Genomic DNA, 137,726 nt, shown 5'->3' with positions numbered 1-137,726 from the left:
CAACACAAGCATCGACCTGTCTGGAAAGTATACCTGCGTGGAAAACCATGACCGATAATTACGTGACACTCCTGACAAATGCAGGCACCATATATCTGTGTAATATATATATGGTGATCTATCCCTCCTCCCTCGGCAGAGGTAGAAAATGAACAGAAAACTAATAATAAATTTTTACGGTAAATGAAAGACCTATCGAAAAACTTTCCACTTAACGATACACCGGGTCTCGTCTTCCACATCTCGTCGCTTTCCTCGTGCGTAATGGTAAAGTTTCAACAAGGAACGAGGCTAAAATCACCCTTCGCCAAGTCTGTTCGTACTGCCAACAGCTGTACCTTGAATATAAGATAGTGTTAGCGAAGTGACGAGTCGTGGAATGCGAGACTGTGATTCACCATGCGCGAATAGCAAGCGACGTTTCTAACGCTTTTGTAAATAAATAAATAAATAAATAAATAAATAAATAAATAAATAAATAAGTAAATAAATCTTTAAAAATAAATAAATAAATAAATAAATAAATAAATAAATAAATAAATAAATAAATAAATAAATAAATAAATAAATAATTGAATAAACATAATATCACTCTGGGGCTGAGCCCATAAACTCGCACAGTTCACTGTTCGCAGTAGATTGATTTGGAGAAAGACACTTTTAAGATACTTCTCTTCTTCACAGGTGTTGATAGCCTCGTAACCAGCATGTGGCAAGCTCGCTGAGCTGACACCGACCCCCCGCACCGACCACTCAGCGCTGAAGCGCCGAGCGTACTTTGTGTCACGGCAGTGACGGGGCTGTGATCCTTGGCACAAGACGGCTGCATTGCGCGCACGGTTGATGCTCTCGAGCGGTGTGATATTTTTATCCAAAACAAATATATATATATATATATATATATATATATATATATGCTTTTTGATTCATATTCAAGTTAATAATGCCGTCAAGAATTTTCAGCTTATCGTACTGTACTGACGCATGTGTATCAGTGAGCCAATTGCGGACGCTGTCCGCTGTGTGAGCTGTTATTCAATTAGAGAAATAGTCCTTAATTTTCGATGAATTGCCTGTGGACATTTAATGGATTATCTTTTGATATTGCCTAGTTTGATATGATTCTACATTACATGACATGTTCAACGACTATCTCTTAAAATTTCAGAGCTGGAATACATCTATCGTAGAGTGTTCAGGCCAGGAAGAACAATGAAATTAGTTTTGAAATTGCGGCAAATACATACTGTTATTGTTTTGCTTTTAAATTATATTTGTTGTGCATATTCTTACAGGTGACGCGGAAGAGCGTATGGAAATACTTACTGAATGTTCAGCTGTCAACACTGCCTGTATATATAATGCCCCTATTATTGGAGAGTTTGTAAAATCTAGACTCATCAGTAGTGGGGAATTTTGCTGGTTTATAAACAAAAAAGATAATACAAATTTCGCTGGCCATATTTGTACCTTTGCCAAAAAACATTCGAGGAAGAATCATCACATCTTTTCTCTTGTGGCGTAAACAATGTCTTTTGACATTATTATGATTACTTACCAACTCCGGCTGTTTCGATACTCTCACCGGTACCACTAACGTGACAGAAGTGATAGGGGTACTGCTGAACCACACATTTCTTGCCAGCTTCCCGGCAGACTTTTAAAAACAGAAAAAAGAAGAAAAAATAAAACGTTTCGCTCGTTATGATAAACACAAAATATGTGTCGTCCCAAATATGTACGTATATTTTTCAAAATTATTTATATTGAGGACTACAATAAAGCTACTAACCTTCGTGCATGAGATCGACAAAGAAACCCTTGATTTTATGGTCATGTTCATCTCTAGTAATATAAACGAATAATCAAGTAAGTAATATAAAAACACGAACAAAAACGAAAATGATAGGTTAAATGTCATGCTAGGCACAGTGTACTAGTTTATTATTAGCGTTCGAATTTGTTTGTTGTATCCATGAAGATTGTTTACAATTCCTAGAACACGAAGTACAGAGCTATAGAGCTGCATCAGAGTCTGGCTCAGAGTTTGACTTGATCTGTCTTCAGATACGGTGAGTGGCAAAATGAAGATTTTCCGAGTCGGATGCAACGCCAGATAGCCTGTGTAAGGCCATCCAGGTGACCAAATCAACAGATATTAAGGGTCAGGTCGAATGACCGTCACCTTGTTCATCTGAACCCCTCAGTTCTATGCACAATGTGCAAAAGCTTTGACGAAAAGGATCACAAAAGTGTCTGAGGCAACATCTAACAAGAGAGACACAAAGCCAGGAAAAACGCTGCAGGCATTGACATCAGTGAGCATGCGCACAACCTCGAGCGATATTTTAAAGATCGCTTGATTGACCTATGTACTGAATATAGAGATATGTACATATAGACACATGGACATAGATGGAACTGTACATATGTACATACATGACTCGGTAAATGGCAGCTCTTTAAGTAAGGAACGCCACTACACTTACACATAGAATAAAGGACAGTTACAAAGGATTTCCGCTAAAAATTTGTAGGTCCTATCGTCCTCTTCTTCTTCAAGTCCTTTTAAGATTGTTTTCCCGACTGCATCTCTCATCTGTTGAAACGAGATCAGAGTACGCAGCACATCGTCTCGATAGCGTAAACCTCGGATAACTGGACTCAAGCCTGAGGAAGCATCGATGTCGTACGTCATCTGGAACAGAAAGAGAATAAACTCTTCACGTTTTGCGCCCCGTAGCGTTTAGTCAAATGCCAAATATGTGTCATGCTGCTTTGAACGTTACTGAGTAGATAAACGATGATAAATACCATTTCCATTTACTGCAAATTTACACGTACATTGATGTCCAAATACAATTTGATGCCGAAACAATTCAGATTTTCACAAATTCGTCTTGAATAATTACTGTATTAGCATTTGTGTTCCGGGTAACTTTTCATTTATTCCCAAACTTAAAGCTCCATTAGGCGTAACTTTGATATATTTCCATTTCTTGTTAAACCATGTTCTCATTCTTCTCGAAAGATCATGTCATCATGGCTGGTGTTCAGCTTGCTATCACAGCCTGTATGTGGCTATAGGACCCGACTTTCTCGTTGATAACTGAACTTTTGTCAAAAGAGGAATTTTTTTGATAACAAAACTGTTGCATTTTGCAAACAGCCCGTTGTGTTAGAAAGGATACAGTCTGCACGATAACCCGGCTTTTGAGGTGTGGCCGGTACCATTGATTTGATTGGGTATTGTAGGGTGATTGGCATGTGTGACATCATGTCAGAAACCATTTTCTTTCATGGGTGGGTTCAATCACTAAGGTATAAATAACAATTGATATTTGTTATCACATGAAGATATTTTACAATAATTTGATATTATTTGTAATTTATTTAATTAAAATAACTATTTTCTTGATGATTGAAGACGTTGAGAACCTCAGTATGCACGTGTTCTATGACAGTTAAATTTCCCACCCTGCGCATAAATGGTTGACACTTCGACGAGAGTTGACCGCTGTCGATGCTATAACATCAAAACATTAGAACAAGAAACTCACACGGTTCTTAAAGTTACGGATCAAATTTAAAGCTAATTATCTTTCTAGAGTAGAAATGAAGATAGGTACAAAATGGCTTTGCTGGAACGAAACTAGATTGAAAGGTCTAAATATAGCGATCACAAAACTTCCCGACCGGTCCAACTACCCGTCGACTGCATGCCGTATTGTCAAGATTCGATGTCTAAACACCAAAGAGCTGCTGTTTAGCCCCTGCTGATGTGTACCAGCCCCCAAAGAGTACTGCCACGTTTATAGAAAGCTACAAACTATATGCGTCTGTTTTTACTCACAATGACTGACTCCTGTCTCAAAGCTGTCATCAATATAATTTCCTGACGGGCAGTGTGTGGATACCGGATACGATCATCGTTGCATGGGCATACCACAGATGATCGTTGACACTCGCTGGAAAATCGGCCGCTAGGACTATTATTTTGTTTGGTTTTACAGAGAGTAATGGGCTGTGGTACAGAGATATCGACTTATTACACACATTGGAAGGTAAATTGCCTGTCGGGCAGTGACGGGCAGCAGTATGACCCTTTGATCGAACACTTGCAACACTGCCTGCGATCGCAGACGTAGACCAGTTGTGAGATCGACAGAAATTTTAGTTGTCAGGATTTTTTCAACAAATACGGGCTACCAAAAGTTTACCTCTGAATGCAGTTGTAATTAGCAACCTCTACTACAGAAAATGTACTCATACGCTGACGAGTTATTCCGTATTGTGCAAGTTTCAGAAGTTTCGTGTATTTCGAGTGGCTCGCCGGTGGAATGAGCATGCACAAGCGAGTAATACACGACAGCTCATTATGCATGACCTCATTATGTCTAGCCTCTCAACCAATAGGCGCAGCTTTGAGATGTCATGTGATACTATTCATGAGCATTTGTTTACAACATATGCGATTTTCCCGCCACGTCGTTAGCCTGGGTTTTCTTGATTATCTACGCCTATTTTACCTTATTAAGGCATAGCTGATGAGTCATACTTTGAGGGCAATAATAATCAGCTAAGCTGCATTCAAGAAAGTGGTAAGGTATTGGCTAGTACCGCGCTTCGCGCCCTTACAACTGGAATTTGGCATGTGTCAATCAATGGTTTTCACTGCAAGTTACTCGAAATCGTGTCAATCAGAGCAATTACCGACGAGGGGGCAAGCCCCCGATGAGTAATATGAAGCTGTATGTTGCCAGGAGTAAACCATTGCCGATTGGAGAGGTTTGCATTAGTCTGACGGTACTTAGATGGAACATAATCGGCTTGAAAATTTTAGGGTTTTTCAATGTTTCGCTAAAAAGTTAACAGTGCTGAGAACACATTTTAATGAACCACAGTAACGATTAATCATTTTTAAACAATTAGTAATACCTAAAGGCCTTATTTTTCATACTAGATTGTCTACATGATTTTAGACCAAAAATTACAAAGTTTCAAAGAGAGGTCCTGTCAACCCATAGAAAATGTACCCTCCATTTCTTCGTGCAGTGAGGTCACCAGCCGAGCGGGAGGGACTTTAGCACCCGTTTACTGTATTGTGGAAGCTATGCTAAAAGTGACACTTGTAGCCTTTTTCAAGCAGCGTCGTCCTCAACAGCAGGATTATGCCACAAAATTGACAAAATTTTCATATTTTGCCGTATATTCACACACGTGAATTCGCTCCATTTCTGCCGACGATCGCGTGCCTAGTGAACCAGATGACTTTATTTTACGTTTACATTGACAATGGGGTGCGTTTAATCGGCATAGTTTGGCGATTGTGTCTTTAGACCAAAAATTACAAATTTTGAAAGTTAAGTTCGTTCAAAATCAAGTCATTTTAGCTATCCGATTGAAAAGTGATGAAATTATATTTTAAAATATGTATATTGCCAAAATATTTGTCGACAATATTCTTCAGACCTATAGCCGACACTTACCATCTCAAAAACAGTGAAAATATATCTCAGTTTATGAGAAAACCACGTCTTTATTTTGGCGATATTGCTTGCTTTTGTTTACTTTCAATGACGCCACTGAAAGACGCCATTCTTGCCTAGATTACCCGTCATGCAATGGTACCGGAAAAGCCCGGTCATCGTGCAGACTGATAGGTCGTTGCATTTAGAATTCAGGGGAATTTAGGGGAAATAAAACCGTAAAACTTGTTTTACAAAAAATCAATACTGCCAAAGTTCACGACTGTCCATGCACAACGTAAAATAATACTTTACAGTTGCCAGTGTAACTGTTGAATCTTAAAAGCTACACCTTGTTTGCTCACGTGTGAACACGTGAGCATATGTCGCAGCGATGTCTGTCTGTCTGTGTGTCTGTCTGTCTGTCTGTTGGTCCATTTTCTCAAAAACGGCTGAACGTATTTCAGTCAAATTTGGTAGACATCTTCAGAATTCAAATGGCTAGAACTGAAAAGGTTTTGGTGGGCGTGGCTTGGATATTAATGAAGTTATGAAAGTTTTAATTTTTCTGTTACGCCGCGTATGACAAGTGAAAACAATCGACTGTTTGAGGGCGCTGTGAAATGTGCTTGTCCAGGTTGGCTACAGCTGGATAGCCCTGCGTACGATGCTGTGTGTTCCGCTACAGCTAATAGCCCGCTCACCACAGCCCTGCAAAGACCCGTACGTAGAGTTGGTGACTTCAAATCCATTTTTGGACTTGACGTAAAAAGCCAAATTACTGCCGAAATTCAGCGTTCTTGGGCCCAAGTCGTATCCCTGCCTACCTCAGCTACTCGATCGCTTCCAAAAATGCCAGTCTTTTATTCTTTTTTCGTAAATAACCGTCGATGTCGGCAACTCTCTCGCTAGCCCTGCGTACGTACGCACTGTACGCTGTGTGTTAGGAACGCACACAGGAAATGCACAGCGTACAGTGCGTACGTACGCAGGGCTAGCGAGAGAGTTGCCGACATCGACGGTTATTTACAAAAAAAGAATAAAAGACTGGCATTTTTGGAAGCGATCGAGTAGCTGAGGTAGGCAGGGATACGACTTGGGCCCAAGAACGCTGAATTTCGGCAGTAATTTGGCTTTTTACGTCAAGTCCAAAAATGGATTTGAAGTCACCAACTCTACGTACGGGTCTTTGCAGGGCTGTGGTGAGCGGGGCTATTAGCTGTAGCGGAAAACACAGCATCGTACGCAGGGCTAACAGCTGGATAGCTCTGGTTTCAACCACGGTCCCTCCGTGTTTCAACCTCGTATTGAACATTAAAAATATGATATTTTATTACTCATTCAACTCACTATTCAAGATAAAATATCGTTTGGCAAATTAGCTTTATCCTTGGTAATTGATTGTTTCCCTCGCTGCTCGATCGCCAGAAATGAATACATACGTTCTCTACCTTGCCTCATGGCATGGAAGTGCTGATGAATAATAACTTTGGGTCAAAGGTATTGAAGTGTCCAATCAGGTTCGTGCACAGAGTCCAAGGTCATGACCTACTTCATGTACTTCTGCACTGTTTTGATTTTGCTTCGCCAAGAAACGTGTTCGTCATTGTCCATAGAAGTATGTTTGCTCTCCTTTGAGGTTGTTTGTGAAACAAATTCCGGGATAGGCCTTGGAATGCATAGGATCGGCATCGCGGCAGTGCATGTAGCTAGCCCTACGAGTATGACGAGAGTGTCCGGCTTTGGCTACGCCGCCTCCCACCTCCGGTAGGCGGCGTAGCCAAAGCCGGACACTGTCGCCATACTCGTAGGGCTATGCATGTAGCGTACCATGCTTGTGTAACTGCCGAGCTCAACGTGCATTCACGGTTGATACTCGTGTACAATCATGATGTGTTCAATTCTGATGAAGATTCATAAGTCTTACTTTGGCAGTCTTTTTCCGTACGATAATCCCGACAATACGTGTTACTGTTAGACGAGGTGGCCATTTTATGATAAGTTTCAATACTGCACAGCTACATAGCGTCACTATCGTGTGATCGAGGTACAGCGTTGTTGAACGGGATACAGAAACTCTGCAGAGGGAGAAACGATCGTTGACATGAACAGTCAATGTACTTCAGCATGTAGTCCGCAGATAGCGGATCGAGAAAATAAACGTGTCCCAGTAAATAACGGAATATTTATGTACATTAACTCGATATTAATCAAATTTCCAGCTCATCGCAAAAAAAATGTATTGCAAAGATTAATTTGTCACTGACAAATACTGCACTGTATGGAAACAGTCTGTAGAATTGTTCAACTTCAAGTGGTATTACCCGAGACAAACACTTGTGTTGTCAATTTTGATTTCATTTCATAAACTTCATACTTCATCGAGTATCGTGTATTTCAGCCTTTGTGAAGCCATTTTATTGATATTTTCAATTTTTGTCTTGGCTTTGTTGTGGAACATGTTGAATCGTCTCCGTGGACATGTAGGCAAAAGTGTGACGGGGTCGAAGTGACTTGGGTACCTGGGGCCGACCAAAACCAGTGTGAATTACTGGGGTCAAAGCGGACAGCGGCCGGGATGACGTGTTCCCCAAGCGAGCTACCTTCAGAAGTCTGTTTCATCGCAAAAAACGTCAACTTTTAAAACCCGTCATTTATTACTGATGTTATTCTCAGCATCACAAACATATACGCCTCTGCTATGTATCACAGCAAATAGTTATATTTGAGCGCCCCGTAAATGGGATCCTCGTTTTTTTGCGAACCCGGAAGTGTGTCTTGCTCAATGCATTTCCTACCCATAGCGAGGGAAACTGCCCGCGTTCCCATGCTCCCATGCACCCTTTTCAATGCCAGTGCAACGCCATCTGTGCAAATTTGTGGTGGTATGCTCCCGTGTGATGGAAAACCTCTCTTATTCTAACAATGACGTAGTTGACTTTGGACTTCGATTTCGTAAATGTGATGTCCATGCAGTGAGTTTGGGTTGGCGCGCTTATAATGCAATCTTCGCCCGCCTGCGGTCCGATATCCCGCATTTATTAGCGATATTTATCTGTTTTGACTTGACCAAAGTTGGCAAAACTTGCTATGTACATTAAAGATACTATGATACAAGATTATTGAAAGTCATTTGACATTTTTTTCAGCCAATTCCCAATATGCATATTTAATGAACCTTCCAAATTAGGGATATATACTGGCATTTACTTGATAAAATTTGGCGAAACATGCTGTGTACATTGATCATTATACCAGGTTATAACAGTATTGAAAGTCATTTTGCATTTTCATGTCAGCTAATTCATAATTTGCATAAATAGCTAACAAGCTTTCACGGTTTGGCATATAGAGCTTGAAGGACTTGACCAAAGGTAATTACACATGCTATATTGTGATACAATGACAGTACTCAAAGAAATTAATTATTTTTATTTCAGCTAATTACATATTTGAATACTTAATGACCTTTAGAATTGATCTGTGGTGAAATTCATTGTGTTGATCATAACACTTTAAATGTAGCAAAGCATGTAGCAAAGGTTCAAACTTGCACATAAATGCAATATATAATGAAACACGTGAGCATTTTCAGTTCATATCTGGTTTTATCAATGTGATGCTTATCACGATTCAGAAACAATGGTGTTTGATTTAGGTCAGGTGGAAGATAAAAAGTTGTAAAATGGCACTTCGTGAGTTCAGTCTCTTTTTATTAGATAAAGGTCGATTGAGGACCACACACACACAGCCTGGGGACAACAAAACAGTCGTATAGTGAGAAAAAAAAAGTGATCTCACAGCGTTGACGTATCTACCTAGCATTGGGCCAACCATTGCAACCGGTAATCGTTCTGACAACAGGGCACGAAGAAAACGTCACTGTGACCCATGGGAACTTACTAAGGTCTCTACATTTTCATTGTCTTTGAAGCCAAATGTTGAGAGATATCCTTCGTACAGTTGTCGGAGGATGTAATCCGTACCTGTTGCAGGCACGAATCCTGTAAAGGAAGTAAAAAGTTGTACCAGAGTTACTACTGTGTTAGTCTAGAGGTATTACAGACAATATTTGAAATATCTGAATTCTCAGTCAATGTGAATGAAAATGCAATTGAAGTTGAAATAGGCCACGTGAGAAACTGTTCGTGATTACTACGTTATCGATGTTGATGTCAAAGATAAAGTTCGATTTCAAAGAGAACAGTATTGCCTTGCTTGATTTATGAATAGAAAAATTCATTCAATGATAATCAGAAATTCGTCTAACCAGTGTCCTGTTTTGATAATTACCAGTACGTTCAGTTTACTTATGGAGGAACAACGTTCTTTTGACTATTCATTGCGTAAACATGTCCTATATTATGACTATGATAAAAGCATTCAATAGTGCATATTCGATCAATGTGAAGTGCTATGGTAACCGCTATCAGCAGGAATAAATGTGATATCACAAGTCCGAATTCAAGATGTTTGCGAAAAGATGACGTTTTAAGCAAGATAAAGCTTTAACCGGATTCAGAAAACGCCTTTCGTTTCTTCCCTTGATCTCTACAAATATATTAATACAGTGCTTGCCAAGCACGATGAAAATTGCAGATTTTCACAAATTCACCAAATTCAGAAGATAAACGGAATGTTTTATCAGGTAGTCCAACCTTTGCACACCTGCCACTTCGATACCTTTTTTCTGAGAGTTTGGCTCTGCGAGTGAAGGAGACGCAGAGACATTAAACATACTACAGCAACTAGCTTGTATATTCGTGTGGACGTTGCTTGTTTGTGCAGCACTAGGAATAGGAATCAATCAAACAGGCAAAGCAATGACATCGTCCTTTGACGTACACTCATGAACTCTTTGATCTTGATTTTTGGAAAACTTCAAAATGACCTATTCAGGCTAATCAAATCGCACCTCTCTGACCTACCTTGAGTTAGTCGACAAAGGGAGAGGGTTACCAAAGCCAAAATCAGCTTCACCATCTTGTTGATCTGTTTGAACAAATTGGGGAGGGGGGGGGGGGGTTCAAAGGTTGTGATTTTATCAACCTAAGATTACCGATTGTAAGCAAACAGTAGCTATTCGAATCACTGCTTACGAAAATGTAGCCGAGCTGATGGTTTGCAACTTTATGAACACTCCATAACAAATGTTATTACGTGAAATTTAATTCTCATTATGTTTAACGGACTTTCTGAACGCATTTTACTAGTTTCTTTTGCAACAACATTTAGATTAAACATTGACTGATACAATGAAATGCACTATGGCTTTCCATGTTTTTCTATTAAAAAGTCAGTCACACAAAAGCGAATACAACTTTATTATTATTATTATTATTATTACTATACTGTGTCCTTCATCCACTTTATTACCAAGGGAAACGTCATAAAGATAGAATATTACTACAACATTGGATTAAGCGAAATTTCCGTTTATTAATGATTTACAATGCTCACTGTTTGTAAAATGGTTAAAAATAAATACATCTTTTGGGTAACGATTGCAAACATATCAGTAACACTGTGTGTCATTGGAGGTCACTGCATTAAAGGTATACTGTCACCTGTTCCAATTTTGTCACAGTTACCATGGAAGGAGGAAATCTAACCAATCACAGATTTAAAGCGGGTGGCCTCTTTTTAAAAACAGCGCCCTCACATTGGCATTTTGAATACCCAGGAACGCCCCTTTGACCATATATGGGCATATTTAGATTACAGGTGACTGTATACCTTTAAAGGTATACAGTCACCTGTTCCAATTTTGCCAGTTACCATGGAAAGAGAAAATCTAACCAATCACAGATTTTAGGCGGGTGGCCGCTTTTTGAAAACAGCGCGCTCACATGGGCATTTTGAATACCAAGGAATGTCCCTTTGACCATATATGGGCATGTTTAGATCACAGGTGACTGTATACCTTTAACGCAGACAATAATTGATATCATAAATTGCCGGACTTCTCAGATGCTATGAAACGTATCGTCCGAAATCCACTGATACCTGTGAAGCAGTAAATATGCTGATCATGTCTACGAAGAAATTATCGATTTGATGACGATATTTCAGGCAAATTTCCACAAACTTTTTCAGTTTCTCTGACAGTAAGCGGTATAACGTTGTCGAGCAAACATGATCAGCTGTGTCTATCGAATTAATCGCATGAACAAATACTTTTCAATTCAAGACATAATAATTTTTCTCATGATGTCTCCCAGTTCAAAGAATCTTCCAAGTACGGGAATATTTCAAATCAATCCCATCGACCTCTGAAAGATAGGGCATTAATTAATTGTTAACTTTAGAGTTAGACAAATGACTCGTGATAATAAATAGCACAAGGTAATAAACTACAGGTTATAAAACGCATTTGAAGTACTAAGTTCAAAGTATTTGGCCATGGCAGATATTTAAGCCCATGGATTGAACCCTCTCTTAACGTCCAAATTAGAGGACATAAATTATTAACATGAAAAAAAATGAATACCTGTATTTTGCAATTCGCTATTTGTATTGTTGAATCAAAATAGGATGAGGGAGTTTAAACATGCAGTAACGACTCTCTCTCTCTCTCTCTCTCTCTCTCTCTCTCTCTCTCTCTCTCTAACGACTCTCTCTCTCTCTCTCTCTCTCTCTCATACGGTGAACATATGCGAAAGAGATCTCCGCCTTTTCGAACCGATTTTGCGGTATTAGGACTTTTCTCCACCTCAAATATTGTCTTTGTAAGGTTGGTTTGTATTTACATTTCGTGCTTTCCTTTTTGGGGTCTTTTTGGTGCCTCGGTAAGTCGATTGTGGTCGATTTCTCTGGGTGGTGAATTGAGCTGCTGGGCCATACCAATATGGCTGCCGCCACGTCTGATTCGATGGACGATGACGATTTTGATCAGGTTTTTCAAAACTATCATTGAAACACAGCGTTAAATTCAATAGTGTAGAAGGGAAAACACTTGATGACTATGTTGAGCGTCTTGCCAATATCATCGATGCTCATGACATTCTAGCTTCCTCAAGGATGGACAAAGCTGTTGTTGTTTTTCTCAAAAAGACTCAACAGGTTACACAGGTTTGTACTGAAAGTGAGCATGTCGAAGAGATGTTTGTTTAACCATATCAAATGATTCAACTTACTGCGAAAGTAATGATTTCAAATTTCCCCCGTTCATTCATTGGCAGAGAATTAATGGATTACGGCCAAGTACTCGGCAATACTTTCCGTTTCATTTCATACTGTCGGCTGTCGTAGGCCAGATCTCAAATATGTTAAATCCTTTCGCAGACAGGTGTCCTGCGTATCACTATGAAGGGAAATACTATGCTGTTTATATGTCGACTGATGCCCTTAGATTCTTTCTTTGTAACGGTAAAGGGCACGTCCACAAGAATTGTCCTAAAAACCGTGCTTCTGAAAATTTGAAACGTCAGATAATGCTGAACAAGGTGATAGGCAGAGCGGACTTGAAAATGAAGGTTGCCTTCTCTAGTGCACCTGGCGTTCCAGATCAGGAGCATAAGTTAGAATGATACCAAACATAAGCTAGAAGGTAGAGAGTTGATAAGACATAATTGCCCGTAGAGGTATCAATGATGCAGCCATAGAACCGTTGGAAACGTGACGGAAACAACGGTTCTTCCTGTGTTCTAGCTAGGTTAGAATGATTTTAGTTTGGTTGCCAAGATGTCATCAACGAGAAAATCTCGTGTAACGGATGTTTAATCTAATTAACGACCAAGCTGCCATGTTTTGAGTATAGTGTTTTGAACCTCACATTATCACATATTTTTGGATGTCGTGCATGTTGGCAGCCAAAGCTCGAAAAATTAGAAAGAACTTTGAATTCCTGGAAAATGAGAAACTTAACTTCTCATGGTAAAGTTTTAATTACGAAGAGTCTTGGTTTATCTAATCTTTTATACTTAGCAGCAGTATTAGATGTTCCTCCAAAAGTTGTCAAAAAGGTTGACCAATTAGTTTTTGATTTCATCGATTGTTCCAAATATAAAATAAAAAGGGCGTTTTATTGTTACCTATAGAAAACGGAGGTTTAAATATTCCAAGCTTCTACGAGCTTACACTTGCTTTAAAATTTACGTGGTTTAGAAAATTTTTTGATGACAACAAAGCAGCATGGAAAATACTGTTTTCCTTCTTTTTACAACAAATTACAATGAGAGTACATTGAGATCATATATTGGTCCTAATAATTTGCCTCATGAGATCACTAACCTGTTGTCTGGGTTTTATACCGATTGTCTGAAAGTATGGTTTAACATGAGATCGAAATGCAAAAGAGATAACAAAAAGACATTGTTGTGGAATTCCTTATACAGACTTTTTGTACCAGTAGTAGACCACAGATTGCATACTTTTATTTTTAGTAAGGGAAGTGAAGAAATCGACATTCAAAACTTTCAACAAAAATTGTCTATAAATTGTTTTTAGAAGACTTCTTAACGAATACAAATGCAATTCAAATGTGGAACAGAGAGTGTAAATGTATATTCAATGAAAGAAATGTATGGCTATTAGCGAAAAAAGTCACACCAGAGACAAAGTTACATAGCTTTCACCGGAAGTTTACTATACGACGAGTACCAACAAATCTCAGATTATTTCAATGGAAAGAAATTGAAGCTCCACTGTGTACGCATTGTCGTGAAGTAGATACACTAAGACACAGATTTTGGGATTGTATTGTGGCCAGAAATATTTGGGAGATGACAGAAAATATAGTTAGTGATGTTGTAGAAAGTAGGGTTACTCTAAAGTTTGAAAACTGTTATAGGAGAATAACTTTGAAAACAAAGAAAATTGAAAAAATTGTAAATCTTATTATTTGGTTGCAAAATGGTCTATTTATAAGTATCATGTCAGTAATATTCACAGAACGTTTTCTTCCATAATGATGTTAAGAAATGAGCTGTATCTGAGAGCGCAAGCTCAAAAAATTGATATTCTACTTAGTATTTTTCAAAGAACGTAATTTTATCATTATGAAATGTCAAGACTTATGAAAGACGAAATAAATATACATTTAAATAAATAAAAAACAAATCAACGAGAAAATCTCGTGTAACGGATGTTTAATCTAATTAACGACCAAGCTGCCATGTTTTGAGTATGGTGTTTTGAACCTCACATTATCACATAATTTTGGATGTCGTGTATGTGTACCGTCTGCATTGATTATGTGGCCAGAGTCTCGAACATCCATGATACAAATAAAGATGAACAGAATGTTTATGTCTTTCTGATAAGTCCTAGTGACTGTTAAGATAGCGATGAAGAAATTATATTAGATAATGTCTATAGCTATTATTGCATGCTGTTTGAAGATTGCCAATTGTGTGAAAGGAAGTTGGTAAGAGTATGATATCGAAGCAAAGACCAATGTTCTTTTCTGTCCAGAATTCCAATCTTGCACAAAGATTCTCCAAGCCAAGATATAAAATCTGAGCTCTATGGTACATCTGTGGACATTTATCAATTGTGTCACATACATTTATTTTCGAAGCTGCTAACTCTTGATTTGAGAATACGCCTGCATTGTATACACAGAGACAGTTGCACAGTGCATCAACCATTGCTTGCTTTTGCATATAATTTACTGACTGTCTTTCCCAAAGATAGTATGCGCTTCGGAATTAAACTACTTAACATTTTCAGGAAAATTTTCAATAATTTTCTTAACAAAGTGAGAAACAAAACCAGAGTTCACTTGCAAATGTTTGTACTAGAGAAATAAATAACGTTAAATTCGAATGCCGCACTCCTGCGTTGAAAATGAACTTTTTGATGTTTACAAGCCTAAGGCGGAGAAACTTTGTTAAATCAAGAAGTTTCAAAATAAGTCGTCAAAACCAGTAGACTAGAAAACAATTGTGAAATAAAATTTGAAAATCAGAAAATCATTTCCGAGGCGCACTCTGTGTAGTGTTTTTTTCAAGGTACTTTTTATTCGATGTGACATAGATAAGTGAATCTTCCCGATGTCCTAAAATTCAAATTGTCTAAGTGTAGTGCCAAAACCTTAGGAATGCAGAAAATGCAGAACAATGCAACTTTCATAACGGATTGCAAAGACGTTTTTGGAAACCTTGTGTGTGAGTGGCAGCAATTAGTTGTAGTTTTACCTCTGTCCAGCTGGACATTTCATTTCATTGAATAACTAAAGTTTCCACCAGATTATTTTTGTGAAAATCGAAAATTACGTTTTTTTGAGAGAGTAACCGCAGGCATGACGGCCATTTTAAATGTCAAAGGCCGGCAAATATCGCCTTATTCTTGTGAGTCTTTCCAGGTGCGTATAACCTTATAAACTTATAAACTTGGCAAGGCCGAAAATAAAATACTACACTGTAGAGTACAGGATTTGAACGAGGAAGAACAAGCAACGACTTCCGGAAAAATGATGTTATTTACATATTGAAAGTAGCATTGTATCAGATACATTCGCGTTTTGAGATATATTTTCCTCCAATCAAAGAAGTCATTTAACATACTGGCTTGTTTGAATGTTTGTCGCATATCAAACATTCTCAATTTTTCTATTACTGGTTGACGTTATATGACTAATACATTTAGCTTATACCGTAGTCGACATAAAAATTTGAAGAATGGGACAATATTAGCGATGAATACATTCGCCACGTGGCAGTCGTGCTGTGCACATCGTCCTTCGTTTGCTCCGTCGTTGTTTCGTCATTTTCTGCTTTTGTTTCCGAGTTTGTTTGGATTTTCTCGTCTTCGCTGTAGTTTCCTGTTTGATGTCCTGTTGTTGTTGTCCTGGAGGAATCCGTGGTTGTTATTAGTGCAATTTTCAAGTCATTCGAAGAAAATAGAGACTATATTCAAGCCCTCAATGTTCACCGACCTCGTGGAGTCAACGCCGTCATGGTACAGTCCACATCAATAGCAAGCCCACAGCAGTGTATAGATGGTGAGAATCCATTAGCTGATGCGTTTCATTTACCTTATCATGCCAGAAGATAACATTTGCTGTGAGTCCAAAGACAATATCTATTGTGACTCTCGCCAACGAAACATTTTGTTTGACACAACAATTTTTCAGTGTACTGAATGTTTCGAGTTTTACCTGTGTGAAGCTTGCTTCTACCGGACCGATACTGTTCCCACAAACAGCGCTAGTTCTGAAGATATTGGTTTTGGAGGAAAGTTTACAACGACAACTAAAGACGGACACGTTGGTTAAGGTCTTAATTTAAAATTATTAGTGTGAAAATCTTTACACCGAACAGTGAATCTGGCAAGTGTCTCTCTCCGCTGTAGAGTTGTAGCAATATGGCGACTATTATTTATTCGTTACTTCGGACCTAATTGCCATTCTGTATTTGCACCGGCGAGTTGCTGTTTCCGCCCCGATTGAGAAAGGCATCTACTTTCCCTCAAATTTGGAAAATTTAAACTCAATCTATCTTCCATGGTCCTATCATTCAAATTTGAAGACACAATCGTGGCTTTCATCTCAAGACTACGTGCTACATGATAAACCAACTGTTTTGGTCTTTCATCGATCGCACATAACTGGTATTATATCAACGTTACTTTTTCTATCCAGCGACGTTCATCCTAATCCTGGTCCCTGCAAATATCCTTGTGGTGATTGTTACAAACCAGTTAAGGCCAATCAGCATGGTGTTCTATGTACAACATGTGAGAAATGGTATCACACTTCTTGTCAAGGTATTTCTTTGAATGAATATGAACGTCTATGGAACAACCCGAACGACCCATGGTTTTGCCTGCAATGTTCTCTGCCTTATTTTACCGACTCCTTCTTCAGCGAGACTGCTGGCTCTTATTCCAACACAGGAACTGACTCTGACATTAATGATTTTCAATTTCAAAGGGACCTTGTGTAAATGGTTTACGTCTTGCTCACATTAATGTTAATAGTCTGCTTGCCAAACTCGATCAATTGAAGGACTTCATTGTAAAGTGGAATTTCAAAATTTTGTGTGTCACTGAAACTCACCTCGATGACACAATTTCTAATAATGATTTATTGATCGACGATTTTATATTGTTTCGTAAGGACGGCAATCGTCATGGTGGAGATGTTGCTATTTATGTCCACAAATCTTTGTCAGCTCTTCCGAGACAGGACTTGGACGTATCTAATTTGGAATCACCTTGGATTGAAATTTCCCTGCCACATACTAAACCAATTATTGTTTCAGTAATTTATCGACCACCTAGTAGTGGCATTGAATTTTACCAGAACTTTGAAAAAGCAATGAGTATTGCAGTTCAAAACAATTGCGAAGTTCATTCTGGGTGATCCAAACGTAGATTTGTCCAGTTCCTCCTCAAATAAACAACGCAAGCTATCCGCCATCATGAAAACATACCAATTAACGCAAATTATTTCATCGGCCATGAGGTCAACGAACACATCGGCAACCTGCATTGACCATATCTATGTCTCCGACACTCACCGGATTGGTGAATCGGGCGTTATCACAGCTGGCTTTTCAGACCATGATGCTGTCTTCGTCACCAGAAAATGCAAATTACGAACAAGTGCACCAAAGTTCATAAAGCCTCGCAAATTTAAGAATTTCGACCCCCGTTCATTTTTGCGAGACTTACAAGGTGTACCATTGAATTTAGTTTGTAGTTCTGGTGAAAATGAACGCGCATGGGTTACTTTTAAACAGTTATTGATGAATGTCTGTAATAGACACGCACCGATAGTTAATCAACGTGTCAGGGGTTACAATGTTCCATGGATCAATGATGAAATTAGAGCAACAATGCTGGAGAGAGATCACCTGAAACAAAAGGCCAAACAAACAAATAACTCATGTACCTGGAACAATTATAAATGATTACGTAACAAGGTGACACTGTCAATTTCTCGGGCCAAGAGTGATTATTACAATGACTTGATTTCTGAGAATTCGAACAATCCATCAAAATTTTGGTTGATCATCGAAATGCTTACTAACAGTAACTTCTCGCCATCAATGAACATTTTAAAAGTCGATTCCACTACACTTGTAAAACCCATCGATATTGCAAATAGTCTAAATCGCTTCTTTACCTCCATTGGAAATTTACTTGCAAAGAAATTTAATGTTGCAGAAAAATCAAACATTCCCCACATGTCATGTTATGACAACATACAAACTAATTTCTCATTTACGAACATCTTTGTTGATTTTGTTCGAAATCAGTTATGTAACCTTCAAACAAACAAATCATCAGGATTGGATAACATTCATACTAAACTTTTCAAATTGGGTACCAGTGTGTTAGCTGAACCATTGGCTAAGTTGTTCAATTTATCTTTGTCAACAAATAGAATACCAGCTGATTGGAAAACTGCAAAAGTTACCCCGCTTTTCAAGTCTGGTGACAATACTGACCCCAACAATTATAGACCGATATCTGTGCTGTGATTGGTTTCAGAATTGGTTTCAGAATTATCTCTCAGACCGTTCTCAACAGGTCTTGCTAAATGGTCAGCTTTCTGACAAGAAATTTATCTCTTGTGGGGTACCCCAGGGCTCAATACTGGGTCCTTTGTCATTCATAATTTATATTAACGATCTGCCATCTACAATAACAAAAAGTAAAATTGCTTTGTATGCCGACGACACTGCCTGGCATTATAGCTTCTGGTCATTCAGTCAGTGAGATCAATAACATTCTCACTTTTGGATTAGGAAAAGTTGAAAAATGGCTAGATATGAATAAATTGACACTTAATGTTCAGAAAACACAATTGATGCTGTTTGGTTCACATCACAATATCAAAAAGCTGGTTCATCTATAATAACAATGTATAATCAGGTAATTGAAAGGGTGGAATGCTTTAAATATTTAGGGGTCTTTTTCGACGAATTTCTTAACTGGAACGTTCATTTGTCATTGTTGAACAAAAAGATTTCTGCACGTCTCGATGTGTTACGCCGTATCAGACCGAATGTCGATACTAAAACTTGCACTTTGATGTACAACACTTTAATTCAACCATTGTTTGATTACTGTGATATTATTTGGGACGGGGCAAACAAAACTGATATTGATAGGTTACAATCACTTCAGCATAGAGCAGCCCGTATTATTCTGAATGATTTTGCAAGAAACGGACATAATTTTGTTAAAGCTTGGCCACAGCTGCTGGCTACTTGGGGCTGGAATACCATTGAGTTGAGGCGTCGAGGCCATGTGTGTCACATGATGTTTAAATGTTTAAATTCTAATCAAGGGGACATTAGAAACCCTTTTCGATTGCTATAAATCAACACATCGTTATCAGACAAGAAATTCTCACAGATTTATTCTTCCCTCTTATAGAACAACTACAGCACGTAATTCCTTTATTTATCGTGCAATAAATTCTTTTAACAATTTACCTGCTGTTTTTCATCATATCACCTCTGTACGCCAAATTAAACAAATGCTTAGAAATATCCTCCAGTGTGGTTATGTGTAGGTTTTGCAGTATTGTATACATTTGGTATATGTTGTCTTTTTGTTGCCACGTGATTTTACTTTGTCTACCTTGTTATGTATATTGCTTTTTATTCCCTTTAGTGTTATTTAAGTTTTATTTATTTCAATGTTTTATTTTATTTTACACTGGTTCTCCCTGAAAATCAGTACATTTTTGACTGAGGGAGCTAACCAGTATAAAGATGAATAAAAAAAATGAATAAGCATTAATCTATTTTACCCATAAAAATACACATGGAACTCTATTTGGTATGCACATAATTTATCGTCAGCTTCATATGGCATCTTTTGACTTTGTAAGTTGTCGCTTATCTTGGCCAAGTTTAAACACGATAAATTAAAAACTGTGACACTGTGCAATACTTCATTGGTTCGACGATTTAATGGCATTCCACATTTCGTTTGACAGAAAAATGAAATTTTAAAGCGGCTCGACAGTTGAGCTATATAATTGTAACTCTTCATTTTTTAATACTGAATTCTCACCAAACGTTAAGCACAATTTAGTATTAATAATTTGTACAGGTAAGTCATGTTTCTTCAAAGAAGGCAATCTACGGTTCCCCACGCTCCTGAAGTTTTAAGATAAAAAATTACATGATTGTTTGATGAAAACTAGAAAAAGACTTAAAATTGTGATCAAAATGTAGAAGCAAAATAACTTGAGAGCGCTAAGCGATTACAGCGCATCATCATAAATATCAGCACTCTTAAATTTGAGAAATTACAATTTCGATCAACGTAGTACCTCAGCCACATAATCACAAATGTACCCTGAGTTCTACTGACACTTGAAGCTTGCCATAATACTACTGTAACATTTCATTTGGTATTTACTTGAATAAGAGTAAGAAATCTGCCGCTTCGCGGGTTACTCCTGGTCAAAAATTTATATTTCCTCGCCTTACTGAAGAACTACTTGCATCAGTAAAGCCCGGGATATCGCAACTCACCATGATCACGCTTTGCCTTCTCGCATACTTTGGCGTATTTACCACTTTTCTTCAGCTTCCTAAGGGCAGCATTGAACCATTCCATTACACGGCTGCCCTTATGCGTGCCCAGGTGCAACCCTTCGCTGCAATTGATCACCTCACCAATTGGCTCAAGTCCAGTTGGCGTGCCTCCGAGAATTCCTGCCTTTCTATAATCACCGTTTTCTCCAACCCATAACAGTCCAAATGCTGCATCTATCTATTTGTAATGAGAAATGTGAACTAAGTAATTTTTCATTTGCAAAGAGACACATTGTACGTGGTTGCATACACATATCCTGTCCTTACGATTCTGATAGTATTGTCGTTCAAACACTTATTCACCTCGGTAATGCTAACGTTAGAATGATGATATTATAAACACAAGAAGCGTTCCTTCGAAGTATTGAATTAACCCTTTCACAACGAATCAATTTTCGGTGAGTATGGATTGTGACCACTGACAGATTTGTATATTGTGTATGCCATATTTGGGGCAGGATCACCTCGTGAAACACCTGACATCCCTCCTTCGTTGTTAAATTGGAGGTTCACATATCTCTCTTTATTCATACGGCGCTGTGCTGACTTATTATGTACACTGTGTTGTGTTCGTCACATATAACAACTACGTAATGCGAATTTTGACCTATGATTTGTGCGTTACCGATGACATGATTGCTATTAATATACGGGGTACCTTTTTTGCTTCGAAACCCTCGAGAAATCCTGCAGGAAATTCAAAGTAGTGCGTTTGGTTCAACTTTAGTAATGCTAACGTTAGAATGATGATATTATAAACACAAGAAGCGTTCCTTCGAAGTATTGAATTAACCCTTTCACAACGAATCAATTTTCGGTGAGTATGGATTGTGACCACTGACAGATTTGTATATTGTGTATGCCATATTTGGGGCAGGATCACCTCGTGAAACACCTGACATCCCTCCTTCGTTGTTAAATTGGAGGTTCACATATCTCTCTTTATTCATACGGCGCTGTGCTGACTTATTATGTACACTGTGTTGTGTTCGTCACATATAACAACTACGTAATGCGAATTTTGACCTATGATTTGTGCGTTACCGATGGACATGATTGCTATTAATATACGGGGTACCTTTTTTGCTTCGAAACCCTCGAGAAATCCTGCAGGAAATTCAAAGTAGTGCGTTTGGTTCAACTTTAGTGATTCAGCTCCTTTAACCATATTCTGGATGAGACAACGGCCGTTGCTGTACCAACCATTGACGTAACCTATTTATGAGGTCAAATTTCAAACCATAGTCATAACAATGCAATAAATTCACCCTGTCCAGGAAACAGAACTTGTACCGCAACTGTCCAGTAATAGTGCAATACAGTAACCTGGATATTGTGTGCAAACGTTTGTGTCTATGAAAGAAGCGAAATAGAAAATGTGGTACACGATTGGAACTTATCTGGGAGAATTGAATCTCAGTATTTTTCAAATTTCTCAAAAGTATTGGGTGCCCTATTGCTGAATGTTGTAATATTACAAATTACTCATAAAAAACAAGTTAATTGTTTGAAGACAAAAGCAGATGAGCTTCTATTTGCAGATGAAACCGACATTAGTTCACTATCCAATATCCCAAATTAGTTCCAATCGTGTTATGGTGAAATTATTGATATATAAGGAAACTAATTGACTAACAGTCATTTCATTATTTATTTATTTATTTCTATATCCAACACAAGTATGATACAGTCTAAAACCTTATTCATCCGCAGTAACCGGAAGAATTTGGTAACAATAGATAAAATGTAGCAATACAGGACAAGAAAGACTGCTAAAACAACTGAGGACAAGAGATCAAGTCAAAACAAACGCTTAAAGGTTTCTCGTAAAGCTAGAGACATAAAACATTTAAAATTAGCAGACATTGATATAATGTATTATATTGCCTTGGAATGCTATTCAAAATTCAATAGCTAGTAATTTCAACTCAACCAACAGATTCATTAAATGTCATTCCTGCCTGGTTAATCGCTCTTGAATGTTAATTAAAACTCGGCTGCCAGTTAGGGTACCAAGACAAGAAATCAACCTCTTTAATCTAACAATTTTCTTTGTTTATGTGTGTATGTCTGTGTTTGTTTGTGTGTAAGTGTTTGTGTTTGTTTATTTGTTTTAATAAATAACAGCGAAAAGCTGTTTTGTTCATCAATAAAGAGCAGTTTATTTATTTATTTATTTATTTATTTGTTTGTTTGTTTATATGTATTTCCGATGGTTAGGGTTAGGGTTAGATTTCAGTAGGGGTTACGGTTAGGCTTAAGTTAGGGTCACGGTTAGTCACTCTCTCTTATTACCAGACAAGAGAAGCAACTGGGATTCAAACATCTGTATTTTCAAGTCAAGAAAAGCACACCAAATAAATGCTAGACAATTGAAATATTGGGTTTGTGGCGGCAACATGTTCTGTACTCACCACACCTATCCTGTAATTCGATGGAAAGGGCAAAAATCAGCGATATTTAGCATCTTTCTCCTTTGATTCGTACAGTTTGTACGGCAAAACTTATTTGTCACACTTTGGCGGGGGATATTCCATTTCAGTTCTGACGAAAGTTTTTTTTAAATGCTACAAGCAGTGTATCCAGCGACAACTTTTTCTCAAACCTTTTAAGCATGCCGAATAATCTTTGAGCATCAGTAACAATGGAAACAACATTGGTCGTTAAAGTGTTCTTGGTGACTAGTGTCACGGCTAGATCCCTGTAACTATAAACTGTCTCCAAATTGTGTGCACCACTAAAATACCCTTATTATTGGCAATTATTTAAAAAGAAAGACGAATTACTACACACTATAGGTATAATTACGGTGCATTTTCAACATCTCAGACCATTTCGACAAGTAGTTTATATCCTCTTGTAACATTGAACAGCAATCCACACTTCGCAATATTTTTAACAACATCAGATCATCTGCAAAGCCTAATGAGGCAAACTTAAAATTGCCCAAATTGCCGTTAAAATCAAGAATGAAACACAATAGTCCACGTTGTGACCCCCTTGGAAGCCCTAAATGAACAATGGTAAAATTCGCTGCGAAATAAAACGATTTTATTTAACTTTTACCTATATTCTTGCCACGCAGATCATTCGGATCAAAGTTTCCAGGGTTTCCAACTGGAACAAAAAATCTCGATTCTCCGCCGTACTTCATCCATGAATCCGATAATGCCATTGCCTGCACTATCCCACTCGTTTTTGTTACGATACACCCATCATACTGCCCCGATAGTATACCTAAGTAAAACAAGAACGTTCCTTAAAGGACCAGTAATGATAACGTATTTGATTTTTTTCACTTTTTAAATGTCAACCATTAAATCTTTTTCTACTCCGAAAAGAATGTTGATATACGAAGTATTAAACTTGTCAACTCAGCCTGTGCTTGTGTAAACTGCACTGTTACTGTTAATATGTGAATTCTGGTCCGGACTAAAATTCAAATCGAAGCAATAATATAGACCTATGTTGACAAGCTAAACAGTTGGTGTTTCAATGTTTTTTCGGGAGTAGAAGAAGAACTTACATTGACATAAAATAATAAAATAAAAATAGCGAAATATAACTATCAATAATAAGCATTACGGGCCATTTAATGAACACCAATATGATTTGTATATGTAAATCGCAGTCACTTGAAGTCTCATCGAGCCATCACATGATCAAGCTGATCTATCTTTCATTTGATTGCAAGATCACGAGATTGACACGTATTCACCTCCTTCCCCTGTGACCTACTTCGTAAGTTCATTGTAAGAATTCGGTGTGACAACATTAATTTCAGCTATTTCGTTTTGATATTTACCCTTTCCTGCGACTTCAAAATCAGTCCCAGGGACCGTTCCATGGCACCATCTATAGTCTCCAGGCTGCAGAATATATTTCTTTCCGGCCTCCTTGCAAACTTTTTTAAGAGGTAAAAATATAGAGACGAAGTAAATTGGTTAAATGCATTTCTTTACAAGATGTTGACAATTCGATGACTCCGAAAACTATTATTTTTTTTTTAATCTGAGGCAAAACTCTTAGTTCGAAGAATGCCAATCGAAAAAATAACATGACTGTATTGGATGGATATTACCAATGCACCAAATGGTACAAAATTATTTGTAACAGAACTCAGAATCAATGTCGAATACATAGATCGTTCGATTTGGTTGCTACAATTATCCTCGCGACTTCCGCACATGCATTACTCTAATTGGCGCACATATGATACAAACTCAAACTTTTACTTTTTCTAAGCAAAGTAAACTTTCATTATTTGGGTCAACAATGAAGAGGTTTACCCTGTTGGTGTACATGTACGTGTATTACCTGCATCGAGAAGATCAGGAAAGAAACCTTTAATCTCTTGCCCACTTCTGTTGAATGCAACATTTTGACAAAGTTAATTCCAACTGAATTGTGTTCCAAATAAAAGGCTACCCAACAATCTGTAAATCTTGTAGCATCATGTTTTGAAAAAGGCATTTTACACAGGACTCATTTCCTACTTACAAATGTTCCTATGGACGTTAAAACAACAAATATAGCAAACAATTTACACTCAAGCGTAGAACAGTCTCATACAAACGACTTTGTAACTTCCAAAGAGGAATACAATGTTGTAGAGCAATACACGTACGCATAGTGCAATGAGCAATTGCACACAGCGTCCACCAAAAAGATGTACGTCCTGTCATCTTTTTCTTTCGTCAGTCCATCCAGCAGAGTATTGTCTACCGCACTTCTCATTTGATGAAACATTATCAGAGTCAGTAACAAATCTTCTCGACTTTGTAAACCTCGGATTACTGGAATCATGTAACCACCATTGTCTAACTGCTGGATGGGGTGAGATAATATTTATTGAGAATGCGGTTAATATTTCATAAACTAATTTATATGGCACGCGGCACGCCATTATTCACGACTGGCATAAAAGAGTCGGCCCCTCCGTCTTTGAACATTAGACGTTTACAGTTATATTCCCATATCCCTCTAAAGTCGCACACGTTTGGATAGTAGCAATGACAGTACAAATACCCCTAGTGATTGACAGACACATTATCAATAGCAGATCGGAGGTGTAATTGTGGCAGCATTTAGATATTGTGTCCGTATGTAGCTCGATTTTTCTCGTGCTTTATCTAAATAGGAAAGCAGTTCCTAGTCACTCCGAGAACAAAACCTAAAGAGAAAACATAAACACGGATGATACCCATACTAGATGATAAATAGTAATAACAAATCGCGCCATTTACAGTGTGAAGCCTGATATTTGTCTTATTTTCCTTCTTTGAAGTTATGTTGAAAAGTGCAACATTCTTAGTCAGACTGTGTAATAGTTGGTTGGAAAAGCTATTTCAATATGAGGAATTCAATTCAATTTCGAATTAGACTTCAACAATAAGCACTACTGGTACGTTTTATACAGTAACCATTGGTTTTACAATAACATAGGTGAAAACCAGCTGTTTGCAGATGAATCTGAACCAACTGATGATCTCTTTCATATCCAAATTATACTGCCTGGAACGCCTTTAACCACATATGCTGCAGAAAACTCCATCGATCGCAGTTGTATAATCTTCAGGTTATGTATTTTGCTCCGATCTTTAATTGTCATTGTTTTTCTACAGTTTCCAAATCATTTAAAATCCTTTCGAGTTCATTGCTTCTCTTAACACTCCTGAGTAAACAACGTTACTTACTTGTTCCTTTTTACTCTCATCAAACATTGGTTGGCAAATCCAAAATAATCAATGAGTTCTGCCCTTAAAAATAGAAAGGGCTTAATTTCGATCAAACATCCCATGTTCACTAAAGTGGGTTGTCTAATACAAAACTGTTACGTGACTACTATAAAACCACATAAAAGTGACGAAGGACCTTGTACGGGCCATGCAAATGACAAATTAAATATGCCTAAATGGCCACCTCGGGGTAACCGGACGGAGGTGGGGGAGGACAAGGAGAACTGAAAGAGCTTTTCTCAAGCTCACAATATTGTTTATAAGGAGTCACCCTGGTTACTGAACTCTGATACCAAGTGACATATATTTTGCAATGTATTTGAGTACTTAACAATTATTCAAGAGAGTTACAATAAAAATATACAAATTTGTCAAGGCAAGACGTATTTAACACATGATGCAATTGTATAAAAACTGTTGTGTAGAAACAGAGAATCACTTATATTATCTAATAGAATGAAAACAATTCTTAACTGTATGTTAATTTATGAACATCGAATGATTCCCTCTGTGCTCTACGACAAAAATGATCTTTCCCCCGCTTTCTAATTGCAGATTGTCCCTAGATGATATCGCTAATAACAGATTAAACTCTCTGAATACTGATCAGTTAGTCCGAAACAATAGTAAAACAAGTAAATATTTCATGGGAACGTCAAGAGGTGACAGGCTACTTCGGCCTTTATCAGCTTACCCAGGCAATGAAATGTAATCACTTGACTTACATAACGGGACAGCATTACACGAGCCACGGGCACACTGACCCGACCAGACATCACAGCATGTAGAAAGGGAGGTGAGTCCGGAGATATTCCAATAAAGGTTTTCAGGTCATTTCGCAAGTCACGATATTTGGGTCGACTGTCAATACCAAAGTGAAAAAGGTCATCATGATGTCCTCCTTTGTTAAACAGAGATCCTGTCAAATATAGGTTCATGAGAGACGATAACACTTACGGACATTTCACAATATCAGGTAAACATACACGGGCCTTCTATGACATCGCTTACCTATCATAATGTATGGTGAATAGGTTTGTCTCAATCGAATCGGATCCATGCTAGATTTATCTGGTTATTAATTACTCGACTGTCCCACAACAATTCCAACTTGAACAACACTTTATAGAAATAGCAGTGCAAATGAAGTGATAATTAATCTAGTAGTTGAACATATTGGTTTACCATTCTCCAAGGCTTTCTCCATGTCTTGATGACATCACTCAACAGTGCGATATTACAAGGTTATTGCGAGTTAACATTTATGTCCGAGTCTACATTGTGCAGCAGAAGCATACTATGTAAGAGAACATCAATCCCAGTATTTTGTGAATAACATTGTTATTATTATATGTTGTACACCTTTATGTCCAATTTCAACAGCAAAAGTCTTAATTAAAGCTTGGGATTCCCTTCAAGCACTGCGTCATGCGATTGCGAGCAGAATGGGAAATCGTTCAGCGCGTCTGCTAAGCGCAGAGAACAAAATTTAAACCAACGCATCTCATTGACCGTTGTCAACATTATAGTTCAGCAGCACAATTTTACTCAAATTGACAGGTTTTGGACTGACCGTCATTCACTCCGTTAGATACTGAATGTTTAAATGTATATATTTTGTTAAAATGTTAAATCATCCCTTGTTTTTCCTGTGTTGACGTACAGGTATTGTGAGGTCAAAGGTCAACCATTGTCCGATAAAATCTAAAGTTATTGTACTCAGCGTCAAACTTATGGACTCCAGGTAATCTAATAGGGCAATTTACTGTACGATAAAACTCCATGCGTTACAGACGCAGGTATATAATAATTTTAATTTTATATTATGATATAATAACAATATACCACCTCAGCTATTAGTAAACCATTCGATTTCGACCAGTACACTCCAAATATGCACTGGCTATCGTTGATGCACATATGTCGTGAACTGGTCAATCTGGTGGTATACTGTTGCCGGGGTGAGGGGTGGGGGTGGTTTAATTCTTACCTCCACAAGTTAACAGGGGTTTACTATTATTGACTACAAAAATATGACATTCATGCTTGCAAAAAGGGAACAATATGGCTTTGTCGACGTACCTTTGGCTGACACACTAAATAAGAGAACAGAGATTGTGACACACCACTGCATATTGCATCTACAGTATTTAGACGAGAGACAAAGTGCTGACCTTCATAGTTTACAAACCATTGTATGCTAATATGTAAAAAACGCCGACCTCCAAATGATTGACAGGATCAAATAGATTAACATATGGACCAACGTAAAGTCGACGGACAATAGTTTATTCAATGTAATCTTTTAATCGATTTTCTTCAGTGCATATTTCACCTATTTAAATACACTCAAAGAGATTTCATTCAGCGCTTCAATTCAGTACACATCAAAGCAATGAATTTAGCGACAAATGTTCTTGGTTTTAGAAAGTTTGCATGGCAGAAGAGGGGAAAGAATTGAAACCTTGCTGAAGATAATCAACCTTTCGGTGAGATCACAGACAAATAGAAGGACAGACTAGCAACGGATATTGTTCAAGGTGTACAGCGCTTACGTTAGCCCTCCATGTTCGCCTTGCCAAAGATCGCTCTCGCCTATCTTTTCCGAAGAGTACCGACCATGCATCCTTCGGTAATTTCCGGATTTTCGCAAATTTTTAAGCGAAAGTATGTTCGGCAAAGTTTGTGTTGTTGTTGTCGTGTGGTACTGCGCGGAATTGGCGTGCTGGCGAAAACGAGAAAGTTGTGAGCTTCGGGAAAGTGAGTTTTACCATTTTAAAAACTCCTCTTATATATTTATGAATATATAATGATTGTGTTTGAACCAAATTTGAAAGTCTTTTATCGATACTGTCTGGTTTTACTCAATGGTTTACGGTCAGTCCGTCGTCCTTTAAAAGTTGGTCATGGAAGGACGTGGTTATGAAACTGCTGGCGTGTTATGTTTTGATTGGCGTGAAGCAGTGTTTCTGCCCCAAGAGCTCACAAAGTAAGTATGGTTGCTACGCGACTGGCAGCACGATGCCATCTCGTCGTACTTTTCGCATAATGACGTGCAATTGTCAACCGCGAACAAAGTCTCCAAAAAATGTAACACCTGTGAAGCTCATTTTAATATGAAAAGGCCACACTGTAAAAATAGCGGACGCTAGACGCGTCTTTACGCGTTCAAAATGTACATGTCGGTGTTCAAATTTGAACGGCTAGTGTTCATATTGTTAACACTAGTGTTCATAATATTAACAATGATGTTCTAAACCTGAACACTATGTGTTAACAACGATCTCCTTCAAGTGTTCAAAAACTCAGCATCACAGAAATTTTACAATACTGTGAAACAGTTAACAGTCTTTTGTGTTTTTTTCTTTACAATGGCTATATTAAATTTACTATTGCTTCACTGTCCGGCAAAAGTACACGGATTTTGGTGTAACGAATTTCACACTAAGTGAAAAATATTTACGGCCTATAATTGCTGAAAGCATGTTTTTTCTAAATAAGGAAGTATACAAAATAATTTTACACGTTTATTACGGGTTGAAAGTTTAAAAATTAGAAAAGAAAATCAGAAAACCACCATGAACGTTTTAATTTTAACATCGGCGTGCAAGAGGCGTTCTACTTGTTAACACATGGTGTTCAAGTTTGGTGTCTTTTCCTATCCCATGATGCATCAAAACGGAAGTTGCGATATTTTTCTTGTGAGCGCACCCTGAAGTCGTGATCGTGCGGAAGCAAGACCAGAAAGGGTAAGTTTCCTCTCCAATATAGTAAAAGGTATTAGATTTTTGAAGCATCTATATTATCGTCCTTTGAAATTAATTGTATTGTACCTTGAAATAGCTTAACTACGTGAAGAAACCTTTTTTCTTTCAGTGGCTGCTATACCAACAACTAGCTGTGACTACGCAGTGGTAATTTTAGCCATGGCCTATCGATCGATCTCACTCGGGTCGAGGGTCATCGCAACACAACTGAAGCGATAACCCTTGACCTGAGCGCGATCGATACGCCTTGCATAGTACCGCTGCGTAATCACAGCTAACACATGTCTTTTAGTAAACACAATCGCATGTAAAACATCAGTTAAACATCGTAGAGTATACAATGTATTGTTTCAGCATATGAGAGTTTGGCTTTTTAATTTTAATCAGTTCATGACAAGAAGCAGCAAATATTTTGTAACAGTATTGAAGAGAGGCACTGTATATGAAAGTCTCCCCTTTCTTTAACCTAATCAGCACCTTGTCTTTCATTTAGAGTTTCATCTCGCCATATTACCTATTGTTGCATTTTTTCAGGATGTAAAAAGTTGGATTTAACTGAAAATTGAAGAGTTGTTATAGAAGCTGGTGGTACAGATAACGAAGAAGTTGAGTGTACAGATAGCTGTCTGGAAACAAGCTTGAGAACCTCAGTTCATCTCTAATGTAGATTTAAACTTCCAAGGGTCAGTAACTGAATTTTGATAAATTTCTGTATTTTTGTTCTGAATTAATCTAAGCTTTGGTACCATGCTATGATCAACTAAATAATGCCGGAGAATAAGCTTTCACAGGCGTGTAGTCTTCCTTATTTAAATTAAAGCTGAAAGCGACAGACCATTCAGAGTAAAAATGTCCACTCGGAATTACTGATTTTTCTGAAATTTTCACTCTGAATTTTCTGTCACTTTCTGCTTCAATTTTTCATCCCCCTTGCATCTGATGAAGGAGACTTCACGTACTTTGAAAGCTTATGCCCTTGTAGCATTTAGTTGACCATAGCCTGCTACCAAACCGTAAATTATTTTGTATTGTAGCTCAACACGTCTCTTGTACTTAGCAACTGGTTTTTAGCTTTGCTGTCAGCTAAATAGGTGGATGTGTAGCATTGTCCTCAAATTTGTACATCCAAAGGTGTTTCTTCAAAACAGCCTGTACGAATCCTTTAATATTTGGATAACAGGTCCCAAGAGATTACCCTAATCAGATATGTTCAAATTATGATGAAATATGCAAATGTATATTTTTGAGGCTAATTTTGCTATTTTTTGGTAAAAATCTTCTTCTCTTTTACTGACGTCTTCAATATTTGGTAAACATGTCCCTAAAAATGACCTTCTTTAAATTTGTGCTAGTTGTGATGAAATATTCAATTTTTTATATTTCATGGCAATTTTTGTCATTGTTGGTCAAACAATCTTTAAAAAATCTTTTTTCAAAACTGCTATTCGAACAGCTTTGATATTTAGGACGTAGCTTTGATATTTAGGACGTAGACTGATAGTCTATTTCAGATTGTTCAAATTATGCAGAAATTTGCAACTTTGTATTTCTAGGACATTAAAGACATTTCAGACATTTTAAAGACATTAGGGATTACCAAAATGTGATATATTCAAGTTATGATGAAGTGTACATTGTTTTCATTTTAAGGGTGATTTTTACCATTTTTGGTAAAAAAAATGTATAAAAATTAATAGCAGGGTACACCAGAATTCGAAAGGTCTTTACGAATATGTTTTAAATTTCTGAGAAGTATATTTTTGAAATGTCACCCATTTATTTCAGGGTTTATTTAAATATATTACAAACAAACAAACCTTTTTGTTTATGAAGGACTTTGTTGGACAAGAAAATAGGTTTTACCTAGCCAAGGACCCACTTTCCCCACTTTCTGCATGTTGGCCTTACTGTGACACTTTGAAAACTTGACATGCTGTGTTTACTTTAGTGTGGACAACTATATACCATGTGCACCAGAGAAGCCTTGACTAACTTCTTTTTTCTTCAAAATTTACTATTGTCTATATAAGAGGAAATGTCTTTTAAGAAACCATCTTACAAAAATGGAGTATGCATTTCATACATATACGTCTTTTCAAGACAATAAATAAGCCAAATTTTGAGCTTTTTCAGATGATTTTTGTACGTTTTAAACAAGTATGAACATAAAACGTAATCCACAATATGGTGATTTTTATTGCTTATGTTTTTGATAGGAAGGTGTTAACACTGTTGGTTTTTTCGTCTGACAAACTTTACATACAAAGTTGCAATGTTAATTACCCATTTTACAGTAAATTATTATATTTTACTCTCGAAATGTTTTGTGTATTTTTAGAATAAAATAATTTTACTGAATATCAATGGTCTGTAATTTTATTTCAAGGCTTGAACATCCCGTGAACGCCCAAAATTAAAGGTGTTCAACAAGCGCGCATCATGTGTTCTAGCCTTTAACACACTTATCGTTGAACGGCGTCCATGCGTTCAAAAAGTGTTACAGCCCTTTGAACGCGTAAAAGCGTTCAATTTTTTGAACGCATTTCCTGTGCAACGTGTGTTCAGATATGGAACACCATGGTGTTCAATATAATGTCTGATGAACACGTAGCGTTCAAAATCTGCACACGTGTGTTCAAAAATTGAACGTTGGTTGAACACGTAGTGTTAAATTTCTGAACGTCTGGAGGCGTTCAAAAAGTGTTACAAAAAGGCGTTTAATTGGTGTTCTATCCTTGAACACTTAACTTTACAGTGCATAGTCTACCGAGACGACAATGGCACAAAGGCATGCCGCGTTGCTAGTCTGTCTCTCTCTATGCCTATGATGTGATTAGTAATATCCTTAAATTTTAAGGAGTCTTGGAATACAATTATAAAATTACAAAAAACAATGTCCGTGAGACATTTATAGTTTACAACAACGTTTTCCTATCTGGCAAATTAAGCATAAGTCTTTTGAATTTTTACTATCCACGTTTGGTTCAACCAACCAGTTACATAAACTATTTCACAATTTATGTAAATACCACTTTGGAATATGATAAAACGAAAGTCAACAATTGTGACAAATGTTCAATTGTGCATTTGTTGGATCGTGCTTTAAAATATGCAGTTTAGGTATCGAATCGAATCCAACATAAGCAATTCTTTGTCATTCATTCATTCAGTACAGTTGAATGGTCAGAAAAAGTTCTTAATCTGACAGGGTAGGCAAAGATATTGTTACATTACTCTACTCTGAATGAAGTTTAAATTCATCTGCTAAATACTGAATATAATAATTCTCGCAGAAAAATCATGTTTCAGGATCCCTTTTCTGCAGGCACTATTCCATATTGATTGTGTAAAGCATTGAGGTACTCGTTTCCACGAGGGTTGTCAACAACTGAGGAAGGAACTTTTTGCTACTATTGTCCTAATATCTTTGTTGAGTCTCAGTCTGATCCGGGGTCGTGCACCTTCCAAAGAAGCTCGGGGGTCAGCCTCGAGATGATATCAGCTCCGCAGGTAGGTCTCAATGGTGTTATGTGTGCACACTAAGGTGAGATCATCCCAGTTAATATTATTTTCATTCACGAGAGGTCTCTGAGGCACGGGCTCTGGGAGGGGCATCTTGAAAAATGGGTAACCTTGTTTCTGCTACTCTCTAAATGTTTGTTGAATACCTGTTTGGTGGTTCCGCTAAGTAATGAGTGGATACCCCCTTTGCTGCTACTCTCTAAATGTTCATGTTCAATTCATGTTCAATTCCTGCTGGGTGGTTCTCTCTAAGATCCTAACCGAGCTTGATGGCATAAAATATATAAGCATGGGACACCCTCTGAAGATGCAGAGAGACTTTGTCTTGCCATACAAGCATGCTGGGCAGTCACTTATCCTTACCCCAGCTGCTCTCCAGCAGCATAGCCATCAGACTTCTTTGACGGACTTGTCCAATGTCGCTGACTCAGTTGGAAGAAGGCAGACTGCTGGAGACTCAACCCTTTCACGTTCAGCTTCAGTAGCACAGAACAAACGTTTGTGCCGTACGATATCGCCCACACTCTTGTGGACCTTCTGGCTACCCTGGTAGAGGATTTGCAACCAGAATTCCGAACAAATGTGCCTCATATCTTGATACATGACAACATAGAGAAGTTGTTTAAGTTGCAGGATCTTCGAACCAAGGCTAAGATCTAGCCAAGTTGTTCGCCGCCTTCTCACCCAAATACCTCTACAGCTGAAACTTGCTCCAGACAAAACAATGATAAAGTCGAACCATGAGACGAGGTGCATTATCAACAGCGGGGACTTGTATCGTAGTAACAGCACTAGTGGCATGGCCAATCTGTTGTATGATGCAGTGGGGATCTGTGTTTGGGTTGAAATCAGCAGGTTAAACAACCCTACACCAGCAGACAGCTATGCAAGAAATGACTGACAAATTGTTGTTCATCACTGGCGGGACACTTCTTATCGATTGCATCAAGTTGAGAACAGAAAACGAGTTTGATCAGTTACTGGCAGATGTTTTGCTCAAAGCAACAAATAAACACCGGGTTAGTGTTGCCATCAGATTTGTTGGTACTGCTTTTCATGTTGACTTATTTGGTAATAAGACTGGGCACATTCAGTTTAAAGACCGCAAAAGGAGCATAAAAAGAAGAAAAGAAGAAAATTATCCTACTGGACGTCAAATACTTCCCACAACTTCTAAAGGACGAAGAAATAAAAGATGTTCTTGTCTCCATATAAATAGGCGCCAGCATGGAGATACCGTCTGTGGATTCACAGAATTTCGCCCCTTAGACATCAAAGATGTCAAGGGTGTGGAGAGAGCGAAGAGAAAAAAGAACCTTGGAAAGGCCTTCATCCTTGTTTATCAAGACGATATTGTGGTATGGCCTTGAGGCCGGTACAGCCTAACAAGCTTGTCTCAGGTATAACTTACCTTGGTATTGTTGTCCCTAAAGGCACAACAATAGAAGCCAGTAAGTCATTCATTGCCTTAAGGGGTCACACCATGAGCAAGAGCATTTGGCGTCTATTTAGTTGCCTATTAATTTCTTGCTACCCTCCAAATGATTATAACCATTCGCAGTATTCATGTAGATGCATTTAGTCTTCCAACATCGGTGAGTGCCTATAGATCCATTTTAGAGCTCCTTCAGCACTCCATCATACTATTTTACCTCTACATTACTTTATACCTGATAAATGTATTTGAAAATGACAGCGATTCCCGACTGGACCTACTGGCCATTTTGTTAAGAGTTCATTTCATACAAAATGTACAAAACTTACACGAGTCATTGCCTTCCTCTGGTGCAACAGTTACAGTGACCTTTGGTTGACATTTAATTTTCAGAGCTCTTTCAATACCCCCTCTGGCTTTTGGATGATGAAATCATTTTCCTGCAGATAGAAAATAAAATAAAGCACTTCCGAACTAGTCCTGCCGGCCATCTGTCTGCATCACTTTTTAGAGTTAGGCAACAGTGTTCATGTCTGCATTACTTCACAGGGTAGGCAACAGTGTTCATATCTGCATTCAGTTCTCAAAGTTAGGCAACAGTGTTCATGTAGGTTGAGCAATGACTGCAGCTGCCCATCCTAAACAAGTCTGTTAAGTTTGTTCGCAGCTCAGAAATTCTGTCAGCAGGCTGCTTGTCAGTTCGTCACGTTGTTGGTCAGGGCAAAACATACTGACAGATGTGAAATGTAATTGAAATGTAAATGAAAAGGCTTGGCATATCCACAAGTTGAATTTTTTGCCCAGAAAATATTAGCAGTACATCCTTGTCTTGAACCTGAGATCTCTTTATGAGTCTAACACTCTACAGTTGAGCTAATCTGTGGCTTTTGTCATAGTTGGAGTTTCACTGCTTACATAAACGCTGACCTAATTTTTTACTGTAAGGTGAGAAGGTAAGGTGAGTCATTGATGCTGGTCATGAGCATAGGGTGACCGCCAAACCATTGAAACAAAAACATGCTTTTCTAGCTGGAGATAATAGCCTTCAGGATGTTTTCATTTCACACCATTAACTTAAACATGGAAGGGTTTACAGTCTGCTGTAAGAGCAGTGCATACCATAGCATACTGAATAATTGTCGTTATGACAGTGCATTATTTATAACACCCATTCGCCATTGTGTTCAATGTCATATCCCCGATGATAAGCACTATGGTTGTCACAGATGATTGCAAAGATACTGTTTTTCATCGCTAAATGCTACTCGCAAACTTATTGTTGTACTTCAATCATCGATTCAGTTGTGCGGGCATTGTTGCAATGTCACTGTTTTGGGCTAGTTGCATACTAATTCTTTGAATCTTTTACTAGGCGCTTTCTTTGACGAGCTAAATGGCAGAGGTAAATTTTAAAAACTCACTCGCCAATGTTCAGTTGCGCATGGGCCTTCCCTTGGGCACTCCTTATGCGTATGGGGGCAATTTCCCTGGGCTGGGGCCTTAAAACCACGGAAACAAAGCACTAATCCCCTAAAGTTGTACGGAACCGGGGGTTGTTTTTAATATGGTTTGATCTTCCATTTACCGATTTAAGGATCCTTTTTTAAAAAAAAGAGCCAATAGTTTATAAAATTGGTAAATGAAGGCCCATAGACCCTTCTCAAGTGACCATTTATTTTAGGCGTTTAGGGTGTGGGAACCTCTATTTGTTGATTTAAGAGTCCCAACCAGGGGTGGTGGTCCAGAACCCGTATTCTGCATACTACCCCTAATGATGTGCTAGACTTTGATTCATCGTTCCTAATTCAAGTATTCTAACAGTTCACCTCTTCAAGAGAAACAGCCAATGTCGCTTCAGTATCCAATAAAAGATTTCAGAGGTTTCTTTATATTTAAGACAATAAAACTACAAAATGTCTGTAATACTTTTTATTACTCAAACTCTACATAGGTATTTGAAAGGCGTCTCTGTGAATTTGTCCGTCGATATATTCGTTGCATTAATCCTATATACAATTTCGTTTTCTATCCTTCCTCAACAATATTTAACACTACATATTTTGTTTGTCCAGCTGAAAATATCTCTCAATAACTTGTACCTTTGCATACATAAGATTTACAAATTTTAGGAAATGTCTTCATGTATTTTTCATCTGAAGATACAGCTTGAGTTATTCCATCAAAATATTTGCGAGGCTATTTCCAAATTTGCATTTTATACTTTCAAATACGTTTTCCAGCAAAATCATGAAGATTGACACCAACGCTGGGGTTTAGATACGGAACAAGAAGGTTACAAATATAATAGGCTAACGAATTTGACCTATTTGCCGATCACAAATGAGTAAAAAGTAGTCTATCGGTATGTACCCATCCTTGAAAGATAGTTGTTTCTTATTTGAATAATATGGACAAGTTCTGTGTGTTATATCTTCTTATGAAACATAGTATTCAAAGTTTTACCACCAAAATAGCAATGATCGCCATCTAAGTTTTGTTGCTAAATATAGATGCACGCGGAGTACATCGAACACTGCCTGAAATTCGGACAAATTTGTTATAACACACCTCATCCGCAGTCTGTGTTCTGATTTGTCAAGTGATAGTCACGTGAGATGCGTTCTCTTTGTGCTGATCCACGTAAACGATGTTATCAGGCATCAGTTGTCGGAACTGTTGCCTGCCAGGCATCAGTCCACACAGCTGATGCCTGCCAACTCCAAAAAACGAAATTTGCGCACGCGCAAACGGAAATCTGAACAAAGATGTCATCTCCGGCCAAGCAAAACGATAGTCGAGAAATTTCTCTGTCTATCCTACTTTACTAAAGAAGAACTGAATACTGGTTTCCAACAAGAGCTCGAAAGGGCGACAACGATAATCAAAGGTGCATTGAACGTTTTGCAGAAGTATTGCAACACAGCTGAGTCAGGAAAAACTTAGTTCTTGCCTAACCACTCCAACCGCAGTTCTGTCCATGGTACCATCTTATGCATAGATATGAATGAGGTGTGTTTTAAAACAGATTTACTGACAATGAGGGTAACGGCATTTCTGTAACCCCTTGGGCCTGTGAGTCACCCAAAAAAAGTGTTCCCCTCTGCCTTCGGCCTCGAGAAACAGTCTGCTTTTGGGGGTGACTCACAGTCTCTCGGGGTACGACGTATGCAGTTTTCCTCATGGCTAGTCAGTATGTGTAAACCATTGCATGCGCGACTGTTATTACAGTGTGTAGTCTGAGCCTTAAATTCATATTCTAGCAGAAAATGCGTACATTTATTTTTGCACATTAACAAGAAAAAATAACGTCATTGCGATCAGCCCTATTTGGGTGGCATATTGTATCAACTTTCACCAGTACATCAAAACGAATTCTCAAGCATGATGAAACCATACTAGTTAAGTGCAAGAATCTCTAGAAATGCGTTCCCTAGCAACTACGTCGTACGGAATACATCTGGTGACAAGGCTTTGGAAAGTTGGTTCCAAGCTTGGTTTCTCCTTTCCTGGTGCCGGTAAGAAAGTAAACTGCTGAAATAAGCAGGTGAATATCAGTAGCATTTCATTCTTTGCCAACACTTCTCCGACGCATACACGTCGTCCGGCAGAGAATGGAAGGAAACTGTCTTGTTTTGGCAAAGCCTGGCCATCCTCGTCTAAGAATCGTTCTACAAGCAGAAAAGAAAATTAATGAAATGAAAGCTGTTTTCGATGTAAGCCATTTTTTCATGTAACACTAAACATTTAACACGCAGTTATATGCAATAGTGTATTCGATTCGTAATGCATTCCTATTGAATGTTTTCTCTACGTTCAGCAGATTACTGGTATAAGTCAATAGTCAAACCAGACTGAGTTTTTCCAAAGGTTAAGCGGGGTTTCTAGTGTGTTTATAGTTCAAATCTGATTGAGAAAAACATTTTGCGGCAACAGTAAAAATACAGCCACAGTAGCAAACGTAGCATACCAAAATACTTTCTTCTTCAACTATCATATACTTTTGTATCAGTTAGTCGTTTCCAAAATAGTGCAGCATTTGGAGGCTAAACAACCACCAACCAGCCATCACAAGTGAAAATAAATCTCAAGATTTCGAACAGTTCACGAAATATGTCGTGAATTGAAGTGACCCGACCATCACCAACTTGAGCAGTTTGATGTCGATTTGTTGCAGTTCTAGCGCCCCCCTCCCCCACTCCCCTTGACTTCCCTCTATTCTCGCCGCAAAAACATATGGGTTTTTGCGTCGAGATTGAAGAGTAAACATTCATCTACATCGAAACGCAATATATTACAGTATAGCAGTCGAAAAATCAGAACTTCCCTCATATGTTTTCAACGTGATGTCGTTCAAAAATGTTCACTGCTACTATATGTCATACAATTTCTGTATGTTCGCTGTCTTGTAGCATCTGATCTAAATCAACCCCTAGGTGAGAACCCGCTGAGAAGGTACTTGCCCTGGCGTCTCCAACGAAATTTTATAGTAGTGTAACAGCTTATTGAAGTTCACAACTACTATAGAGAACAGGATGCCTGTCATTCACACCAGATCAGTACACTGGCCTAGGGGCAATTACAAATGCTCAGAACAGACATTTTATTCAATCACATACGCACTTCATGAAAGGTGTCAAAATTGGGCTGATGTAACACATTTGTATAAACATCGAGAACAGGAGTATTAGTGGATGTGTTATAATCCCAAATAGGCCAGTTTCTGTGTGTGGGATAAGTTGCAATGGCCCCTCCCCTATAAAAAATACCGCCACTGATACGGTGTTGCTCACATTTGATCAGAATTGATACATACTAGTATTGGTACCAAAGGTCAACGATGAATGTTTTTTCTATCTCTTCAGTGCAGCAAGATTCTATGTTGATGTTATGATAATGATTTCTACACAGTACAACCAGAAAAAACAAGAATGACAAAATCAAATTAAGGTCTGCAACTAAGGTACCGGACGCAAACTTTAGAAATATTCATATCAACTTCTGTAGCAATGGGGCAAGCAGATCCTACATACAGTAGCAAATGTCCATAAAAATCAGCCAGAGAAGGCTTGACAAGAAGTAAAGGTTGGAGACTGGGGAAAAATAATGTGCAAAGGATCAGGTAAAAAAATTAATGCTAGCTCATCAATCTTCTACACCCTAACCCCCACCCCCTTGGATATCATATTTTTCACCTTTTGGCATTGACCGTGTTTACATAAAGAGCTACAATGGCCGGATGGCAGGAAATGTAAAGTAGGGGAGCTATTAACAAACTTGGCGATATTTAAATGCTATCAGTACTGTCATTCAAATCTTAAGTTAGTTACAGATAGTGAAAGCCGTCCACAGGGGTGGGGGGGGGATTATGACATCGGGAATTATCCTTGATCCAAATTTCTTGTACGTTCTTGTGTGTCTTACATGGAAAGGTTGCAAAAATTGGTCCGCAATGAAAACATTAACGTCAGTTTTGTTTTCTGGATCACATTTTACTCCAAATTTATACCAAATATGACAAAATTATGTTCACAGCCTTAACAATTGTCTCACAACATAACCTGGGCTGGTATAGGTCATTTAAGGTCACAGACTGAGAAAATTTCCTATATTATACGAATTTAGGGGTTTCCCAACGCTTTGAGCAGAATATTTATCTAGTAACTAATGACATCCTTCGGGACTTTAATACCAAATTTAAAAAGCCATCAGACAAGTGGTTTTTGAGAACAAATTTTCTTGACCAAAAACGACAAAATTGTCTTACAAATACAAATCTGCATATTTCAGGATAATGTATACATATCCTACAATTGTCATCCCTGGGCATCTGTACACCAAATATAAAAGCTGTCTGTCCAGCAGTTTTAAAGAAAACAGATGTTGACCAAAATGACAAAAATGTAGAAAACTGTAATTTTGCCAATTTTGTCGTAATTTCAATAAATTAGAAGGGTAACACCCTTGCAAATATCAAACCCAACTTTGAGAGCAATTGGGCCGGCAGTTTCCCAGAAGAAGAAATTTTACTTAAAATGAAAAAAATTACCAAAACAATTCAGCAAAAATACAAAATTAAAGATATCTTCACGATTTACATAACACTGTATAGGCTCCATCTAAGGTACTTAAACACTAATTTTAGCTCATTTGCATAATTTGGGCAATGCTAACGTCATTTGAACAAAATCCCACCAATAGCACAGGATGCATCCACACCAAATACCGAGCTAAAAAGTGCAGTGGTTTGCGAGTTTTTCATGTTTACGGACATACTAAACATACAGAGATACTATAGATACTATAGATACTATAGATACTATAGATACAAACATACAGACAGACATACATACATACATACATACATACAACATACATACATACATACATACATACATACATACATACATACATACATACATACATACATACATACGTACGCCATCGATAAATTCACATGAATGAGTTGCCTGTATTATAGTATAATACACGTGAATTCACATGAATCCACATGAATACAGGCTTGCCTAATACAAAAAATGGATTCTTGACTATTCATCTGTATATACACTCTTCCGCTAAAATACAGGCAATAATCAATGTTAATACAGTAAGTATTATAGGGTTTTTATGCAGTGATCATTATTTAAATATATCACATTTGGGCATCCCTATGAACCTGTATGCCAAATATCAAAGCTATAAGCGTTTTGCTGAAATAAATTTTTGACCAAAAATGACAAAAATTGCGTTAAAATACAGGGATCTATATCCAAAATATCAAAGCTGTGTGACCTGCAGTTTGAAGTAGAAGATTTAAAGACGAAGATTTCTTAATATTTTTTGACCAAAAATAAGAAAAACTGCCTTAAAATACAAATTTACATATTTCATCACAATTTTAACATATCTAAGTAAGATCATCCCTAGGGATCTGTATACCAAATACTAAAGTTGTCGGATCAGCAGTTTCAGAGAAAAAGATTGTTTTTGACGGCTAACAGAAAAAATGCCCCTAAATACAAATATGCAAATTTTACCATTGTGACAATTTTTATAACTAATGTCACCCCAAGAGAACTGCATATCTAATTTCAAATCAATCGGACAAGCGATTTCAGCGAAGAAGATTTTGATGAACTATTTCTTGACATATCAGCCTTGTTACAAAAATTCATTAAATATGCGAATCTGCAGTTAATTTACATCATGCCTCTGAATGCTTTAAAAATACTGTGATATCAAGATCGGTACCATGTTTCATCTTATTTGCTGCAGCATTTTCAGACATCACGCACTTAGTGCGAAAGTTCATCAAATATGCAAATTAGCAATGAATTGTTATGATCCTCCTTAATGTCTTCACACAGTATTACAACACTATGAGATCAACATCTGTACGATAATCAAAGGTACATTGAACGTTTTTCAGAAGTATCCCGACGCTGTTGGATAAACTTCGTTCTTACCACACCACTCCAACTCCATTTTCGTGTGTTCTACGTTCTTAAATGCATGAATGTGAATGAGGTGTATTATTAAACACCTATTGCCTGGTCATGAGGGCTATAGCGCCCGTCTATTACCCCGAGAGGCCGTGTGTTACCAGAAACACATCGCTATTCCCCGAGGCCGTAGGCCGAGGGGTATAGCGATGTGTTTCTGGTAACACACGGCCACGAGGGGTAACAGATGAGTTGTATAGCCCGAATAAAGACCAGGCTATAGGTGTTTTATAACCACCACATGCTCATGTTGTATTGTTGTATAGTTTTAATGTGTTTTGATATTTTGCACCACAACAATCCACTGTGACAAGTTCACTGGGCGATGTTTCTACAGCGGTTTCAGTTGTACGTGGTACTACTTTCTTTCAAAAAAAATATTCTAAACATACCAAGCGACATCCTTAGTTGCACTTTAATATTTTCCGTCGATGAGCTGTTCAAGTTCCTACGCTGTTGGAATGTTGGAAAATGTTGGAAAATCTGTTTTAGAGAATGGGTCGTCACGTCACGTCACGTTCTAGTCACCCGCCATTGCTACAAAGCTGCAGATGACACTACGGTCACGTGACCGGGCACTTTTCCAAATTTGGTCAGAACTATTTCTCTAGGGAAATAGCTTTTCAAAAAATGCCCTCTGACGTCATTTTTGTCGGTCTGATGGGGACTAGACGTATCTATTTTCACGTCACGTGACGTATTCTGGCGAATCGCGACAAGGAATGAGCATGTGGCGTGTTATAAAAACACACATTGACTGGCCACGAGGGTAACAGCACGTTTGTAACCCCTCGGGCCTGTAATGAGCCCTAAGACAGACAGTTTCCCGAGGCCGAAGGCAGAGGGAAACTTTCTGTTTTTGGTGCTGGCTCATAGCCTATCGGAGTACATACGTAAACTGTGACCTTCATGACCTGTCAGTATGTGTATTCTTGTGACAGCTTACCGTGAAACGTTCCTATCAGGTTAGTAAGTCCAATCGTTGAGGTAATTTCAGCACATCCAGGATGCACTAACAACATACTTTAAGCACATCCAGGATGCACTAACTACATACGTTTAGCACATCCAGGGTGCACTAACAACATACTTTTTCATTGAGGTTTATTGGGAACTATATGAACAAGAAGAAAATGCGTGTGCTGGGATTAAAGGAGCTATCATCTCAACCTCCCTTTTAGCTACACAGTAACTTAATTTCAGAAATTGCGTTATTTTGAACTCAACCTACCCGGACGGAATTGCTCAGGCTCCGTCCAGTATTTCTCATCCATGTGCAGCTTCCAGAGGTTCGTCCATATTTGGGTTCCTTTGGGAATGTTATAGCCACCTAAGTAAGAAGGAATATTGAATATTAACAAATGTAAAATTGTCGAGATATACCATCATGACTTCAACTGTAAATCACTCTCGTGGCATATCATTTCCATAAACAATCATTATTTATGTAAGACTCGACGTTTTTACAAGTATTGTAGCAGTTCGGATAATCAAGCAAACGCATTTGAAAGAAAGTGTTTCATCGCAAACCGTTATTCATAGTTGATTGGTAATGACTACTATAGTAATAAGATGCGTTCTTCTATTGATAGAATATTTTTTAAAAACTCTGATGGAAATACTATTTTTCATTAAACAGGACACATCGCTCAAATGTGAATATTGTCAATAGTTATTCCTGCTCACGTACCATCGTATCATTTGATTATCGGGATTGGCTTAGGCTTAGTCACGTGGTTAATAACAAAAAGTGACAAAACATGGTTGAGGGACTGGACAGTTTCTTCGGCTTGGGGGAAGGCGGTGAATTTATGGGGGGGATTCATCCTGTTTTTGACTTTGGTGAGGGATGATCACCATATTTTTGAAATGACCAATCGGGGGGGGGGGGGGGTTAGTGTGTTTTTGAATTTTGACACGGGCTCATACTTGCTTAAAATGCATCGTGTCAGCCACAAATTTCATCATTCAGTTGCGCTTCCTTCGGGCACGTAACTTTAATAATAAGACATATTTTAAGCACGCCTGACTGTAATATATGAGACACATATGTCAGAGATATCTGTATGTTTAATATTTTTCAGCAAGCTCTTCGAGCGCATTACTTTAACATATCAGACATTTTTCAGCACGTCCTTTCGGTTCATGACTTTTATATATCAGACATATATATCATACAGATATCAAGATGTTTCATATTTTTCGGCGCGCCCTTCGGGATTGATGTTTGCTAAGTAAAAGTGTACCATTATGAAATGTGCAATTCATAAAAAAGCATGACAAATTCCTGATACTTTTCTTCTTTTTTTCTTGGAGAATTCAGTATGAAAAAGCAACATGCACAAATATTTTACAATATATATACATTTGATACAATGACATATTTTAGAAATAGAGAAATGACAGGATATTTTTCGTTCTCATTGAGGCAACTATTTTCCTTTGTCACAGGTATTCTGTAAAAAGATGCTTGTTATGACTAAAATAAAAGTTAACAAAAGACAGTTTTCGTGATTATTAGCTGTGCGTTTATGGTTTTTAAGGTCATCTCAGACATTGCACACATCAAATTTGGCTAAAATAGCTCCCAATTGCTTCTCAGGCGATTTAATTTGGTGGTTTGCAAGACTTAACATCCATCAAATTTTTTGATGTACTGCTTTTTCCTCTTTGATATTAATGATTGACATCCATTTCTGTACAACAGTTCAGGAAATGTGAAATACATTCATAGCTAATTCTAAATACTGTATTCAAACTATAAAATTGACACTTTAAAATTCCTATCCTACAACTGACATGTCAACAATTTCATTAAAATACAGAATGAGTTTGATATATATATATATATATATATATATATATATATATATATATATATATATATATATATATATATATATATATTGTATTATATTATATGATATGATATTATATTCCACTTTTTGTTTTACCGTTGTCGCTTTGTGGGGTGGGGATCACCCTTTTTTCAAAATTTAGAATAGGGGGTAAGCCACTTTTTGACGTCGGCAAAAAACAATCAACCCCCGTTACCCCCAGGCCGATGAAACTGACCAGTCCCTTAGGAGACATTTGCCTGCTCAGTGACCCGATTTTTGCTGCTGTGGAAAGTATATCGGCGAATAACCTGCTTTGTTGTGCACTGATCTTCATATAACTCCCCCCTCACACAAATAGAAGATGTTAATTGCAATTAATGTGGCAGACTATTATCAGACTGAAAGATTCGGTCGTGCAGTGATCTCTGCTAACTCCATTACTTACGGCGACTATAGACGCATTGTTCACTACCCTTCCTCCAATAAAATCATATGTTTTCGGTTACATTTCATTTCTTTTGAGTTCACCGATGTACATGAATTCTACACTGCGCCTTCTGTCGTTGTTAGCGATAGAGTTGGCGGAGACCGATACACGACTCAAACTTTCAATCTACCCTTTAAAGCAATAGTAATAAGAACATGGAATTGTATTATGGAAAACCCAAATCCCTCCTTTTTCTGGTAAAAATTGATTTCCCTTACACAAGGAATCTACACAAACGTAAGTAGAGCACTTAAACGCATTTATCCTGTTCGGAGAGCCTTGATAAGAATTACCTACCAACAGAAGTATCCTCGGTAGTTTCATGGGGGACGCTTACAGGTGCGACTGTTCTTATTCTCATGACTTCGTGAATAACTGCTTCACAGTACGGTAATTTAGTCTTGTCGGTTAATAACGGCAGTCTTTGTCCGATGACGTCATCTATTTCCTCTTGTACCTTTGTCTGCACATCCGGGTAGTTTACCATATAGGCTATGCACCAATTCATGGTATTAATGGTAGTGTCAATCCCGGCTGTGTGAAGAGAACCAACATGGATATAATAGTTATGTGCTTCATGAGTCATAGAAACCAAATGCTATCCCGCACCCATGGCCATTCGGGCCAGTGAAACTAATAGCTCAAATCCATGGACAATACTGTTTAGGAAATGTGATGGTGGAACATTCAGTGTTTTTCTTTTTAATTTATGGTACGTACGTACACCACCGTACATCAAGCTCAGTAGATTCTGCAATAGCTATTTTCAAGGAGAGGCGGTGTTATCTTTGTTGACTTTGAGGATATAGCTTGTGTCTGTAAAATGTGACCTTATCGCGCTAAGGGAAGAAATTGCGAGACTGAAGACTGACAAGAAAGTGACGCTTTCTCGCAATTGGCGAAAATCTCTTGTCATTCTCACTGCTATCAGTGAGAATTTTTGAATTCTCACTTGGTGAGCATTGGGAAATGCACTCCTTGGTGAGATAACAGATTATGTGAGATTGGTAATTTTCCTGGTGAGAATGTATTATACTCATCATTCACTGGTGATAATCTACCGGACTCGTTGTTCTTTGATGAGAATTAACCAGACTGATTCACATCAGTGAATAACAAGTCCGACTGATTCTCACCAATGAATGGTGAGTCCTGTTGATTTTCACCAGTGTATAATGAGTATGATACATTCTAACCGTGAAAATTACCATTCTCACTGTACCGGGAGAGAATTTCAATTCTCACCGGTGATAGTCTGTTTTCTCACAAGGAGTGCATTTCTCACTGCTCACATTTGAAAATTGTTTAATTCTCACCTGTGAGAGATGAGAATAACAAGAGATTCTCACCAATTGCGAGAAAGTATCGCTTTCTCTCTCCAGTCTTGCAATTTTTTGCCAAAGTGTCCGTTGAAAAAGGAATTTTAGTGACGAAGTAGAAAGCTCATCAGAGCTCACATGTACGTGTGTATGTATGTATAAATGTATGTATTTATGTATGTATGTATGTAGGTGTGTGTGTGTGTGTGTGTGTTTGTGTGGATGTGTGTGTATGTATGTATGAAATAAGTTATATCCAGTGGACTGCCTATTGATTTTATTCCAGGACTGTCATGTCATCAATCGAAAAATGCATTAAAATATATCTGCATGCGGCTGCACTTTAGAGCAGTTTCCTTGATAAATCAAGAAGTACCAGATACATGACAATAAATCGTCATTTGTAGCATCTTTGACCGGCAGAAAAATGGCGATAAAAGTCTAGAAGCGAAGACTTTTCGTACAAAATGTACTTGTTAATACTGAAGTTTCGAGAAGAAAAAGTGCATGCAGAATGTTTTTATTTTCCGAAAATCAGAAGATGATAAACCTTTTGTTTCCCCAGTATTAATGGTAAAAGAAAATTACCTCCAAATATATCTGCAACTACTTGTCGTACATTAACATCAGTCAACAAGTCAGCTTGGTCTTCACCTGCAGCCTTAGCTTCAGCTTGGATCTTCAGAACGTCATCGACAAGGTCAGAGACGTTTCCTGAAAAGAAAACAGTGAAAATGACCCTCAAACGTTGATGATAAAAGCAGCAATAAACAAGGTTTACCAGGTACTTGACCTAACAGAATAATAATGGTCATGCGTAACCTTTAAAATCTAATAATCTCCATAAATGTAATACAAGGCTCATTATTGTATTAAAATGCATCCACAAAAAGTACTATCGTCCATAAATATGAAGAAATCAACCATGTTGCATATAAAAACATCAACCATAATTGTTGAAAATAATAAATATTAGTGTAATAATAAGAAAGAAAAACAACAATAAATGTTATACTGATAAACTACAATTTCAATATAGCTATAACGATATGTCATTGATGATTTGCCACCAATAATGTATTTAAAAGTATAATTGTGTTTGTAGTTTCTGTTTTTGTCAGTTGATCAGTATTACACCAACATTATATGCATAACTGTACCAATGTAAAGCTTGTCAGTTCCTTATGACATCGATTAGCAAAAAACGTAAGTTTGCACCAGAGATATACATTTCTCACCCTCATAGCTTCCTTCTATTTTTCAATACAGAAAAGTTTTGGCATTGAAAGCTGTTTTAGTGAACAGCACGAGGAAAATAAGATTAGTTTTGTTCCCATTATGGTGATCTATAACAAAATGAAGGCAGATTGACGGATAGGTCTATTTTGTTCATCTTTCGGTATAATGGATCCCATAGCAGGCCATATAGAGATACGCACATTATGTATTTTCCTTGGCATATGACTATAGTCACTTGTAATTTTGAGGGGATTCGCTTCTACGTGCTTTCAAGAGCCTAGGGTAAAATTTTCATTAACCACTCGATCTGTCTTGTATGCCGTGTTTCATATTTTCGGGTTTTTTGTTTGCCATTGCCGGGAGGGGACAGAATCGCTATATTGAAGTACTTAGTAATATTATTAAAATCTATGTTACCAAAATTAACCCATCTTTTACAAAATCTCTTGCTCTTTGATTTTTTCAAACTAACTTTACATTATGGAAGTGTTAACTAGCAAAACTGTCACAGGCTAAAACAAACCCTTTTATTGAATAATGAATGAAAACGACGCAGAGGATAAATATACATCTCCTATGACATATGTTTGTCAATCAGGGTCTCAAAGAATTGGAAAGCCTTATATTATCAAAGTATAGGCAGTGGGTTCCTTTGTCTATGGTTGAAATAATGTAAAGCGATAAATTTGTGTACAACAAATCAACTGGCGAAAACAGAAAATATTTACATTATTACAGATTTAATAGACTTTAAACTTTAGCGTTAATGATATATATTCATTTCAATTATGGTTGCTCATTATTACACCTATGGTTGTTATTATTTTATTTATGGGTGATATGTTATTGCATTAAAGTTTAGTGTTTTTATTGAATTTACGGGTATGGACGATTTTACTTTTATATGGACGCATCTTACTACACACATGGTTGTTAAATTTATGAAGATTATTATGTTCACGGAGGTTTCAGTGGTGGTGACGGTGCTGGTTGGATGATGATGATGGTAATGATGATAATTATGATGTTTAAAAATCTCAGTGATCTAACTTTCTTGTAATACATGTCAGAGATGGAATAAGTGTTAATCAAACTGCCGTTTTATGAAAAAACTTTGAACACAATACATTTTACAAACGTCAGACAGTTATAGAGAGTCATAACCGCATACCTTCTTGCGTTTTTATCTTATGGCCATCGATTTTGGACTGGATAAGAGAAAACCACTTATTTAAGTTTTTCTTGAATGCACGAAGACCATTGGTTGGTATGTACTTGAATATTGGCACAACGTCAGCCAGTAAACCGTTTCCAAAGCTTTCGTTGAAATTTTGGATGAACTTCAAGATATCCTTGAACTCCGTGTCATCAAGTTCATAGCTGAAAGACAAGTTTTTTCCTTACGATTTTACCGAGAAGACGATATAATGCTTGTCGTTCAACTATTTCAAAACTGTTAAACGATTTCAAGAATTTCAAGAGTGTGGTCGTATTTCCCTAAAACGAAGTGGCCACGACACTAGAGTACCCTGTAGACATGGTATAACAATGTCAGTGGATGTCATAACATTGTTACCATTTGAATGATATATAGCTTTAAAATAAAAGTAATACGATATCCCACTTTGCTAGTGTGATGATAATTTCATATTAAGAAGACAGATCTTTAGAGGTAAGAAAAACGGCTGTTGCATGCAGTAATCTTTAAAGGGCAAAAAGTACAAGCAGTTTGTTTCTTTTTACGATGTTTGGCTAGAATTTCTTTCACAATATATTACAATGTTACTCTGTGATGTTGTCTATTTCGAACGACTAACTTTGGCCATCTTTGTGAAGTAGTATTTATTCGTCTCAATGCATAGTTCATGCATCATAGGTGCGCATATTCGCTCAACTATTATCTATTCAACTTCATCATTTAAATAAATCTAAGCAGGAAAGTGAAAAACACAATGTTGAAATCGAAGGCCTATTTGCAACTGTCACTGGACTTACAATGTGTTGTTTCTGATATAAGGAGAAGAATGCTCGTGGCAGTTAATATGTGATTACAATAGAGGCATTTCCGTGAATATAAAATGAAGTGGAATGCAAAAGTATCTCAAACAGCGTTTTTTAATTCGGGCGAGACTATATTATTTTAGTTTCATGAGCGAAATTTTCTGCCATAGCCAGCAATACAATATAGGCTGCGCAGCTGGCTGAACGCATCGCGGGTGCCTTTTAGCTCACATTTTCACACAAGTGGGCTAATGTCGCAGCGATGTCTGTGTTGTGTGTGTGTGTGTGTGTGTGTGTGTCTGTCTTTCTGTCTGTCTGTTGGCTCGATATCTCACAAAAACGGCTCATCTGATCAGAATCAAATGTATTACATAGATTCAGTTTACAAGTGGCAAGAACTAATTAGCTGTTGGTGGGTGTGGCTTGCTTACTTTTTGCTCATTTCCGTAATTAATAATTTAAAAAAAAGAACGAATATAGCTTGAGAACGACTGCACACAATTTGATAAGATTTGCTTCAAATGTTGATCACACCAAGATATATCATCCGTGAAAGGTATTAAGGGGTGACATGAAAGATAACAGCTAATTTATACGTTGATCATACTATGATACAACACTATTGAACGTCATCAAGCATTTTTACTTCAGCCAATGCCTAATTTCCATATTAAATGAACATTTCTTACGGGATCTATACCAATATTTGATCAAAGTTGGCGAAATATGCTGTGTAAATTGAAGATATTAGGTTAAAATGATATTGAAGGTCATTTAGCAGTTTACTTCAGCTGATCACAAATTTGCATATTTAATGAACTTTCCTAATTAGGGTTATATATCTTGATTGACTTGACCAAAGTTGACGAAACTTGCTATGTTGACGGGGACTACTAAGATACAGCATTCTTGAAACTTATTAAGCATTTTTACTTAAGCCAATTCCAAATTTGCATATTTTATGAACTTTTCTTATTAGGGATATACACCTGGATTAACTTGATCAAAATTGGAGAAACATTCTATGTACATTGATGATACTAGCTTAAAACAATATTGAAAGTCATTTAGCATTTTCACTTCAACTGATCACTAATTCGTATATTGAACGAACTTTTTTATAAGGAATGTATATTTGAGATACACTGATATAAGGATCAAGAAAGTTGTTTTTAAATTAGCAGTTTTAGATTAACTTTTGCCTATTTATGAACTTCCTTACAAGTGGTAAATCTGGAATGACATAACCAAAGTTGACAAAACTTGCAATTGCAAGTTTGCATATGTAACTAACTTTTCCAATTAGAGATATAAGACTAAAAGGACTAAAAGGTTAATGAAACTTGCCATGTATATTGATGAGACAATTATGTTGTATAAGTGAAAGATGTTTTGCATTTTCATGTCATCTAATTCATAATTTATATATCTAGTGACCTTTCACAGTTTGGCATTTATAGCTTGAAGAACTTGACCAAAAGCAATTACACTTGCATATAAAGTGGAAATACAATGACAGCAGTCAAAGAAATTTAGCATTTTTATTTCGGCTAATTACACATTTATAAACTTAATGACCTTGCTTTTAACCTTTGGTGAATATTGTTCATGATGTCGATCATAACACTTTCAATGAAGTTGCAAACATGTAACAAACACTGAAACGCGTTAGCATTTTCAGTTGATATTTAGTTATCATAAGTTGCAAAAGGCAACAATATAATGTTTTGAACTACTGGTAACTTATAAATTTCATAATGCCCTAACAGGTATTGAAAAACATTCAGAGTACTCACTTTTGACCGAAACACATAGTCGCCATCACATTGCAGACCAACAACATCAGTAAGGGTTGTGGATCAAAAGGCTCTCCATTTTTATCATCAATAACTTTCTTAACACGCGGAAATGCATCTTTCGTCACTAAATTTTCCAATTTGTGTCCACTGGCATAATTCCTACAAGACAGGAAAAACTTTTGTAAACTGAAATTGCCACCGTTTCAACACTACTGTATTGTTTGAACATTTTACTCCTAAAGATGGACGAATAACCTTAAGTTTATGAAGATCAAACTGTGTGTCATAGTATGATAGTAGTTATGCTTCTTCCTTATAAAGTGATACACGTAAATAAAGGTTTAGTACAACCTCATCTATGATAGGGGAGCCATCTGATTATATACAAATGATATGGTTAAGAACTTTAACCCAGCCTGCCGTCTTGTGTGTTGTAGGTGAGTGGTTTCTGCCTTTTGAAATCTACAGTACAAGTTATTAATGATGTGAACTAAGCATATTACTTTCTGTAAAAGTTCATTTTGGAGGATGATGACCAGTGAGTGAATGTATTTTAATACACTTGAGAATGTTGCTCTTGCCAATTTAGTCATGCATGTTAGCTCTCTAGACTATGAATTAAAGTATGACGCCAAACGTTTGTTCATTTCATTACTCAGCCCACCATATTGTGTTTTGTAGGATTACTATCCAGTTTAACGATGTGATTGAAGTACCAAAGCTGACATTTCCACAATTTTTGGACTGTGGTGTGTTCGTTGTACGCATGCATGGCACCTACCCACACATACTTCGTCAATAATCACCAAACGTTCCTAAATCATATACTATTTGCCAATCAGCTTGTTGAGACTAAGATGAGAATTTGCGCGTCTATTACAGCTGATGTTAACCAGGTAGACTCCTGCTATTTGAAAAAGTCAATATTAAAACACTTTGTTAATGTCAAATTTAATACCACCGAGTCGTCGCAACATACCCGTCATTGACTTTGTCAATCGCCAACAACGCTGGGATAATGCAAAGAACACAAACTGTAGCAGAAGCAGTTGTCTACGTAGAGACCGTATCTCTGTAGCTTATGTATATATATATATATATATATATATATATATATATATATATATATATATATATATATATATATATAATATGTATCTGCGTGTATGTTTTGGTGTTTGTGTGTGTGTGAGAGAGAGAGAGAGAGAGAGAGAGAGAGAGAGAGAGAGAGAGAGAGAGAGAGAGAAATACCTTTTTCCATTACCTAATCGCTTGATGAGCAATTTTACGCAAAGTCTTCCATTTCTGAGTGAAGTTACCGGCGGCAATATCTTCTCCTCCCTCACTAAACAAGTCAACTGAAAAAGGTAAAATCATGCAACCTTGGGAAAATTACGTAACAATTTGATAATCACTAATTAATGTTATCGGGTGATCTGAGACATTTCATAGTTGCATATATTGTGCCCGCTCAATGACTGTAGTTGGAACATCGACAGACAGATATGCGCAACGTTGATGCGCTTAGAGTATGGAGGCTACTACGTTTCTGCAGGTCCACTTGAACGTCCTTTACATCTTACAATCCACGATCTAATGTGGGCCGATTACGCGAAGCAGAAACATCAAGTAGGCACATTGCGATGCTGACACACATCAGCATGACTTTCGCAAATGCAATGCTCCGATGAATTTGATGTATGCGCTCGACCAATTATGGAATTGTGTATCATTAGATCAGAAAATACCGTAAGGTTGCACCCACAAACACCTCTGGAGGGGGTAAGAATTGACTGGGGACTTTAAAAAAATCAAGGGCATGTTGGGGGACCTGAAAGGATTTCAGGACTTAAAGGGGGACTTGAAACAAAACTCTCTCTGATTAATATGAAATATGTGTTTGGATTCCAATTTAGTCTTTAACGTTTCAAAATTGGCTAATTTTTAGGTGGTTTTGTTTTGTGCATCGACTGCAGTTTCTTGTTCTACTCCCTGAAGCATGATGAAAATTCCAGCAAGCCAACAAATTCTTGAAAACAACCCTAGGCATAAACTCAGTATTTGGCACGGTTTACTGGTGCGCCCAACTGTGGCAATGTGAATTTGTTCAAATGAACATGTTAACATCAACAATATACAAATCAAGTAAAAAGACCTGACATATATTTGAATTTTAACCATAACCAGGACATGAGGGAAAATGCCAAGAGGGTTTGACCGGTTAAGAAGGGCTTGACTACGCAGTTTCTGCGTAGTGAAGCGTCATTTCGTATTCATGGTGACCCCTGGCCAGCTGTCAATATCTTTGGGGGCTTTTGTCTTTGGCCTGCTTTGCATATGCGTCGTTAGACACGACCTGCCAATCACCCAGGTAGTCATTAAACTATTAATTGACTGTTTACCGACCCAATTAACACTATCCAGCATTATCAGTGATATTTAATCGCGTGGCCCCGGGTGGGCACAACGTAGGAACGCGTGTATTTCTATGTGTACGTTTCACTTGTGGTGTTGTTTGTACCATCGTGCGTTTGAAGTCCTTGTTTCACCTACAATATTACCTTCAAGGTGACAGGCTTACTATTAATGTTCAGTATCATTGCACCGAGTTCTGCCCACGGTGAAAACCACCTGTTTTGCCTACTAATTACTGCCCGTCCTGAATGTAGCCTATCATAGCTACAGTAATCAGTCAATATATAATACCCCGCGCCTTATACTTTTTATTGAAACTTGTAAAATCATAGTCCGAGCCGAAAATTTTGTGAACCCATGTGAAAACATAAATCATTTATCAGTTTTGAAATATACTCTTAAATTGTAAGTTTGATTGTAAAATCGAGACCACATTCAAGGGCTATGCAGACCGTCCATGTACGCACACACAGTGACAAGAAGGCGGCAAACACCTACTCACCAAGCACATCGAATCGGCGAAAAGAAGCATAAAAAAGCTAGGCTTATCGCCAAAACAAACGCGCCAAGCGCTAACAAAAACCCATACCAAGCGGCCTTTTCAGGGCCACCAAATACTCCAAAAAGAGAACTACCAAAAAAACCCATAAAATTACATAGAACACACAACAAAAATCGTACACATAACAAACAACTGTAACACAACATTAAATACAAAATAAACAATCACCGTAACGTAACAGAAAAAATGGCAGTGGAAATAAATCAGCTATTTCCAAAGAAAAGCCGACAGCAACATGAAATTCAACAACAACCTATCATCGCTCAAACTATGAAACTCCGTAAAATAGTACTAGGCAAAAGCCTTAAAATTAATTCGGACACCAACAAAACCAAACAGAATAAAACCACCTCAGGATTTCAACAAATAAAGTCGTAAAATATGACTACGCTACGTCGTGAGACACAAACAATCGCAACAACACCAAAAGTCAAATTGGGCTCCACGAACAACAAATTACAAAACCTTGAAAGCTATCTGAAGCTGCTAAACTCGCACTTCTAGAGATACCCTTTCAAACAAGGAAACAAAACATGTCGCGCGCTAAAAGAATCGCGATAAACCAGCTTGCAAACAATAGACAAATTTCGGAAAAAAACCCTTCGGCAAGGGTCGGGTTTTCGTCATTGTCAACACAAACGATTACGTACTCGAATGCGAAAGGCAATTACGCAACATTCAGTATTATACACAACAAGCCAGAACAAACAGTAAACAAAGTAAACGAACTATTAATCAAAATGTACGAGAACAAGCACATCAACCAGGATACTTGTAAATATCTTGATCCAATAAACATAAAATCCGTACCCCGCAGTGGTACTTATTGCCTAAAAATTCACAAACCTCCGCAAAAATCTAAAAGACACACCAGTCAAAACAAAATTTACCGAAGTAAAGAAACATAGAACAAACAAACCGAACCACCAAACGGACTCACAACGTGACCAAAAATTAATATACTTGCCTCGCTTATCGAAAACCAAGACCACTAAAATGCATTAAAATAAATTTTCACATACACAAACTAAGGAATGAATCAACACTGCGACTGATGAGAAACCACACTCGGGTTTCGAAACGCGAGCGTCAAAGGGCGACTTTATCAACTTTTGTAACAACATAGGTCCGGCTGCGTCTCGCCATAAGCCTTCCCCTCGCAAACAAAACATTACCGTACACACTAATCCAAACTTCTCTACAAATATCCAAAGCGAAACAAACATTTTTATTAACACACACAATCGGATAAGAATGTAGGAAGACATTTTCGAAACGAATCAAACACAAACTCGACACAAAAACATTTAGGATAGTTACGTGGAGAGCCTCTTTCACATTTTTACATCTCGCTATATTGTCTATGATTCTAAAAATAAAGTCATCTGCCACTTTTTCTGTATACGCGGTTTGGCAAAACTCATCTCTTCGATCGAAAGTTGGGTGATTCCATGGTTCTTTGGGCACTTAAGTGTACGTCAAGCTTAGGGAATGTGGTTACATTCGCGATGTTTTATTCGAAATTATATATTTCTTCTATGGCAAATGCACGTAATTCATGCTGTTGGAAATACTGGCCGCTCATAAACAAGACAATAAACTCAATATCTGTGCATCTTTACTTTTATTGTCAAAGTACCACCGACACCCACAAAAAACCAAATGGTTCAGTCCAGGTATTTGCAACTCTGCCATCCTTCTGGTCAACAGGAAATCAACCATAGGTGTCTTTTGGCATGCGTATACGCCAGTCACCTAGGCGACGGTAATCTGCACCACTTATCACCATCGGGAAGGTACTCCTCCCCCTATACGACTTGCGATCCCACCCTCAAGGCACTGCGTCATTCGACCAAGCATTGTTATTGTAATTTCCTGCATAAAATTAACAGCGAGGTCAACCGGTCAAACTCTCTTGGGATTTCCTGGCATGGATGCTTTGGAATTTTGTATAACTGTGCAAATGGGAGACTTCAGTCAGGTTTCCTCAAATTTAGGTGAAATTTGTATGTTTGTATTTTCCAAGTTTTCGTCAGAAGATCTTATTCTCCGAAACCCCTCCTTTTTATGGGGAAATGTTAAAAGCTTGCTCAATAGACTCCCACGCATTATTACTTGATATATTTTGACGAAGCACTAAATCAGCCACGTTTGCCTTCCTTTGAGGGGGACTTCAAAAGTCATACCAGATTATAAGGGGGAGACTTGGATGAATTGTGAGTTTGTTAGGGACATTTGGAAAAATCTGAGAACTTTTTTTGAGTCCCCCATCTGAGGTGTTTGTGAATGCAGCCTAACTGTTTTATCACTTTCGCACGAGGTAGGTATAGTGAATTTCAAAATAGCTTGGAATTACAACGTGCGTGGGTGATAAGACAAACGTTTCTAGCGTTAGAAAATGACGCCACCAGCATTAATTGCAAACGTTCTCCTTCCGTCGATTTAAATTTTGCAACAATTTAACCCAATATGACGTTCACTGTGCCACAGTCAACACGATCAGTGTTGTCGCGCTCCCGTTGAAAAACTAACCCGTTCACTGACTGATTTAACATTCTTATGTTGCCTTTATTACTTTTCTCGTCTATGAAACTGCACAAAAAATGCACACGATAGGGTTTTTCTCTGCACAGTTTGTACAGGTCGGTACAACGATTGGCATTTCCTACACTGAACGTGTCCTGTAAGTGAGAACAGTGGACGTCGTATTGGGTTCAATTGTTAAAAAGTTTACCGAAGGAGAACGTTTCAAATGGATGCATTTGGCGTTATTTTCTATCGCAAGAACATTTGTCTAATTACAAAAGCACATTGTAATTCCAAGCTATTATGAAATTCACTGTAATTGAAATTGTTTAGTATAACCATAGGTAATAACATGCCTGTCTTCGGTTGTATAAAATTGATTGAAAATTCTTTGTAAAGATAATACGAAGTATGTTATTGATCGAGTTAAGGTATTGAACAATATCTGTACCGTAGAAAATTCAAAGCGTATGATTGGTTGTGTGAAATTAATTTAGCAATATTTGTCGAGATAATACGAAGTACTTTTCTTGTATTTGAGAGCAGCTGTTTCTATTTTCTGACTTACGGCTATGAACCATGGGTCTTCCGGCAAATGCATTCTGTTTCTTTACCAATGCTTCTCTAACAAGCTCAATGTTGCTGAGTACAACAATTCTCTGCATTCCGAGTTTAAGGGAAAAGATATCGCCATATTTCTTGGCAAGGTCTGTTAAGGTATACATAGGATCCGTAGCGAAAGCTGAAACGAGATGGATGATTAAGCATTTCACTCGAAATTATTTCTCGCTGACACAAGAGAATTCCAGTAACGGATGTGTCTATTACAGTGAAGCTGCTTCCAGCATCACGCTATTTCCACATTATCCTGAAAGTGAGATAAGTGAATTGGAACCATTCAGTATTCACTGGAAGCTTCAAAGACGATAAATTAGATTATGATTTCAAAATTTTTATTCAAAAAGAAGTGCATGTTTTATTTGTTCCCCGAAGTATGTTGAAACACCAACTGAAGCATTGAAAACAACATGCGTTGCGTACTTAATTGTTTAATATATGAGTTCGATCCGGACTAACATTCGCTTTTGAGACATCAGATTTGGCATCAGCCACATGCATACTGTATTGGTGCGTTGATAAGTATTCATTTTGATACGATTTCGGAGTAGAATAAGACATATGCATTTCACAAACAAACCTAATATTAATGGGAAATACTTCACGCATTTTGATAAACGGAATTTACACAAAGATGTTATCGGCACAGAGTAATGTCAGGCTCCTTTTTAATGGTAAGACTGATTAAAAGGTGACAGAACGATAGTTTCGTGTGTTATCTTTTACTTACACGTATTTCAAAATAGGCTTTTTTATCACCTCATGTAACATTAGTTGAAAAGAATACCGTCGAAAATTTTAGGAAGTTAGATAATTAGGAAATTTAGAATGCACGCATGAGAACACTTATGGTACAATACTGGTGGAATTTGTACAAAAGTACTGTTGAAACGAGTATCTATTTATCACACAATGATCATCAAAACCGTCTTTCTTTTTGTCATAAAAAGTGAACGACTTGTTTACCTTCCTAGGTGTAACAACCAAATCATTGACATCAATTGCGTTCTCCTTTTTAATTTGCTTTGGCATTAAGACGACTTCATGGTCAATGTGACAATTTATAAAATGTGACAATTATAAAATGTGAGAATTATAAAATGTGACAATTTATAAAATGTGACAAGTTATAAAATGTGACAAGTTATAAAATGTGGTTTGGTGACATCGGGCTTTAGAATTAACGACCAACTCACCTACTAAGCTTCCAATGAGCGGTAACCCTCTCGGTCCTTGAGGAAAACCGGCAGGTATGTGCATGCTCCATAGTGCAGCTATAACTAACACCAGTAATAGCATCAACAACACATTGGTTGGACTGCTGAGGAAGCTGTGAACCACTCCAAATGTTAAAGAAACCATTCTAACAGATGACCCCCTTCTCTGTAAACAATAATGTGACAGCTGTATTACAAAGTATTAATTTTAAAGGACAAGCCAGAGAAATTCACAGGGATGAGGTTATGTGCATTAGATGTGGTTCAGTCTATTTGATTGGGAAAATAGGAGTGCATTGTGTTGAACGCTTATTTGCCTGGGTCAGCTGCGCTGGTTTTCACTTCAGCGGTCAATTCTATTTTTCATCACACAATGGTGAAGTCAGAGCGCAAGTCACGTTTAGATGATGCTTCCATTTACGAGAAAACAAATTTAATAAATAATTAATGATTAATAATTTAGCAACCGAGATGTTTATTGTTGATAATTTTGCAATTATGAACCACATCGAGGTTTTTGGTGTTTAACACTTTACCTGAAATTTGTTTGATGAAGAGAACATGCTTATCCTCATCTCATACCCGACGACCTACATTCCCATTGATTGTGATATAAGCTCTATGGATATGGTGATTGGCACAAAAACATTCCAAATTCTCGGCACTTTAAATACGATTTTGCCACCTAGGTTAGTCATAGAAGTTTAAGGCTGTCAACCATGTTTTCGGTATGACGGATTTTTATTGGTAAAACATCTAAAACTACAGAAGCAAAAGTAAAAATTTAGGTTATACAGGAATTTCCTGCCAGAAATGCTCATAAACGTGAAGAGATGCGTAAGTTTTAATGTTATCATATAGGGCTCAGTCCTTGGTGTCGCACCAGAGGTTACGATAAGAACTTTATTTACTTCCGTCTGAAGATACACAGTCGACGCTTACATGGTCAAGAATGGTATTTTCTCATGATAAGAAACAAGAAATGAAATAAAATTAATTGTTACTGGCTGTATACTGAGACCCCTACGCATTGCGTAAACAATAAATTCGATCACCCTGTTCCCCCAATGAAAACAGTTCACATACGCTTTGTTAGACCCGAGCATGCATCGATTTTGTTTAATCAGTAAAAAAGTTGGCGAAGAGTGCGGATTCTCACCGATAATAGAGGAATTTATCATGATCCGCCAGTGAATTTCGTGATTCTCACCGCTCATCCAGAGACTTTAGATTCTTACCACTCCATGGCTTGACTCTTTAAAACCTCATCAGTCCTCGTTGAGACTGCAAATTCTTATTATCCACTAAGAAGATACGAAATTCTACCAGCCGTATGGTCAGACTATAGTAGAAACCCGACACTTTAAAACCACATTGACTCACAATAGCTGGACTACTAGCCTATGATGCTACTCCAAAATCAAACAAACTATATTAGGGACTGGTCAATTCCCACGGCCCGGGGGACTAGTGGATTCATCGAGGGCCACCCTGCTTTTGACTTTGATGATTGGGGGGGGGGGGGGTAGTACGTTTTTGAAATACTCAATGGGGGTGTCAGTGTAATTTTGAATGTGAATATGGGCTCATACGCGCCTAAAATACATCATACCAGCCACGAATTTCATCATTTCACAAATTTCAAACTCGTAGGTATATAATGATTCCATCCAAATGCATGTACATATGCTTGCTTTGTGATTTTGAATTACAAGACGGGCTAATACGTGCCTAAAATACATCATACCAACCAAGAATTTCATCATTCAGTTGGCGCGTAACTTGATACTAGTGGTTGCATAGGCGACTGACTTAAGAGCGAGAAACGGTTAGGTACGAAGTACGGTATGGTTCATTCATTATAGTAACATTTGCACTTACAGAGATAGAAAGCAAAGATTGACCTTCTGTGCATGACACCAAAAGAACTGTCGTGCAACCAGCCCTCTTGGGCTTACAATCTAACATAAAGCTGGTCCAATAATCATTTTCATTCAATGTAATACATTACCAGGTCAACGGGACGTTTGTAGTTTATAAAGTTAAGAAGAACCATCCTGAACGACTAATAGTAAGTGGTGGTACCAAGTCACTTTAAAACTCAATGCACAGAATGTATTAACATTGGTGATAAGAAATGGGTGTCGGTACATCTTTAGCCGTTTCAATAAAACGAGCTAATTGTCTGCAGCAGTTTTAAAATAAGAATGTCAGTTTTTCCGATTCTGTCAAACTACCAAATACTACCAATTTCTCGGTAGCTCCATCAAATTGCCTAGGTTCCTTTGGTGAACATAAGCTCTACAATAGAACAGAAAGTGGGTTTCAGTTTCTGGTAAACACCAATCACATAATTCACAAATTCGGTCTTCAATGTCAAGTCCTTGGAAACGGCCTGTTTCAATACGACGCGAGAGTGTCTGACCTGACTTGAGCAAGAACAGATCGCTGAACTTTCAAATACTGTTCAGGGCCCATAACTCAGCTTGAATGTGCAAGTAAAATCTGTTTTCATGTCGGCACTTTGAGACCAACTCGGACTGCTTGTTTAAGATGTTGGACTTATCTGCAATGATTATGAATAGCTTCTCTGTAAGACAAAGGTTGCATTTCTTTCACTTGACAATTTGAGTAACTACTTGCTTTCGATAGTATTGACCATGATATGTTAAATGGTTTGTCCTTAGATTTCAAGTGACAGACATACTTTGATAATTCTGTGCTCTTGGCGTATGCCTTGCTTCGGAAAGATTGGACATGTTTTGTATAGCGTGTCTGAAGACCTTGTTTTTTTCTGTTTCGAAGAATAGATAATAATGTGAATATATGGTCTTGAAAACTTCTACTTTTCCGGAAGCCTTTTGTTACAATTTATTATCATGTTACAATTTATTATCATGATCTAAATATTTCATAACCCTATTGTTCAAAACACCACTATATTACTTGTAAACCGTCTAAACTAAGCTTATTCCTAAGTAATTCAGTGAAACTCTAAGATTGTTGAGGAAATTGTTACGGAATAGGTAATATAATAGCCTTACATCTGATAAATGGCATGAACCCACTATCAAAACAGAGCTGAAATGATGTACGAAAAAATATGAAAGTGACACGATTCTTAAGAACATTGTATGGAATTCTGTCAGTTTAGATTGGTTTCAAATTGCCAACTTGTAAACTGGATTTGACAATTTCAACCTTCTCTAATGTGATTTTATTATTTAGATTATTACTTCCATCTCACTAAATATTATGAACATTCGTATCTGCATCAAAGCCCTATACAGTCTCTTAAATCATCTTTCCACTATTCAAGACCCCGTGATCTCCTCAGAAATAACATTGCCGTTGTTGCTAATAATCTCAATGGTAATTACTTTACGATCACGGGGGCCCAAATTTATTTAACTAACTCCAGAAACTATGGGTCATTCGAAATATTAGCCTCCAACTGATTTTGCAACTGTTTCTCGTGTGCACACTTAGTTGACGTTCTTAGAGTTTTGTCAAACAGATGCCTGGCATTAAGAAAATCTGTTCTGAGACGCTTCTTACTTGACCTATTCCCTGTAGTTTTAAGATACATTTTTACTTCTTCCATCATCCGTCTCCGCAATCTTTCTAATTCAATATTCCAAAATTTAGCCCTGTTTCCTATAACACAAGTTGTTTTGACAGCAGAGTTATATATAACTAATTTTGTCATCCATCTCTGTAAATAGAGTTTGACAAAACTTATCATAAATGTGACCTATAAACTATTGTGACTGTTGTCGTTGTTGTATAACGTCAAAGTAATATTATAAGTATAAATTACGAACTAATACTATCAGCCTTCACAGCCGGTGATTCAGTGTTATGTTACTACTCCAGCCCCTCGACCACTGTTGATTTGCACACGATGAAAACTTCTGTTGATTTAGTCATATACCCTAGATTAGAAAAGAGGGACTGGCAACTGCAATCATCTTTTCATATCAAGGGGGTTGTGTGCATCCGAAAAAGGAATAATACCTTGGTCAGTTTGGACGGGACGGCCGTGTTGCATTCTGCGCATGCGTGTGGCAGACAAGGACTACGAATCAATATGCACGCTCAAATCCCGTGAAGTTTTCTCCAATTTCGAAGATAATTCTGAAGATGATTGGACCAATCCGAAAATTTTCAGCAAGTATAAGAAATTGATGTCGGACTGAGCCAGATCTGTAAGGTGGTGAAATCTCCGACAAGTGTGGTAACGTCTAGTATCAATATTAGGGTCTGATATTAGGGTCTTATTAGATTCTGCGATTTCACAGACCCGGCACGCCTAGGTACAAGATACATAATTGTCGTAAATTTCTCGTATCGATATTAGAGTCTCTCAATCGCCGGTATTTATCAGGTAAATATCGGCGATTTTTCAGACCGGACGTGTTAAGATAGAAGGCAAGCCATTTCTGTACTCTATAATATGCATGGCAGAGATATGCCGGACGTCAAACTTCGATACTTGACAGTAAATATCCGATGTTTAAAAACTGTGCAAAGCTTCATTGTGTGACCGTGAACGTATTGCAAAAAACTTGTTTGGTTTTCATTAAAGTTATCACTATCTCATAAATGTAACGAGTGCCCATACGTCCCAAGGCCAGTGACGAAATGCGCAGCGTGTTAGACTCTATAAAGGCTCAAGTTCGCTACTCATTGGCCCGCAGGGCAGCTTCGTCTTATTATTATTATTATTATTAGACTTTATTTAAACTCGATAAACTGTTGAGCCTGAGGCTCTTCTCACACAGAGTCGAGTAAAACAACATTTACAATATTTACATCTTCTTCGGTTAGCCTAAAATGCTCGCCTTCAAGACCTGTTTTTTCTCATTCTCTATTAGAATCCCAACAGCTTTCTACAGAGTAGTGCAGTGGCTGTTTTTCATGCAGCCACAAAAATGATCTCTGAACATCCAATAAAAACAAACTGATATAAAAATACTCGAGAGTCGAAGTTGAAAAAAAGACGAACAAAACAAGGTTGTGCAAAAACTCATGGCGCACCGTCGCATGATTGAGTTTTGAAAGCTATTTTGATTGCTTTGTGATAATTATCCTTGGTGTGATCGATGAACATTGAGAATATCCAGTCTCGCCGCGCCATGATGAGCATTTTTAGTCTAACATGTAACTGATAAGAATGACAGCTGGGTAGTATTTTCAAGAGTTTCGCCACGGAGTGGAGATACCCTTGAAACTTTAGAGACTATCAGGTGAGAAATAATAGTACTCACTTACATATGATGAGAACTGTATGTTCTCGCTGGTAAACAAGGTCTTTCGGTAAGAGGTAATGAAATTCACAAATTTCGCCAGTGGACGATGGGATTTCCAGCTATCATTGGTGAGAATCCGGCTGCCACACAATTCTCAGCATTTATTGGTGAGTACTAGTGTTTCTCACCTGGTAGCGGTGGTAATAACAGGAGTCGCGCCATAAGTGACAAAGTGGCACTTTCTGATCTCAGTCACACATTTTTAGATCTGTTCAATAGGAATTATCGACAGCGAAATTACTCCGTCGTGACGATGCGGTATGAAACATGGCGGCCGAGGATGAAAAGACAATTTTAACAAACAGTGCCCCGTATTGTTTAAAATTCTCATGTACAGGCATTATGCGCACCGTAACTTTGACAAAGTTAAATGGTTTGTCTCTCTACCTCTAGAACCTGTCACGTGCCAGGGAGTGGCTCTATTCAAAGAATAGTAGCGAAAGGGCTAAAATTTACAGTATTACAAACATCAAAGTGATGGTGAGGGTATTGTTGCCAGGTTTGCCGTACAACGCACCCACCCACCTGGCCTGGCGTCTGATGAAGGACACGCTGAACCACAGGCGACCCAAGTATTACTGAGTTTTTCACACTGTTTTCTCTATCATTTTCTCTTCTTTCTTCATGCTCTGAATGATCGAAATAAATAAAATAAATGGTTTATATAACCTAACCTAACCTAACCTGTGACTCTTTATTTATTTTACACTCCATTACAAGGACGTATATCTCTCATACACACATGCTGTAATTAATTAGTCAACACAACTAATTATGGTAATCCGTGGACTTATCAGAGGTTGGTCAACATCGGAAAGATAGTGATGTTAATGAAAAAGGAGTTTTAGTAACCATTCCTATCTTTCGCGATGTTGACCAACCCGTAAAATCCCTGATAAGTCCACGGATTAGCATAATTAGTTGTGTTGACTAATTAATTACAGCATGTGTGTATAAGAGATATACGTCCTTGTAATGGAGTGTAAAATAAATAAAGAGTCACAGGTTAGGTTAGGTTACGTTATATAAACCATTTATTTTATTTATTGCGATCATTCAGAGCATGAAGAAAGAAGAGAAAATGATAGAGAAAACAGTGTGAAAAACTCAGTAATACTTGGGTCGCCTGTGGCTGAACACAGCGTTGGCATACTTTGTACAATAACCTAGATAATGACGTAAAACGTGTTTAAAAAGTAGGCCGCCGTCTGCAATTGTGCATTGACGTCACCTCCGTACTTTATGTAGTGCAAGGGACACGCATGGCTGTGAGAAAAGAGAAATGTACCGTGACGCTGCCATGTCTATTTTAAGACTTTCCTTCTACGCAAGGGCTCCCACGACAGACAATGAAGCGTAACATCGGTAAGATTATGATCTGTAAAGATTTAAGTATAAGCTAATTTGACAGTGGTGGGTGTATTGCACCGCTTGTGAAGTGACCGTGGTAGAGCCAATGACCTCGGTTAAATGTGCATATCCTATTTACATATTAAATGCTGATGGACTGTTCACAGCGTAGACGTAGGAGGTGAAATATTCACAATAACTACACTCGCTTTTTTCACATTTCACGACAGAAATGCCCGACATTAGTCGGACGACAACATTAACGAGATGTAGTGAGCAATCCAACAGTCAAAAATGCATACTTACGTTCTACTTGCCGCCTTCTCTCCTTGTAGGGATTTCAACTTTGTGCGATGTCGAAATAAACTAGATCAGACTGACCTTTGGCACGTAGATCGATGGCCGTTTGTTAGGGTCGTGTTTAGAATGCTGGTACTACTGATCACATGTCAGGTGAATGTAAACAGCGACATGTTTATCCGCATATATTACTTGCTCGGTCCATAAATGACAGGGCCGTGACGTAGCAGTATACCAGGAAGGGGTAAGCCATCGTTGACGAATGCTGAATAGTAAAGCTAGAGAATAATAATGTTTCGTCCCTTCATTGGAACAGAGATTTCTTTAACCCGTTATTGTATAGTGTAGAACTACCTCAAATAAAACAACTACAGCATATAATGTGATTAGAACTGATTTTTATCCAAATAATTTTGGCGAATTTCTTTATGAAAACAGTTTTGCAGTAACATATAACACATATCATGGTCATGGAACTTCAAACTGAATGTTTTGATCGTTTTACAGAAAACCAAAACAATTGGTAGATTAATTCAAAAGTGTCGCCTGCCGTCGAAGAAGTGGGCTGAGGAGTGTTTCCCGTAGTGTATCCATCGGAGACTTAAAGGACAAAGTCGGCCATTTTTCATGAATTTGTTTGATACGAGGTACTACTTATATTGTTTGACATGCTTAAAGATACTGAATGAATGGATGACCATGCATATATTCGCCCATTAATTCATTTTCGCGATGGTTTCATTTGTCTAAAACCGGGGTCGGATATATGCGTGATTACCCATTCATTCAGTAGCTTTCAACATGTCAAACAATATAAATAGTATCTTGCATCAAACAAAATTCATGAAAAGTGGCCGATTTTGTCCCTTTTACCTAGAATCCCTAGAATCATATCACGTACACGTACAGGTGTATTGTCCTTATGACAACGGAACGAGCATAATTAATGGAAGGTGGAAGAGAATTTGTTCGCAAATTATTTTTCGCAGCCTCCCAAATGTTAGTTTAACCCTTTCACCACCATGGTTTGTCCCAAATCCATTGTTTTCCATGGTAAAGTTGGAGCTGTATACAGGGAACTGTGGGTGAAAGGGTTATAGTGGCGTGGCATAAGCAAAATTTTCATAACAATTGTGCATTTTATGATAAAAGCATGAAATTTGGTATGAATGTAGATTATCATAATATAAATCAATTTGGATACCGAGCCACCACAGATTAAGCCTCGTTCTGGTGTGGCGGCCATTTTTAAATATGGCGACCATCAGTCACTATAAAATCCCCTACTTGCTGCTCTACGGATGATTCTGTGGGGAATAGTGGATGTATTTCCATCATAAATGCCCATTAAGATTACTATTTGCATATTTTTATAAGCATAGAGCCTCGTTCTGGTGTGGCGGCCATTTTGAAACATAGCAATCTTCAATTACTGTAAAATCCCATAGGTGCTGTTCTACGGATGATTCTGTGGTGAATAGTGGACGTATTGTCGTAATAAATGCATCTTAATATTACTATTTGCATTGTTTAATGTTTGATTATTTCATTTTCTATGAAAAGCGAGTTCTCTTAATAAAATTATTGACAATATGGCTGCCACAAGGCCAAAGTGGAAGATTAAAAATTGCCAAATTTAATGTTTTTTACGATGAGCAGCTGTTAGCTGTCCTGTGTAAGTAGACTATCAGAAGGTACCGTTTGGAGTTTCTTATTTTATTTCTATTTGTAATCGTTGATGCACATGTTTCAACCATTTTTAGGGTTGTAGCTGGTATGTGTGCATCACACGTACGGCACACTCACCAGATTTTGCAAACTATTGGCCTAGATCGGCCCACGGGTATGAAGAGTTTGAGTGTAAGAACAGCGTGTCCCATGTTCTGCCAATGGATGGGGGTTCTTGAGTAGAAACGTTGAATATGAGCAATATTTTGACATTCTAATTAGGCCAAAGTAATTAAATTCTTTGCTTTGGGTCCCCACCCGCTTAGGGTTTTTAAGGTTTTCACGAAAAACACACACAGTGTATTTGAATAGGAAATTTTTGGGCATGACCGCTTAGCTTTTCTGAACTAAAATTTTGTTACAATTTGTTACTTGCTGCAATCAAATTACACTGTGTTAATTTTCTTGTGTGTGTTTTTCAGCTGCTTAGACGCGTACCTTTTCCCATTTAGAGTGGACGCAAAACAAAGAATTTGATTACTTTGGCCTTATCGTTTCTAAACTTCATAATTAGCCATTGACGAGTTTTGCAGGGCGTTCTTGCCCAAAAGGCCTAACATGGAAAATTGTGCGGGGAATTTAACCCAATCCTTCACTCTTGTTCATCTACATTCAAACCTAGGTCTACATACAAAAAACATAATAATATTTACTGTATAACAATTTTTAAAGTTTGAATGCTGAAAGCAGTAATATTTTAGGGGAAATTCTTATCCGATTTTTTGTGTTAATAAAATTCTTCTTTCGCTTCGGATATATGTAGGGAAGTTTGGATTAGTGTGTAGGGTAATGTTTTGTTTGTGTACGGAAAGATTATGGCGAGCCGCAGCCGGACCTATGGTGTTTCAAAGTTGATTGAGTGGCCCTTTGATGCTTGCGTTTCGAAACCCGTGTGGTTTCTCAACAGTCGCAGTGTAGATTCTTTTCTTAGTTTGCTATTTGTTCTGTGTCGTCACTGTCTACATAGTTGTGTATAAAACTGAGTGTTGCGTAATTGCCTTTCGCATTCGCGTACGTAATCTTTTGTGTCGACAATGACGATGCCCCGTCCCTTGTCTGGGTTTTATGGTAATGTGTCTATTGCTTGCAAGCTTGTTTATCGCGACGCGACATGTTTTGTTTCCTTGTTTGAAAGGATATCTCTAGAATTGCAAGTTAATTAGCTTCCAGTTAACCTTCAAGTTTTGTGTTCTCTGTTGTTCAGGGAGTCTAGTTTGATTTTTCTTTGAATGGGTGTTGTTGCGATTGTTTGTGTCTCATGATGTAGCGTAGTCTCATTTTACGACTATATTTGCTGAAATCCTGAAGTATTATTATTATCTTTGGTTTTGTTGGTGTCGGAATGAATTTTAGGCCTTTGCCTACTGCTATTATTTCGATGTTTGTTAGTTTGAGCGATGATAGGTTCTTGATGAATTTCATGTTGTTTGTAGCTGAGACTTTGTTACTGGCAAAAGGAAGTTTAACACCTCACAAGTACAAGGGCCATACAAAATTATTGGAAGAGCCATGTAGACCAACCGGGTACAAGTTTCCCGAAAAGTGCCAAGTACATCGGACTAACCCAATATTTGAGGAAAAACATTGGGAAAAATAAAACTAATCCATGGGCCATAATCCCAAACTGGTCAATTTTTGTGTGGGCGCGGGGCTGGAATGATCATATTTCGAACATGTATTCTGGTCCTAATCTTGATAGTTCACAATTTTTTATTCAAATGCAAAAACATGGTACCATAGTCATAAATTGCATTACTCAATTTTCTTTCATTTTAACAAACATGAAAGATAGGGAAAGCAAAGCTGAAACACAATCCTGCACTTTTGTCAGTGATGTCCGTGCTTGGCACTCCCCGGACCTGTGCTTGCTTTTGCATGGCTAGTCAACCGGCGAATATTTTATTCCTTTCCATGGTGTTTACAAAGGCTGAGACAACAAGTTTAAACGACAATCCTAGACAATTGCCAATCATATTTTGGTTATCCACTTGACACGTACACCCAAGAACTAAGGAAGGTAGTGTTGGGTGGCCAATTATCTGATCAAATTTGATGTATTCCTTATTATACAAATAGTGACACTCTAGTCAAGATTGAAACATAAACCTCAGAGATTTGGCTCAGCTGAAGACCGGTTTAACAAGAGTCTCAAAATCATGATTTTACAATACCCTTCAAAACATGAATGTAACAGCTATTGCATTCCAATATGTTTTCTGTTAAAAGTCTATTTCATATTTATGACATGTCCCGGCAGTAAATAAAATATATTTCATACAAGGCAGTGCCTATTATTATATGTCTAGGTAAAAGGGTTGTATAATTTGAGATAAGCAGTGACATTAATTTTAAATAAAGTTTGGAGTATGGCTAAGTTTTGGTCATATTTTATTAAAACAGTGGGAGATATTGCAGATTACAGTTTGTCATCTGACGAAGAATAAATTACTTTCCAATGTTACCCCATAAACCATGTTATGTTAAAATATAAGCTAAGCAGATGACTTACAAGGAGACACGCTTAACAAATATTCGCGATACTTTGACTTTAAGGTACCCTTTAAACATGACTGTAACAGCCATTGCATCCCAATAGTATTGCTGTTAAAAGTCTATTTCATATGTTGACGTATTCCTGTAGCAAATAAAACATATTTCATGCAAAGCATTGCCCTTTGTAATATGTCTAGGTACAAATTGGTAGAATTTGAGATAAGCAGTGCCGGTAATTTGCAATGTAAAGTTTGGGTATGGGGTAAGTTTTGGACATATTTTATAAAAACTGTGGAAGATATTGCAAATTACAATATGTCATCTGAAAGAAGAATACAATTACTTTCAAATGTTACCCTATAATCCATGTTATGTTAAACATTGAGCTCAGCAGATGACCTACAAGAAGACAGGTTTAACGAAAACGCATTAGAGTTTGCAATACTATGATTTTGCGGTACTCTTCAAAATATGACTGGTAGAGCTATAACATCCTAATCTTTTTTTCTGTCAAAAGTCTATTTCACATGATAAACATGTCCCTGTAGCAAATAAAACAGATATCATACAAAGCATTGCCTTTTTGTATTATGCCAAGGTAAAACATTGGTATAATTTGACATTAGCTATAATTTGCATGGCAAACTTCGGGGTATCGGGTAAGTGTGGTTCTATTTCATAAGAGAAATCTATGGAACATATTGCATATTACATATGTCATTTTAAAGACGAATAAATTTCCATTCTAATGATACCCAAAAAGTCAGGTTATGTTAAAAAAGCTTAGCAGATGACTGACATGTAGTAGTACAACAAGACATTTGTCTTTGCGCAAAATAGTGATTTAGCGGTACTCTTCAAAACACAACCATAACAGTTATTGCATCCCTTTTTTCTGTAAAAATTTTATTTCGTATTCTACAGATTCCAAGGCTTCTATAAATACCGTTTGATATCCTAGAGGTGCATGTACACCTCTTGCCCATGGCCTAATATTTCTTGACTGCTGACATAGTGTCGTCCTTTGATAGGATCTAATACCGTGCATTTTATGCATAAGAATTGTGTTTTTGTCTGTATTTACCCGTTTAACAAGTTAGACGATTAAGAAAAATGGAAAAAAAAATTGTAAATTACTCTTCCCATATTTTCTTATTGAAAATATTCAACTCAAAATTACTCAATGCGTTGTGCAGTTGACATTTACTAGGTGAGAAATACCTTGTCTGGCGGCCATTTTGAAAAATGGCTGCCATGGCAACGCTTCAACAGATTTTCAGTGGCTCGGTATCTGATTTTTTTTTTATTGTTCAACACATAATAAGACACATCTGAGCCAAATTTGGTGCTTTTATCAAAAAATGCACAATGGATTTGCCATGCCGCACCACTATTAAGAGCCCCCATTGGAAAGAAAATGTTTTGAGGCCACCATCCAAATCCCGCCGCAAATATGACAATGTAGAGCTGACCGGAGCCAGCTCATGACACAGACACTCACAGATACACACAGACACACGCATACATACATACGTACATTACGTACATGCATACATACATGCATGACGTATGTACATACATACATACATACATACATACATACATACATACATACATACATACATACATACATACATACATACATACATATCAGCCAAAATAAAGCATTAAACCAATGATTTTCAGCAAAGTTATCCAATTTATACTTTAAGTATGAAACCTCAATTATCGACATTTCAATGCAAATCAAACTGAAGTCTAACATAGGCTTATTAACGTTCAAAAGAACTCAGAAATTCACATGATGTAAAATAAAAGTACAATCGATTTGAAATTTCAGAATTAACTTTGAAACATTTGATGTTCGATAAGCTTTATATGGAAAAGCACTCCACAATGTCATCTAAGGTTCTTGTATTTCTTTATATCCATGCGATGTTGATCAAAGGACGCAATCGATATGTCCTTTCGCACCTGAAATGTTAAAATATACAAAACGAAATAAGTGACACGACGCTTTAAGATCTATCGAAGTTGAACACTCGATACAATATTTGAAAACATAGTGAAGCGTTTTTCATAAACCTTTTGTTCACGCTTGATTATTGCAAGATCATGTTTAAGTGTCATGAGAGAATGGCATAAGCACATTGACACCGTATGTTATCGCAAGTTTAAATTTCTGTCAAGTTGGCAAAGGAACTGTTACAGTTGCCTCAGGTGAAAAACTATGAGAATAAATTTGTGGAATCATGGTGAATAAGCCTTATTACTTTGTTCACATGCATATACTCCATACACGCGAAATTGGTTCTCCGAAAAGTGTCTTGAGTAAATACAGTCGGAAGTTCAATACATAATATTAAATACTGTGTTCTATACGTGACTTCCTGCACACTTCAGCGTATTTGCCACTTTCTTTCATTCTTCTCAGAGGAGCATTGAACCAATTCAACACATGGCTATTCTTGCGCACCGCCAATTGTACACCATCAGAACAACGGATGACATCCCCGATTGGTTCGACTCCAGGTGGTGTACCGCCATACATGCTGGCATTTTATAAATCAGCCCCTTCTGTACCTAGTTCAAACTGCATAAATACTGCATCAAACTGATAGTCAATGAAAAAATTTAATCGGAGATATGTATTTGCATTTTTGTCGTTTAGGTGACACTGGTTGAATTTTCAATCTTTTTTCAAAGACATTGTGCTGATGTTGAATGTCCTTTTGTTTTGCGGCCAAAATATTAATAGAGAAACGCAGCTGAATTCAATGATATAATTTGGTAAGTCATGTCATAATCTTTGTGTGTTATCATTTGAAAACACTTTCTTGCATTTAGGTAATCCGAGGTGTTCATCATTACTGATACGCTGAATACAAATATTTTCAATGTATGACATGGATGGCAAGATTCAGGTAACGTCGCCAACGATTAAGACGCATTAACGGAAATAGTAAAGATATGTACTACCGTTACACAGCAACTCGAGTAACATTCATCATTGTAATGTGATGAAATGTTGTCAGGTTGAAAACGAATAGTCAAACAGCAGCTATTTTCGTCCCTTTTGTAGCAAGTATGTGAGATTTCAGTAACTTTTGATGTTCGAATACATGGGCGTACGGAAAGCGACGAAGAGTATGAGCAAAATTCGGTATCCAGTTACCACAAACCAGTCGCCAACGAAGATCAACAACGACAAATGAGTAATATTGAGTGTGGTTGATGACAAATTCAACCCGTGACCACGTCCGTGATAGAGGGACCGTGTTGTGACCGAGCACAACCCATGTCGGCCATGGCAAAGACAAATGTGATAGATCGGCTCCTCCGACAACGCGGCGATCAGGACTTCGCAATCCTTGCAATGGTGTAGCCAGCAAGTTCAAAATCAGTTACCCGGGCTATTCTCCAATACTCAAATCACCGGAGGAGTCTTCAACTTCACATTCAACATCACGGCCTCAGGAAAGCGTCTTTTTTCGCCAGATGTCCGTGCACCACCGTGTTTCATACATGAAACAGGAAAGCAATCAAATGTTACAGGCATTGACACCTTTAATCTTTTTGAACTGTAATCAGGAATTTATAACAGTACATTATTTAAGCAATGCAAATGAGATAATGCACCACATCCATTCGCATCGAAACGAGCGAAAAAAGTTAAATCTGTTACCGCAAAAATACTATTTTATTATTTCTTAATTAACCATACTATATATTATTCGAATTTTAAGAGCGAAAAATTATCAGGCAAGCAGCAAAAAATGAAATATATTGCCTAAACAATACAGTCTTGCTAATGTTACCACAAATTTGACAATTTAAACTTAGGCATCCTTAAATAAATATATATAAAAAGTTGAAAACATATCGGACAAGCGGCTTCTGAAAATATTTATATCTAAAAATGGTACGAACCCATCGGATGTGTTATAATTGAGAAGATCGACAAAAACTGACAATAGATGCCACAAAGTTGGAATAGAGGCAAATCACCATAAATTTAAACAAATCTGACTCACATATCCCTGTGCACGTGGTCTTAAGCACAAAATATCAAAACTATCTGTCGAGCAGGTTTGGACAACAAGATTTTTCCATTTTCTTTTGTTTATGCTACTTTGCTTTTTATACTTACACAAACATAAAAGTACGTCCGTCCCTAATCTTCTGATACACTTTCATAAAAAACTAAAGAAGTAGGTTGAGTGGTTTTTGAGTAACCTCAGAGAACGACAGTTGGACGGACAGACGGACAAACAGACAGACGTACCATATAAACAAAAAAACAAACACACCTACACAAACACACACATGTGGGCGCGCGACGGACACCGCGTGATCCCCTTATATTCACGTGAAAAATGGCAGCTAAAAATAAGTCCGTCCATCAATCTCAAATGTCATGCTGCTTTCATTAGATTGCTAAGGTCAAACTTCGCAAAAGCCATTAATAGTAAACAAATTTAGTTTGCTTTCAAAACTTTTATCGATTTGATTACATGCATATTTACAAAGTATCTTTTAATCTCTTGAAACTCAATACAATTGATAATTAGACGTTCTTCCAGTATCTGTAACTCTTACGCCTATGGCAAAAACCGAAGACTGATGTGCACAAGACCTCAAAATTTACAATACTCCAAATCTAAACAATTTTCCAAAGCAAGGAAAATTCACCTTTATAGTTTGATGGTGTGATCGAGTGACCGTAGGCAAAAATAGAGATCTCAATCGATAAAAACGGATCATCCAGAAAAAAATTAGCATTTTAGGATGACTAAAACTTGGTGTTCGTGTGTATGTGTAAGGATAGTTAGATTATTTTCCATTTTTATCAACAACAATTGATCGTGTCAGTTTCAAAATTTTGCAACGGAGCACACCAGAAAGCAATGTGATAAACAATACATTAAAGGACGTATCTTCGATTGCCTGACAGGCAAAGAAGATTGCACAGGCGACACACAGATTCATGTCCCTCAAAATAAGAGACACCACAGCAAAGGCTACGATTGTATGCCGAGAACGGGTGATCAATTGTATGTAAATTTACATGTCTGACCTCTGCCAGAGATGATACTTCACAAATTCGCTGTCACAATATAGTCTGGTCCGATGCCCCATTTCTACCGCAGGCTGCGTTGCTCAGGAAAACAGGGCCCCTGTTTTCATGAGCAGCGCAGCCAAGGGTAGCAATGGGGCAGGGGACCACGCCAGTCAAAGTATGGACGATACATGCATACGGATTAAAAATTCAAGTTGCACTTTCTGTAAATTTCGATGTACTTTTCAGTATTCAGGGTCATTTTTCAAAACACGTGTATACTTTCTTCTTGCTTTACTTCAAAAACTATGAAGACATGCAGAGTGTTCAACACAGTCATTTTGTTTGAATCGTTTGAAGTTATTAGTGACAGTTGACTCTTAATCCGGACAAGTACAATATTTTAAACAATAATATTGAGTAATGTACGATATGTGTTGTGTTTACAAAAAATTATGCCTAAGTTATACCACTCTCCGCCTCGTGCCCATTGTTCTAACCATGCTTTCTAATTTCCATAACCGAATATTTTATAATTACCACCTGGCTTTCTTTTGTTTAAAAAGTGTCCGATTTACAAGTTCTTTTGTTTAAAAGTGTCCGATTTACTAGTAAATCGGACAGTTCTTTTGTTAAAAACTGTCCGATTTACTAGTAAATCGGACACTTTTAAACAAAAGAACTTGTAAAATGGACACTTTTTAAACAAAAGAAAATCACGTGGCGACGAGTAAAAAAAACAAATGCGAGACATTAACTAGAAGGAATTTATTTCACCATCAAGTACAGAGTAAAGACACTTTAAAAGAATCACCGGACTGAATTAATTTTGCGTGACTGTACCGGTACATCTCAAAATCAATTACAGGTCACCGTGAAATAACGGTATTGATTGCAAATATCACTTCTGTGTTAGGGTTATTGTTATCATGATCATTCGAAGCTGAAATTTAAGACTTCAAAGTCAGTTGTCAAACACTGAATGTGGAGATTTCAGTCGCCTTTGGTAAAGTTAAATCTAGCTATAGGAAACACACACGCAGTACCACAGTCATTGTGGATCTAGGCATATTGTTTTTTTGTACTTGCAGTTTCTGTTGCGCCTTTCTCTGACGTGGCTGTGTAGCTTGGTCTTCCGATTGTGGCCGTTAGCATTGGCGTGACAGGGAACTTTTCTTTTCCATCTTTGGCTTTGGTAGTTGAAGTGCACCGGATACAGCTTTCATTTGTACTTTACTTCATCCGCCATATCGAACTACGTAGAGCGACTCGGCAATTGCATGTATGCTTCTCAAAGTTTTCGACCCAAATGAGCAAAGCGTGACTCTAACGTCGATCTGCAAACACCTTTTCACTTCATTCAACCAACCAATCAAGCAAATTCATACAATTCAAATAAAACCAGGTGCTCAACCACGTCATCGCACTACAATAGCAACACATGTCAACTTTGTTTTATCCAATCATGGGGTTTTTTATACCTTCGTTCAACAAGGTATCAAAACGCGTCAATGTTTTCCTGCCAAAGTTTCAACGTGCGCTGCACTAAAATTACAAATAAAAACTTTCGGCGTGCAAACAAGGCTCTGAAACTCGGCAAATTCGTGGTATAACACGGTAAGCGAACTCGTAGTCGGCGGTTTACGGAATTTAACGGTACAGATCGCCATAAAACTCCTCGGCCCTGCGGGCCTCGGAGTTTTACTGGCAAACTGTACCGTTAAATTCCGTAAACCGCCTCCTACTCGTCCGCTTACCTATAGGTAATAAGAAGGAAATGTCATTGGTTGTTTTGTAGAACACAAATAATGTAACTGCAATCGAATGTGAAAAATGATGTCAAATATTTGATTAAATGGATTTCAAATACATATAGCTTGCTTTGCATTCTGCTTCTTTGAATTGTAAATATTTGTATGCAAAGATGTATAATATGGCAACGTATCGCTCATTACAATTTGCCGTTCAAATGTGGACAGCGGGAAAAGCAGGGAAGCATCGGACGATGCTGGATCGTAGCTGATGTCACCCACGATGTTCGCCTGTTCTATGGTTACAGTGAAACGTTGAAGAGTAACATTCTTCGAAGAGTAACATGCGCCATTAATTTTACCTCTTGGGTCATTTAATTTATTTCTAGCTCTAACTTGAACGATTCGCTATTGATATCGCTATATCGCGTCATACTGTTATCAATCCTCAAATTCCCGATCTTTAAGGGACAAGAAGGTGTAGCGCTTGTCGAGACATTTCATTATTTGGGGTTTAAGGTCTAACTCTGAAAGCACATTGATGTACACAGTTACTTAGGCTTGTCAACTCAAAATGTACATGTGTAGAATGCAAGTGATTCTGAAATTTCAAACAGCGTTCCAGGCACTGAGAATGTAATATGCAAACACATGATCTTCATACGGTATCGTATTCCTCCAGTCCTCGCCAAATTCGAGCAATTTGATTTTCCTAGGCGCAGTGTGGTTGCATAAATGACCAACAAGAACGATGTGATACAGTTCAGTGGTGGTTTTATCCATATATTGTAACGGAAGTCAAGATTTGAAATGATTTTTAGAAATTGAGAGGAAAAGTATAATCCTTCGCCAAAATTATGAATGAACAAAACCATAAAAAATTACAGTAAACAAAGCGAAACAAGAAAATTTCAACATTAATTTTATCATTTAACGTTCACTCGATCTGGCTTTTTCTTGTGTCATACATGTGTGTGAAAACACATCATTGTGGCCGCGGCTCCAATCGAGCCGTCGACGAAGTGGCACCAGCTATAGGAAACTGCGTTACTGTACATACGTAGCGCCAGTGAACATTCTCGCGTTAGTACGGCCTACCGCAGAAGTTCAACAGGAATACATTACTATTCCAATGCTAGTAATTTAATCAGGCACCTGGCAGTATGATTCGTCGATTTACTGTTGAAACAGTATATTCTTAACATGTACGGCATTCTTGTTCGGTAAGATTTTGACAGATGACTGAGCTGTTTACGGCTCGGGACGAGCTGGCACAATGGTAGTAGCAAACACCAGGAACAGACGACAGTAATCACTCTCGTTCTTCCCAGTTAAAAATACAGACAAACTGACACAATCATAAATATCAATATCTTTGACATTTTCATTATATATTACCTTTACCTCATTTTCTGTAAATTCCTCAATACCCAGTCAAGTTTCATCTGCGCGAGAATGCTAACAAACAGCTTCCGTAGAAAAAAGTGCCGACCATGCACACTCCCAGAAGCAGGGATATACGAAAATCCCGTAAACGTATAACTAATTTGTGTAAAAAGTAAAAATATCTGTTACTCAATATCTGTTTCATATGAAAGCCCGTAAGGGACATGTTTGAAAGCAAAAAATAAAAAAATATCTTGTGCTCACGAGATCTTTTCTTGTGATCACAAGATCTTTTCTTGTGCTCACGAGATCTTTTCTTGTGCGCACAAGATCTTTTCTTGTGATCACAAGATCTTTTCTTGTGCGCACGAGATCTTTTCTTGTGATCACAAGATCTTTTCTTGTGCGCACAAGATCTTTTCTTGTAATCACAAGATCTTTTCTTGTGATCACGAGATAGTTTCTCGTGATCACAAGATCTTTTCTTGTGCGCACGAGATCTTTCTCGTGAGCACGAGAAACTATCTCGTGAGCACAAGAAAATATCTTGTGATCACGAGATAGTTTCTCGTGAGCACAAGATAATATCTCGTGATCACGAGAAACTTATCTCGTGAGCACAAGATAGTTTCTTGTGAGCACAAGATAATTTATCGTGCTTTTTTGGTTGGCCTAGGGAGTAAAATTCCCGGCCTTGCATTTTTCGGCCATACAGTTTAAAATTTACGTATCTAAGGCTCAGAGGCAATATATGACACTATAATTTTAATTCTCGTGCCAATTATATAATAAACGGAATCAGCGATGTTTTAGTGATCTGATTTATACTTCCACTTGTCAAAAATTAGGTTTGAATGGCTTTTAAACTCGACTGCCGAGATCAACAATAATGGTTTATCAATCAAACAGTCACGTACAATTACTCTATCAGTAATATAATGTGCTACCAGTCTTTGTATATTATTCCTCTTACTTTGATCAATGTCAATTTTAAATTGTATACAATCATTTTTACACGTTAACTGATCTTATCATATAGTTAACATTGAAAGTGTGATCAAATTTATTGGCAATGTATAACTTTCAGCAAATTAATTATTCAATATTCAGTATATCTTACAGTGAAAATACAATTGTAAGAATGGTTAATGATGTACTGTATTAACAGTTGTGACTTGCGTAACCTGTGGAGAAAGTCGATCTTTCATGGTTAGTGAATGAATTTATCTATGGATAGTATATGCAACACCATTTTTTTGTATCACAGTATCTGTATTTCCTTTGTGTAATTTATATGGACGAATGCTGTCCGAAATAAACAAATAATAAATTATAATAAATAAAGGTCAAAATTTTCGTAGCCTAAGTTTTACTTCATCACTAATCCATCAACTTGATGATTAGCTTATTGTATGTAAAATCAAACTTTCAAATTTCAGTAAAATATTAGAATAGGTTGATACTGCTGTGAGAAGGATACATTTTGGTAAAAATTGTCTCTCAAACAAATTTAATCTCCATTATGGTTATTTGTCGATTTTCAATTTACATGAAGAAAAGATCAAATTATCTCGTGAGCACAAGATCTTTTCTTGTGCTCTCAAGATCTTTTCTTGCCCTCTCGAGAAACTATCTCGTGAGCACAAGATCTTTTCTTGTGCTCTCAAGATCTTTTCTTGTGCTCACGAGAAACTATCTCGTGCGCACAAGATCTTTTCTTGTGCTCTCAAGATCTTTTCTTGTGTTCACGAGAAACTATCTCGTGAGCACAAGATCTTTTCTTGTGCTCTCAAGATCTTTTCTTGTGCTCACGAGAAACTATCTCGTGAGCACGAGATCTTTTCTTGTGCTCTCAAGATCTTTCTTGTGCTCTCGAGAAACTATCTTGAGAGCACAAGATCTTTTCTTGTGCTCACGAGAAACTATCTTGTGCTCTCAAGATCTTTTCTTGTGCTCACGAGAAACTATCTCGTGAGCACAAGATCTTTTCTTGTGCTCTCAAGATCTTTTCTTGTGCTCTCGAGAAACTATCTTGAGAGCACAAGATCTTTTCTTGTGCTCTCAAGATCTTTTCTTGTGCTCACGAGAAACTATCTCGTGCGCACAAGATCTTTTCTTGTGCTCTCAAGATCTTTTCTTGTGCTCACGAGAAACTATCTCGTGAGCACAAGATCTTTTCTTGTGCTCTCAAGATCTTTTCTTGTGCTCACGAGAAACTATCTTGAGAGCACAAGATCTTTTCTTGTGCTCTCAAGATCTTTTCTTGTGCTCACGAGAAACTATCTCGTGAGCACAAGATCTTTTCTTGTGCTCTCAAGATCTTTCTTGTGCTCTCGAGAAACTATCTTGAGAGCACAAGATCTTTTCTTGTGCTCACGAGAAACTATCTTGTGCTCTCAAGATCTTTTCTTGTGCTCTCGAGAAACTATCTTGAGAGCACAAGATCTTTTCTTGTGCTCTCAAGATCTTTTCTTGTGCTAACGAGAAACTATCTCGTGCGCACAAGATCTTTTCTTGTGCTCTCAAGATCTTTTCTTGTGCTCACGAGAAACTATCTCGTGCGCACAAGATCTTTTCTTGTGCTCTCAAGATCTTTTCTTGTGCTCACGAGAAACTATCTCGTGAGCACAAGATCTTTTCTTGTGCTCTCAAGATCTTTTCTTGTGCTCACGAGAAACTATCTCGTGAGCACAAGATCTTTTCTTGTGCTCTCAAGATCTTTTCTTGTGCTCTCAAGATCTTTTCTTGTGCTCACAAGATCTATCTCGTGAGCACAAGAAACTTTCTTGTGCTCTCAAGATCTTTTCTTGTGCTCACGAGAAACTATCTTGAGAGCACAAGATCTTTTCTTGTGCTCTCAAGATCTTTTCTTGTGCTCACGAGAAACTATCTCGTGAGCACAAGATCTTTTCTTGTGCTCTCAAGATCTTTTCTTGTGCTCAGAGAAACTATCTCGTGAGCACAAGATCTTTTCTTGTGCTCTCAAGATCTTTTCTTGTGCTCACGAGAAACTATCTCGTGAGCACAAGATCTTTTCTTGTGCTCTCAAGATCTTTCTTGTGCTCACGAGAAACTATCTCGTGCGCACAAGATCTTTTCTTGTGCTCACGAGAAACTATCTTGAGAGCACAAGATCTTTTCTTGTGCTCACGAGAAACTATCTCGTGAGCACAAGATCTTTTCTTGTGCTCTCAAGATCTTTTCTTGTGCTCACAAGATCTTTTCTTGTGCTCACGAGAAACTATCTCGTGAGCACAAGATCTTTTCTTGTGCTCTCAAGATCTTTTCTTGTGCTCACGAGAAACTATCTTGTGCTCTCGAGAAACTATCTTGAGAGCACAAGATCTTTTCTTGTGCTCACGAGAAACTATCTTGTGCTCTCAAGATCTTTTCTTGTGCTCTCGAGAAACTATCTTGAGAGCACAAGATCTTTTCTTGTGCTCTCAAGATCTTTTCTTGTGCTAACGAGAAACTATCTCGTGCGCACAAGATCTTTTCTTGTGCTCTCAAGATCTTTTCTTGTGCTCACGAGAAACTATCTCGTGAGCACAAGATCTTTTCTTGTGCTCTCAAGATCTTTTCTTGTGCTCACGAGAAACTATCTTGAGAGCACAAGATCTTTTCTTGTGCTCACGAGAAACTATCTCGTGAGCACAAGATCTTTTCTTGTGCTCTCAAGATCTTTTCTTGTGCTCACGAGAAACTATCTCGTGAGCACAAGATCTTTTCTTGTGCTCTCAAGCAAGATCTTTTCTTGTGCTCTCAATATCTTTCCTTTTCCTCACAAGATATCGTCAAGTTACTTTCTTCTTTGTCAACCAGCTTTTAAATTTCTGTAAGTATGAGTTTTAGTTTCTGTTTACGTGTATATGACTGGTACAGTATCGATTTTGGAGTTTTGGGCGTTCAATGAAGGAGTACGTGACGAGCAGGCCTTGATATACAAGGCTGAATGCACTGTCTGTGAATTTAGTGACCTTTTGACTTCAAATTTGAAGATAACAGACATGACGTTTAGTTCCTGAGACCTTCAAATTTCTTTAAGTTCGTATTCTAGTTTAGGTGACAGTCTGTTGTGTATTTGAGTGGTCGATGAGCGTTGATGTCTATGTTAACCGCATGGTATTTCATAGCGGAATGCACTTGCTGTGAATTAAGGAACCTTTTGAGGTCAAATTGATGTGAACGAGGGACTTGCCGTTTATGTGAGCCAGCTCTTTCTATTTTTGTAAGTATAATAGTTTATGTGAAGTTGCCTGTTTAAGTGAATTGAAGGGTAGAATCGAGAGGTTAGACAAGTATTATGTTTATCAATGAAATATATGAGGCCAGCTTTAGAATTTCGAAACGGAAGTTGTTGTTTTTGGAAGATTGGTTTTATGTTGTGACACGAAATGTGATAATTGATCATCTAAACTCGGTATCAGTTTGTAGGTTTAAGATATCCATGATGTCAGTCACTTCTGAAAATATTACTATTCTTTGCGTTGAAGTACAACAGTTGTAGAAACGCAACAAAATATAGCAATACGGGGAAATGTTATATAGAACATTGAGTTTTCAGTGTACCATGAACTTGTTACATTGGCGTTTCAGAATGCTTCCGCTGCTATTATTACGTCCGGCATTTTCCGAATGTAAACATTCTTCTCGCTGCAATGTACCGCGGAGTACAATTAACCGTACATACCGAGTCCCAACAATGATACATGTGCATTCATATAGTCGTTCAAAGGCGGCTATATTGTTATCGGATGCGCTATTGTGCGGGTTGCGGGCATTTCCCATCCAACATTCGTCGTTGATTGCATGCCGATCGAGTGGTAAACACGGCTATATCCTCGGAAACTTTTCATCGTCACGCTGGATCAAATGCATGGAGTGGCTATCATACAGCAGGTGCAAGTGATAAAAAGAATTAGTTCATGATATGGTATTAGGAGATGCTAGGGATAGAGAAAATAGCCAGCAGCCGGCAAAAACAACCGGCTGTCAGCTAAAATTTGCCGACTGTGAAAATTTGGTGTCAGTAAAAATCAGGACATTTTGCACAAAGTTTGCGTGCAGATGTATCACTTGTAACCGCCTGTACTTTAATTTTTGCCACCTGTAACGAACATTTTCTACATCCCTGGATACACAACTATCAAGAACTGCAGAACACAAATTCATAATATTCCTATTAGATCGATTCCTAAAAATAATCTGAATCTAAGTAGCAACGCACCGGCGTGTTTTTCTCGCGGAATAATCGTGTACAATGTTAGCGGGATGTCGCTCTCTGCGGTTGTGACCTTGGGTGAACCGAAAGAGCAAAGTGAACTAAGTCCTTTGTTGTAAGTCTTTCGCACGTAGAGTTTTTTTATATTTTCATGAAAAATACACGGCATTTTAATATGATATCACTTCAACGCTTTTAATATCGAAATTTTTCTTACACATTGTATTTTTCTATAAAATAGACATTATTGAATTTTCTTGATGTGTTGCCCTAGAACCGATTGTGGATGGATGCATTACAAAGAATTTACTTCTTTTGGCCTGATACTAGATATGTCAGAATTTTCATTCCGCGATATCTGGCGACATTTCAAAGAGTGTTTCCGAGGCGCAAATCGTTTTGTCGATCCGGTATTATTGCCCACTCATATCCATGGCAAGAAAAAAGAAAAGTGACTTCAGATTCCCCAATTAGTTGTAATACTGAATAAGGCCAGGGAGGTCGAAAAAAAAATCGGTCTTCGGAATCGCCGCTACTAGTCTAGCCGATTTTTATTTTTTCGGCAATGCGGCAAGAACTACTCCCGCATTGCATTTTTTGTGATGGCGCTAAAAAGTTTCTCATGCTTTCACGCCTGCGGGACTTTGAATGACAATTTTTTTACCGCTGGTTGGCTCTGACGACTACCACTACCGATAGTATTGACACGTTTACAACGTCCGTCGACTTTTCAGCATTTAATACATGTACCCCAGTTTTACTGGATTGTGAAATAATAATAATAATAATAATAATAATAATAATAATAATAAATTCGCTTCTATATTAAACATCTGGCCATATTTCTGAAACTCGCAGCCCGTACATTAGCAGATTTCAATTATTGTCAACGACATTGATGCGAGTGGAAATATGAAGACACTCACATTTAGCGATCGAGTGACCTTGATTCCTTCATTTGCATTTAGCGAATGAACAATCTGATTTAAATCAGATGTAGAGTAAGGCGACGTCTGTACTTAGGCCTTATTCTGATGCCGTCACCTGAGCAGCAGAATACCGCCTACCGCCTAAGTAAAGACGTCGCCGTTCTCTACATCTGATTTTAATGCAGATTGGGGAATGAATTGCCGAGAAGTAGGCGCAATATATCTAGAAGATTGTATTGGCTGTCACGAGTACTGGTAAACTGATCCCCAAAAACTGCAACTTTCAGGACGGTTCACAAACTGCTACTTTGCGTTGCTTTAATTTTTGTTCGGGAACGTCATTGTTGCTTTACAATTTTTTGCTCAGTATTTACTTTCATTATCAACACCTAAATCATCATATTGAAATGCATAGTAATCACTTCATGAATTCAGAGTGTATGTGGGTAAAGCGTACTGTTACTGTTTACATTTGAATTTTAGTCCGGGCTAAAATTTATTTGTCAAACATTATACTGTTCATTATGCATATGCAAATCGTCGATAAGCTGAATGCTCGACATTTCAATGTGTTTTAGAGAGTTGAACAAGAATCTGAAGTAAACATAACATATTAGTCAGTGTACAGATAAGAAACTGTGCCTGTGTCATTCACTATCATTCACTATTATCGTTCTTCTGTATTTCAGACACGAATGCAACATTTACGTCGATATGGCTGAACAGTTATATGACTTTCTTGAGCGCAGACGGGTACCATCACATGTCATTGACACGTTAGAAAAAGAAAAGGTAGTTCCTAAACCTTTTAATATACTAAAAGCAAAACAAAGTAGCTGTGTGTAAGGCCAAAGCAAAAAATCTTGGCCTTAATTTTGTGTGTGTGTGAAACAGTGCAAGGGGCATGCTCAGTATTTTTATTTATTAAATTGGTTTATTAATTTATTCGTCTATTTTTGTCAACTGCAGTGAAAATCAAGTTGCAATGCTATTTATGATGTCTGGTTATTATTATTGTGGTTACAAAGCGATGATATCGGAACCATACTTCTTATAATTCTTCAGTGACCTTTCAGTCCGAGAAATTTTCGTTTTTTGTAACGCATTGCCCTCATTATTTTGATACATATCAGCACAGACAGACGTAATAATTACTTTCTGCACACTTTTAAACGTATTTACTTAATTACTTTTGGAAAAAATGTATGTGAGCAATACGTGTAGTGTAAGTAAAAGAATACGGCAAGATTTTTATTCATTTTTCTTGTATTTGCAAGCTTAAGACTACTCAAAACATGGTGATAGCACTCAAGAAGGAATATGTGAAAGAATGGGGCAGTGCACCTTTATTATTATTTTTGCTGTCCTCACATTTCCCACTGCCTCCAGTCAGGTAAACATCAATAAACACAACAACACTGTAAATATCTAAAACGGTTTATAGGTATGTTCGTACGTACGTATGTATACGTCCGTCCGTCAGTCCGTCCACTGCAAAACTTGAAAACCGCTGCATATTTCAGCTTGGCATTTGGTGTGTAGGTGCATCCTGGGATTTAGTTCAAATGAAGATGACCTCGCCCAAATTATGCAAATGAGGTTAAAATAAGAAAATGGTAAAAAATCATAATAACTCAAGAACCGCAGTTCGGATTGCCTTGAATTATAGCATGCAAGTACCTTAGATAGACCTCATACAGTTGTCTGCACATCTTGAAGATATCTTGAATTTTCTATTTTTACTGAATTTTTTGGTGATTTCTTCATTTTTGGTCAAAAGTGTTCTTCTCTGAAACCGCTCGCCCAGTTGCTTTCAGATTTGGGTTGTATGTTTGCAAAAGGTGTTATCTTTCTAATTTGTTTAAATTATGACAAAATTAGTAATTACATTTTGGAGGTAATTTTTGGTCAAAAATTTATTTTTCTACTGTCGCTAGTCAAAATGCTTTGAAATTTGATTTTTGGGATCTTATAGATATTGCCATTGTATCATACTAATATTATGTTGAAAATACTAATAATGTATTTTAGGGGCCATTTTCGTCATTCTTTGTCCAAAATTTTGTTTTACAACATATACTGATCTGATTACTTTTGAAAACATCAAAAATGTATTTATGGGATGAACTTACATAATTTTGGTAATGTTAATGCAGTTAAAAATAGTTACTATTTATCCGGGTGGCCAGCTGTGAACTTTGTTTACACAAAATTCCTCCATAGTGGCCTTGGAGAAAATGCAAACATAGATTAAAGATTTATTTTCGCTGAAGAAAATCTTGCAAGATTTTGTGATTTCTTTACTTGAAAAGTACACGGAGTTTATGTAAGTTTGGTGCAATATGCAGTCATTAGCTGACACAGGTCAGTTGACACCAAGCAAAATTGACTGCAACTTAGGAATATTGTATGTGTACATCTTTTAAAGTAGTGATCAAATTTGTCATTTAGAAATATCTGGATTTTGTGTCTCCAAGAAGTTTCAAAGTTACAGATATTGTATTCAAACCCTTGGATAAATGTGAGCTGACACCTTGTCATTGACGGTCTTTTTCTTAATTTGTTTTACAATGCAAATCTCAGACTAGCAGACAGACTAGCCACTCACAAATGGATTACAACGAACTTTATTTTTACTGAAGGCTCAGATAAAGTAAAGTGTGTGTGTGTGTGTGTTGTGTGTGTGTGTGTGTGTGTGTGTGTTATTTCATTACGGTTAGTATTAAAAAACGCTGTGACTTTAAGTTATCCTTACATTTCAGATCGACGCATCAGTTATTGTAGTGATGGACGATGAGATGTTGGCCAAGTACCTTCCATTATATGGTGATCGTCTCGCAACAGTTGATTTTTGCCGAAGATTTTTGCAAGGTGCTCCACGAAACGAAAAAAAAAATCAGCACTCTTGAATAAGATTCGGAAAAAATTTGGTCTCCGAAATCGTAACAAGGCAGACTCAGAGTCATCTGACGATGAAACTAAATCAGATGAATCAGGCAGTCAAGGCCGACGTTGCCGCCCAAGGCCATTTGGAAATAAATACGCGGCTAAAGTGGAGAGAAAAGTTGAAATCGGATGGCTGGACTATGACTTCGCACTTAAGTCTTTCAAGCAAGTCCGCAGTAGAAAGGGTGGCGGAACAAGAAGCATAACTGTGAAAAAGACAAGTCGAAAGAGCGACCTAATAGAGTTTGGAAAACGATATTTTTTCCCTAATGGTATTTCTCCCAAAGGAAAGGTCGAAGATTTCGTCTTTGATATCAAAGATATTTCAGAAAACTCACTCGATGATGAGAGCACAGTGGGCCAAATATATGACAGAACTGGGTTTCGAATTTTAAGATTTTACATGGCAACTACCAGACGACATGTTCTTGGCGATGCAGATGTGGCAGACATCGCTGATCCAGGAGCTTCCACAAATGACAATAATGGTTCTTCACAGCAGCCCCTTAATGAATCTCCTGCAACAGCGACAGTAACCTTAGATGACACACACATTGTCGCGGAAGTCCCATTATTGACGGATGAGCAAGTAACCATTGATGCTCCAGCGGAGACAGATGATGTTGAAGATTTGACCAGAGATTCAGATTCAGATGATGTAACAATGTTAACCGCAAATACCCAGGAACATGATAGTGGTTCTGGTATTGTCGAGTTGGGTAGCATTGGAAATAGTTTCGAAGATTTAGATGACACTTTATCGCTACCTGTCGACTTGTACTCACCGATGGAATTTCCTGATATTAGCCTACAACGCGACACTCGGGTGCTAGTGATACACCGATCCAAAATGCTGGAGGACATGCTGAATGCATTCTCCGATCCAGGTGTGCTGAATGATTACATTGAGGTCAAGTTAGTGTTGCCAAACGGAGACGCGGAAGCAGCAAGCGGTACTGGTGTGTTTCGAGATTGTTTTACAGGGTTTTGGGCAGATTTCTACGAAAGGTGCACGATCGGAAATACTTACCGGGTACCGTATTTACGACACGACTTCACACGAGCTAAATGGGAGGCTGTAGGAAGAATCATCTCCAAAGGCTGGGAGCAGGGCAATTACCTTCCTATTGGATTAGCTCCGCCCTTTATGCAGGAGGTATTGTTTGGAATGCAAGACAACTTACTGGAGTCCTATCTTTTATTCGTGTCTGAAACCGAAGGGGACTTGTTTCGCGAAGCTTTGCGAGATTTCCAGTCTGTTGACAAGGAAGAACTGTTAGAAGTTCTCGATGGTCATCAGTGCAAGAAAGATCCGAGCACCGCTAACATTCGTGACATCGTCATTGAAATTGCCCATAAAGAATTAATTCAAGAGCCGATGTTCGTGATCGAGTCGTGGAGGGCCATACTTCGATCTGTTGCAAATACCATTGGCAACATGAGTTTACTAGACCTGTACGAGGAGAAGAAACCAACGACAAGAAAAGTTGTCAAGATGTTGAGTTTTCCTGATCCTATTAGTGTGGAGGCCACTACCATGGCCAACCATCTTCGCAGATACATTCGAGAAGTTGATGGTCCGACCTTGAAACGCTTCCTACGATTTTGTACTGGGTCTGACATCATGCCTGATGATCCTATTAAGATTTTATTTGTAAATCTTGAAGGCATTCAGCGTCGACCAGTTGCACACACTTGTTCAAACTTACTGGAATTACCATTACACTACGAAAGCTATCCTGACTTTCGCGCCGACTTTAATGCTGTATTGAACAGTGGTGTATGGCTGATGGACATAGTTTAGAGCGATTTCATAAGAGCTCTGAACAAACGTTACAAAATTTTATAGATGGACTATCCATTTTATACTGTTGAGACATTGTCATTGATGTTTGGCATATGCTATAACTGCAATCAAAACTCCAAGCTTCGTTCTTTGTTGTCCTTTTACTTTACTAGATTTACACCATTTGATGACGATTTCTAGTTGTTACTGATGTTAGATTTTCAGCTTAGTTATTTTGTTAATGTTTAATATTGAAGTATGTTTGAATTTTAAAAATCAGTCATAACAAATTAATCTGAGCATTTTCTAAAATTTGTCATTTTACACACAAAAGATTTACTAGTGATAGTGTTTGCTAGTCTTGTTTGCTTATTTGTTATGCTATCCAAAGAAGTTTGTTTTTGATCACAGTTACCTTCCACAGGTTAGTATTTAAAAACGATGACATATGTTCAGCACATTAGCTTTTTCTAAGTCGATAACTCCAACAATGAAGCCAATAATTTCTCTTTGTTTAACCAGCTTTACAGTATTCAGTGACAATGTTCTGGTCGTTGGACTTTGCGATATGATGTTATTTTCCTCAGTATAACATTTGAGTTTGTTGTTGCATTTTCCCAAAACAAGAAATTAACGCATTTGCTAGAGTGAACGTTTTTACTCTTTCGTATCTTACCATGGTGAACAATGTTTAGTGGTTCCCACGTGAAAGGTTCCATCTTTGATGATGTAATCTTACGTTTAACATAATTGTGTTTGCTTTAAAATAGAGAACGAGTTTTTTATTTACGTAGTGGCTCAGAACTAATTCATTTGCAATAATTATTGAGAGGATACAGTTTATCAACTGATCGGGAAGAAACCCGTGCATTTATTTTTGGCTTGCTATAATTTGAGCCGACCATAGTAGAAACCTTTGTACTGAATTTATTATCATAGTCACGGTATGCTGTAGATTAAAATGGCGGAAGGCTTGAACTATAAATCTTGGAAAGTTTGGCGATTACTGTTAATGCGCGCGAAAACGAAAATTGAAGAAACGGGTGTCTAAGTGGTAAGATCTTACGAGAAAACAGTCGACATAGCAGACAGTCGCAACGAAATTGCAACAATTGCAAACAGCATAAATAATACTTACTTTCGAAGTTAATGAAAATTATTGTTAGGTCAACTTATATCATATAATGATGCCTATCACAAGTGTGATACTGTCTGTACTCAGTTGTTAAATTGATAAGGCCAAAGTTTTGGAATTCTGTGTTTTGTGTCCATTCAATATTCTAAAGAGTGTGCGGGTAAGTAATTGTAAAACACAGAAAATTTAACACACAATAAAAAACTCAGTAAACGTATGCAGAGTGTGCCATATTACATCAGCACATGGTTCAAATTGGTTGTAATATGACGTCATATTACTTGCCGCAATTTAAAGTCATGGCTTGGTTTTGCGACAGTATGGTGTCAATGATGGAAATCCCTCCAGGGTAGTTTGTTTGTTTTCCTTAAGGTAGCTTTATATGTTCGCGATGACCTATTTTTAGACGCGAATTTGAGCACTTAAACAGACCGTTGTACCCATGTATTATATATCACCTAAAAGGTATTTTTATGAAGTTTACGGCTATTGCAATCAAAAGTGTGGTCGATGAATAGTATTCACGCTTTACGTCAAAATGTGTGACTTTAAAAAAGTATAATTCAAGCCAGACTTGGGCAAACGTCAAAATATTGACGGCAAATTACACCTCACTATGCCGTCTACAAAACGTATCTCAGATTTTTTTTAAATGTCTTCGTTTTCACACAATCATTCATCAAAGTTTGGCACCCCATTATTCTTACAACTTCGTCAATTTAATTGGCGATAACTTGTGCGTGAAAAAAGTTATGAAAAAATAAGATAAAGTTTTATAGACCACATGTTTGACGAGCATATGTGAAAATTTGATGGAAAAATGCCTAGGCGAGAAAAACGCTTTTTTTTGTAAATCGACCATTCTTTTTCATTCTGAACGGCTATAAACGATATAATCAGTCAATGAATCACCAAGATAAGATAGAGCAAGCAATGATTCTAACCATCCTACCTTCCTTCATACATACATATTGCCTAGCGCCCTTACATACATACATACATACATACATACATACATACATACATACATACATACATACATACATACATACATAACATACATACATACATACATACATACATACATACATACATACATACATACATACATATACATATACATGTCCAACTGTACTTTCTGTCTCGATAATATGAGACAAAATACACAAGTGAGACATCTGCTGCACTGTTAAATTGTTTAAAAAATCGTGAATGGATGAATCAAACTGATACCTTTTTTGATACAGTACTGCTATACAAAGCTCTGTAAATCATAACAACGACAATCTGAATGTATCGGTACCAATTGCGATAGACAGAAATCATCTGATATTAAAAGCTCAATATAATGCATGGAGAGTTCCTGTAAAAATATGAACTGTTACTTTTCACTGCATTGTGAAATGCCTCGTAAAATATGCTTTGACATATAAAATGCATGAACGTGTTACACGTCACCCCCCTGCAAATCATGTGTGATTGAGGGATGTTCATTGTTAAAAAACAAACTGTTTCTCTAAGAGAAGATTATATGTTAAAACATAACATAGCTATATTTGTCTTTCCAAAATTGGACAGGCGGGAAAATAGTGTTTATTCGCGGAGTCTACATATTTAGTGCAATATTGGATTTGATGGTATGGTCAAATACGAGACTATGAATTTACCCAATCGAGCTGCTTTCTATGTGTTGTTTTTGTAAGTTAGCCTCTATATACCTTCCAACATGAAACAATGATTCGTTGATTTAAAAAAATACTGTAGCGACGTTGTACCTTTCAGTTCATAGATTTGTTTTCATTGTTCACTATCGCTATCGGACGAGGGTGGTGCATTCCGGATAGTATTTCTTAACAAGACATACAAGTCAGCTGCTGCATAAGGTTCTGTTGGTACACGTATGTTATTATCTTGAATAAGCATGCAGCAAAAATCAAAGACTTCCCTATCACATGGATATTGACCTTTCTTAACGCATTCTTCTTTGCAAACATCAATTTCCTCTTGAGTGACAATTACGGAGCAACTGCCGTATATCTGTGGTACTGTGAACATTACATGGGGTCTGCCGATTGGCGAAACAGCATTAGGTGACCTGCTGATTCTGTGACAATTCCACTCAATCACGGCATCGTCAAGTTCTTCCTGAAAAAAATTGAAGTGGCACTCTTATTTCTTTGTCTATTTTGTTATCACAGCAGTTTTTTTGTTGTGTCCGCATATTTTCTATTTGGCACATGGACAAATATTTTGTCTGTCAGGTTTTTCTTTTACAAATTTTCATTTCAAGAAATAAAAGATTGATAGATTTATTATGTTTTGATAAGGTTTACAAACGTATAACCGAATTTAAAAGAAAACGTAATGATAAGGTTTCTTCACACAGTTTGTGCGAAATATTAAAACACAGAAAAGTATTACCTATTGCCATGATATTTAGGGACAAATCCTCCTAAAATAGGAAGATAAACGCAAAAAGAAAAAATGCAATTGTTGCACAATTAATAGAAATGTTGAAATTGTCGGGAAAATCATACTTTTCATTTCATTACATTCCAGCTTCTAAAGCTATCAGCAATAGACCACACATCGTACTACCCGAGCGTCCAATGAACTTAAGAAAAACAGTTAATGCTCTCAAAAATATTTTTCTTTCAGCAAACACCGTCTACCATTCTATATAGACTGCTATTTCCATATTAATTATTTTACAATTTAATGGTTACAATATTTTAACGTCTTCTATGGGGAAGATTGATATGACTTTTTTTTCTAATTATCAGCGAAAACAAATTGCTAACGCTTGCTATGATCATTAAAATGCACTTACTCAAACTCATTTTGTCAGTTGCCTTTTCTTCAGTGGAACACGTGTAATGTCAAGATATTGATTGATACATCGAGTGGTTGGTTGGTTGGTTGATTGATTGATTGATTGATTGATTGATTTATAGGCATTGTTGTCTCCACACTTGCATCGTTTTTTATACTCTACAAAATCGCAACTGTCATGAAATACAATTAAGCGAGAGTTAAGAGAGAGTTTGCCACTGTTTTGCCTAATTAATTCGCGTTTGTGATTTCATTGTCCAGGAATCCATCAATCTCCAAATGTACAGAGAAGAGAAAAAGGAATTGTTAAAACTTTGTAATTTCATGACAGCATGACTGCCATAACAATTGGCGACATGCAAAGTGTGCTCTCTAACCGAAATAGCATTGTAATGTTATTGTCGTGAGTAATCTGAGCACAGTGCATGTATTTACATATCAATCTACTGGGGTAATGTAATTATATTTATTTGGTTCGAAGAAAATTTACGAGGACATTACCTGAATTGTTTTCATGAAGCAGAAACGAACTAAATTTTTATCCAGTGCATCACCACTAAAATGGCCATCACGTTTGAGACCTTCGAAAATGTCAAGCCAATACTGACCACAGTGAGAGCGAAAAATGCCCCACCATCTTTCGATGCGTTGGTTCAATTGGCTTGTTCCATAATAGAAACAATTTTCATCGTTTCTCATAAATCGCTGCATCTGTTCAACATGTCCATTTTCAGTACCAAAGTCGGCGCGAACTTTACTAGGACAACGGCCTAAGTTTTGCACAGCATCCATGAAATATCCAGCAATAATTCTCGGATCACTATTACTGTGATAAGCTTCTGCCCACAAAACATTTCGCGAGTAACCATCAATGCAGCCATTTATTGCTATTCCATAAGGAGTAAGTTTGTCGTACGAATCTAGGTGCCACATAAAATTTGGACCTGGCGACGAATACTTCCGACGTCGAAGACGGCCTCGTGTTCTCGATTCCAAACCTTGAGGGTCAATAACATGTAAAAGCAGTCGAACGGTCTCTCTGTCTATGTTTAGGCCATGTTGCAGGCACTTCAAATGCATCCATCTATATCCGTGAAGCCTACCTGACCTGTCGATTTGATCAGTCAAGAACAAGATGATATCTCCAATGTTGGAGTAGTGTTTACGCCTGAACAAATGGTTCTCCTTCAGTATTCGCTTCAAATGACGACTGCTTATGACGATACCATGGTTGGAAGACAATAAAGCTAAGATTTCAATGTAGTTTAGCCCCATGTAAAAGTACAAACGAATAGCGTCAAGTCGATCCATTGTAGCAAAGCTTTCAAGGTTGTGAACTATCTTGTCCTCACGAGATATTATCTTGTGCTCACAAGAAAAGATCTTGTGCTCACGAGATAGTTTCTTGAGAGCACAAGAAAAGATCTTGAGAGCACAAGAAAAGATCTTGTGCTCACGAGATAGTTTCTTGAGAGCACAAGAAAAGATCTTGAGATCACGAGAAAAGATCTTGTGCTCACGAGATAGTTTCTTGAGAGCACAAGAAAAGATCTTGAGAGCACAAGAAAAGATCTTGTGATCAGAGGAAAAGATCTTGAGAGCTCAAGAAAAGATCTTGTGATCACAAGAAAAGATCTCGTGCGCACAAGAAAAGATCTTGTGATCACATGAAAAGATCTCGTGATCACAAGAAAAGATCTCGTGCGCACAAGAGAAGATCTTGAGAGCACAAGAAAAGATCTTGAGAGCACAAGAAAAGATCTTGTGATCACAAAAAAGATCTCGTAAGCACAAGAAACTATCTTATGATCACAAGATCTTTTCTTGTGTGCACGAGATCTTGTCATGTGTGCTGGAGACTTTTTTGTGTGCTCTCAAGATAGTGTCTCGTTAGCTTATTAACTTTGCCAACACAAGTGTAAAATCTTGTGGATGAGCCCAGCCTTAATTTCTATACTAAGTTGATTATGTCATTGAGAGAAGCAAGAGGGACGGAGCACTGCGGAAAACTCTAAAAGAAGTGACAGCTTCCAATGTGCGATGTCTGTTGGGATTTCGGTCAATAATTGCTTTTGTTTCACACCTTGCGTTACACTGTACTGGCAAAAGTGTACAAATTTAGAGTTTCGATTTTGTTGCAGATGTCAGTTTAATTTTTGATTTCGTGCATTAATAGTAATGGCCAAATTTTCCAAGATTTTTCGTTTAAATGTTCCGCCATTTTAATCTACAGCAATCCGTGGCCATGATAATAAATTCAGTAGTAAGGTTTCTACTATGGTCGCCTCAATTTAGAGCAAACCAAAAATAAATGCATGGGTTTCTTTACAGTTGATAGACTGTATCCTCTCAATAATTATTGTAAATGAATTAGTTCTGAGCCACTACGTAAACACATAAAACTCGTTCTTTATTTTATGGAAAACACATGTTAAACGTAAGATTACATCATCAAAGATGGAACCTTTCACATTGGGAACCACTAGACATTGTTCACCATGGTAAGATACGAAAGAGTAAAAACGTTCACTCTAGCAAATGCGTTAATTTCTTGTTTTGGGAAAATGCCACACATACTTAAATGTTATACTAAGGACAATAACATCATATCGCAAAGTCCAACAACCAGAACATTGTCACTGAATACTGTAAATCTGGTAAAATCGAAGGTAAACAAAGAGAAATTATTGGCTTCATTGTTGGAGTTATCTACTTAGTTAAGCTAATGTGCTGTAACAAATGTCATCGTTTTTTAAATACTGACCTTTGAAAGGTAACTGTGATCAAAAACAAACTTCTTTGGATAGCATAACAAATAAGCAAACAAGACTAGCAAACGCTATCACTAGTAGATCTTTTGTGTGTACGATGACAAATTTTAGAAAATGCTCAGATTAATTTGTTATGCCTGATTTTTCAAATTCAAACATACTTCAATATTAAACATTAACAAAATAACTAAGCTGAAAATCTAACATTAGTAACAACTAGAAATCGTCATCAAATGGTGTAAATCTAGTAAAGTAGAAGGACAACAAAGAACGAAGCTTGGAGTTTTGATTGCAGTTATAGCATATGCCAAACATCCATGACAATGTCTCAACAGAATAAAATGGATAATCCATCTATAAAATTTTGTAACGTTTGTTCAGAGCACTTATGAAATCGCTCTAAATTATGTCCATCCGCCATTCACTATTGTTCAATTCAGCATTAAAGTCGGCGCGAAAGTCAGGATAGCTTTCGTAATGCAATGGTAGTTCCAGTAAGTTTGAACAAGTGTATGCAACTGGTCGACGCTGAATGCCTTCAAGATTTACAAATAAAATCTTAATAGGATCATCAGGCATGATGTCAGACCCAGTACAAAATCGTAGGAAGCGTTTCAAGGTCGGACCATCAACTTCTCGAATGTATCTGCGAAGATTGTTGGCCACGGCAGTGGCCTCCACACTAATAGGATCAGGAAAACTCAACATCTTGACAACTTTTCTTGTCGTTGGTTTTTTCTCCTCGTACAGGTCTAGTAAACTCATGTTGCCAATGGTATTTGCAACAGGTCGAAGTATGGCCCTCCACGACTCGATCACGAACATCGGCTCTTGTATTAATTCTTTATGGGCAATTTCAATGACGATGTCACGAATGTTAGCGGTGCAGGGATTCTTTCTTGCATTGATGACCATCGAGAACTTCTAACAGTTCTTCCTTGTCAACAGACTGGAAATCTCGCAAAGCTTCGCATAACAATTCTCGCTCGATTTCTGGCACAAACAGTAAAAAAGACTCCAGTAAGTCGTCTTTGGTTCCGAAAAGCACTTCCTGCATAAGAGGCGGAGCTAACGTAATGGGAAAGTACTTTACTTGCTCCCAGCCTTTGACTAATATTCTTCCTACACTTTTCCACATACTGCTGGAATAGTTGAGTTTACAGTGCGGTACCCGGTAGATGTTTCCAACTGTCCATCTTTCGTAGAACTCTTCCCAAAATCCTGTGTAGCAATCTCGTGTGACACCAATTCCGGTTGTTTCCTCCAAATCTCCATTCGGTAACATGAACTTAAATTAGGATAATCATGTATGATGTCTGGATCGGAGAATGCATTGAGCATGTCATCTACTATATTGCTTCGATGTATCAGTAATCTTCGAGTTTTATCCAGGTCACTATGATCTTGACATTGGGTCGATTGGTAAGGATCACTAGATAAACTGCGGGGGTCAGACCCATCTTGAAAACCCTCTTGCCCGCTACCAATTTCCTCAATATTTGAAACATCATTACAGGCTTGTGGAGGCATGGTTGAACAATTTCTCTGTGTAGAATTGGAATCATAGCTGTCGTTTTCGATTGGGTTAACGGTTTTATCAGACTGGCCAGGTGGACCTTCATTGCCATCAGGACAGATAAACGGCTCCATAGATATGTCTTGTCCTTCCCCAGACTGCTCCATTGGTGACTGTTCCATGGGTGTCTCCATCAGATCTTCTTGAAGATTTGCAGATAATCCTCCGTTTGCTTCGTCAGTGTTGTTGGACTGTACAGTCACTATACCATATTCATTGTTTAAAGACAGCTCACTAGACAAAAGTTTTTTCTTTGTAGTTACCATACGAAATCGCTGCACCCTGAAACGGCTTTTATCACCCATCTCACCCACCGTAGCATTTTCATCGATATCATTGTCATACTTGTCTCTAATATCAAAATCGAAATCGTCAATCTTTCCCTTAGCTGATATACCGTTCGGAAAAAAGTACTCTGTTGCTAAGTGTAACAGGTCTGATTTCTGAATTGACTTATTTACAAACATAATGGCAGCACTATTGCCCGTCTTGGCGTGAATTTGCTTGAAGGCATTGGTGTCATATTCATAGTTGAACCATCTAAACTCAACCCTTTTGTGCGTGTTTTTATTGATCAGACTTTGCTTGTTTCTTTCAGATGATGTAACACCGTCCGGCATTTCTGACTCTTGAGGTTCTACTCGATTAAGTCGTCTCACTTTTTTCTTAAATTTTTGTACCAGTACTGGTTGTTTTTCTTTATTCGGTGCGTCTACTTGCGTCAACAATCGTCGACAAAATTCAAATACAGCAAGTCGGTCACCAGGTGAAGAAAAGTATCGGGATAACGCCATGTCATCCATGGATACCACTACCAAAGGGTCAATCTGAAAGAAAATAATAACACATGGTACAAATGTCGGCGAAGGACATTAATCATATTTTACACATGTGAACAGCACACATCAAAGGAATAAGCAGTCCATTCTCGGGATTTTATTTATTATAGGGGTATGCTAAACAGGAAAATGTGACCTTAGCCTGGGCTGGAATTTTCGATATAAAACACTCTGACTTGATTTAAAAAAACACGAAAACTTTACAACTTTCATTTTTCGTGTGATGCTACCACTTTTCACAAACGACAAGCGAGTTCCACTTTGCCCACATTATTCTTCATACTGCTGTTCTTTAACACTTTCATGATGATCTCCACGCAGAAAATTATTATTTTATTGCCGCTTTATATTCATTGTTCATCAGATTGTCAACGTAATGATCAACAATCTCGTTATGTATACAGAAAGCTTGTTATCATTGTATCCCAGTAATTTTCAAAAATACAACATAACTGTTAAATGAATGGGATTGAATGGGATTTTTGCTTTCGAACTTACACCTCACATGAACTTTCCCAGCCGAAATTTCTCGGACGAACCCGCATGGTATTTGAGATATCACACTTACTTGGTCATTTTAAAGTCATTAAAGGGCACTGATCACAGCAAAGCTGACTTTGTATTTCTTTATGACAAGATAGACAGGAAAATTCGTTTTACCGACCTGTTTGGCAAAGAAAGTTTACTTTTGGGCTTGATATAAAAGGCACTTTTAATTTGGATCATTAGAAAAGTGCCAACATTGGCGCGTTGTGGTTACGTGATTTGGCAGACACCCATTAGGAATGGGTAAGCACAATTGCCGTGTATTAATAATAATAATAATAATAATAATAATAATAATAATGGTTTAGTTCACCTCCAAATGGTGACCCTTAGGTCAAATTATAAGATGTAAAATTCTAAAATTTGTCAAAAATACTGAGTCGTACTTCAGCAAAAATAAAACACAGATCATCAAAACAACAATTGTATTTTTAAATTTAATTTCATAAGTATTAGTTGGACAAATGACGATAAAAGCAAATGCAGACGGCTTTCAAAGGTTAACTGATTAAACAGTGCCTGTTCCTGTGCTAACGTGATTCCAACTTCAGAAATTTCCTGTCCAGTGTCCCTTTAAATAACAGTACCTTTATGGATGAAGCCCCTCAAATGCAATTTTGTCAAGCTTCCTCCCTTTTTGGGAGGTAAATGACTTATTACTGCAAACCGAACGTGAAGGAAACACATATGACAAACTCAGCCTTCATGTGTTCCCCCTTAAATGTGATTTCTAAAAGTTATTGAATTCATGGATACTCATCCTTAAAACTGCATGCATGGCTTTAGGCAGGGTGTCGAAAAAATACTCGCAGACTCCCAACAAACCGACCTGGAATTAGCGTAACAGTATCCATTGCCAATTATAGCTGCTGATTATAAATATTGGTCCTTATTTCAACATGGTCTCAAGACACGCCAGTTTGCATATCTTATCTTATTCAGTTTCGTCCTTGAAAATGAAATCGAAACTCTATTTCGAGGTAACATGACTTTCACAAAAACACTTCATACCTTCTCTGTTTGCAACTTTTCCACGACTTCTGAGGAAATACATCGCGATTTCAAAAATTCTATCAATTTGTCATCCATGATGGCTCGTTCAGTAACTTACACGTCTGAAAAGAAAAGGAGTTAACTTTATCCAAAGGAGAAAAACATACATGGATTTGAGCCACGCTGATTAGTTCATTGTACCCTTAATGTTTCAAGTCACTGGTGTCATATTCAAAATCATTCACTGTACATGCTAAAATTAGCCGGCTGGCGTTTAGGTGTTTTGCTTACCCAGCTGCAATACTGTAGCTCTATCACCGGAGATGTGTTTACGGTTGCATACATTGAAAATCTTGAAAATATATACTTCAAATTTGTCGAGTAAGCGTAAATTTCAAATGTAAAAACGCCTTTCCGGATTGGTTTCTGGCTTCCGATCTATGAACATATGAGACTTGAAAAAACCTACATACAAAATTCCCGTTCATAGGCTGATTTATCACCCCGGGTCGTGGTGCTTCTCTTCCTGGCTAAAACCTAACACAATGCTGTTTTATGACTCATATTACAATGCTATTTAAGAAAAAAATAATAAAACCTGTTGTCGTATTTAAAAGGGTCACTTTACTAACGCACACTAACAATGCTACCAACACAAGTTTCTATGATGCTTGGCGAAAATTTACATGACAAAACATCCAGTTTACATATGTTAGAGCATATAATGGCTAAATAAACTGCTTAGTGACATTAAATACGCATACTTACATTAAAGAAGGGAATGGATGGCGGAGAACACCTCAAAGCAGTCACTCAAAATGGCGGTAGACAAGTTCACACGTGATCATAGCAGTAAAAACGTGTTAGAAACAACCTTCGTTTTCTCGTGAGCACAAGAAAAGATCTCGTGATCACAAGAAAAGATCTCGTGCGCACAAGAAAAGATCTTGAGAGCACAAGAAAAGATCTTGAGAGCACAAGAAAAGATCTTGTGATCACACGAAAAGATCTTGAGAGCACAAGAAAAGATCTCGAGAGCACAAGAAAAGATCTTGTGATCACAAGAAAAGATCTCGTGCGCACAAGAAAAGATCTTGTGATCACAAGAAAAGATCTTGAGAGCACAAGAAAAGATCTTGAGAGCACAAGAAAAGATCTTGTGATCACAAGAAAAGATCTTGAGAGCACAAGAAAAGATCTTGAGAGCACAAGAAAAGATCTCGTGATCACAAGAAAAGATCTTGTGCGCACAAGAAAAGATCTTGTGATCACATGAAAAGATCTTGAGAGCACAAGAAAAGATCTTGTGATCACAAGAAAAGATCTTGAGAGCACAAGAAAAGATCTCGAGAGCACAAGAAAAGATCTCGTGCGCACAAGAAAAGATCTTGTGATCACATGAAAAGATCTTGAGAGCACAAGAAAAGATCTTGTGATCACAAGAAAAGATCTTGAGAGCACAAGAAAAGATCTTGTGATCACAAGAAAAGATCTTGAGAGCACGAGAAAAGATCTTGAGAGCACAAGAAAAGATCTCGTGATCACAAGAAAAGATCTTGTGCGCACAAGAACTCGTGATCACAAGAAAAGATCTTGTGCGCACAAGAAAAGATCTTGTGATCACATGAAAAGATCTTGAGAGCACAAGAAAAGATCTTGTGATCACAAGAAAAGATCTTGAGAGCACAAGAAAAGATCTCGAGAGCACAAGAAAAGATCTTGTGATCACAAGAAAAGATCTCGTGCGCACAAGAAAAGATCTTGTGATCACATGAAAAGATCTTGAGAGCACAAGAAAAGATCTTGTGATCACAAGAAAAGATCTTGAGAGCACAAGAAAAGATCTTGTGATCACAAGAAAAGATCTTGAGAGCACAAGAAAAGATCTCGAGAGCACAAGAAAAGATCTTGTGATCACAAGAAAAGATCTCGTGCGCACAAGAAAAGATCTTGTGATCACATGAAAAGATCTTGAGAGCACAAGAAAAGATCTTGTGATCACAAGAAAAGATCTCGTGATCACAAGAAAAGATCTTGTGCGCACAAGAAAAGATCTTGTGATCACATGAAAAGATCTCGTGATCAGAAGAAAAGATCTTGTGCGCACAAGAAAAGATCTTGTGATCACATGAAAAGATCTTGAGAGCACAAGAAAAGATCTTGTGATCACAAGAAAAGATCTCGTGCGCACAAGAAAAGATCTTGTGATCACATGAAAAGATCTTGAGAGCACAAGAAAAGATCTTGTGATCACAAGAAAAGATCTTGAGAGCACAAGAAAAGATCTCGAGAGCACGAGAAAAGATCTTGTGATCACAAGAAAAGATCTCGTGCGCACAAGAAAAGATCTCGTGATCGTAAGAAAAGATCTCGTGCGCACAAGAAAAGATCTTGAGAGCACAAGAAAAGATCTTGAGAGCACAAGAAAAGATCTTGTGATCACAAGAAAAGATCTTGAGAGCACAAGAAAAGATCTTGAGAGCACAGGAAAAGATCTTGAGAGCACAAGAAAAGATCTCGTGATCACAAGAAAAGATCTTGTGCGCACAACAAAAGATCTTGTGATCACATGAAAAGATCTTGAGAGCACAAGAAAAGATCTTGTGATCACAAGAAAAGATCTTGAGAGCACAAGAAAAGATCTTGTGATCACAAGAAAAGATTTTGAGAGCACAAGAAATGATCTTGTGATCACAAGAAAAGATCTTGAGAGCACAAGAAAAGATCTTGAGAGCACAAGAAAAGATCTTGAGAGCATAAGAAAAGATCTCGAGAGCACAAGAAAAGATCTTGTGATCACAAGAAAAGATCTTGTGATCACAAGAAAAGATCTTGAGAGCACAAGAAAAGATCTTGTGAGCACAAGAAAAGATCTTGTGAGCACAAGAAAAGATCTTGAGAGCACAAGAAAAGATCTTGTGAGCACAAGAAAGATCTTGTGAGCACAAGAAAAGATCTTGAGAGCACAAGAAAGATCTTGTGAGCACAAGAAAGATCTTGCAGATAGATCTTGCAGTATCAATCTATTGTAATATTTTACAGAATGAAAATTGGTTTTAAAGAAATAGCTAGTCACCTAGTTGATGGATCTGGGATAAGTTAAAACTTAGGCCATGAAAATGTTGACATTTATAAACTTGAATATTGAATTATTTATTTCCTGAAAGTTATGGATTACAAATAAATGCTAAATTTGATCACACTTTCAATGTTCACTATTCGATAAGATCAGTTAACATTGTGTAAAAATGAACATATACAATTTAAAGTTGACATTGATCAAAGTAAAAGTAATATACAAATACTGGTAGCACATTATATTACTGAATAGAGTACTGTTAACTTATAACAGTCAGTGTACTTGACTGTGTGATTGATAAACCATTATAGTTGACCTCTGCAGTCGAATTTAGAAGGCATTCAAACCTAATTTTGGACAAGTGAGAGTATTAATTAGATCATTAAAGCATCCCTGATTCCGTTTATTATATAGTTGGCATGAGATTTGAAATTGTAGTGTCATATACTGCCTCTGAGCTTTAGATACATAAATTTTAAACTGTATGGCCGCAAAATGCAAGGCCTTGAATTTTACTCCCTAGGCGAACCACAAAAGCACGATAAATTATCTTGTGCTCACAAGAAACTATCTTGTGCTCACGAGATAAATTTCTCGAGATCGCAAGATACTATATTGTGCTCACGAGAAACTATCTCGTGCTCACAAGATCTTTTCTTGTGCTCACGAGATAGTTTCTCGTGCTCACAAGAAAGATCTCGTGCGCACAAGAAAAGATCTTGTGATCACGAGAAACTATCTTGTGATCACAAGAAAGATCTTGTGATCACAAGAAAAGATCTTGTGATCACAAGAAAAGATCTCGTGCGCACAAGAAAAGATCTTGTGATCACAAGAAAAGATCTTGAGAGCACAAGAAAAGATCTTGTGATCACAAGAAAAGATCTCGTGCTCACAAGAAAAGATCTTGTGATCACGAGATAGTTTCTCGTGAGCACAAGATAATTTTTTAATTTTTTGCTTTCAAACATGTCCCTTATGGGCTTTCATAGTTTCACGCATACTTCAATCTTCAGATAGACAGTCAGAACTAAGAATATCATTAGCTATACTCCAATTTACATGTTCGGGACGTACAATAATAAATTGTAGCTTTTCTACACATTATCAATACTGTTAAAGCTACGCTGAGTTGATTTCAAAATGCCGCCACCAAAACAAACATCTGAGATTATTTACGAGTCAAATTTCAACACCACCGTATCGTTCAAGGCAAGAAATTACATGTCACGTAATAGTTATGTAATTATTGCTGACACTATGGTAACAAAAAAGTTCTCCTATAGCTAGGCTTTCCGAAAATAGATAATTTAGGGGAGTTCTGAACTTTTTGAACACTAGACATTCGTTAGCTTGAAAAGGTCAAAGTTCCCACATTTATGGTCACTTCCGTAGTCCCGTTATCATTGTGGATGAAAAGAAATAATATCATCTTGCACAGTTTCATCAATATATTTGACAAGTGCGATCTGCATGGCCGATTTCCGTTTGCGCTGCCATGTTTTGGAAGCAGCTCGGTTTGGGCAAAAAGAAGACTCATTATAACCAGCGACGAAGGCGTTTTGCGTACCTGGAACAACTGTATACCAAGACTCATTGTATACAAGTGTATCGGAAATCGTCTGTATGCGTCAAGTAGCGTCTCTTTCAAAGTCCGCCACGAACGAGAAACACCGTCGTCCCGAGAAACACCGTCGTCCACTTTAAGGATTCGCTCTGGCTGTAATGAACACCGCCGCGGCAGAGGGGGCGCTACACAACCACCTGTAGATATATTTACTGGTACATTTTATACTAAAAGTCCCATGAAATGGTCTTACACACCACGCAAAAATGCGAACGTTTAATAAGATCGATCCCGCTTGTCCCTCGACACGACAACGCATATTTGTTTCCAAGATCCGACCCAAAGAATAAAAACATTAAAATTTGCTCTTAACAAAGTTTGTGTTTTCATCGTCCCTCCAACCAGACCGCGGTACCTCATTCACTCAATTTATTACTGCCTTATCAATCACTGCTATGAAAACTAAACTTGTGAGTATAATATTAGACTAGGCAACTCAATTGTTTGTAGAGTTTACATCGTCTTATCTCGCTGACCTAGATTTGTTACTAATACGCTCCTTTTGATTTTTTTTGTAAAATAGCTGATAAATGTTATAATCTGAGTGGAAGCCGGGACTTTCGCTTCCAGTTATTCTATATAAAGCTATTTCTAATTCAAATGTGCGCTTTACTTTCGATCATCATATCCGTTTGGCGTCGATAGAGAATTGGACATGTCTTTCATTTGTGCTTAGAATATGAAAACATGGCCTGCCGTGCGCCCCCTACGGCAATGGCTATGAGTTATCTTGCACTGTTTGTTCTAAGTAGGTTATGATATATCTCAATATTAGACTAAATTTTTATAAATTTTTTATAATTTAATCGACAATGAATTTGCTACCAATACGGGCCAATGAAATATTTAAGTCACATAGTAAAAGAATAGTCTTAGAATATTTAAGCATAAAGTCTACGAATTTGACATCATTTACAATCATTCTATAACTATGAGGAGGTCAGTCCCTGCTGTGACAAATTAAACCTTCATACGTGCTACCAATTAGACCGATCGCAGTGAGAGCAAGACCGTCTTAACATCGCATATAACTCTCCATACATGTTGACAGAAGATACGTCCTAAAACTTCTGCTTGAAATAAGGAATCATCATTTTCCTCGAGACATATGAAGAATGAGGCGACATTTCTAACATCAAGTTGACCCAATTTCAGTGCGACAGCGTTTCACGGCCTGGACAGATTCTACAAACAATGTGCACTGACAAATGCGTCTTTGACATCAAAATGTATAAGGTTTGCAATTATTCAGAATAGAATGCATCTTTGGGATTAATATTTGGACTATCAGATTTTATATTTTTTTCTAATCAAGAGCTTGTGGGGTTCATTTTAAAACCCCTGGAGTAAGAAAAAAATTCACTATGATCCTAGTTTTTCGAAAATCGTATTTAACCTCACAGAGTTAACACAGGAATGGTAGCAATTTTGAATGTAAATGTCGGAATAGATAATTTGTTTCTTTGATAAAAAATTTGGCACTACGACCCTTGGTTTTTTTCTTGATTTGGTTAAAGAACGGCTGAAAATTTCATTTAGCAAAAGGTTAAGTCTTTCATTTTCAAGGTGCATACTAATTTTGAAGTCGTCGAAGAGATTGTTTCGGCTAAATAGTCAAGATCTGTACAACTACAAGTCAGATTCCAACCTTATGCATCGGTATGCATGGTGAGTACATTTATATCAAAATCACAGATCATAACTTCATTGTCGATTGACATTGCTAAACAATTCCGCATTTTAAAATTCTGTAAAGTAATGATCTTTTTATCATTCACAACATTTATTTATCAGTACAATCTTTGTACTTTCCATTATACAGAACACCTGAAGAAGCTATAGCTCTGCAGCGAAATGTTGTGTTACAAGTACATTAAAATACGTTCAGACCAAACGACCACGGGTGTGGTAGTGTGCCCAAATCACGTTTTTTAATATCACCCCACTGCACTCTTACTGCACTCTTCACTTGGGATCAACTGCTAACGTTCTATTGAAACTATATATATATATATATATATATATAGCACTGTAATTTCCCTCGAGGACATCTGTATACTTCGATATATATATATATATATATATATATATATATATATATATATATATATATATATATATATATATATATATATATATATATATATATATATATATGCACTCTTCACTTGGGATCAACTGCTAACGTTCTATTGAAACTATATATACATACATACACACACACACACACACACACACACACACACACACACACACACACACATATATATATATATATATATATATATATATATATATATATATATATATATTTGTGAATACACCACTGCTAAGTCGAGGGAAAGAGAGGAAGGTTTATTGCAAAAAGGAAACGGAACACGCCAACAAAGTATAGAATAAAGCACAAAAATGAAACGGCAAATATAAAGCAGTAAAGGGCATAGAACTAGTGCCCTCGCAGATCTCAAACTAAGTACTATCAAAACTTACAATACAAAACAGTCGAAATAGAAGTAGCAAACTAACCTACGAAAAATATGAGCAAAATATATGGGAGAGGGCCCCTTCAGTCAAGCAACCGAGCAACGGTCATTGGTGACCTTGGGTCAAGGTCTGAATGACCTTGATGATGATTCCATCCTGAGGCAGCAATGTGGGGATGGAGTGGAAATCCCGAGAAATGGGGGTCAGGATGGAATCCAAAGCCCGGACACTTGAGAGAAAGGGAAAAAGAGAGGAGGAGACAGGGGATGGTGGTGGGATTGGCTGAGCAGGTGTGGAATGAACCCAGCGGCTGAATGAATGAATGAATGAATGAATGGGAGCGATGAGACAAAGGCTTGATTTTGTAGTGTCGTGTGCAAACGTGGCTGATTGGCTGGGAAAGAGGATTGATAACAGTCATGGGTAGAAGAGCCGATTGGCGAAGGGGACGACAGTGAAGATGTAAGAAAGGCAGATAGCTAGGTGTAATTACAAAACACATTTGTGATAAAACACAGATTCCACAATATTCCACAATATATATATATATATATATATATATATATATATATATATATATATATATATATATTGCTTTTTACATATATCATAAGTTTTTCAAGAATAGCAGTGTCATATATTTACAGTCATTGCTATAATTGTATTTTCTATAGTCCTCTACAATCCTATCTAAAATTACATTGTCTTCAAAAAGACAAGAACTTTCGATACTCTTACATTTTTTAATCATAGGAGTAAAATGCAAATATTTTTGAAATCCATCGACAAATAGAATCCACAAAGATTCTTGAAGCTTTATAACCTTATACAAGGACATGGAAATCTACGGATATTTATATATCAAGTTTTGTCAGTGATAAATTGAACTGCTCCTAGAAGAGGCCAAGCCGCCCTTTCAACAATTTAGAAACCCTGCTTAGTAACTCCCTTTAAAATCAACATCTCAGCCATGTAGCCTACCACTAATTCTAAGTAACTCTTGAGTGCCGAGAACTTTGTCCTCGGATTACTTGTTTTCGGTGAATAAAATAAAGGAAGCAGGTTTGTACTTGAGAACTGTCTAGATTTTCCATCGTAAGGCATGAGCTGGATGATGCAGATACATTTTGATAATATTATGTTCTGCTTTCGAATCTTTAATAAAAATCATGATTTTCTGAATAGGGAATGTCAGTTCTTCTCTACAGGAGGGCGCTGTTCACTAGGGCAAGTCAAACGAACAAAACACCATGTCGATGATGACAGTGGAGATGAAACCTTGCATATTCAAAGTAAATTTCGGGCGGTATCGGAGACAGAAGATGAAAATTCTGAAAGTCCAGCAAAAATAATTCACTGAGTCTATTACAGAAGACAACTTAATTTAAAGAGGTGCTGGAAATGTTGTTGACCGCGATACAAATGATGAAACTGATGGAAATATTACAGCAAATGCCAATATCGTACCAAATTCTGGCCGTTATCAAGCTCTTCGTACAATTAGTAGCGATGATTCTGAAAGTGAGTCTGGTAACAGCAATCATGAAACCAACTCCATGGAACAACATTTGCCACAATGTGAGATGGCCCCCTCTCAAGATAAGCTTCTCAGTTACTTTGAAAATGTCAAAAAGTTACAAAAAACATGGAAGAGATGTGATTTTGCCCCGATTTGGATAATCTGCTTCTACTGTGCTGGCCTCCAAGGATGCAACGAGCCTGTCTTTGTCCATTGCCCTATAATGACAGAGGTATCTTGGGGCCTTAGGAGTAATAATGAAATAGCCCTCCAAGAGTCACCGCTACAGCCAACATTCCTGTCATTTTTGCTTCATGTTCAGTGTCGTGCTCTGCTGTTGGTTTGCAGGCCACACCCCTTTGCCTGCAAGTGTAGGGGCTGGAGGTGAGGTGGTATGAGAGAGGGGGCTTTCCCCTACAGGGAGCTTGTTACCCATGAGCCTGTCTGTCTTGGTAGGGGCCCTTCCATCTTGTAGGCAATGGCTTTTCTCCGCTTCGGTGTTGATGCCATCATTGTAGCCAAAACTCATTTCGGCGAACTGCAGGTCGTTGTTGTACCCTGCGATGCTTCAAGTGATTATCAGCAGCTTGCTTGGCATAAGGGGAGCACCATTTGATTTCGGGGGGGGGGTATGGAGGAAGAGGGTATGGGAGAAAAAATTTTTCAAGTCAGAGTGACAGCAATTTTTTTTTCTACTGTCAGTCTTGCATCATTTTTTATTTCCAAATGGAGCAGCAGTGCAAATTTTTTTATTGGTCATCGAGTTTGTAATGCGTTGTATGTCGTCATTATTTACGGCCTGAAACTCCGAAATTTCGAGTGACCACCCTCCCCTCGCCAACCATGACGAATTTGAGTAACCTCCCTCTCTAACTCTGAAATTTTGACTGATCCCCCACTTAGAAAAGTTTAATACCAATACAAGTAATTGTAAAATTTACAAAATACAGCAACAGTAAAGACCTTACAAATCCTGATGAACCCTGCTAGATTATCATCAGTTATCTCATGATGGTTCAAAAAAGGTGAACCCATCAAAATGAAATTCAAAGTCACAATAAAATAAAGATATGAAAGCTTACTCAGTATCTAACCATAAAGAATATTGTTTTACTTGGATAGGTATGACAGGGTTTTCACTAGGATATCTGACTGGGCAGAATTTGAAAGTACAGGGGGAGAACACGCGAGAGGCTTAGGGGAAAGTGTCACAGGGGCTTTCCCCTATCTTGCAAGGACATTTTAAAGATATTTCTGTGTGCAATGGTGCAGTCTGGTGTGATCCGAGAGGAGTTTTTTTAATTTTTTTACTAATTGAAACTGTTAGAATACCCCAAGGGGAGAGCACGAGAGGGGGGTCGTATTGGAAATTTTGAGTATCTGATATGTTTAATGGTGCAATCTGAGAGGAGTTTCAGTTTATTTTGCACTCGGTAAAACTGTTTGAAAACGACATTGAACACTGATATTTTTTACATTTTTTGCGTGATCAGTGTTTGAGTCACAATATTCAACAACCAAAAAAACCAATACAATTTGTGAAAAACAGTTCTGTTTGCCAGAGACTGAAGACAAATGAATATACATTGTACAGGAACGGAAAATCTGTGACCTTCTTGTGTCATTTCTCCAGCTGCCAGCTTCTAATGAAAAGCCTGAATATGGTATGTTTAACTGTCAAAATGGTCATTGAACTGAGGTCAATTAAAACATGTTTCTGTGATAATAAATGATGAATTCACAACAGTTCAGTTTTGTCCTAGATCCTGTGAAAATTTTGAGAAATTGATGTGCTGATGTGCACCACGGTGCAGTGTAGTGCAATCCGAGAGGTATTTTCAATTTGTATTTTACCAGTAAAACTGTTAGAAGACCCCAGGGGGAGAGCACGAGAGGGGGTTGGCCCCCCTCTCGCATTGAAAATTTTGAGAAATGGACGTGTGCAATGGTGCAATCTGAGATGTATTTCAATTTATTTCACACAAAAAAATTGAGTAATCCAGCCCCCCCTTCTTCATCTCCACATTTTGAGTAACAACCCCTTGAAGTTTTCAATTTTTTAGTGACCCCCTAACCCCACACATTCCTCCAAATACATGGTGAGACACCGGTGAATCGATAGTGCTTTGACCCTGGTCATGTGATCTCAGTCCCCGGTAAACTCGTTTGTTGATTCAGTGATTCGTCTTAACGGTTAAGAACCAAAAAATAGGGTTCCTTCATCAGTCGCTCTCTGGTTTTGTATCCCCTCCGCTTGGTTGTGTGATTATTAAGTCATCTTATCAAGTTATTGAGAGAGTTCACCACTATTTACAGACTCTATAGTGAGCGATCCCGTGTGTGGTGTGATATTACAATTAACATGACCAAGCATCGATGTAAGTTCTCAGGGAAGATGTTATATTTTGTGGTCAGAGACACAAGGCTCACACATGTTTCATTATATTTGTTGTTCCTCAATTTTTAATTGTCAACTTGTACATCTTTCTAACATATTTACATTGAGGAAATAATATATTGGTTTTAACACTAGTTTATTGACTCCTGTCTTGTGTTTTAAATTTTCACAATTTACAGAAGTCAAATAGTCCCCTTTAGATAGTGCCTATGCCATTGAGATATTGCAACAGAAATCCTGAAATATGATTTCTTGGGTCAGAAAAGGGAAGGAAAACATTGAGTGTACTGAGGTGTAAAGTAGACCTATGTAGTGCATGCTTATATCATAAGTGCTAGGAAAAAAACATTAGAATTGCTTGTGGTAAAAACATTTGCAAAGAATACATGAGAATAAGGTTTCCAAATTTTGCTAATTTCTGGTGCATTGTGACAATTTTTTTTTCACTTCTGTCTGTTATGTCATTATTTTTCATCAGGCCACGACAGGATCAATTTTTTTCCTTCTATCTCACTGGGTGACAATTTTTTTTCTCAAAATCCTTCATACCCCCCAGAAAACAAAGGGTTCTCCCCTAAGCAGCAGAGTCGGTGAAACTGCCATATCCAGCTTCACTTTGCTTGTGTCAATCTTGTCTTCCCAACTTCTGTAGCTGGCGATTTTGTCAGGGTTGGTGATCTCATCTTATCTTCGAGGAGAACACCCAGCTCTTCCTGTGCCTGTTCTGTATCTCCCGTTCTGCCAACGATAGCGTTCCTGACACCGGCGTACCTCCGCCCAGAATGCACTAAACAGCTTGAGCGGACGTATAGAAATTTGCATAATTCAATAGGCTGCAGAGCCTCGTTCTGAATGTAAACAAGCAATATGCCGGAATACACGTCGTTCGAGCGACTTGGTCGTGAAAATGGACTCGAAAGCTCACAAATATGATTATTTAATGCGAAATTGAACATGCTATGAGGTAATATACACGTTTGAGAGTAATTTCATCGTATCTATGTATGATAGAAATAAATACTAATGATAATTGACAACTGAATTCGTACGTTGCCATGATGGTTTATACCTCTCAGCTGTGTGCTATTTTTAGACCGTGACCCGAAACACACTGATACAGGTCTTGAACAAAAATAATACTTGTTGTGTCAAACCACTTGCTATTGAACAACACTTGTGACAAGTTTCGTGAATTTCTGACAGTGCGCCTATTTGCGGCATGATTTCACGATGCCATGTATGCGCTCTTACCGTACAAGGCCGATCGTACAGCCCATGTGTACGCGTGTACAGCGTATGTAACGCTATGCACTGAGTTAATACAGCGAAACTCGCCTTTACGCTATCGGACTTCAGTCAACATTGACGAGTTGAAACATGATAACTGGACAGTGATATAATACCCGTTACCAGTGAAAAGGAAAACTGTGACAAATCACGGTCACTCATATCCACTCTCACAACGATATTATTATCTTGAAAGGCTGAGGGGTCAGTAAAATCAGACGTGGGAATGTCCGACCACCACATCCTGCATCGACTCCAAACAGACAGACACTGACAGTTGACAATGACCGAATACAAGAGAAGTCGGCCAGTACAGTATGCACCCAATTGGAATATATGCTCCATAATAGTGTTTCTTTTTTTGAAGTCTCACTTAAGTTATATACGAAAGCGATCTAAATGTCATTCATAAGATGAGCGTAATGTTTGCAAACTTCACAGATCACAGTTCAACGCACGTATGATATACACATATTGGGTAAAATTAAAGATGGCGGTGTATCGCGATCGTGGTAGCGAGTTTTGCAGTCTTCGTCATAGTTACACTTGAAGTTCGTTAAAAAGTCATAGGAGATGGTGAAGCAACTTAGTTAAGAGTCATCAAGCCATAAATTTTACTGAAGAAATGGCATAATGTTTGCCTGAACTTTAATATGGTACGCGCGCGATCTGCAGAAACATGGAGGCAGACCGTACATGTTTTGCAGGGTGGACGTGGCAGCTCTTCGACTTTGAGTTGTTTTCTGAATGTTCGTAGTAGTATTAAACCGACAAAATAACAAAAACTATGGTAGTAAAAAGTTAAAATTGTTTGGCATATTCAACTGTGAAGAGAATGCGTATGCAATCATATTGCTTTGTTGCGAGTGGTAGACTTCTCCTGGCCGAGTCCCACTGGCCGAGTTGGTCGGCACCACCGGCGCTGGCGATGGCCGAGTTCGCAACTGCCCGACTTCTCGGTTACCCAATGGAATATCGGAAGCCAATGCCTACGAGGACTACCGGGAAATAGTAACCCAAGCATCAAATATAAATATAACATAAGTTGGATTGACAACAATAAAATATGTGATATTGTTGCAATCTCTGGGCCTAAACAATTTGTAAACGTGAGCAAGGCGTCAGCGGAGTGCAACACGTTCCTCACTCTAAGCGGCCATCTTGTCTTCTCTGATGGCGGGACGGTGTATAACCTACGAGGCCAAAGCAGTGATTTGCAGGGCATGAACAAGAATAAAACTAAGTTAGGGGGCTTCAATAATGATTAGACTGTCTAACTATGTAAAAATATTCACAAGAATCAGCTGGGCATGTAGTTGCTGCAGCCCAAAAGTAGGCCTATGTTTAGCGAGCCATAGATCGACAATACACACATAGCACCAAAAGTAAGCCGTAAAAGTCGATGAAAATTCATAGGCACAAACTTTACTGCTTTATATGACCATATAAACGTCTCTGACATCGTTTGTTGGGAAAAAATGGGCTGAAATTGCCCCCAAAAAACAGGAAAAATCACACTAACGGTCAAGTAGAACAGCGCCCTCATCACTTCCATTTGAACGAAATTGTAAGATAAATATGCAAATAGGGGTATCTCCGCTCAAGCTGTAAATATGGGCCTCGATGCCTTGCCGTGCTTGCCTACATCAATCTGCTGCCTCAGTGCAGCCTCGCCACCGCCCGCAGGGACAAACCAGTTTTACTATTCCTTATGCCCCATCTTTTCTGAAGAAATCGTAGTGAGCCCTCTTGCTGTCCATTCTCGTATGTTTGTGTTTCTGGCTGAAAAAAATCATTGATGTAGGAATATTTGCTGTCGGGACTGTTGAAAAAATCTTGGCCATTGAACTCTGCGCCTTTGCTCAGCATGGGGCCACTGTGGGTGACATTCGTCTAGCCATTGCCAAGGACCATTTTTCCCCTCTTGTACCTGAAGTCCTCATTGTCACTGGTGCTGAACTCCCGGCAGAGGGCTTCATAACTAACCTTGTCGTAGGGGTTGTTCCAAATCTTGAAAGCACCATCGTCAGGCAGTGCAACCCCCATCTCATGGAAAATGCGCCTGGTGGTGAAATACAAATGGAAATGGAGAAGTGATCTGATATGAGGGTAGGGTGGATGAAAAGTTATGCCACAACTAGCACTGGCGCACCAAACAGCAAAGTTTAACTACTGGGGCCAGTTTAGGATTTTAGGGCCTGCTAACAAAGCCTTTGCCTCCTTTGCACTCCTATGGGCAATGATATTGTTCTTATCTGGGGCGGACAAGGAACTTTTCTGTCTTTGTTAGGGACCGGATCAGTTTCTTCAGCCTGAGGGGGCCGGTGGATCATGGGGGGGGGGGGGTCACCCTGTTTTTGACTTTGGTGATTGGGGGGTCACCATGTTTTTGAAATGCCCAATAGGGGGGGTCAGTGTGTTTTTGAATTTTGACACAGGCTCATCATTGCCTAAAATGCTAGTGTCAGCCACAAATTTCATCATTCAGTTGTATTTTCGGCGCGCCCTTCGGGCGCGTAACTTTAATAATCAGTCATATTTTTCTGCACGCCCAACTTTAACATATCAAGATACATACATCAAAGATATCTGTATGTTCAATATTTTTCAGCGTGCTCTTCAAGCTCATTACTTTAATATATCAGACATTTTTCAGCATGCCCTTCAAGTGCATGACTTTAATATACAAGGCATATATATCAGAGATATCAGGATGTTTCATATTTTCGGCGCGCCCTTCGGGCGCCATACTTTAATAAATCAGAGATATCTTGATGTTTGCTAAGTGAAAGTGTAACATGATGAAATCTGCATTTCATATGAAAAGGATGACAAATTCCTGATACTTTCCTGTTCTCTCAAATATTTCACAATATATATTTGATACAGTGACTTATTTTAGAGATAGAAAAATGACACGATATCTTTCCTTCTCATTGATGCAATTATCTTCCTTTGTTTCACAGGTTTTCTGTAGAAAGATGCTTTTTTATGAACAAAATAACAGTTAAAAAAGGCAGTTTTTGTCATTATTAGCTGTGCTTTTATGGTTTCAATGTTACAAGAAAAGGTCCTCTCAGACACTGTACACATCAGATTTGGCTAAAAAAGCTCTCTATGGCTCCTCAGGAGATTTAATTGGATGGTTGGCAAGTCTTAGCACCCATCAAAGTTTTTGATTCACTGCTTTTTCCTCTTTGATATTAATGATTGACATCCATTTCTGTACAACAGTTCAGGTTAAGCAGAGAAAGTGTGAAATACATTCACAGCTCATTCAAATACACCTCATTCAAAAAGTACAGTATTCAAACTTTAAGATTGACACTTTGAAATTCCTATCTTACAACTGACATGTCAACAATTTCATTAAAACATAGAATGACTATTTAAAATATAAATATATGTAAAATGTAAAATATAATATATATATATATATATATATATATATATATTATATATATATATATATATATATATATATATATATATATATATAATTTATGTCCACCTTTCGTTTTACCTATGTCGCGCCCCGGGGGGGGGGGTTCACCCTGTTTTCGAAATTTGGAATAGAGGGGTCATCCTGTTTTCAAAATTTGGAATGGGGGGGTCACCCTGTTTTCAAAATTTGGAATAGGGGGGGTCAGCCACTTTTTGACGTCGGCAAAAAATAATCCACCGCCCCCCCCCCCCGGCAGAAGAAACTGACCAGTCCCTTACATAGATAATGAGCCCCGTTAGTAGTGCCTTGATAACACCAACAGGTACTGCCCATGCCTCATCTACCTCTGGAACCACTGGTTGCAGCAGATCATTGTTGAGCATGAAATTGTCCGGGTAGCTGGCCATTCTGCCTATATATCTTTTAAAGTATTTTCCACCAGCTACTCTTCCTGAGTATAGCCGTTGAGCCCCTCCTTCCATATATACCTTTCCAGAGGTGGGGTGAAGCTCTCTTCCTTCTTAATCTATAGCGCCTTAGAGAAGATATTAATGGCCGGCACAATATCAAAAAAACTGAATCCACAAAGGATTATTGATGTATTCCTCATGTATTCTAATGTATATTATATGGAACATTTCACATGGCGCAAGTCTGGGTCGTCCTGCCACTAGCTGGGTGGGCGCGACACTCGCTGTCTCATTTCTGTGAGCAACAACTTGTACAGGATGCAGTGCAGTTTTTATCTTTCTCTTTTCCTTGCCACCCCAGTGCTCGTCGGGATGACCTCAATGACAATGCTAGAAAGGGCGACTACCCAACGGCCACTGGTAGGGCGTGAATGACAGCAGCCAGTGTGCTGCTGATAAGTACATCTTTTAGTGATGTCCAGGCTTATATTGAATCGACCCAACAACTTGTAACTGCGCTAATAAGCAGTGGCTGTTCTTGCAAAATAAACAGCAGCCTGGTGGCGTCTGTATAGACTGAGACGTGCACCATATTTCTATATTTTTACATGAAAACCTCCTTGCGCTTGAAATATGTTTCTGTTCGTTGTGTCATGGATCAGCTTCAGTACCCAATATTCGTTCAGACAACATTTCTCTTCACAGTCTTCTATGAAGTCCACCATCTTGTTAAAGTTTGCCTTCTAGCACTCTAACACAAAATTTGGGTTAGCATAGAGCCCGTTAACCATTTGCCAGGGTTTGCCTTGAGGACATGTCTGTTTGCTTCCCACAGGCCCCACCACCCTAGATCGATGCAGAAGCCTAAGACTTCTTTGTCTTTCTTCAGAAACTTTAGGATATTCTTGTTGCCTAACATCCTATCCCACGCTATCAACCAATTCACTATGAAGAAAATAAAAGTGCCTACATGGAAATCCACGACTCTTCGCCCACAAAGCCCATCACTGTGCCGGAGGTTTTCAGGATGAAACTGGCAGTGGTGCTGACCAATCTTGGGATAGCTGCAGCAATTTCTGATAATTCAGCATATTCGCTTGTCATTTTATCATATATATTAAATGAGAAAATACCATACAACAAAGCCCTGACCCCCGCTATAGCCACAAGATTCCAAAAGAACAAAAGCAGTACAACAAAGCCCTGACCCCCGCTATAGCCACAAGATTCCAAAAGAACAAAAGCGGTGAAGACTCATGTGGTCACCCATAATCCTGGTCAAGTGTGGCCGGGCAAAACACTACATCTAGTTACTAAAATTTGAATCTGGTGTCATGCCCATGCCAGATTCTTTCAACCTGCTGGTTTTATTCGAGGTACAGGCCATGCAAATGACTGCGTGGTGCAGAATGTGTCCAAAAACATTGTCAGCTGGCTGGGCCCCAAAATCGAAGGTGAAATCGTACTCAATTTGTCGCAATACCACACGATCGAGACGTACAGAGATCTTTACAGACATTTGAAAGCCAGAAAGAATATGAGCCTTTATGGCATTCCGACCCACAACCTGAGACAACTGAGACGTGGTGCTGGCAAAGGTAACGCCCAAGATGACAACCGCTTGTATGGTGTTCATCGGAAGAATTATGCCATTAAGCTAAGGCACCTGCTGACAAGCGGCCATGATGCCGCATACCGCAGCACATTCAGCAGCCATATTGGGTGGGAAATCACCCTGGCACTCGCCGCTCAACTCATAGTCTCTGAGGACACTGCTGATTGGATATAGTCACTGATGAATATCCAGATGGAGTACAAAATGCTCAAAAACGAGGGCTTGGCTCGAGACGTAGCTGACTACAATAACAGCAGTTAGAGCTTCTTGTATGAGCATGTCCACCATTTTCGCACAATCCTCTTCTCACACCATCATCAATGAGAATGTCAACATCGTTCGCCAAAGTATTATTATAACAGGGCCCACCTGTAGCTGAAAGACAAAGTACCTGATGAGCCTGTGGGCAAGGCCATTTTGTCAGAAGTTTGAGTACATTGTTTTCTTTTGCCCCACTTACCTGAACAAAAAGCTTATGACAAGAGTTTTTCACAGACGATGATGTGATCATCCTCCAAGTCTCTTGCACAGGCGTAAATGTGTGGCTTAAGATGGCCATAAAGCATACACAGGAACCTAGATGCTATTTGTTAGATGAATGCACCATGTCAAAAGACATGAAGAAGCAAAGCAACGAGCTAGTCAACTTTGGGTTCAGATTCCGATATGACAGCCTCAGTGTAACTGTTCTGACACAGCAATACACGAGCATCAGCTAGGGCTTTAGAGAGAACATTGGGATACTCGTGTTTTTCTATACGCAGAGCAAGACAGACAGTAAGAGCATCATCAGAGAATACGAGATGGAGCAGAAACTGACAAGACTCCGTCATCATCCACGTGCTGTGTAACATCAAGAAAAGAGGAACAGACTTTTACCTTGCATTGCTTGACTGGAGAAATATTCCAAGCGAGGGTATCACAGCCTCTCCAGCACAACGATTGTTTGGTAGACGCACCAAGACCTTACTACCTACGGCCAGGAAGTTACCCAAACCAAAAGTAGTGGATGGTATACAAGACCAACTGTACAAAAGGAAACTTGCCCAACACTACAACAGTCAGGGTGCAAAGGAAATGTCAAGTTTGATGAAAGGTGACATAGTACGCATCAAGCCACTTACCCATGAAAAGTCCGGAAAATGGATTAAAGCACAAGTACCTAGGACAGGTTGATGTGAGATCATACAGTGTGAGAACCGAAGACGGACGAGTGTTCAGGAGAAATCGTAAATTCCTCAGGAAGTCCGCTGAGTCATTCATACCAGACTCTCCTCAATTACTGCTACGTCCACGAGTACAACCACAGAAAGCAAGTACTTCAGAGAGTACTACCCCTGAGCAGCTACAGGTTCTTTCATCTCCATGGAAACAACCAGTTCGAAGCCAGATGAAATGTGAATCCAGAGATGTACCAGAGTCTAGTTCGCCCGTAAAACCAAAGTCGCCACCGAGAGTGGAGAGCAGCATGACTAGAACACGCAGTGGTCGTGTGTCAACACCACCAACATATCTCAGAGACTATGTTGCTTAAAGAACTGACTCATCTTTTGAATATTTGCATATAATCATTTGGAACAATTTTTGATTTGAGAAATTCCATGGTTTCATTATTCTGTATTCATTGTGTTCTGAGATGCGCACATGCTTTGCAAAGAAGGAAAGGTGTAACGTTATGGACAAAAACTGAACTTCATCAGATAGACCTGTTCACCCCTGCAGATAAATAGTATCAGCTTGCGCATGCAATTTTGTTGTTGTTGAGGCACATGTTTTTTGAGCCTGGAATAAATCCACGTCCTCACGGACAAGTTGTTGTTATAAATAACTTGTGTTCCGTTATTTCTTTGACGTCAATTGAGGCATGACGTTACAACGAGCGAAATGACAAAGGTGAATTTCGTAAATGGTTAATTTAAAAGAAAACTCATTCGCCAATGTACAGTTGCGCATGGGCCTTCCCTGGGGCACTCCTTTTGTGTATGGGGATGATTTCCCTGGGCTGGGGCCTTCACACCATGGAAACAACGCACTCATCCCCTAACATTGTACGGAACTGGGGGTTGGTTTTAGGGGGTTTGGAGTTTCCATTTATCAATTTGAGGATCCTGTTTTAAAAAATTAGCCAATTGTTTTTAAAATTGGTAAATGAAGGCCCATAGACCCTTCTCAAGTGACCCTGGCTTTTAGACGTTTAAGGGTGTGGGAGCCTCTATTTGTCGATTTACGAGTCCAAACCCGGTGTGGTGATCCAGAACCGGTACTCTGCATACTACTCCTATATGATGTGCTAGACTTTGAGTCATCATTCCTAATTCAAGTATTCTAACAGTTCACCTCTTCAAGAGAAACCGCCAATGCCGCTTCAGTATCCACAAAAGGACTTCAGAGGTTTCTGTATATTTAAGACAATAAAACTTCAAAATGTCTGTGGTACGTTTTATTACTCAAACTCTACAAAGATATTAGAAAGGCGTCTCTGTGATTTTGTCCCGTCGATATAATTTCGTTTTCTATCCTGCTTCAACAATATTTAACACTACATATATTTTGTTTGTAAAGCTGAAAATAGCTGTCATTACTTGTACCTTTGCATACATGAGATTTACAAATTTTAGGAAATGTCTAAATGTATTTTTCATCTGAAGATACAGTTTGAGTTATTCCCTTAAAATATCTGCGAGGCTATTTCCAAATTTGCATTTTATACTTTCAAACACGTTTTCTAGCAAAATCATGAAGATTGGCACCAGCGATGGGTTCAGATACGGAACTCGAAGGTATCAAATATAATAGGCTAACGAATTTGACCTTTTTGCTAATCATAAATGAGTAAAAGTAGTGTATAGGTATGTATCAATCCTTGAAAGATACTTGTTTCGTTTTTGGATAATATGGACAAGTTTTATGTCTGATATCTGATTTATAAACATAGTATTCAAACTTTACCACCCAAATAACAGTGATCGTGATCGAAGCTTTGTTACTAAATATAGCTGCACGCGCGCGACATCGAACACTGCCTGAAATTCGAACAAATTTGTTATAACACACCTCATCCGCAGTCTGTGTCCCGATTTCTCAAATGATAGTCACGTGGGATGCGTTTTTTGTGCTGATGCACGTAAACGATGTTATCAGGCATCAGTTGTTGGAATTGATGCCTGGCTGGCCATTCCAAAAAACGACATTAGCGCACGCGCAAAAGGAAATGTAAACAAAGATGTCTTCTCTGGCCAAGCAAAACGATAGTCGAGAAATTTCTCTGTCCATCCTACTTTACTGAAGAAGACCTGAGTACTGGTTTCCAACAAGGGCTCGAAAGGGCGACAACGATAATCAAAGGAGCATTGAACGTTTTGCAGAAGTATTACAACACACGTACAGTCAGGAAACACTTCAATCTTGCCGACCCACTCCAACCACAGTTTCGTCTATGGTACGATCTTATGCATGGTTTCTAATGAGGTGTGTTACAAAACACAGATTTACTGGAAAGGAGCGAAACATCATTTCTGTAACCCCTCGGGCCTGTGAGTCACCCCAAAAACTTTCCCTCTGCCTTTGGCCTCGAGAAACAGTATATTTTTGTGGGTGACTCAGTCCCTCGGGGAACGACATATGCTGTTTCCCTCATGGCCAGACTGTGTATGTATACTACTTAATGCGCGTCTTTTTTATTGCAGCTTGTAGTCTGAGCCATAAATTCATATTCTGGCGGGAAATGATTACATTTACTTTTGCATATTAACAAGAAAAATGACGTCATTCTGATCAGCCCTATTTGGGTAGCATATTTTATCGACTTTCACCAGTACATCAAAACGAATTCTCGAGCATGATGAAACCAGGCTAGTTAAGTGCCAGAATCTCCAGAAATGCGTTCCCTAGCAACTACTTCGTATGGAATACATCTAGTGACAAGGGCTTGAAAATTTGGTTCCAAGCTTGGTTTCTCCTTTCCTGGTGCCGGTAAGAAAGTAAACTGCTGAAATAAGCAGGTGAATATCAGTAGTATTTCATTCTTTGCCAACACTTCTGCGACGCATGCACGACGTCCGACAGAGAATGGAAGGAAACTGTCTTGTTTTGGCAAAGCTTGGCCATCCTCGTCTAAGAATCGTTCTATAAGCAGAAAAGAAAATTAATGAAATGGAAGCTGTTTTCGATGTCAGCCATTTTTATTTGTAACACTAAAGTTATAATACGAAGTTATATGCAATAGTGTATTCGGTTCGTAATGTTTTCTCTACTTTCAGCAGGGTCACTAGTATAAGTCAATAGTAAAACAAGACTGAGTTTTTCCAAAGGTTAAACGGGGTTGCTAGTGTGCTTATAGTTCAAATCTGAGGACAATACTTGCAACAACAGTAAAAATACAGCCACAGTGGCATCATACCAAAATACCTTTCTTCTTCAACTACCATACTTTTTGTATCAGTTAGTCGTTTCCAACATAGTGCAGCATTTTGAGGCTATTTAACCAACCAACCAACCAACCATCACAAGTGAAGGTAAATCTCAAGATTTTGAAGAGTTCACGAAATATGTAGTGAATTGAACTGATACGACCATCACCAACTTGAGCAGTTTGATGTCGATTTGTTGCAATTCTAGCAGCTCCCTCCCCCACTCCCCCATGACTTCCCTCTATTCTCGCCGCGGGACATCTGGGTTTTTGCGTCGCGACTGAGCATTAAACATTCATCTACATTGAAAGAAACATATTACAGTATAGCAGTCGAAAAAATCAGAACTTCCCCCATATGTTTTCAACGTGATGTCGTGCCAAAAATGTTCAATGCTACTATATGTCACACAATTTCTGTATGTTCGCTGTGTTGTAGCATCTGATCTAAATCAACCCCTAGGTTAGAACCCGCTGAGAAAGTACTTGCCATGGCGTCTCAAACGAAATTTTATAGTAATGTAACAGCTTTTTGAAGTTCACAACTACTATGGAGAACAGGATGTCTGTCGTTCACACCCGACCAGCCTAGGGGCAATTACAAATGTCCAGAACAGCCATTTTATCCACTCACGTACGCACTTTATGAAAGGTGTCAAAATTGGACTGATGTAACACATTTGTAGATAAACATCGAGAACAGGAGTATTAGTGGATGTGTTATAAACCCAACCAGGGAAGTGGTTTTTGAGAACAAATTTTCTTGATCAAAAACGACAAAATTGTCTTTAAAATACAAATCTGCATATTTCAAGACAATGTCCACATATCCTACTATTGTCATCCGTGGGCATCTGTACACCAAATATAAAAGCTGTCTGTCCGGCAGTTTCAACAAAAACAGATTTTGACCAAAAATGACAAAAATTACAAAACTGTAATTTTGCCAATTTTGTTGTAATTTCAACAAATTAGAAGGGTAACACCCTTGAAAATATCAAACCCAAATTTTAGAGCAATTGGGCAGGCGGTTTCGAAAAAGAAGAAATTTCACTGAAAATGAGAAAAATTACCAAAAATTGCAGCAAAAATACAAAATTAAAAATATCTTCACAATTTACATAACGCTGTATAGGCTCCAACTCAGGTACTTAAACACATATTTTAAGCTAATTTACATAAATTGAGCAATGCAAACTTCATTTGAACTCAATCCCATCTATAGCCCAGGATGCATCCACACAAAATACCGAGCTAAAAAGTTGCAGTGGTTTGCGAGTTTTTGATGTTGACGATATACGTATGTATATACGTATGTACGTACTTAAGTACGTACATACATGCATACGTACGTACGCACATACATACATACGCATGTACGTACGTACGTACGTAATTGCTAATTTCGTACGTAATTGCTAATTTCAAAGCAATCGGACATACATACATACATACATACATACATACATACATACATACATACATACATACATACATACATACATACATACATACATACATACATACATACATACATACATACATACATACATACATACATACATACATACATACATACATACATACATACATACATACATACATACATACATACATACATAGGTACATAGGTACATAGATACATAGATACATAGATACATAGATACATACATAGATACATACATACATACATTCATACATACATACATTCGTACATACATACATACATACCGACGCCACCGATATCAGCTTATGCGATAACCTCACAGTGGGATACCAAATGTGAGCTAAAAATGTAGATTTAGTCATTATTTGAATATATCACATTTGATCATCCCTATGAATCTGTATGCCAAATAAGACAAAAATTCCAAAAATTACGTTTAGTTAAAAATACAGGGACATATATCCCACATATCAGAGCTGTCTGACCTGCGGTTGGAAGTAGAAGCTTTAAAGAAGAAGATTTCTAAATCTTTTTTTGACCAAAAATGAGAAAAACTGCCTTAAAATACAAATTTACATATTATTTCATCACAATTTTAACACAACTAAGTTAGGCCATCCCTAGGGATCTGTATACCAAATATTAAAGTTGACGACAAGCAGTTTGAGAGCAAAAGATTGTTTTTGATGGCAAAAAGAAAAAATGCCCCTAAATACAAATATGCACATTTTACCACTGTGATAATTTTTATAACTGAGGCCACCCCAAGTGAACTGCATAGCTAATTTCAAAGCAATCGGACAAGCGATTTTAGAGAAGAAGATTTTAATGAACAATTTCTTGACATATCAGACTAATTACAAAAATTCATTAAATATGCGAATCTGCAGTTAATTTACATGAAACTGCCTAATGCCTCTGAATGCTTTTAAAATACTGTGATATCAAGATCGGTACCACATTTCATCTAATTTGCTTTAGCGTTTTTAGACATCACACACTGAGTACAAAAGTTCATCAAATATGCAAATTAGGAATGAATTGTTATGATACTTCTTAATGTCTTCACACAGTATTACAACACTATGAGATCAACATCTGTACGATAATCAAAGGTACATTGAACGTTTTTCAGAAGTATCGCGACGCAGTTGGAAAAACTTCGTCCTTACCGAACCAATCCAACTCAATTTGTGTGTATTCTACGTTCTTAAATGCATGACTGTGAATTAGATGTATTATAAAGACACATTGACTGGCCATGAGGGTAACAGCATGTTTGTAACCCCTCGGGCCTGTAAATCATCCCTAAAACAGACAGTTTCTCTCTGCCTTCGGCCTCGGCGAACTTTCTGGGTTTTTTTGGGGTGACTCATAGTCCCTCGGGGTACATACGTATGCTGTGACCTTCATGACCAGTCAATTTGTGTATACTTGTGACAGTTTACCGTGAACCTTTCCTATCAGGTTAGTAAGTCCAATCATTTAGGTCATTTCAGCACAACCAGGGTGCACTAACAACATACTTTTTCATTGAGGTTTATTGGGCACTCTATGAACAAGAAGAAAATTCTTTTTAAAATGAAAAGGCGTGTGCTAGGATTAAAGGAGCTATCATATCACTCTCCCTTTTAGCTACACAGTAACCTAGTTTCAGGAATTGTGTTATTTTGAACTCAACCTACCCGGACGGAATTGCTCAGGCTCCATCCAGTATTTCTCATCCATGTGCAACTTCCAGAGGTTCGTCCATATTTGGGTTCCTTTGGGAATGTTATAGCCACCTAAGTAAGAAGGAATATTGAATATTAACAAATGTAAAATTGTCGAGATATACCATCATGACTTCAACTGTAAATCACTCTCTTGCCATATCATTTCCATAAACAATCGTTATTTACGTAAGACTCGATGTTTTTACAAGTATTGTAGCAGTTCGGATAATCAAGCAAACGCATTTGAAAGAAAGTGTTTCATCGCAAACCGTTATTTATAGTTGACAGGTAATGACTACTTTAGTAATAAGATGTGTTCTTCTATTGATAGAATATTTTGCAAAAACTCTGATGGAAAGACTATTTTTCATTACACAGAACACATCGCTCAAATGTAAATATTGTCCATGGTTATTCCTCTTCACGTACCATCGTATTATTTGATTATCGGGATTGGCTTCGGCTTAGTCACGTGGTAAATAACAATAAGCGACAAAACATGGTTTAGGGACTGGTCAGTTTGTTCGGCCTTGGGGAAGGCGGTGTATTCATAGGGGGTCACCATGTTTTTGACTGTCGCGATGGGGGATCACAACGTTTTTGAAATACCCTAAGGGTGGGGTGGGGGTCAATGTGTTTTTGAATTTTGACACGGGCTCAAATGCATCGTGCCAGCCACAAATTTCATCATTCAGTTGCATTTTTCGGCGCGCCCTTCGGGCACGTACCTTAATAATAAGACATATTTTTCAGCACGCCTGACTCTAATATATCAGACATACATATGTCAGAGATACCTATATGTTTAATATTTTTCAGCACGCTCTTGGAGCTCATTACTTTAATATATCAGACATTTTTCAGTACGCCCTTCCGACTCATGACTTTAATATATCAGACGTATGTATCTGAGAGAGAAATCAGGATATTTCGTATTTATCGGGGCGCTCTTCGGGCGCCGTACTTTAATAAATTATAGATATATGTCAGAGATATCTTGATGCTTGCTGATTGAAAGTGTACCATTGTGAAATCATCAATTCATATGAAAGGCAAGACAAATTCCTGATACTTTTCTGTTTTCTCAATGAGAATGTAATAAGAGAAAGCAACATGCACAAATATTCACAATATATATTTGATACAGTTTAATATTTTAGAAATAGAGAAATGACAAGTTATTTTTCGTTCTCATTGATGCAACTATTGTCCTTTGTGTCACAGGTTTTCTGTAAAAATACGCTTTTTTATAACTAAAATAACAGTTAACAAAATGCAGTTTTCGTCATTATTAGCTGTGCTTTTATGGTTTAAACGTTAAGAGAAAAGATCCTCTCAGACACTGAACACATTTTTGCTAAAATAGCTCTCTGTGGCTCTATGGCTTCTGAGGAGATGTAATTGGATGGCTGGCAAGTCTTAACACCCATCAAAGTTTTTGATTTACTGCTTTTTCCTCTTTGATAATAATGATTGACATCCACTTCTGTACAACAGTTCAGGACATCTGGCAAAGCTTAGAAAGTGTAAAATACAGTAACAGTTCACACTGTATTAAAACTTAAAAATTGACAATTGAAAAAAATTCCCATCTTACAACTGACATGTCAACAATTTCATTGAAATTTTGAAAATACAGCACGAGTTTTTTTATATATATATATATATATATATATATATATATATAAGGGATGCTGGAGAATTGATTTTACAATTTCATCTCTACAACGTTGTTTCATGAGTCGCGAAACAACGTTGTAGAGATGAAATTGTAAAATCAATTCTCCAACATCCCTTATATTTCTCGCTCTACTTTTGTATTGAGCACTTTGTATCGGACAAGTCGAACCACATACTTCGTATATATATATATCTATATATATATCTATATATCTATATATATATATATTAAACTCGTTCTGTATTTTAATGAAATTGTTGACATGTCAGTTGTAAGATAGGGATTTTTAAAGTGTCAATTTTTAAGTTTGAATATATATTGCCTGCTCAGTGACCCGATCTTTGCTGCTATTGAATGTACATCGGCAGACAATATGTTTTGTTGTGCACTGATTTTCATATAACTTCCCCCTACAAATAGAAGATGCTTATTGCAATTAATGTCGGAGACTCTGTAATCAGACTGAAAAAATTGGTCGTGCAATGGTCTCTGCTATAAACTCCAACACTTACTGCGACTGTAGGCGCAGTGTTCAATACCCTTTCTCAAACAAAATCGTATATTCTCGGTTACATTCCATTTCTGTTTAGTTCACCGACGTACATGAATTTTACACTGTGCCTTCAGTTGTTGTTAGGGATGGAGTTGGGGGAGACCTACACACGACTTAAACGTTCAGTCTACCATTCAAAGCAATAGTAACAAGAACATGGAATTGTATTATGGAAATTCCAAATCCCCTTTAAAAATTTCACTTACACAAGGAATCTACACAAACCTAAGTTGGGGCACTTAAACGCATTTATCCTGCTCGAAGAGCCTTGATAAGAATTACCTACCAACAGAAGTATCCTCGAGAGTTAAGTGGGGGACGTTGAGAGGTAAAACTGTTCTTATTCTCATGACTTCGTGAAGAACTGCTTCATAGTACGGTAATTTATTCTTGTCGGTTAATAGTCTTTGTCCGATGACGTCATCTATTTCCTTTTGTATCTTTGTCTGCACATCCGGGTAGTTTACCATATAGGCTATGCACCAATTCATGGTATTAACGGTAGTGTCAATCCCGGCTTTGTGAAGACAGAAGGAACATGGATACAATAATTATATGCTTCATCGGTCATAGAAACCCAAAGCTATCCCGCACCATGGTCATTTGGGCCAGTGATACCAATAGCTTAAATGTATATGACAATGCTCTTGACAAAATGTGATGGTGGAACATTCAGTGTTTTTCCTTTTTAATTTATAGTACGTACTTACACCACCGTACTTCAAGCTCAGTAGATTCTGCAATAGCTATTTTAGGGAGTTGTGTTAAACGCCGAGTTCATCGGTGACCTCGATTTGGAATATGTTTTTCAAAGGTTGCATAGTTGGTCGTCTTTTTTGTTGACTTTGAGGATATAGCTTGCGTCTGTAAAATGTGACCAATCGCACTAAAGGAAAAAAAAATGCGAGACTGGAGCAAGAAAGCGACGCTTTCTCGCAATGGGTGAGAATCTCTTGTCAAACTTCATTTTAACTAAATCCCATCTATAGCCCAGGATGTATCCACACACAATACCGAGCTAAAAAGTGCAATGGTTTGCGAGTTTTTGGTGTTGACGGACAAATGTATGTATGTATGTATGTATGTATGTATGTATGTATGTATGTATGTATGTATGTATGTATGTATGTATGTATGTATGTATGTATGTATGTATGTATGTATGCATGCATGCATGCATGCATGCAGGCAGGCAGGCAGGTAGGTAGGTAGGTAGGTAGGTAGGTAGGTAGGTAGGTAGGTAGGTAATGAGGTAGGTAGGTAAGTAGGCAGGTAGGCAGGTAGGTAGGTAGGTAGGTAGGTAGGTAGGTAGGTAGGTAGGTAATTGTATCCAGTGGTCTGTCCATTGATCTTATTCCCCCTTTGCAAGACAGTGTTCCAGGGCTGTCATGTCATCAAGTGAAAAATGCATTAAAATATATCTGCATGTGGCTTCACCTTACAATAGTTTCCTTGATAAATCTTTGACCGGAAGAAAATGTACTTGCTTATACTCACGTTTCGAGGAGAAACAGTGAATGCGTTTTTTTTTTATTTTCCGAAAATCGGAAGATAAAAAACCTTTTGTTTCCCCAGTATTAATGGTAAAAGAAAATTACCTCCAAATATATCTGCAACTACTTGTCGTACATTAACATCAGTCAACAAGTCAGCTTGGTCTTCTGCAGCCTTAGCTTCAGCTTGGATCTTCAGAACGTCATCGACAAGGTCAGAGACGTTTCCTGAAAAGAAAACAGTGAAAATGACCCTCAAACGTTGATGATAAAAGCAGCAATAAACAAGGTTTACCAGGTACTTGATCTAACAGAATAATGATGGTCATGCGTAACCTTTAAAATCTAATAATCTCCATAAATGTAATACAAGGCGTATTATTGTATTAAAATGCATCCACAGAAAGTAATATCGTCCATAAATGTGAAAAACAAGCATGCTGCTAATAAAAACATCAGCCATAATCGTTGAAAATAATAACTATAAACGTAATAATAAGAAAAAATATCAATAAATATTATACTGATAATCTACAATTTCAATAAAGCTATAAAGATATGCCATTGATGATTTGCCATCAATAATATATTTAAAGGTACAATTGTGTTGGTAGTTTCTGTTTTCGTCGGTTGACCAGTATTACACAAACATTATATGCATAACTCTACCAATGTAAAGCTTGTCAGTTCCTTATGACATCGCTTAGCAAAGAACGTACGTTTGCACCAGAGATATACATTTCTCACCCGCATCGCTTCCTTCCACTTTGCACTTCAGAAAAGTTTTGGCCATTGAAAGCTGTTTTAGTGAACAGCACGAGAAAAACAAGATTAGTTTTGTTCTCATTATGGTGATCTATAAAAAATGAAGGCAGATTGACGGATAGGTCTATTTTGTTCATCATTCGGTATAACGGATCCCATGGCAGGCCATATAGCAATACGCACATGGTGTATTTTCCTTGGCAAATGAATATAGTCACTTGTAATTTTTTAGGGGATTCGCTTCTACGTGCTTTCAAAACCCTAAGGTAAAATTTTCGTTAACCACTCGATCTGTCTTGTATGCCGTGTTTCATATTTTCGGGTATTTTGTTTGCAATTGCCGGGAGGGAACAGAATCGCTTTATTGAAGTACTTAGTAATATTATTAAAATCTATGTTACCAAAATTAACCCATCTTTTACAAAAACTCTTGCTCTTTGATTTTTTCAAACTAACCTTACATAATGCAATAGTCCGTGGGCTAGAGGGGGTCTACGTGCACCCCCCACAGGATAACAAACCTGTATTTTTCAGAAGCCTTGGGATCCATAGAATACGAACTGGAATTTTAACAGAGAAAATATAGGGATGCAATAGCTGTTATGGTCATGTTTTGAAGGGTACCGCAAAATCACGATTTTCAAACCAAAATGCATTTTTGTCAAATCTGTTTTCTTGTAAGTCATTTACTGAGCTTATTTTTTAACATAACCTAACTTGTTTGATATCATTAGAAAGACAATTTATTCTTCTTTAAGATGACATATTGTACTATGCAATATCTTCTACAGTTTTTGTCAAATATGACCAAAACTTACCCCATACCCCAAAATTTAACATTGCAAATTACAGTAAATCTCAAATTCTACCAATTTTTGAGCTAGGCACAATAAAAAATGCAATGCTTTGTATGAAATCTGTTTAATTTGATACAGGGACATGTAAGAAATATCAAATAGACTTTTAACAGAAGAAATTTTGGGACTCTACAGCTGTAACAGTCATATTTTGAAGGGTACCACAAAATCACAGTGTAGCAGATTTGCATGCATTTTTGTTAAATGTGTCTTCTTATAAGTTATCTGCTAGCTTGTTTTTGAATATAACATTACTTGTTAGGTATCAATAGAAAGATAATTTACTGACCTTTAAAATAACATATTGTAACATGATTTTGTATAGTATTCATGAAATATGACCAAAACTTACCCCATACCCCAAAGTTTACATTGAAAATTTCAGTCATAGCTAAAATCAAATTCTACAATTTTTTTACCTAGACATATAAAATCTAGCCGTTTTTGCTATTAAATATGTTTTATTTGGTACAGGGACATGTAAGAAATATCAAATAGACTTTTAACAGCTGTAACAGTCATATTTTGAAGGGTACCGTAAAATCACAGTGTAGCAGATTTGCATGCATTTTTGTTAAACCTGTCATACTATAAGTCAAGTGCTGAGCGTGTTTTTGAGTATAACCTCACTTGTTAGGTATCATTATGAAGTTAATTTACTAATCTTTAAAATTACATATTGTAACATGCAATATCCTGTACAGTTCTTCATGAAATATGACCAAAATTTACCCCATACCCCAAAGTTTACATCGAAAGCTACTGTCGTAGCTAATGTCAAATTCTACCATTTTTTTACGCAGACATAAAAAATTGGGTAATTTTTTGTATGAAATCTGTTTTATTTTGTACTTGGCCATATCAGAAATATGAAATGAACTTTTAACAGAAAAAATATTGGAATTCTATAGCTGTAACAGCTGTATTTTTAAGGGTACAGCAAAATCTCAGTATTCCTGATTCGCATGCGTTTTTGTTAAATCTGTAATCTTTAAAGTTATCTGCTGAGCTCGTTATTGATTATAACCTGGCTTGTTTAGTAACATTGGAAAGACAATTTAATATTCTTTACAATGACATATTGTAACAGGCAATATCTTGTACAGTTAACATGGAATATGACCAAAACTTACCCCATACCCCAAGGTTTATATAGAAAGTACTGTCATAGCTAACTTGATCAAATTCCGCGAAGTACTGTCATAGCTAAACATGATAAAAAGAACTCTGTTTCGGTATTAAATCTGTTGCATATGGTACTGGGTCATGTCAGAAATGTAAAATAGACTTTTAACAGAAAAAATATTAAAAATATAGTTGTAACAGCCATATTTTGAAGGGAAATGCAAAATCGCAGTACCGCAGACTGGCATCTTTTTGTTAAATTCTTCTTCTTGTAAGTCATAAGCTGAGCTTATTTTGTGACACAACCAGGCTTGTGAGATATCATTAGTAGGGCAATTTATTCTTCTTTAACATGACATATTGTAATATGCAATGTCCTTCATAGTTTTCCTGAATTATGGTCAAACTTTACCCCTTACCCCAAAAGTTCAAATCGCAAATTACGGCTTATCTTAAATTCTACCATTTTTTGCTACACATAATACAAAGGCAACTCTTGTATGAAATCTGATTTTTTTGTTATAAAAGTATATCACAAGTATAAAATTAACTTTTAACAGGAAGATAATACAATTTAGTAGCCATTTAGATCATTTTTGGAGGGGAACCCATACTTTGCAAATGTATGTGTTTCGGCAATTGCAAATTGCCCTGATACCTGGGTACCCTTACAAATATGATCCAAAATGCTACAAAATCACATTATATTCCTGTTAAAAGTTAATTTCATATTTGTGAAATACTTTTTAAACGAAAACACAGATTTCATAGATTGCATACAAGCATTGCCTTTTGTATACAAAGTTAATAAATTGTAAAAAATGATAGAGTTTCAGATTTACAGTAATTTGCTGTGTAAACCTTGGGGTATGGGGTAAGCTTTGGTCCTATTTCATGAAACCTAAACAAGACATTGCATTTTACAATAAGTCATTTTAAAAACTAGTAAATTACCTTTTTATTGATACCTAACAAGCCAGGTTATGTCAAAAATCAAGCTCAGCAGATGACTTATAAGAAGACAGATTTAACAAAAAAGCATGCGAGTTGGCAATACTGTGATTTTGCCAGACCCTTCAAAATATGACTGTTACAGCTGTAGAGTCCCAATATATTATCTGTTAAAAATCTATTTCAAATTTCTGATATTCCCCAGTACCAAATAAAACGATTTCATATAAAGCATTGCCGTATTTGTTATGTCTAGCTAGAAAATTGGTAGAATTGGATTTTAGCGATGACTGCAATTTTCAATGTAAACTTAGGGGTATGGGGTAAGTTTTCGTCATATTCCATGAAAACTATATAAAATATGGCATATAACAATACATCATTTTAAAGAGTTGTAAATTACCTTTTCAATAGTACCTAATAAACATGGTCCTGTAATACAATAAGCTAAGCATATTACCTACAATGGGACAAAATTAACAAAAACGCATATGAATCTGCACTGCTGTGATTTTGCAGTACTCCGCAGAATATGCCTGTTACAGCCATAGAATCCCAATATTCTTTCTGTTAAAAGTATATTTGATATTTCTTACATGTCCCTGTACCAAGTAAAACAGCTTTAATAGCAAAAACGGCCAGATTTTATATGTGTAGGTAAAAAAAAAGATAGAATTTGATTTTAGCTATGACTGAAATTTTCAATGTAAACTTTGGGGTAAGGGGTAAGTTTTGGTCATATTTCATAAATACTATACAAGATATTGCATGTTACAATATGTAATTTTAAAGGTTAGTAAATTATCTTTCTATTGATACCTAACAAGTGAGGTTATATTCACAAACAAGCTAGCGGATAACTTATAAGAAGACACATTTAACAAAAATGCATGCAAATCTGCTACACTGTGATTTTGTGGTACCCTTCAAAATATGACTGTTACAGCTGTAGAGTCCCAAAATTTCTTCTGTTACAAGTCTATTTGATATTTCTTACATGTCCCTGTACCAAATAAAACATATTTAATAGCAAAAACGGCTAGATCTTATATGTCTAGGTAAAAAAATTGTAGAATTAGATTTTAGCTATGTTTGTAATTTTCAATGTAAACTTTGGGGTATGGGGTAAGTTTTGGTCTTATTTCATGAATACTATACAAGATATTGCATGTTACAATATGTAATTTTAAAGGTTAGTAAATTATCTTTCTATTGATACCTAACAAGTGAGGTTATATTCAAAAACAAGCTAGCAGATAACTTATAAGAAGACACATTTAACAAAAATGCATGCAAATCTGCTACACTGTGATTTTGTGGTATCCTTCAAAATATGACTGTTACAGCTGTAGAGTCCCAAATTTTCTTATGTTAAAAGTCTAATTGATATACCTTACATGTCCCTGTATCAAATAAAACAGGTTTCATACAAAGCATTGCATTTTTTATTGTGCCTAGCTCAAAAATTGGTAGAATTTGAGATTTACTGTAATTTGCAATGTTAAATTTTGGGGTATGGGGTAAGTTTTGGTCATATTTGACAAAAACTGTAGAAGATATTGCATAGTACAATATGTCATCTTAAAGAAGAATAAATTCCCTTTCTAATGATACCAAAGAAATGAGGTTATGTTAAAAAATAAGCTCAGCAAATGACTTACAAGAAGACAAATGTGACGAAAATGCATTTTGGTTGGAAAATCGTGATTTTGCGGTACCCTTCAAAACATGACCATAACAGCTATTGCATCCCTATAATTTTTCTGTTAAAATTCCAGTTCGTATTCTATGGATCCCAAGGCTTCTGAAAAATACAGGTTTGTTATCCTGTGTGGGGGGGGGTGCACGTAGACCCCCTCTAGCCCACGGACTACAAGTGTTAACTAGCAAAACTGTCACAGGCTAAAACAAACCCTTTTATTGAATAATGAAAGAAAACGACTTTCGGGATAAATATACCTTTCCTGTTACACATGTTTGCCAATCAAGGTCTCAAGGAATTGGCAAGCTTTATATTATCAACGCATGGGCAGTAACACCGGGTCCCACTGTTTATTGTTGAAATAATGCAAAACGTTAAATTTGTGTACAACAGATCAACTGGCGAAAACAGAAACAACTTACTTAATCACAGATTTAACAGACTTTAAATGCCAATTTTTCAATAGCGTTAACTTAATGGTATAGATTCATTTCAATTACGGTTGCTCATTATTACACCTATGGTTGTTATTATTTCATTTAAGGTGATATGTTATTACATTAAAGTTTGGTGTTTTTATTGAATTTTTGGTGATGGACGATTTTACTTTTATATGGACGCATCTTACTACACATATGGTTGTTATATTTATGAAGATTATAACGTTTAAGGAGGTTATATGGACGCATCTTACTACACATATGGTTGTTATATTTATGAAGATTATAACGTTTAAGGAGGTTACAGTGGCGGCGATGGTGGTGATGATGATGATGTGTTAAAATCAGGGTGATCTACCCTTCTTATAATACATGTCAGAGATGGAATTAGTGTTAATCAAGCTGCAGTCTTCTAAAAACTTTGAACACAATACATAATCGTATACCTTCTTGCATCTTTATCTTATGGCCATCAATTTTGGACTGGATAAGAGAAAACCATATATTTAAGTTTTTCTTGTATGCACGAAGACCATAGGTTGGTATGTACTTGAATATTGGCACAACGTCAGCCAGTAAACCGTTTCCAAAGCTTTCGTTGAAATTTTGGATGAACTTCAAGATATTCCTGAACTCCTTGTCATCAAGTTCATAGCTGAAAGACAAGTTTATTTCCTTACGACTTTACTGAGAAGACGATATGATGCTTGGCGTGCAACTATTTCAAAACTGTTAAACGATTTCAAGAATTTCAAGAGTGTGGTCCTATTTTCCCTCAAATGAAGTGGCCACGACACTAGAGTACCCTGTTGATATGATATAACAATGTAAGTGGATGTCATAACACTGTTACCATTTGGATGAATATAGCCTTAAAATAGAAGTAAAAATACCATGTCCAATTCGCCAGTGTGACGATAATTTCGTATTAAGAGGACAGGTCTTTGGAGATAAGACAAAAGGCTGTTGCATGCTGTAATCTTTAGAGGGCAAAGAGTACAAACAGTTTGCTTCTTTTTACGATGTTTGTCCAGAATTTCTTTCACAATATATTACAATGTTACAATGTGATGGTGTTCATTTCAAACGACTAATTACGGTCATCTTTGTGAAGTGGTATTCATTCGTTTCTATTCATATTTCATGTTATCGATTCAACTTTATCATTTAGCTAAATCTAAGAAGGGTGGGGGAGAAAAATACAATGTTGAAATCGAAGGCCTATTTGCAACTGCCACTTAACTTACAATGTGTTGTTTCTGATATCAGGAGAAGAATGCTCGTGGCAGTTAATGTGTGATTACAATAGAGGCATTTCCGTGAACTTAAAATGAAGTCGACTGCAATAGTATCTCAAACAGCGTTTTTTCATTCGGGTGAGACTATATTATTTTAGTTTCATGAGCGAAATTTTCTGCCATAGCTAGCAGTACAATATAGGCTGCGGAGCTGGCTGAGCGTATCGCAGGTGCCTTCAATCTCACACGTTTCACACACATGAGCTAATGTCGCAGCTATGTCTGTTTTTAAGTATGTCTGTCTTTTTGTCTGTCTTTTTGTCTGTCTTTTTGTCTGTCTGTCTGTCTGTCTGTCTGTCCGTCCGTCTGTCCGTTGGCCCGATATCTCACATGAATGGCTCATCTGATCTGATTCAAATCCAGTACATAGATTCAGTTTACAAATGGCAAGAACTGATTAGTTGTTGGTGTGTATGGCTTCCTTACATTTTGCGCATTTGCATAATTAATAATTTTAGAAAAAAACAGATATAGATTAAGAACGACTGGACACAATGTGATGAGATTTGCAAT

The 137,726-nt window shown here is 37.5% G+C and overlaps 5 protein-coding genes across 8 annotated transcripts in view; 1 reads left to right on the top strand and 4 right to left on the bottom strand.

Moving 5' to 3' along the window:
• Window positions 1-20,318: 20,318 nt before the first annotated feature.
• LOC139122419 (uncharacterized) lies at window positions 20,319-28,916 on the bottom strand. 2 transcript variants are annotated; one of them, XM_070687795.1, is made up of 9 exons: window positions 28,795-28,916; window positions 27,438-27,631; window positions 25,602-25,801; window positions 25,292-25,338; window positions 24,780-24,878; window positions 24,041-24,211; window positions 22,053-22,189; window positions 20,912-21,152; window positions 20,319-20,530 (listed from the first exon to the last, which is right to left on the bottom strand). In XM_070687795.1, the coding sequence occupies exons 1-9, from the start codon at window positions 28,844-28,846 to the stop codon at window positions 20,499-20,501; spliced, it is 1,173 nt and encodes a 390-aa protein (XP_070543896.1). In that variant the 5' UTR covers window positions 28,847-28,916; the 3' UTR covers window positions 20,319-20,498. The 2 variants fall into 2 exon arrangements, with proteins under 2 accessions (XP_070543896.1, XP_070543897.1); XM_070687796.1 differs by lacking the exon at window positions 28,795-28,916 and adding an exon at window positions 27,898-28,058.
• Window positions 28,917-37,347: 8,431 nt separating this feature from the next.
• LOC139122416 (steroid 17-alpha-hydroxylase/17,20 lyase-like) lies at window positions 37,348-67,043 on the bottom strand. 2 transcript variants are annotated; one of them, XM_070687792.1, is made up of 10 exons: window positions 66,930-67,043; window positions 59,941-60,127; window positions 58,695-58,868; window positions 53,888-53,981; window positions 52,621-52,782; window positions 49,995-50,203; window positions 48,173-48,298; window positions 46,563-46,799; window positions 44,170-44,268; window positions 37,348-39,104 (listed from the first exon to the last, which is right to left on the bottom strand). In XM_070687792.1, exons 2-10 carry the CDS (start codon window positions 60,104-60,106, stop codon window positions 38,836-38,838), a joined length of 1,536 nt encoding a protein of 511 aa, XP_070543893.1. In that variant the 5' UTR covers window positions 60,107-60,127; window positions 66,930-67,043; the 3' UTR covers window positions 37,348-38,835. The 2 variants fall into 2 exon arrangements, with proteins under 2 accessions (XP_070543893.1, XP_070543894.1); XM_070687793.1 differs by lacking the exon at window positions 52,621-52,782.
• LOC139122417 (uncharacterized) lies at window positions 66,494-91,207 on the top strand. Its single transcript, XM_070687794.1, has 3 exons — window positions 66,494-66,638; window positions 86,180-86,282; window positions 88,253-91,207. The coding sequence occupies exon 3, from the start codon at window positions 88,840-88,842 to the stop codon at window positions 90,238-90,240; it is 1,401 nt and encodes a 466-aa protein (XP_070543895.1). The 5' UTR covers window positions 66,494-66,638; window positions 86,180-86,282; window positions 88,253-88,839; the 3' UTR covers window positions 90,241-91,207.
• A 6,680-nt stretch (window positions 91,208-97,887) lies between these two features.
• LOC139123389 (uncharacterized) lies at window positions 97,888-101,071 on the bottom strand. Its single transcript, XM_070689538.1, has 2 exons — window positions 100,933-101,071; window positions 97,888-99,363 (listed from the first exon to the last, which is right to left on the bottom strand). The coding sequence occupies exons 1-2, from the start codon at window positions 101,008-101,010 to the stop codon at window positions 98,083-98,085; spliced, it is 1,359 nt and encodes a 452-aa protein (XP_070545639.1). The 5' UTR covers window positions 101,011-101,071; the 3' UTR covers window positions 97,888-98,082.
• Window positions 101,072-121,203: 20,132 nt separating this feature from the next.
• LOC139122415 (steroid 17-alpha-hydroxylase/17,20 lyase-like) overlaps window positions 121,204-137,726 on the bottom strand; it is a 32,536-nt gene continuing 16,013 nt past the window's right edge. For both annotated transcript variants that reach the window (XM_070687790.1, XM_070687791.1), the window contains 5 exons: window positions 136,362-136,570; window positions 130,181-130,303; window positions 128,869-129,099; window positions 126,319-126,417; window positions 121,204-122,903 (listed from right to left, as the gene is read on the bottom strand). In XM_070687790.1, coding sequence (XP_070543891.1) covers window positions 122,635-122,903; window positions 126,319-126,417; window positions 128,869-129,099; window positions 130,181-130,303; window positions 136,362-136,570 — 931 coding nt within the window. In that variant the 3' untranslated portion in view covers window positions 121,204-122,634. The remainder of the gene's footprint in view (window positions 122,904-126,318; window positions 126,418-128,868; window positions 129,100-130,180; window positions 130,304-136,361; window positions 136,571-137,726) is intronic.

This window comes from Ptychodera flava, chromosome 22 (genome assembly GCF_041260155.1).
Source record: "Ptychodera flava strain L36383 chromosome 22, AS_Pfla_20210202, whole genome shotgun sequence".
NCBI lineage: Eukaryota > Metazoa > Hemichordata > Enteropneusta > Ptychoderidae > Ptychodera > Ptychodera flava.
This window is presented reverse-complemented; position numbering and strand designations above follow the sequence as displayed.

Bases quoted from the DNA above. Each gene is read 5' to 3' on its own strand.
- LOC139123389 (XM_070689538.1), bottom strand. From the start codon at position 101,010: ATGGATGACAAATTGATAGAATTTTTGAAATCGCGATGTATTTCCTCA. The intron at 99,364-100,932 runs GTATGAAGTGTT...ATTTTCTTTCAG, and splicing joins AAAAGTTGCAAACAGAGAAG to ATTGACCCTTTGGTAGTGGT.
- LOC139122416 (XM_070687792.1), bottom strand. From the start codon at position 60,106: ATGGTTTCTTTAACATTTGGAGTGGTTCACAGCTTCCTCAGCAGTCCA. The intron at 46,800-48,172 runs GTAATTTTCTTT...CTCTTCACACAG, and splicing joins AGTTGCAGATATATTTGGAG to CCGGGATTGACACTACCATT. The intron at 44,269-46,562 runs GTAGGTAATTCT...CTTCTTACTTAG, and splicing joins TACCGAGGATACTTCTGTTG to GTGGCTATAACATTCCCAAA.
- LOC139122417 (XM_070687794.1), top strand. From the start codon at position 88,840: ATGGCAACTACCAGACGACATGTTCTTGGCGATGCAGATGTGGCAGAC.
- LOC139122419 (XM_070687795.1), bottom strand. From the start codon at position 28,846: ATGCAGTGGTGTGTCACAATCTCTGTTCTCTTATTTAGTGTGTCAGCC. The intron at 24,879-25,291 runs GTAATACACGTA...CTCTTAAAAAAG, and splicing joins TCCTGATCTTCTCGATGCAG to TTTGCAAGGAGGCCGGAAAG. The intron at 20,531-20,911 runs GTGAGTTGCGAT...TTAAAACTTCAG, and splicing joins GAAGGCAAAGCGTGATCATG to GAGCGTGGGGAACCGTAGAT.